Raw genomic sequence first — 144,179 nt, 5'->3', positions numbered from 1 at the left:
GCCAGTGGGGGGGGGGGGGGGGGGGGGGGCGGGGGGCTTTCTGGAGCGCTAGTATGGGTGGTGTGGGACAAAGGGACTGGTTTCCAGAGGGCTAGTATGGACATGGTGGGCCAAATGGATTCTTGGACTCGCGGTTCACTCACTCACGGCTGGTGGACTCGCAGTTCAGTCACGCACGGCTGGTGGACTCGCAGTTCAGTCACTCACGGCTGGTGGACTCGCAGTTCAGTCACTCACAGCTGGTGGACTCGTAGTTCAGTCACTCACAGCTGGTGGACTCATAGTTCAGTCACGCACGGTTGGTGGACTCGCAATTCAGTCACCCACGGCTGGTGGGCTTTGCAGTTGACTCACCCACGCCTGGTCGGCTCGCAGTTGACTCACTCATGGCTGGTGGGCTAGCAGTTGACTCACTCACGGGTGGTGGGCTGGCAGTTCACTCACTCATGGCTGTTGGGCTGGCAGTTCACTCATTCACGGCTGGTGGGCTGACAGTTGACTCACTCACGACTGGTGGGCTCGCAGTTGACTCACTCACAGCTGGTGGGCTGGCAGTTGACTCACTCATGGCTGGTGGGCTGGCAGTTCACTCACTCACGAATGGTGGGTTGGCAGTTCACTCACTCATGGCTGGTGGGCTGGCATTTCACTCACTCACGGCTGGTGGGGTGGCAGTTCACTCACTCACGACTGGTGGGCCGGCAGTTCACTCACTCACGGCTTGTAACATAGAAACATAGAAAATAGGTGCAGGAGGAGGCCATTCGGCCCTTCGAGCCAGCACCACCATTCATTGCGATGATGGCTGATCATCCCCAATCAATAACCCATGCTTGCCTTCTCCCCATATCCCATGATTCCACTAGCTCCTAGACCTCTATCTAACTCTCTCTTAAATCAATCCAGTGACTTGGCCTCCACTGCCCTCTGCGGCAGGGAATTCCACAAATTCACAACTCTGGGTGAAAACTTTTTTTTTAATTTTTTTAAAAAATTTATTTATTAGAAGTAGACATATTATAAAATGTAGTTACATATTATAGTAAAAAAAAACTTTTCATATACATCAGTCATACATTATTAAAATTTTCCATTATCAATTACTTCTGCTTCTAGTATTTTTATTTTTTATAGAAAGCGAGAAAAAGAGAGGGTAGAAAGTTACAAATAAAAAAGAAAGCAAAAAAAAAACAAAAAAAAACAACACAACAGAAAAACAAGGGAGGTGGAATGGGTTACCTGTAATACATCAATGGAGATAGGTTCGTAGGTTATAAAGTATAGTTTTTCATCTGTTCCTGAGTTCAAGTTTCAGCTGGGTCCTCGTGCTGTGCCAATCTATCCCTTCAGATAGTTAATGAATGGAGCCCAAATTTTATGGAAAAGATCTTGTTTGTCCATTAAGACAAGTCTAATTCTTTCTAAGTATAGGGTCTCCGACATTTCCGTAATCCACATTTTAATTGTGGGGGTTGTAGGGCCTTTCCAAAATTTTAATATTAATTTTTTTCCGGTTATTATACTGTAATTGAGGAAGTTTCTTTGGTTTGTTGTGAGTGTTAAGCTTTGTTCTGATATTCCAAGTATTATTAATTTTGTGTCTGGGTCCAGTTTTGTATTAATAACTTCTGAAGTTATTTCAAAAATATCTGTCCAGAAATGTTTAAGTTTTATACAGTTTGCAAACGTATGTGTTAAATTAGCCTCTAAATGTAGACATTTATCACAAATAGGAGAGATTTGTGGGAAGATTCTATTTAGTTTTATTTTAGAGAAGTGTAGTCTATGTAAGACCTTGAATTGTATTAAAGTATGTCTGGCATTTAATGAACATTGATGTATTTGTTGTAAACTTTCGTCCCACATATCTTTCGTGATAGGATGACCTATTTCATTTTCCCATTTGTATCTATATGGTTCGGTCGGTGGTACCTCGTTATTTAGTAGGGTGTTATAAATATAAGCTATTAGTTTTTCAGTATTAGGATGCTTGTTCAGACATTCATCAAGAATTTCTGATTCCCTATTCCTGTAAACTTGTGTATTAGATTTAACATCATCTCTAATTTGTAGATATCTGAAGAAATTATTTGAGTGCAGTCCATAATTCAGTTGTAACTCTTGAAATGAAAGAAAAGTACCTTTCCCATAAAGATGTCCTATATTTTTGATTCCATGATTTTTCCATTGTGTGAAACCTTTGTCCATAAAGGATGATTTGAATAAAGGATTATTTACAATGGGAAGGCAGAGTGGTATATTATTCAATTTTAAATCTTTTTTTATTTGTTTCCAAATTCGTATTCCACTATGTATTATGGGGTTTTCTTTATAGGTTTTTTTGTGCAGTTTTGTGGGGGCAAATATGATCGGTCCAATTTCAAAAGGTAGACAGTCTTCCTTTTCCATCATTAGCCAATCTGGTTGTTGGTCCATTTCTTCCAGCCAAAAATTCATGTTTTTAATATGGACTGCCCAAAAATAAAATAAGAAATTTGGCAAAGCCAGACCTCCATTTATCTTTGATTTACATAAATGTTTTTTACTTATTCTATGATTCTTATAATCCCAGACAAAACTTGTAACAATGGAATCGACTTTTTTGAAAAAAGTTTTTGGGATATATATCGGAATTAATTGAAGTAGGTACAGCAGTTGCGGTAAAAAAATCATTTTTATAGCATTAATTCTCCCAAGCATTGAAATGGGGAGTTTTTCCAGTATTGAATATTCTTATGTAGTTTATTCAGTAAGGGTGGGAAATTTAATTTAAATAAAGAGGTATATGTCTTAGTTACATAGATTCCTAAGTATTTAAATTTATCTTTAACTATTTTAAAAGGGGATTGTTGTATTGTATGTAAATTGAATTTTGTTATTGGCATGATTTCGCTTTTATTCCAATTGATTCTATATCCCGAAAACTGACCAAATTGAGTTATTAGATTTAATAGGTTTGGAATACTAGTTTCTAATTTTGTAATATATATTAGTATATCATCTGCATATAAGGAGATTTTATTCCTTGTGTCTCTAGTATTGTATCCAAATATTCCTGGATGGTTTCTAACGCTTTCTGCTAGGGGTTCGATTGCAAGAGCAAATAATAGTGGGGATAGTGAGCATCCTTGTCTACAGCCTCTAGAGAGATTAAATTTAGTTGATAACATTTTGTTTGTTAATATTCTAGCTGTTGGGTTAGAATATAACAATTTAACCCATGTACAGTACTTCTCTCCTAGTTGAAATTTTTCCATCACCGAAAATAAATATGGCCATTCTACCTGGTCAAATGCTTTTTCAGCATCTAACGAGATAATTGCTAGCTCTGCGTTAGGGATTCTATTGGAGTATATAATATTAAATAATCTTCTCAGATTAAAAAATGAATACCGTTTGGGGATAAACCCTGTTTGGTCGGGATGTATTAATTTACTGATCACTAAACTCAATCTATTAGATAGAATCTTAGTTAATATTTTCTGATCAGTATTTAAGAGGGCTATAGCTCTGTATGAACCTGGGTCTTCAAGATCCTTGTCCGTTTTTGGTATAAGTATGATTGTAGATTCATTTAGAGTTTCTGGGAGTTTCTGTTGAGTATAAGCGTATTTGTACATTGTCTGTAGGCGTGGGGAAAGCAAATCATAATTTTTTTTATAAAATTCCGAATTTAGACCATCGGGTCCTGCCGACTTTCCGTTTTTTAAGGACTTTATTGATTCTTCAATGTCTTTTATCGTAATTTCAGCCCCTAGCAATTCTCTCTCTTTCTGATCTAGACCCGCAAACTTACAATTCTGTAAAAATGTTTCCATTCCCGTTGATTGTTCTGTTATTTTAGATGAATACAATTTTTGGTAGTATTGTAGAAATCTATCATTAATATCTTTAGGCAGTGTTAATGTTTCTCCCTTATCTGTTCTAATTTTGTATATTGTTTTTTCCCCGTCCAATTTGCGAAGTTGACGCGCTAATAGTTTTTGTGGTTTGTCACCAAATTCAAAATTTAATTGTTTTGTATGTTGATAAAGTTTTATAACTTGGTCTGAATAAATCTTGTTTAATTAATATTTCAATACTGCAATTTTATTGTGTTTTATCGTGGATGGTGCTGCTGCATTTTCTGTGTCTAATTGCTTTATTTCCATTTCCAGTTTCTGTTGTTTGGCCCTATTCTCTTTATTAAAAAATGATTGGGAAGAAATTAATGCTCCTCGTACAAATGCTTTAAATGTTTCCCAAAGAAGGGAGGCAGAGATTTCAGGGCTATCGTTAGCCTCAAAAAACATTTTAATCTGTTTTACTAGATATTCATTACATGACTTATCTTTTAAGATTTGGGGATTAAATCTCCATTGTGACTGTGTCTCTGCCATTCCGTTTACTTTGATCATAAATGTTAATGGGGCGTGGTCTGAGATTATGATGTTATGATATTGTGAGTTATAGGTGAATGGGATAAGTTTTGAATCTACTAAAAAATAGTCTATCCTTGAGTAAGTTTTATGTACTGGTGAGTAAAATGAATATTCTCGGCCCGATGGATTTTCAATTCTCCAAACGTCCTTAATATTAGTAGTATTAATGTATGAATTTAAAAATTCACTTGATCGAGATTTTAGTTTTCTTTGAGTTGATGATCTATCCAAACAAGCATCCAATGTACAATTTAAATCTCCACCGATTATTAAGTTTTGTTGTGTACCTTCCGGGATATTGTTAAGAATTCTCTTAAAAAACAGAGGGCTATCAAAATTTGGTCCATACACATTGAGGAGAGTCACCTTTTTTAAGTATAACTCCCCTATTATTATAATATATCTGTGTCTTCTATCGTTGATATATGTTTAAAGGGTATACCTTTACGAATTAATATTGCAACACCTCTTGATTTATGTGAGAATGAAGAATGGTACGCTTTAGCAATCCATTTTGCTTTCAGTCTGTGTTGTGCTTCCTTTTTAAGATGTGTCTCCTGGAGAAATATTATATCTGTTTTCAATGATTTTAAATGAGCTAACACTTTGCCTCTCTTGATAGGTTCATTAATTCCCTTAACATTCCAACTACAGAATTTAATTCCCTCACCCCCAATTTTTATATTCATGTCTTGCATCTTGTGATTAAGTGGTAGAGCAGATGATTCAGCACACTCAACCCTACCTTATACTTGAACTTCAGGTAGATGAATTTTAGGTCACGTCTGTTTTCCATCCGAACGTATCTCCTTAAATAAAATATGCAATTCCATTCCAAATACAAAATATAATGTGATATAAGATAAAAAAGGTGATAGCTAATAGGGTTAGTAAAGTGTGGAAAGTAAAAAAGAAAAGCAACTACAACTACAATTAGTGCAGTTAGTGATAGCCACCCTAATGTGGCTAAGCATCTATGGACTTCCGTAGCTTTTGGTTTATAAAAATACTAGCTCCGTGCTTTCCTTGAAAGGAAAGTTTCCAATTCGATGCATACAATTTGTGGGGGGGAAAGAAATATTGATTATATTCCATTAATGGTATAATTAGTAGTCTCAAATTGAAATATTAGTTTTGTATAATATAAACATTTATCAAAGAATAATCAAAAACGAAAACATCAGAGAGAGGGCCATCAAACATTTCTCATTATAAAATACCTGAATCATACTTTACTTATATTTCATACTTTTAATTAATTCTTAAATAATCTAAATAATCTTATTATCATTAGTTAGTGTTAGTTAATATTCTTGATTATTAATAGTTGTTAGAGGTTAGTACTAGAATATTAGTATTATATATCCGTTGCAGGAAATATACCCAATTCTTATTGCGAATTTTAGGCAACTCTTAAATATAATAGTTCAAAGTTTAGAGTTCCATATCTTCTCTGCGAGATAGCAGTGTCCGAGTAGGTGTTAAGAGTTGAATATTTTTCAATCTTTGATCTTGTCCTCGACTTTCTTGGCAAATTCAAATGCTTCCGTGTGCTTGATGAAGAAGTATTCCTTCTTCTCGTAACTGACTCTCAGTGTTGCGGGGTATAACAGTCCATATCTCAGATTCTTTGTTCTTCAGTATTCTTCTTGTTTCTGTGAACAACGCTCTTTTCTTAGCAACTTCCACGGGGTAATCTCTGAATACGCTAATCTTGTCTCCTTCATATACAAGATTTCTGCTTTTGCCAATTTTCCTCATCATGTCATCCAATACATGGTCATATTGGACCTTTACTATCATTATTCTTGGTCGGTCGCCCACCTTTGGTCGACCCACTCTGTGCGCTCGGGCAAGTAATGGCGCCTGATCCAGGTTCAAAATTGTTTTCAGTATTTCTGCAGCAAATTCACGGGGGTCACGAGTCCCCTCTCTGCCTTCCTGGATGCCCACGATTTTTAAGTTCTGACGCCTCTGTCGTCCCTCCAAGTCTGTACATTTTTCAGTTATTTGATACAATAACTTTGATAGGCGTTGGTTCTCAGTGATGAGTTGTTTTGTAGTTGCGGTGCTTGTCTCAGCAAGTTCCTCAAGTTCTTTTACAATCTTGTAGTGTTGGTCTAATGTCAGGAGAATAGGTTCAAGTTTAGAATCAAATCTGGATTCCATCTTATTCAGTTTTCCATTTACTTCTTCAACATTTTGAGTCATATTTCTTTCCATTTCTAATTTCCAGTCTTCAAGGACTTTGTGTACAATCTCTGTGACCTCTTCTTTAATTTGTTCTTGCATTTCTTTTTTTAAAGATGCTAGCTCCTCTTTAACCTCTTGAAAGTTCTGTCTAAGATTTTTAAGTTCCTCCTTAAGGAACGTTTTTAATTCTTCCATCTCAGTCTTTTTCTTCTTCTTTGAGATGTCTTCTCGGGATGCTGTTAAACCTGAGGCCGAGGCTTCAGTTGGGCCTACCTCTTTAGTCTTGCCGTTTTTTGCCTTGTGGGGGGGAGTATGTTGAGTCGACATACTGCCGGTGTCGCGCGCCTGATGACGTCACGGGCTTAGTACAAAACAATCGGTCCCGTTTTCTGCAGGTAGGATCTGTCTTTTCCTCCCGTTTTTTCGTTTTTTTCACGGAGCTAGTTGGCGCGAGTCTCTCCTACTCCATAGCGCCACCGGAAGTCTCGAAAGTGAGACTTCCTCTTAATTATCTTTTTAATTAATCTCAGCCTTCTGCCTTCACGCAAGCGTTTTCGATGCACATGTTGCGCTAATGCATACAGCACGTCAATGAAAATAACAACCAGCCTGTACTCGAACCAACTTTGTATAGGCATGTCTGCAAATTAGCCAATTCTACGAACGGAGGATATTTATATAGTGTGTGAAAAAAAGTGACATCATTTGTGCCACGTGATCAACTACACTACAGTCCACGATGTTCATTCACGATTCGGGAAAGATCGGGAGACGGACAAGTCAGTCGCACAAATGACAGAATTGCCGAGTACCGTGGGAACTCTTTATCGTGGGAACACTTTATCGTGCGGAACTCGTGCTGGACCACGACCACTTCACTCGGGTGACATCTTGCTTCAGGTCTCACCGTGAGAACTGGCCATTAAGGGTTTAGACACGATAGAGGCAGGAAACATGTTCCTGATGTAGGGTGAGTCCAGAACCTGGGGCCACAGTTTAAGAATAAGGAGTAAGCCATTTGAACGGAGACGAGGAAACACTTTTTCTCTCAGAGAGTGGTGAGTCTGTGGAATTCTCTGCCTCAGAGGGGCGTGGAGGCAGGTTCTCTGGTTGCTTTCAAGAGAGAGCTAGATAGGGCTTAAAAATAGCGGAGTCAGGGGATATGGGGAAAAGGCAGGAACGGGGTACTGATTGGGGATGATCAGCCATTATCGCATTGAATGGAGGTGCTGGCTTGAAAGGCCGAATGGCCTACTCCTGCATCTATTGTCTATTGTCTATTGTCCCATTCTCACACGGGAGGGCTGGTCCCCCAACGCAATTTTCCACCTCTCCAGCAATTCCAATATTGGTGGCCAGTGGGGGGGGGGGGGGGGGGGGGGGGGGGGGGGGGGGCGGGGGGCTTTCTGGAGCGCTAGTATGGGTGTTGTGGGCTAAAGGGACTGGTTTCCAGAGGGCTAGTATGGACATTGTGGGCCAAATGGATTCTTGGACTCGCGGTTCACTCACTCACGGCTGGTGGACTCGCAGTTCAGTCACGCACGGCTGGTGGACTCGCAGTTCAGTCACTCACGGCTGGTGGACTCGCAGTTCAGTCACTCACAGCTGGTGGACTCGTAGTTCAGTCACTCACAGCTGGTGGACTCATAGTTCAGTCACGCACGGTTGGTGGACTCGCAATTCAGTCACCCACGGCTGGTGGGCTGGCAGTTGACTCACCCACGCCTGGTCGGCTCGCAGTTGACTCACTCATGGCTGGTGGGCTAGCAGTTGACTCACTCACGGGTGGTGGGCTGGCAGTTCACTCACTCATGGCTGGTGGGCTGGCAGTTCACTCATTCACGGCTGGTGGGCTGACAGTTGACTCACTCACGACTGGTGGGCTCGCAGTTGACTCACTCACAGCTGGTGGGCTGGCAGTTGACTCACTCATGGCTGGTGGGCTGGCAGTTCACTCACTCATCTGGTGGGCTGGCATTTCACTCACTCACGGCTGGTGGGGTGGCAGTTCACTCACTCACGACTGGTGGGCCGGCAGTTCACTCACTCACGGCTCGTAACATAGAAACATAGAAAATAGGTGCAGGAGGAGGCCATTCGGCCCTTCGAGCCAGCACCACCATTCATTGCGATGATGGCTGATCATCCCCAATCAATAACCCATGCTTGCCTTCTCCCCATATCCTAGAGCTCTATCTAACTCTCTCTTAAATCAATCCAGTGACTTGGCCTCCACTGCCCTCGGCGGCAGGGAATTCGACAAATTCACAACTCTGGGTGAAAACGTTTTTCTCATCTCAGTCTTAAATGGCTTCCCCTTTATTCTAAGAATGTGGCCCCAGGTTCTGGACTCACCCAACATTGGGAAGATTTTTCCTGCATCTAGCTTGTCCAGTCCTTTTATAATTTTATATGTTTCTATAAGATCCCCCTCATTCTTCTAAACTCCAGTGAATACAAGCTTGGTGGGGCGGCAATTCACTCACTCACAGCTGGTCGGCTCGAAGTTCACTCACTCATGGCTGGTGGGCTCGCAGTTCACTCACTCACGGCCAGTGGGCTGGCACTTCAATCATTCACGGCCGGTGCGCTCGCACTTCATTCACTCACGGCTGGTGGGCTTGCATTTCACTCACTCACGGCTGGTGGGCTCTCTGTTCACTCACTCACGGCTGGTGGGCTGACAGTTCACTCACTCACAGCTGGTGGGCTCGCAGTTCACTCACTCAATTCTGGTGGGCTGGCGGTTGACTGACTCACAGCTGGTGGCTCACAGTTGACTCACTCACGGCTGGTGGGTTTGCAGTTGACTCACTCACGGCTGGTGGGCTGGCAGTTGACTCACGGCTGGTGGGCTGACAGTTCACTCCCTCAGGGATGGTGGGCTGGCAGTTCACTCACTCACGGCTGGTGGGCTGGCAGTTCACTCATTCACAGCTGATGGGCTGGCAGTTCACTCACTCATGGCTGGTGGGCTGGCAGTTCACTTACTCACGGCTGGTGGGCTTGCATTTAAATCACTCACAGCCGGTGGGCCGGCAGTTCACTTACTCACGGCAGGTGGGCTCGCAGTTCACTCACTCACGGCTGGTGGGCTCGCAGTTCACTCACTCACAGCTGGTGGGCTCGCAGTTCACTCACTCACCGCTGGTGGGCTCGCAGTTCACTCACTCATGGCTGGTGGGCTCGCTGTTCACACACGGCTGGTGGGCTCGCAGTTCACTAACTCACGGCTGGTGGGCTCGCAGTTCACTCACTCACGGCTGGTGGGCTCGCAGTTCACTCACTCACAGCTGGTGGGCTCGCATTTCAATCACTCATGGTTGGTGGGTTCTCAGTTCACTCACTCATGGCTGGTGGGTTCGCAGTTCACTCACTCACGGCTGATGGGCTCACAGTTCACTCACTCACGGCTGGTGGGCTCGCAATTGACTCACTGCTGGTGGGCTCGCAGTTCACTCACTCACGGCTGGTGGGCTCACAGTTGACTCACTCACTTCTGGTGGGTTGGCAGTTGACTCACTCACGGTTGGTGAGCTAGCAGTTGACTCACTCATGGCTGGTGGGCTGACAAGGTCAAAGGTCAAAAACTTTATTTGCCATTTGTGCTTACACACATAGGAACTCTTGTGCGGTTGTTCAGAGAGTCAAATCAAGTCAAATTAAAAAGACACACAGAAAGACACATAATCTATAAAAACATATGAGACAATATAATATGATATAATATGATATGCTATGAGGTAGGTCAGGACATCAGTTCATTTTGTTTTGGCCAAGAGTCTCACTGTGGCAGGGAAGAAGCTCTTAAAAAAGCGTGTTCTGTTTGTGGCGATGCTGTCCGCTCGTCTGTGCCTGAGGTTGTATGTGCAGTTTTTGTGTTTGAGCAGGGAGTGAGCTGGATGTAGTGTGTCTCTGATGATTCTCTCTGCTCTTTTTTGACAGCGCTGTGTGTAGGTTGTGTCCATGGAGGGGAGTTCCGTTCTGATAATCCTCTCTGCAGTCTTTATGACTCCTTGCAGAGCCTTCCTCTCTGTCTGTGTGGTGTTTCCATATCACACCGTGTTGCCTGTGGTGAGGATGCTCTCTATCAGTCCTTTGTAGACCTGGGTGAGAGGGCGACAGTGCAGACCAGCTTTTCTGAGCAGCCTGATGAAGTACAGTCTCTGCTGGGCTTTTTTCACTGTGGCAGCAGTGTTCAAAGTCCAGTTCAGATCTGATGTTACTTGTAATCCCAGGTATCTGTAACTGTCAGCCCTCTCCACCACAGTCCCCTTGATGATGAGGGGCTGCAGGGGGGGGGTGGATTTTTTCTGAAGTCCATTATTATTTCTCTTGTCTTGTCTGTGTTGAGGCTTAGGTCGTTCACCTCACCATAGGCAAGAATGTCGTTCACCAGACTCCTGTAGCCCGACTCGTCCCCCCCCTTGATGAGGCCCAGGATGGTGGTATCATCCGCATACTTAATAATGATGGTATTTTCCTGGGTGGAGACACAGTCGTGTGTGTACAGGGTGAAAAGTTTGGGACTGAGACAGCAGCCTTGTGGTGATCCTGTGCTGACGGTGAGCTCTGCAGACACCCTCCTTCCCATCCTCACCACCTGTGGTCTTTCAGTCAGGAAATCCAAGATCCAGTTGCAGGTGGGAGTCGGGACGCCGAGGTCTGTCAGCTTCTCAGTCAGCCTGCCCGGGCGAATGGTGTTAAAAGCCGAGCTGTAATCCAGGAACAGCGTTCTGATGTATGTTCCTCTGCTGTCCAGGTGTTGCAGGATGTGGTGTAGAGCAATGGCCACTGCGTCGTCCACTGAGCGGTTGGGGCGGTAGACGAACTGGAGGGGGTCGATCGTGCCCGGGACCATGTGATTGATGTGTGTGAGAACCAGTTTTTCTAGACACTTCATGGCAACTGGCGTGAGTGCCACTGGCCTGAAGTCATTCAGGGTGGATGGGTTAGGTTTTTTTGGAACTGGTACAATGGTGGAAAATTTAAAAATACGGGGGACCACTGCTTGGTTTAAAGACAGATTGAAGATGTCTACATACACTCCAGTGAGTTGTTCTGCACAGGCCTTCAGAACTTTAGGAGGGACGCCATCTGGTCCCACAGCCTTGTGGGGGTTCACCTGCCTCAGAGCTTTCAGGACCTGTGTGGGTGTCACCTGAAAGACAGTGTCCGTGGGGTTGCAGGGGGCTTTTGAGGGGGTGTCTGTGTTCAGTCTGTCAAACCTGGTGTAGAAGGTATTAAGGCTGTCTGGGAGGGTGACATCCTGGGGGTCTGTGGTTGGTACTGTTTTCTTGTAGTTTGTGACTGCTTGGATTCCCTGCCACATACTGCGTGTGTTGTTACTTAGGTAAAAACTTTCAAGTTTTGGGGAATAAGCCCTCTTTGCAGCTCTGATGGACTTCTGTAGCTCGTACCGGGCTTTCTTGTACTCCCTTTGATCTCCTGACTTAAAAGCTTCCTGCCTTTTCCTGATCTTCTGTTTTATGTTTCCATTGAACCAAGGTTTCTGGTTTGGAAACACACGCACAGTTCTGGGAGGGGCACATATAGATGTGCACCAGCTGATGTAGCCACTCACAGCCTCTGTATTCATGAATGTCATCTGTGGCCACCTTAAAGATGTTCCAGTCTGTAGCCTCTAAACATCCCTGCAGGCTAGCCTGTGCACTGTCCGTCCAGGTGTTAACAGTTCTGACTGTGACTGGCTGTGCCTTAAGCCTCTTGGTGTAGGTGGGCTTGAGCCGAATTGCCAGGTGGTCAGACTTGCCGAAGTGGGGTATTGGTTCAGCTATAAAAGCATTTCTGATATTACTGTAGCAGTGGTCCAGTATCTTATTTCCTCTAGTTGGGAAAGTCACAAACTGATACAGTTTTGGTATATTTTTCTTGAGGTTGCAATGATTAAAGTCTCCCAGAATAATAAAAGCAGCATCAGGATATTTGTTTTCATGCTCATTAATCATGTCGTGTAGCTCCCTGAGTGCAGCCTCTTCTTTGGCGGAAGGGGGAATATACACGACACTCACAATAATACATTGCAGTTCTCTGGGTAGATAAAACGGCCGTAGCTTCACAGTTAGATACTCTACATTCTAAGAGCAAGATTTAGAAATAAGCTTACAGTCGGTACACCAGGTTTGTTTGACGAGGACGGCCGTTCCTCCGCCGCGGGTCTTGCCGCTGTCCGCTGCACTCCGGTCCTCCCTGAAGGCCGTGTAGCCGTCTGGTGTTATCGCCTCGTCGGGTGTCCTTTCCCCCAGCCATGTTTCACAGAAGCACAGCATGGAGCAGTCCTGTAAGTCCCTCTGCGTGGAGATCCGAGCATGGAGCTCATCCATCTTATTTACCAGACAGTTCACTCACTCACGGCTGGTGGGCTTGCAGTTGTCTCACTCACGGCTGGTCGGCTGGCAGTTGACTCACTCACGACTGGTGGGCTCACAGTTGACTCACCCACTTCTGGTGGGTTGGCAGTTCACTCACTCAATTCTGGTGGGCTGGCAGTTGACTTACTCACAGCTGGTGGCTCACAGTTGACTCACTCACGGCTGGTGGGCTGGCAGTTGACTCACTCACGGCTGGTGGGCTGGCAGTTGACTCACGGCTGGTGGGCTGACAGTTCACTCCCTCAGGGATGGTGGGCTGGCAGTTCACTCACTCACGGCTGGTGGGCTGGCAGTTCACTCACTCACGGCTGCTGGGCTGGCAGTTCACTCACTCACGGCTGGTGGGCTTGCAGTTCACTCACTCACCGCTGGTGGGCTCGCAGTTCACTCACTCATGGCTGGTGGGCTCGCTGTTCACACATGGCTGGTGGGCTGACATTTCACTCACTCAGGGATGGTGGGCTCGCAGTTCAATCACTCACGGCTGGTGGGCTCGCAGTTCACTCACTCACGGCTGGTGGGGTCGCAGTTCACTCACTCACGGCTGGTGGGCTCGCATTTCAATCACTCACGGTTGGTGGGTTCTCAGTTCACTCACTCAAGGCTGGTGGGTTCGCAGTTCACTCACTCACGGCTGGTGGGCTCACAGTTCACTCACTCACGGCTGGTGGGCTCGCAATTGACTCACTGCTGGTGGGCTCGCAGTTCACTCACTCACGGCTGGTGGGCTCGCAGTTGTCTCACGCACGGCTGGTCTGCTGGCAGTTTACTCACTCTCGGATAGTAGGTTGGCAGTTGACTCACTCACGGCTGGTGGGCTGGCAGTTGACTCACGGCTGGTGGGCTGACAGTTTACTCACTCAGGGATGATGGGCTGGCAGTTCACTCACTCACGGCTGGTGGACCGGCAGTTCACTAACTCACGGCTGGTGGGCCGGCAATTCACTCACTCACGGCAGGTGAGCTCGCAGTTCACTCACTCACCGTTGATGGGCTTGCAGTTCACTCACGGCTGGTGGGCTCACTGTTCACACACGACTGGTGGGCTCACAGTTCACTCACTCACGGCCGGAGGGCTGGCAATTTAATCACTCACAACCGGTGGGCTCGCATTTCACTCACTTACGGTTGGTGGGCTCGCAGTTCACTCACTCACAGCTGGTGGGCTCGCAGTTCACTCACTCACCGCTGGTGGGCTCGCAGTTCACTCACTCATGGCTGGTGGGCTCGCTGTTCACACACGGCTGGTGGGCTGACAGTTCACTCACTCAGGGATGGTGGGCTCGCAGTTCACTCACTCACGACTGGTGGGCTCGCAGTTCACTCACTCACGGCTGGTGGGCTCGCATTTCAATCACTCACGGTTGGTGGGTTCTCAGTTCACTCACTCACGGCTGGAGGGTTCGCAGTTCACTCACTCATGGCCGGTGGGCTCACAGTTCACTCACTCACGGCTGATGGGCTCGCAATTGACTCACTGCTGGTGGGCTCGCAGTTCACTCACTCACGGCTGGTGGGCTCGCAGTTGTCTCACGCACGGCTGGTCTGCTGGCAGTTTACTCACTCTCGGATAGTAGGTTGGCAGTTGACTTACTCACGGCTGGTGGGCTGGCAGTTGACTCACGGCTGGTGGGCTGACAGTTTACTCACTCAGGGATGATGGGCTGGCAGTTCACTCACTCACGTCTGGTGGACTGGCAGTTCACTAACTCACGGCTGGTGGGCCGGCAGTTCACTCACTCACGGCAGGTGAGCTCGCAGTTCACTCACTCACCGTTGATGGGCTTGCAGTTCACTCACGGCTGGTGGGCTCACTGTTCACACACGACTGGTGGGCTCACAGTTCACTCACTCACGGCCGGAGGGCTGGCACTTTAATCACTCACAACCGGTGGGCTCGCATTTCACTCACTTACGGTTGGTGGGCTCGCAGTTCACTCACTCACAGCTGGTGGGCTCGCAGTTCACTCACTCACCGCTGGTGGGCTCGCAGTTCACTCACTCATGGCTGGTGGGCTCGCTGTTCACACACGGCTGGTGGGCTGACAGTTCACTCACTCAGGGATGGTGGGCCGGCAGTTCAATCACTCACGGCTCGTGGGCTGGCAGTTCAATCACTCACGGCTGGTGGGCTGGAAGTTCACTCACTCACGGCTGCTGGGCTGGCAGTTCACTCACTCTCGGCTAGTAGGCTGGCAGTTGACTCACTCACGGCTGGTGGGCTGGCAGGTGACTCACGGCTGGTGGGCTGACAGTTCACTCACTCAGGGATGGTGGGCTGGCAGTTCACTTACTCATGGCTGGTGGGCCGGCAGTTCACTAACTCACGGCTGGCGGGCTCGCAGTTCACTCAATCACGGCTGGCGGGCTCGCAGTTCACTTATTCACAGCTGGTCTGCTGGCAGTTTACTCACTCTCGGCTAGTAGATTGGCAGTTGACTCACTCACGGCTGGGGGGCTGGCAGTTGACTCACGTCTGGTGGGCTGACAGTTTACTCACTCACGGCTGGTGGGCTCGCAGTTCACTCACTCACGGCTGGTAGTTCACTCACTCACAGCTGGTAGGCTCACAGTTCACTCACTCGCGGCTGGCGGGCTGGCAGTTTACTCACTCACGGCTGATGGGCTTACAGTTCACTCACGGCTGGTGGGCTCGCTGTTCACACACGACTGGTGGGCTCACAGTTCACTCACTCACGGCCGGAGGGCTGCCACTTTAATCACTCACAGCCGGTGGGCTCGCATTTCACTCACTTACGGTTGGAGGGCTCGCTGTTCACTCACTCACATAGAAACATGGAAAATAGGTGCAGGAGTAGGCCATTCGGCCCTTCGAGCCTGCACCACCATTCAATATGATCATGGCTGATCATCCAACTCAGTATCCTGTACCTGCCTTCTCTCCATACACCCTGATCCCTTTAGCCACAAGGGCCACATCTAACTCCCTCTTAAATATAGCCAATGAACTGGCCTCAACTACCTTCTGTGGCAGAGAGTTCCAGAGATTCACCACTCTCTGTGTGAAAAATGTTTTTCTCATCTCGGTCCTAAAGGATTTGTCCTTTATCCTTAAACTGTGACCCCTTGTCCTGGACTTCCCCAACATCGGGAACAATCTTCCTGCATCTAGCCTGTCCAACCCCTTAAGAATTTTGTAAGTTTCTATAAGATCCCCCCTCACGGCTGGTGGGCTCTTCGTTCACTCACTCACGGCTGGTGGGCTCGCAGTTCACTCACTCACGGCTGGTGGGCTCGCAGTTGTCTCACTCACGGCTGGTCTGCTGGCAGTTGACTCACGGCTGGTGGGCTGACAGTTCACTCACTCAGGGATGGTGGGCCGGCAGTTCAATCACTCACGGCTGGTGGGCTGGCAGTTCAATCACTCACGGCTGGTGGGCTGGAAGTTCACTCAATCACGGCTGCTGGGCTGGCAGTTCACTCACTCTCGGCTAGTAGGCTGGCAGTTGACTCACTCACGGCTGGTGGGCTGGCAGGTGACTCACGGCTGGTGGGCTGACAGTTCACTCACTCAGGGATGGTGGGCTGGCAGTTCACTTACTCATGGCTGGTGGGCCGGCAGTTCACTAACTCACGGCTGGCGGGCTCGCAGTTCACTCAATCACGGCTGGCGGGCTCGCAGTTCACTTATTCACAGCTGGTGGGCTCGCAGTTTACTCACTCACCGCTGGTGGGCTCGCAGTTCACTCACTCACGGCTGGTGGGCTCGCTGTTCACACATGGCTGGTGGGCTCACAGTTCACTCACTCACGGCCGGTGGGCTGGCACTTTAATCATTCACAGCCGGTGGGCTCGCATTTCACTCACTCACCGCTGGTGGGCTCACAGTTCACTCACTCACGGCTGGTGGGCTCGCAATTGACTCACTGCTGGTGGGCTCGCAGTTCACTCACTCACGGCTGGTGGGCTCGCAGTTGTCTCACGCACGGCTGGTCTGCTGGCAGTTTACTCACTCTCGGCTAGTAGATTGGCAGTTCACTCATTCACGGCTGGTGGGCTGGCAGTTGACTCACGGCTGGTGGGCTGACAGTTTACTCACTCAGGGATGGTGGGCGGGCAGTTCACTCACTCACGGCTGGTGGGCTGGCAGTTGACTCACGGCTGGTGGGCTGACAGTTTACTCACTCAGGGATGGTGGGCTCGCTGTTCACACACAGCTGGTGGGCTCACAGTTCACTCACTCATGGCTGGTGGGCTTGCAGTTGACTCACTCACGGCTTGAGAGCTAGCAGTTGACTCACTCTCGGCTGGTGGGCTGGCAGTTGACTCACTCTCAGCCTGTGGCCTTGCAGTTCACTCACTCACGGCTGGTGGGCTCGCAGTTTACTCACTCACGGCTGATGGGCTCGCTGTTCACTCACTCATGGCTGGTGAGCTCGCAGTTCACTCACTCACGGCTGGTGGGCTCGCAGTTCACTCACTCACTCACGGTTGGTGGGCTGGCAGTTTACTCACTCACGGCTGGTGGTCTTGCAGTTCACTCACTCATGGCTGGTGGGCTGGCAGTTCACTCATGGCTGGTGGCCTCGCAGTTGACTCACTCACGACTGGTGGGCTCGCAGTTCACTAACTCACGGCTGGTGGGCTCACAGTTCACTCATGGCTGATGGGCTCGCTGTTCACTCACTCACGGCTGGCGGGCTCGCAATTCACTTATTCACAGCTGGTGGGCTCGCAGTTCACTCACTCACCGCTGGTGGGCTCGCAGTTCACTCACTCACGGCTGGTGGGCTCGCTGTTCACACATGGCTGGTGGGCTCACAGTTCACTCACTCACGGCCGGTGGGCTGGCACTTTAATCATTCACAGCCGGTGGGCTCGCATTTCACTCACTCACGACTGGTGGGCTCGCAGTTCACTCACTGACGGCTGATGGGCTCACAGTTCACTCATGGCTGATGGGCTCGCTGTTCACTCACTCACGGCTGGTGGGCTCGCAGTTCACTCACTCACGGCTGGTAGTTCACTCACTCACAGCTGGTAGGCTCACAGTTCACTCACTCGCGGCTGGCGGGCTGGCAGTTTACTCACTCACGGCTGATGGGCTTACAGTTCACTCACGGCTGGTGGGCTCGCTGTTCACACACGACTGGTGGGCTCACAGTTCACTCACTCACGGCCGGAGGGCTGCCACTTTAATCACTCACAGCCGGTGGGCTCGCATTTCACTCACTTACGGTTGGAGGGCTCGCTGTTCACTCACTCACATAGAAACATGGAAAATAGGTGCAGGAGTAGGCCATTCAGCCCTTCGAGCCTGCACCACCATTCAATATGATCATGGCTGATCATCCAACTCAGTATCCTGTACCTGCCTTCTCTCCATACACCCTGATCCCTTTAGCCACAAGGGCCACATCTAACTCCCTCTTAAATATAGCCAATGAACTGGCCTCAACTACCTTCTGTGGCAGAGATTTCCAGAGACTCACCGCTCTCTGTGTGAAAAATGTTTTTCTCATCTCGGTCCTAAAGGATTTGTCCTTTATCCTTAAACTGTGACCCCTTGTCCTGGACTTCCCCAACATCGGGAACAATCTTCCTGCATCTAGCCTGTCCAACCCCTTAAGAATTTTGTAAGTTTCTATAAGATCCCCCCTCACGGCTGGTGGGCTCTTCGTTCACTCACTCACGGCTGGTGGGCTAGCAATTGACTTACGGCTGGTGGGCTGGCAGTTCACTCACTCACGGCTGGTGGGTTCGCAGTTGTCTCACTCACGGCTGGTCTGCTGGCAGTTGACTCACGGCTGGTGGGCTGACAGTTCACTCACTCAGGGATGGTGGGCTGGCACTTCAATCACTCACGGCTGGTGGGCTGGCAGTTCAATCACTCACGGCTGGTGGGCTAGCAGTTCACTCACTCACGGCTGCTGGGCTGGCAGTTCACTCACTCTCGACTAGTAGGCTGGCAGTTCACTCACTCACGGCTGGTGGGCTGGCAGGTGACTCACGGCTGGTGGGCTGACAGTTCACTCACAGGGATGGTGGGCTGGCAGTTCACTTACTCACGGCTGGTGGGCCGGCAGTTCACTAACTCACGGCTGGCGGGCCGGCAGTTCACTCACTCACGGCAGGCGGGCTCGCAGTTCACTCAATCACGGCTGGTGGGCTCGCAGTTCACTCATTCACATCTGGTGGGCTCGCAGTTCACTCACTCATCGCTGGTGGGCTCGCAGTTCACTCACTCACGGCTGGTGGGCTCGCTGTTCACACACGGCTGGTGGGCTCACAGTTCACTCACTCACGGCCGGTGGGCTGGCACTTTAATCATTCACAGCCGGTGGGCTCGCATTTCACTCACTCACGGCTGGTGGGCTCACAGTTCACTCACTCACGGCTGGTGAGCTCGCAGTTGACTCACTCACGGCTTGTGAGCTAGCAGTTGACTCACTCTCGGCTGGTGGGCTGGCAGTTGACTCACTCTCGGCCTGTGGCCTTGCAGTTCACTCACTCACTCACGGCTGGTGGGCTCGCAGTTTACTCACTCACGGCTGATGGGCTCGCTGTTCACTCACTCATGGCTGGTGAGCTCGCAGTTCACTCACTCACGGCTGGTGGGCTCGCAGTTCACTCACTCACTCACGGTTGGTGGTCTGGCAGTTTACTCACTCACGGCTGGTGGTCTTGCAGTTCACTTACTCATGGCTGGTGGGCCGGCAGTTCACTAACTCACGGCTGGCGGGCTCGCAGTTCACTCAATCACGGCTGGCGGGCTCGCAGTTCACTTATTCACAGCTGGTCTGCTGGCAGTTTACTCACTCTCGGCTAGTAGATTGGCAGTTGACTCACTCACGGCTGGGGGGCTGGCAGTTGACTCACGTCTGGTGGGCTGACAGTTTACTCACTCACGGCTGGTGGGCTCGCAGTTCACTCACTCACGGCTGGTAGTTCACTCACTCACAGCTGGTAGGCTCACAGTTCACTCACTCGCGGCTGGCGGGCTGGCAGTTTACTCACTCACGGCTGTTGGGCTTACAGTTCACTCACGGCTGGTGGGCTCGCTGTTCACACACGACTGGTGGGCTCACAGTTCACTCACTCACGGCCGGAGGGCTGCCACTTTAATCACTCACAGCCGGTGGGCTCGCATTTCACTCACTTACGGTTGGAGGGCTCGCTGTTCACTCACTCACATAGAAACATGGAAAATAGGTGCAGGAGTAGGCCATTCGGCCCTTCGAGCCTGCACCACCATTCAATATGATCATGGCTGATCATCCAACTCAGTATCCTGTACCTGCCTTCTCTCCATACACCCTGATCCCTTTAGCCACAAGGGCCACATCTAACTCCCTCTTAAATATAGCCAATGAACTGGCCTCAACTACCTTCTGTGGCAGAGAGTTCCAGAGATTCACCACTCTCTGTGTGAAAAATGTTTTTCTCATCTCGGTCCTAAAGGATTTGTCCTTTATCCTTAAACTGTGACCCCTTGTCCTGGACTTCCCCAACATCGGGAACAATCTTCCTGCATCTAGCCTGTCCAACCCCTTAAGAATTTTGTAAGTTTCTATAAGATCCCCCCTCACGGCTGGTGGGCTCTTCGTTCACTCACTCACGGCTGGTGGGCTCGCAGTTCACTCACTCACGGCTGGTGGGCTCGCAGTTGTCTCACTCACGGCTGGTCTGCTGGCAGTTGACTCACGGCTGGTGGGCTGACAGTTCACTCACTCAGGGATGGTGGGCCGGCAGTTCAATCACTCACGGCTGGTGGGCTGGCAGTTCAATCACTCACGGCTGGTGGGCTGGAAGTTCACTCAATCACGGCTGCTGGGCTGGCAGTTCACTCACTCTCGGCTAGTAGGCTGGCAGTTGACTCACTCACGGCTGGTGGGCTGGCAGGTGACTCACGGCTGGTGGGGTGACAGTTCACTCACTCAGGGATGGTGGGCTGGCAGTTCACTTACTCATGGCTGGTGGGCCGGCAGTTCACTAACTCACGGCTGGCGGGCTCGCAGTTCACTCAATCACGGCTGGCGGGCTCGCAGTTCACTTATTCACAGCTGGTGGGCTCGCAGTTTACTCACTCACCGCTGGTGGGCTCGCAGTTCACTCACTCACGGCTGGTGGGCTCGCTGTTCACACATGGCTGGTGGGCTCACAGTTCACTCACTCACGGCCGGTGGGCTGGCACTTTAATCATTCACAGCCGGTGGGCTCGCATTTCACTCACTCACCGCTGGTGGGCTCACAGTTCACTCACTCACGGCTGGTGGGCTCGCAATTGACTCACTGCTGGTGGGCTCGCAGTTCACTCACTCACGGCTGGTGGGCTCGCAGTTGTCTCACGCACGGCTGGTCTGCTGGCAGTTTACTCACTCTCGGCTAGTAGATTGGCAGTTCACTCATTCACGGCTGGTGGGCTGGCAGTTGACTCACGGCTGGTGGGCTGACAGTTTACTCACTCAGGGATGGTGGGCGGGCAGTTCACTCACTCACGGCTGGTGGGCTGGCAGTTGACTCACGGCTGGTGGGCTGACAGTTTACTCACTCAGGGATGGTGGGCTCGCTGTTCACACACAGCTGGTGGGCTCACAGTTCACTCACTCATGGCTGGTGGGCTTGCAGTTGACTCACTCACGGCTTGAGAGCTAGCAGTTGACTCACTCTCGGCTGGTGGGCTGGCAGTTGACTCACTCTCAGCCTGTGGCCTTGCAGTTCACTCACTCACGGCTGGTGGGCTCGCAGTTTACTCACTCACGGCTGATGGGCTCGCTGTTCACTCACTCATGGCTGGTGAGCTCGCAGTTCACTCACTCACGGCTGGTGGGCTCGCAGTTCACTCACTCACTCACGGTTGGTGGGCTGGCAGTTTACTCACTCACGGCTGGTGGTCTTGCAGTTCACTCACTCATGGCTGGTGGGCTGGCAGTTCACTCATGGCTGGTGGCCTCGCAGTTGACTCACTCACGACTGGTGGGCTCGCAGTTCACTAACTCACGGCTGGTGGGCTCACAGTTCACTCATGGCTGATGGGCTCGCTGTTCACTCACTCACGGCTGGCGGGCTCGCAATTCACTTATTCACAGCTGGTGGGCTCGCAGTTCACTCACTCACCGCTGGTGGGCTCGCAGTTCACTCACTCACGGCTGGTGGGCTCGCTGTTCACACATGGCTGGTGGGCTCACAGTTCACTCACTCACGGCCGGTGGGCTGGCACTTTAATCATTCACAGCCGGTGGGCTCGCATTTCACTCACTCACGACTGGTGGGCTCGCAGTTCACTCACTGACGGCTGATGGGCTCACAGTTCACTCATGGCTGATGGGCTCGCTGTTCACTCACTCACGGCTGGTGGGCTCGCAGTTCACTCACTCACGGCTGGTAGTTCACTCACTCACAGCTGGTAGGCTCACAGTTCACTCACTCGCGGCTGGCGGGCTGGCAGTTTACTCACTCACGGCTGATGGGCTTACAGTTCACTCACGGCTGGTGGGCTCGCTGTTCACACACGACTGGTGGGCTCACAGTTCACTCACTCACGGCCGGAGGGCTGCCACTTTAATCACTCACAGCCGGTGGGCTCGCATTTCACTCACTTACGGTTGGAGGGCTCGCTGTTCACTCACTCACATAGAAACATGGAAAATAGGTGCAGGAGTAGGCCATTCAGCCCTTCGAGCCTGCACCACCATTCAATATGATCATGGCTGATCATCCAACTCAGTATCCTGTACCTGCCTTCTCTCCATACACCCTGATCCCTTTAGCCACAAGGGCCACATCTAACTCCCTCTTAAATATAGCCAATGAACTGGCCTCAACTACCTTCTGTGGCAGAGATTTCCAGAGACTCACCGCTCTCTGTGTGAAAAATGTTTTTCTCATCTCGGTCCTAAAGGATTTGTCCTTTATCCTTAAACTGTGACCCCTTGTCCTGGACTTCCCCAACATCGGGAACAATCTTCCTGCATCTAGCCTGTCCAACCCCTTAAGAATTTTGTAAGTTTCTATAAGATCCCCCCTCACGGCTGGTGGGCTCTTCGTTCACTCACTCACGGCTGGTGGGCTAGCAATTGACTTACGGCTGGTGGGCTGGCAGTTCACTCACTCACGGCTGGTGGGTTCGCAGTTGTCTCACTCACGGCTGGTCTGCTGGCAGTTGACTCACGGCTGGTGGGCTGACAGTTCACTCACTCAGGGATGGTGGGCTGGCACTTCAATCACTCACGGCTGGTGGGCTGGCAGTTCAATCACTCACGGCTGGTGGGCTAGCAGTTCACTCACTCACGGCTGCTGGGCTGGCAGTTCACTCACTCTCGACTAGTAGGCTGGCAGTTCACTCACTCACGGCTGGTGGGCTGGCAGGTGACTCACGGCTGGTGGGCTGACAGTTCACTCACAGGGATGGTGGGCTGGCAGTTCACTTACTCACGGCTGGTGGGCCGGCAGTTCACTAACTCACGGCTGGCGGGCCGGCAGTTCACTCACTCACGGCAGGCGGGCTCGCAGTTCACTCAATCACGGCTGGTGGGCTCGCAGTTCACTCATTCACATCTGGTGGGCTCGCAGTTCACTCACTCATCGCTGGTGGGCTCGCAGTTCACTCACTCACGGCTGGTGGGCTCGCTGTTCACACACGGCTGGTGGGCTCACAGTTCACTCACTCACGGCCGGTGGGCTGGCACTTTAATCATTCACAGCCGGTGGGCTCGCATTTCACTCACTCACGGCTGGTGGGCTCACAGTTCACTCACTCACGGCTGGTGAGCTCGCAGTTGACTCACTCACGGCTTGTGAGCTAGCAGTTGACTCACTCTCGGCTGGTGGGCTGGCAGTTGACTCACTCTCGGCCTGTGGCCTTGCAGTTCACTCACTCACTCACGGCTGGTGGGCTCGCAGTTTACTCACTCACGGCTGATGGGGTCGCTGTTCACTCACTCATGGCTGGTGAGCTCGCAGTTCACTCACTCACGGCTGGTGGGCTCGCAGTTCACTCACTCACTCACGGTTGGTGGTCTGGCAGTTTACTCACTCACGGCTGGTGGTCTTGCAGTTCACTCACTCATGGATGGTGGGCTGGCAGTTCACTCATGGCTGGTGGCCTCGCAGTTGACTCACTCACGACTGGTGGGCTCGCAGTTCACTCACTCACAGCTGGTGGGCTCGCAGTTCACTCACGGCTGATGTGCTCGCTGTTCACTCACTCACGGCTGGCAGTTTACTCACTCACGGCTGATGGGCTGGCAGTTCACTCACTCACGGCTGGTGGGCTGGCAGTTCACTCACTCACGGCTGGTGGGCTCGCAGTTCACTCACTCACAGCTGGTGGGCTCGCTTTTGACTCACTCACGGCTGGTGGGCTCGCAGTTCACTCACTCACGGCTGGTGGGCTCGCAGTTCACTCACTCACAGCTGGTGAGCTCACACACACACACTCCATCACACACACACCCTCCATCACACACACACATGCTCCATCACACAGACACACAACCTCCATCACACACACACCCTCCATCTGACACTCACCCCCTCCATCACACACACACGCCCTCCTTCTCACACACACCCTCCATCACGCACACACCCTCCATCTCTCTCTCTCACATGCCCGCCCTCCCTCACACACACCCTCCATCTCTCTCTCTCACACACACACCCCCTCCACCTCACACACACACACTCCATCTCTCTCACACACAGACGCTCCATCACACACACACACCTGTGACATATGACAGTAAAACTCTCTTGAATCTACTAACGCCCTACTTCTGGACTGAGTGCGACTTCTGGACTGAGCGCGACTTCCATAGTGAGCACGACTTCCGGAATGCGACTTCTGGAGTGAGCGAGACTTCCAGAGCGAGCGCGACTTCCGGACTGAGCATGACTTCCGGAGTGAGCCACAGCTTGTAGATTCACATTCACTCACTAACGGCTGGAGCACTCACAGTTCTGGACTCAATTCGCACTCACAGCTTCTGGGCTGACTGACTGACTCACGAGTGGCCTCCGGGGATTTATTCTCCTTGCCCCCCGAAGGGGCGTTACCTTCATGGTGACTGACTGGCGAGAAGTTCAATCTGATGATCTCACGATTTTTTAAACCTTACTAACTTTTGTAATATTTCAACGATCGGAAAAAAACTTGGGGCGCTCGGAGCAGTGAGTAAGATGGTGAAAATATCCTGGCGATAAAGGGTAGTGTTTTTGCGGAAATTTATTTATAACGCAGACCGGAAGTGGTCAAGATGAGCGTTTTAGTAATAGTATAGATGGCATGACCCTTAATGGCATTGATGTACAGAGGGATCCTGAAATCCATGTCCAAAACTCTCTGAAAGTGGCAACACAAGTGGATAAGAGTGGTAAAGAATGCGATGTAAAGCGCCTTGAGTATTAGAAAGGCGCTATATAAATCCCATCCATTATTATTATTATTAAAGAAGGCATATGGTATGCCTACCTTAATTGGTTAGGCCATTGAGTGCAAGAGTTCGGTTTTGACATTTTGTTACGATGGGCCTGTTCCTATGTGAAACTGTTCTACATTTCCTTGTTTTAAAGTGCATTGAGATGAATAAATCCCCATGGCCTGACCAAGTACACCTTTGGAGCTTGTGGGAGATAGCGGTGGCCCTTGCAGAGATATTTGCCTCATCCTTTGCCACATGTAAAGTTTTGGAATACTGGAGGATGGATAATGTTATACTGTTATATGAGAATGGCAGCAGGAATAAGTCAGAGAACTACAGGTCAATGAGCCAGTGATGAGACAATGATGTCTGTGGCAGGTAAGTTATTGAAGGGGATTCTTAGGGACAGAATCTACCAGTACTTGGATGGGCACCTTCTGATTATTGAGAGTCAGCATGACTTTGTGTGTGAGAGAGATTGCGTTTTCCAAATCAGATAGAGCTTTTTGAAGAGGTCACCAAGAGGTTCGATGAGGGTAAGGCAGAGGATGAAAATATGGACTTTAGCAAGAACTTTCGGAAGGTAGTCTTGTCTGGAAGTCAGACCGCACAGAATACAAGATGAGTTAGCAATTGGTTTCAAAATTAGCTTAGAGGAAGTAGTCAAATGATAATTGTGGAGGGTTATTTTTCTGAATGTGACCAGTGTAGTGCGACAGGGGCCGATGCTGGGTCCCGAAGATGTCTCTGTACATCAATGTTCCAAAGCATCCATCTATTTACTGCATACATTCCTCTCGTATTTAACCTCCCAAGATGCAACATCTCAGTTGTCTGCACTAACTTCCATCTGTTATTTTTCTGCCCGTGTTTCTAAATGATCAAAATTCTATTGTATCCTTTGATAATTTTCCTCACAATCACAACTCTACCAATTCCCTTCTCATCTGCAACTTACTAATCAGCCTACACACTATTTTGTCCAGATCATTTATTTAAAACAACAGATTCCAACACTGATACATGCCAAATACCACTCGTCATAAAGCTCTATTCAGAGAAACATCTCCCCACCATTTTCCCGACTTAGATGAGCAAACCAATTTTGTATCCAATTATCAATTTAACCTGGAGCTGATGTGATTTAATCTTCTGGACCTGCCTATAGATGAAATGTGTCTTAGCTAGGAACAGGATATAGGTCAAATGGTAAATTGGGTGGAGCATTGCAGATGGAATGTAATCCCCAAAAATCCAAAGTGCTGCACTTTGGGATGTCAAATATGAGTAGGTATATACAGTGAATAGAACAGTAAAGAATAGACAATAGGTGCAGGAGTAGGCCATTCGGCCCTTCAAGCCAGCACTGCCATTCAATGTGATCATGGCTGATCATCGCCAATCAGTATCCTGTTCCTGCCTTCTACCCATATCCCCTGACTCTGCTATCTTTAAGAGCCCTATCTAGCTCTCTCTTGAAAGTATCCAGAGAACCGGCCTCCATCGCCGTCTGAGGCAGCAAATTTCACACTCACAACTCTGTGTGTAAATGTGTTTCCTCATCTCCGTTTTAAATGGCTTACCCCTTATTCTTTAACAGTGGCCCCTGGCTCTGGACTTCCCAAACATTGGGAACATGTTTCCTGCCTCTAGCATGTCCAAACCTTTAATAATCTTATATTTCAATAAGATACCCTCTCATCCTTCTAAACTCCAGAGTGTACAAGCCCAGCCGCTCCATTCTCTCAGAAAATGAGTCCTGCCATCCCGGGAATTAACCTTGTAAAACTACGCTGCACTCCCTCAATAGCAATAATGTCCTTCCTCAAATTCTTTCCTCGAATATTGATGAACAGTGGGACCTTGGGGTCCAAGTTCATAATTCCCTGGAAGTGGTAGAAGGGTCTCGACCTGAAACATCACCCATTCCTTCTGTCCAGAGATGCTGCCTGTCCCACTGAGTTACTCCAGCATTTTGTGTCTATCTTCGGTGTAAACTAGCACCTAGTTTCTTATTATGCATGTGACCTGCTTGCCTTCATGTTATAGAATATAACAGTTGAGATGTTACAACCTTAAAAAACTCCAATTACCTTGTACGTTGTACCTTGTGGTTATTATTTCCGAAGAGTCCACTGGAAGTTGGACAATTTATACTGACAATTTTTACATTTATCAAGCCAATTAACCTACAAATTAGGCTTCATTATAATTATAGTGCACTGTTCTGGTCACTACTGTAGAGGAAGGATGTGTCTGTATTGGAGAGAGTGCAAATGAGATTTGAGGAATTTATTTATGTGAAAAGATTGGATAGGTTGGGCTTGATTTCCTTGAAGCAAAGGAGGCTGAAGAGTGACCTGATATAGAGATCTGTAACATTGCAGTGCTTAGGTAAGGAATAAGTTTGAAAGAGCATCTGAGAGGCACGTTGTGCACCATGGAGATCAGTTGATAAACACTTTAATTCCCCTTCCCATTCCCACACTGAGCTTTATGTCCTGAGATTCCTCCATTGCCAAATTGGAGGAACAACACCTCATATTTTGTTTGGGAGGCTAACAACCCAGTGGTTCTCTAACTTAGAGTAACCGTCGCATCCCCTCTCTTTCTGTCCCTCCCCCATCTAAGTTGTTGTACTAGCTTCAAAGTCGTCTTGTTGAGTCTCATTGTCTGTAACTCATTTTCACCTAGCCCACGCCTGTTTCCTTTATCTTCGTTACTTTTTTGGGCATATCTTACCTACCTGAACTCCCAGTGGCTCAGCACTTCAACTCCCCCTCCCATTCCCAATCCGACCTCTCTGTCCTGGGTCTCCTCCATTGCCAGAGTGAGCAACACCGGAAATTGGAGGAACAGCACCTCATATTCCGCCTGGGTTGCTTGCGTCCGGTGGCATGAACATTGAATTCTCCCAATTTTGCTAGCCCTTGCTGTCTCCTCCCCTTCCTTAGCCCTCGAGCTGTCTCCTCCCATCCCCCCGCCCTCAGGCTCCTCCTCCTCCCTTTTTCCTTCCTTCTCCCCCCCACCCCCCATCAGTCTGAAGAAGGGTTTCGGCCCGAAAATGTCACCTATTTCCCTCGCTCCATAGATGCTGCTGCACCCGCTGAGTTTCTCCAGCATTTTTGTGTACCTTCTTTCATTAATTTGTTCTATATCGCTCTATATTATCATCTATATCTAGTTTCCCTTTCCCCTGACTGTCTGAAGAAGGGACTCGACCCGAAACTTCACCTATTCCTTTTCTCCCCAGATGCTGTCTGACCTACTGAGTTACCCTGTCTGGAGAAGGGTCTCAACCCAAAATGTTGCCTATTTCCTTCGATCCATAAATGCTGCCTCACCCGCTGAGTTTCTCCAGAATTTTTGTCTACCTTCCATTTTCCAGCATCTGCAGTTCCTTCTTAAACATACTGAGTTACTTGAGCTTTTTGTGTCTGTCTTCAGTTTGTCACGTGTAGCGAGGTACAGTGAAATTTTTTGATCTTCGGTTGATATCTGGAACTCACTGCCAGTGGAGGTGGTGGAATCAGATACAATAACTAATTTTGAGAGGCGTTTAGTCAAACAGACACGCACAGGGTAGGCAAATGGGATTGTGGGCATGGACCGCAGGGCCCGTTTTTGTGCTGCAAATTGTATTCTTAAAAAGTATGAAATGAGTCTTTAAAAAAGTATTCATACACAGTGCCTTGAGTAAATGGATGTCCCTCATAAACGTCCACGCATCTAGACCGGATAATCTCAATGCACTTGAAGGGGGGGGTGGCCGAGAGTGGGTGAGTCGACATGAGGCAACACGGGGCGCCATTCACTTTCTCCGCCTCCGTCACGCGCGCAAAGGGAGGGGCTTGGGTCCGACACGCGTGCGGAGGGGGCGCGGCCTGGTTCTGTCACGTGCGGAGAGGGCAGGGCTAGGCTCAGCCACGCTCAGGGAGAGGGCGGGGCCTGGATCCCCCACGCGGTACGAGGGCGGGCGGGACCTGGTTCTGTCACCCGCGGAGATGGTGGTGTCTTATCTGTCACGTGGGCAGAGGGCGGGGCCGGTACCGCGCGGAGAATGGGCGGGGTCTGGCTGGATACATTACGTGTCAGGGGTGGGTGGTCTGGATACGTCACGTGGGCAGGGGCGGGGCACAGACGGGGAGGGGGCGTTTGATTCCCTGTGCCGATAAAGTGGGCGGGGTCTGGGTACATCACGTGGTCAGGGGCGGGGGGTCTGGAGACGTCACGTGGGCAGGGGCGGGGCACAGACGGGGAGGGGGAATGGGCGGTGTTTGGTTCCGTCTGCCGGTAAAGTGGGCGGGGTCTGGGTACATCACGTGGTCAGGGGCGGGGGGAGGGGGAGTGGGCGGTGTTTGATTCCGTCTGTCGGTAAAGTGGGCGGGGCTTGACTTCCGTTTTTTTGATCCTCGTTCATTTTTATCACCGAGACAATTTAAACACCGTCACCGGTTTCCCCGTTTCATGGCAGCGGTACGAAGCTGTGTTAAATAATGGGTCCGATGACAGGACGTGTGTGTTAGAGCGGCAGCTTTGTGCACCGGCTGCCGTTGGTCCGGCCCCTCGGGCTGGCCTCCCTCCCTACCCGTGTTGCACCGCAGTATTGATGGTTCAGCTAAGATGGCGGTGCAGGAATCTGCTGCTCAACTATCCATGGCATTAAAGGTCCAGGAGTATCCCACTCTGAAGGTAAGCTTTGTGTCTCCTAAGCACTACCACGTCCTCATTAACCAGCTTGTACACTAGTGGTATGTGCACAATGATTCACGGGGAAGACAAGTAACCACATACCGATGCCAGTTTTGAGGTTGTTGAAATACATTAAAATATTTGTTAAAACATCTTGGTATGGCTTAAAGGTGAGATATTCAGTATTTTTATTGCACTTTCATGTGTACAATGGGGGGAAAAACAACAAAGTGTTGTCTGTCTACCTGTCGGGGACATTGAAGACCAATGAATTATCGCTTGCTCCTTTTTGTAAGGTGTAGTAATATTTATAATAAATGGTTTCGTTGAATTGGCATTTGTTGTTATTTCAAACATGTAATTGTTTCTCGTACGCATTTGATTTACCGGTAGTTAAGTAATGTTAACATGCTGAAAGTTAATGACACTGTTTAATCGAGGACCAATGATTACTCGTAAATATGTTAGGTAGCCAAAAATGCTGGAGAAACTCAACGGGTGAGGCAGCATCTACGGAGCGAAGGAATATGTGACGTTTCAGGTCGAGACCCCGAAGAAGGGTCTCGACCCGAAACGTCACCTATTCCTTCCCTCCACAGATGCTGCCTCACCCGCTGAGTTTCTCCATCATTTTTGTCTACCTTCAATTTTTCCAGCATCTGCAGTTCATTTTAAACACGTAAATATGTTTATGTTGACCCATTTATATAACAATATAGCAGGAAACTATTGGCTTAATTGTATGAAATTGGATTGACTATAATATGAACAACAATGTATTGGAAATGGCTTCATTAAACTGATTGAAATATTATCCGTTAATGTTCAAAATCTCAAATTTAAAAATAAAATGTCTGAAATGTACTGATTAGATGGCATAAAAGAAAATGGAAACAATATTTTTTCTCTCCAGAGATTTTACTTATCTTCCAAAATGCCTTTCATTAATGTCATGCAAGCTCTGTATTTCATTATTTAATCTTACAGATATTGCAGTTGCCCAAGATTTTATTTTGTTTTCTTGTATTAGATTGTGGATTATAAATCATGCCTATTCTAATCAAGAGCCTAGGAACCAAATTCAAATGGGAAAATGGCTAAACAACATAAATTGAGTTGATTATAAGATAAATGATCTACAAGAACCCAGAAGGAGATTTTTTTAAACCATTTATTTAGTTTCAGTAATACATGTTGGCAGGTGGTGGGGGTGGTTGGGAGAAAGGTGTTAGTAGTGATGTTTTAAGAATTTCAGCTTTGCAGAACTGTGAATAGTTGCTTTCATTACTTGCAGGTACCTTATGAAACCTTGAATAAACGATTTCGAGCTGCCCAGAAGAATATTGACCGAGAAACTAGTCATGTGACCATGGTAGTTGCAGAACTGGAGAAAACATTGAGCAACTGCCCAGCAGTGGATTCTGTCGTGACCTTATTAGATGGGGTAGTTGAGAAACTCAGCGCTTTGAAGAGAAAGGTACAAAAACATTTTATTGGTAACAAAGACACAGTGTCATGTGCTCTTTGGCAGATGAACTCATTCTTTTGGTGCTTTTACACTGATGCATGATTTGGAGGAATTGTCCACAAAAATAGTCTGAAATGTTTGGTCAAGTATTTGCCATAGATATATGTTATCCTGACTATGGTAAGGAAGAGTGATTCCGTGTATTGAAGTCATTAAATTGCTCAGTGCTTTGACCCATCGTTCTGATGAATAAAGTGCTTTCATCCATCTTTCTGACGAATATCAGAATCCTACTCTGGTACTACCATGACATAGGTGCAGATTTACACCATTCGGCCCATAAGTCAGCTCCACCGTTCGATCAGGGCTGATCTATATTTCTCTCTCAACCCCGTTCTCCTACCTTCTCCCCATAATCCGTGACACCCTTACGAATGAAGAACCTATCAATCTCCACCTGCAAAATATCCAATGTCTTGGCCCATCAAGCTGTCTATGGCAATGAATTCCGCAGATTCGCCACAATCTAAAGAAATTCCTCTTTTTATCCATTCTAAAGATACATTCTTTTATTTTGAGGGTGTGGTCTCTGGCCCTAGGCTCTCTCACTACTGGAAACAGCCTCTCCACATACCCTACTTTGCAAATGATGGTTATATTCTGGTTTTGTGGACTTTGAGTTGGTTAATGACGCTAAGACGTGAATTGGAGATTTGTCCACAGATGGAATAAGTGATGGTGAGGTACCCTTTCATGGTTTCTCTGTTCTTGGTGCATGGCCTGAAGGCTCTTAACATTAGCAATGTTACAACATTTTGAGATTTTAAAAATCAAGTCTGCAATTTATCCCATCAGATAAAGCATAAAAATAAGTTTAATCTGACACCTAATTCACTTTCATATCTCAAGTATTTAAAAAGTTATGGCCATTTTCATACTCGGAAATTAGCATCTTGTTCCCTATTGGTTTTCTATGGACATAACAAAAAAGCTGTGATCGTGAACAGTCAAAAGCACATAACTTTCTTAAATTAAGAGAACTGAATGAAATTTTCAGTTATCATAGATTGAAGCATTCTGAAACAAATATAAAATAATCTTACTTGGATGACCTGTAGGGGGTATGGCTGCCTGGCCTGCAGCTGTCTGTTTTTCATTTCTTTTTTCTTATTTTTAGTTAGTTTAGTGTTTTGTTTTTAAAGAGTTCTAGCTTTTTTATGTGTGGGGGGAGGGGGGGGGAAGGGGGAAACTAATTTTCAGGGTCACTACCTGGTCGGAGATGCAGCTTTTCTCCGGGCTGCACTTTCGACCCGTCCTCGCGGCCTACCAGAGGGCCTGGAGCGGCATTTCCTGAGGGGACCGCCCGGAGCCTCGGCGGCGGCTGCGGAGCTGCGGGTCCGAGGAGCGAGGGGACCGCCCGGAGCCTCGGCATCGGCGGTGGAGCTGCGGGTCTGAGGACGGCGGTGCAGCACTGGAGCGCCATTGCGGGGCGGGCGGTGCCTTGCCTGAGTCGCCGCGCTGGAACTCCGGTGAGCTGGGACCGGCGTTAAAAACATCGCGGAGCTGCGGGCGGCGGCGCTGAACTTTACATCGGGAGCCTGGGATCTCGCGACGAGATCGCCAGTTGAGCTCCATTCGGCGCGGCCTTGTCGGCTCCGGAAGCCACGGTCTCGAGTAGGGAGGCGGCCGTTCCAGGGTTCCCATGCCGCTGAGAGGACTCTCCCGACGCCGGAACATCATCACCCGGCGAGGACGGCCTGGAAGATCGGGCCCCCGTAGAGGCAACTGTGGAGGCCTCAATAGGCCCGACTATGGGTGGACATTGGGGATGGGACTGGACTTTGTGCCTTCCCCCATAATGGGAACCATTGTGGGGGGATGTTTTTATGTTAAAGCTATTTATTATTGTTATGTTTGTATTCTTTTTTTATGTGCTGCATTGGCAAAAAGAATTTCACTACATCTAGGTGTATGTGACAATAAATCAACCTGTGAACCTTTGTAGCTAATTTCAAACTTCAATTACTAGATCTAAACATCTATCCATTTCTTAATAAATGATTAACATTTTTAAATAGCCTAAGTGTCCAAATAATATTCACAAATAATTCACAATAAAACATGATTTTTAAATCTCATTTACATTAATTTATAGGCCAAATGGAAGGAATTTAGTGTTCAATTGCTGTAAATTAAAGTCCATTTAAATGGACTTGCTGGTTTAGAACGTTCACATTGCGGTAGATTTGTGCCCTCAAATGCCCAGAAAAATACTGCGGGATATAATGGGGCCCAAATTAGCTCCTCACAACATTAAACTTTGTTTAAAGGGATCTTAAGAAGCCCTTTTTAACGTGACAATAAACAGCCTACCTTCCGTTTTCCCCTGTATGAGATCCGACCCGTTGTCGGCGGTCGCGGATTTAGAGGTTAATTTTTAACCTACTATAATAAGTAAAGAAAGCCCGTAAAACTAAAAATAGCTCCAGCTACAGAATCTTCCAGCGATTTTTCGTTAATAATTAACTAGGCTGAAAAACCTCGATTTGAACAGCCTAGGAAAAATCGCGTTTTAAACCCGCCCCCCTCTAAACGGCGCCAAAATTGCGCACACGGTACATGCACATGCACGGTACATGCACATGTCATCTATAACGGGCTGGGACAGATTTTCAGCGATCTTCAGGTAGGCTTTGCAACATACCTATTAACATCATTCTGAATGCTGCACCCCCACTTTAGTCAAGGATATAACTCACATGGACAGGAACAATTAAATTCATGCTGTATCTTCACATGTACTTTAATGCATCAACGTAAATGTACAATAAACTATCAGTTATTGTCGACAAATCAGTCCTAGCTGAAGTATTTAGTGCAAAGTGATTTAGTGCGCAGGTTAGGTTGGGCAGGATGGTCCAAGAACCTAAAGATTGATGGGAAGTAGATGTTGCTGAACCATGATGTCATAAGTGATAGGACTAGAATTAAGCTATTCTGCCAAATAAGTCAACTCTGCAAATTCAATCATGGCTGATCTCTCTCCCTCCTAACTCCACTCTCCTGCCTTCTCCCTGTAACATTTGACACTCAAGAATCTATCTGACTCTGCCTTAAAAGTTCCCAAACTCCTGCACTGTCAGTAGGAGCAAGATGATGAAAGAATGGTGGGGGGTAGTGGGAATCTTTAGTGTTAGCTGCCATCTAGAGGCAACGTTTACAGTAGATCCCATCGATGATGATGTCAATACCCCAATGTACACCCATTTCTGCATCCTCCGTTTGAGTTAATAAACCAGGCTGTGATATTACTAGTCAGTAGGCTCTCCACCATGCATCTGTTGCAGTTTGACATTGTATTTGGCAACATGCTGAATCTCCTCAGAGATGTGCCTGCTCATGAGCTTGAAGCTGTTGGTTCTTTCCACTGTTGTCGGAATGAAGACAGGTTCATGTGCCAAAAAATGATCAAGGTATGCACATGAATTCTAAGTAAGCTTGTTGTACAAAGGTGGGGATGCTATTTCATTTCTTGGCCTTCGAGTTAATGGGATGGTTTATGGCCCCACCCAGGCCTCAGCCTCTGCCCAGGAACAAAAACACAGAAATCTGCTGTTTGTTCTTAGTGTTTCTTGACAACCTTCTTTAAATTTAGTGTTTATCTTTTGTTTATTATCCAATGTAATTTTAATACAACCTGCAGTTTGTTTTCTTCCCTGTTAACCTTGAATTCCATTTGTTGCCCATTGATTTCCAAGACGCACATATCCTTGAGCTATTAACACTCCTTCAGTTTGTAGTTAAGAACTGAATGAAGCAGGCTGGTGTATAAATAGGGTGTTCATTTAAGTACGGAAGATAACAATCCAACTTGTGACCCACACCATGGAAATCCAGCAAATTCTGACCCATTTTTGGTAAAGCATTTGTTTTAAGTGCTTGCACAATAATTTAATATTTTCACTAAAGCACAATAATTGTTTTAACTTGGTGATCAGTACTTCTGAAGAAAATAGCTTTATACAACATTGAACGAGGCTATTTGGCCCACTGAGTATATAGCTACTCTGTGCGGTTTATCCAGTTCCCTTGCTCTCGACCATAGACTTTTTTTCCTTACGAGCATTTAGCCATGCCTTTCTTTCTTTAACTATTTTGTTGAATCTGCCTTTATCACTCACTACCTCCTTTATCCCTCCCTTGCAAGTGAATTCCAGACATACTTAACATCTCCAGTTCTATCCCTGGTAATTCTTTTTTTTTTAATCCCTAAAACATTTTTGTTGTGAACATGGAAGGTACACAAAAATGCTGGAGAAACTCAGCGGATGCAGCAGCATCTATGGAGCGAAGGAAATGGGCAACATTTCGGGCCAAAACCCTTCTTCAGACTGATGTGGGGGGGGGGGGGGGGGGGGGAGAGACAGGGAGAAGAAAGGAGGAGGAGGAGCCCGAGGGCTGAGGGAGAGATAGGAAGGGGAGGAGAGAGCAAGGGCTAACAAAATTGGGAGAATTCAATGTTCATGCCACCAGGATGCAGACTCCCCAAGCGGAATATGAGGTGCTGTACCTCCAATTTCCGGTGGTGCTCGCTCTGACCATGGAGGAGGCCAGGACAGAGAGGTCGGATACGGAATGGGAGGGGGAGCTGAAGTGTTGAGCCACCGGGAGGTCAGGTTGGTTAATGCGGACCGAGCGGAGGTGTTCGACGAAACGATCGCTAAGCCTACGCTTGGTCCTGCTGTCTCCTCCCCTTCCTATCTCTCCCTCAGCCCTTGGGCTCCTCCTCCTCCTTTTCCTTTCTTCTCCTCACCCCCACCCCCCACCCCCACCCCCCCATCAGTCTGAAGATGGGTTTCGGCCCTAAACGTTGCCTATTTCCTTCGCTCCATAGATGCTGCTGCACCCGCTGAGTTTCTCCAGCATTTTTGTGTACCTTCGATTTTCCAGCATCTGCAGTTCCTTCTTAATCAATTTGTTGTTCAAGTTCAAGTGAACTTGAACTCGAACAACAAATTGTGAACGTTATGTAACATTTGCAGTTCTTCAGTCCTCGTGCACTATATTCCATACCTGCAGAGCTGTGATAAGAACATAAACATTGAAAGAGCAAAGTATGGAGGAGAGAAGGAACTGCCCAAGATCCAAAGCATACCACATCTGTGAACCATGGTGGTGGGGGTGGTATGGCCTGGGCATATTTGGCTGCTGAAGGTGCTGGCTCACTTATTGTCATTAATGATATAACTGCTGATGGTAATAGCAGAATGAATTCTGAAGTGCATAGACACATCCTATCTGCTCAAGTTCAAACAAATGCCTTAAAATTCATTGACCGGTGATTCATTCTCCAGCAAGAAAATGATCCCAAACACTGCTAAAGCAACAAAGGAGTTTTTCTAAGCTAAAAAATTGTAAATTCTTGAGTGGCCAAGTCAATAACCCGATCTGAACCCAATTGAGCATGCCTTTTATATGTTGAAGAGAACACTGAAGGGGACCAGCCCTCAAAACAAGCATACGCTAAAGATGGCTGCAATACAGGTCTAGCAGAGCATCACCGGAGAAGACACCCAGCAACTGATGATGTTCATGAATCGCCTATATAACAGTATTTTAAACATAGAATTACCATCAACAGAGGCAATTAGAGAAGACTGGGAAAAATAATTAATGACAAAAATCTCAAAAGAAACATGGGAAAAGTATTTGATATATATACATAAATGTTCGATTAACGCTAGACACAATTTAATTCAATTTAAAATATTACATAGATTATATTATTCAAAAACTAGGTTGAATAAATTTTATCCAAATATCTCTCCCATCTGTGATAAATGTCTTTCTCAAAATGCCAATATTACACACTCATGTTTCTTGTACAAAACGTCATAAATTTTAGTGTGATATATTTGATATATTCACAAAGCTATTTAAGATAAAAATGGAACCTAATACTGAAATGATTATATTTGGAGTAAGAGGAGACGGGAACAAATTAAATAAACACCAAAACTCATTCTTTAATTATGGGTTAATAATAGCAAAAAAACTCATACTTAAATTTTGGAAAAATGCTAATATACCAACATTTAAAATGTGGATCAGTAATATGCTGGACAAACAAGACCAATTCTTAATGAGTTGGTCCCCATTTATTGATTTCTTGGAGTCATGTGGAGTCAAATTAAAAGTTTCAGGTATGGGTGAAAAACGATCTAGAACATAAAAAAATAATCTCCTTGTGGCGATTGAATAAACTCCCTCCTGCTTTCCCTCCTCACTTATTTATTTTCTTCACTATTTTCTTTTTCTGCCTTTTACTCACGCGCACTAGCCTACCCTTCACTCTTTACTATCTCTTTTTCCTTTTTCTCTTCCTACTTTTCTCTTTAAAGAAAATTTTAAAAAAGGAAGTTGTACAGAGAATGTAATATGTTAACATAATTTTGGGAACCTGTAAAAAGGTACCACTATATTGTACTTCTAATAAATAAAATTATTTTTAAAAATGAATCGCAGACTTCGAGCAGTCATTGCATGCAAAGGATATGCAACAATATACTAAACATGACTACTTTCATTTACATGACATTGCTGTGTGCAAACATTATGGTGCCCTGAAATGGGGGGGGGGGGACTATGTATAAACACTGCTGTAATTTCTACATGGTGAAACCAAAATGTATAAAAATGGCCTTTATTAAAATCTGACAATGTGCTCTTTAACCACATGTGATTTTTTTTTTTTCTATTACAAATCTCATATGGTGGAGTACAGAGGCAAATAAATGTTGGGTCTTTGTCCCAAACATTATGGAGGACACTAGGTTCAGGAAGCATTTTGGTAAACTACATATGGAAATGGAACCATGCCACCATGCCACCCAATATGCCCATCCCATTGGCCCACGTTTGATCCATATCCCCTTAAACGTTTCCTATCCATGTGCCAGTCCAAATGTCTTTTAAATATCTCTTCTATCTGGCTCAACCATTTGCACATACTGACCACCCACTATGTGGGAAAAGGTTGCTCCCTAGATGTGTATTAAATCTTCCCCCTCTCAACTTAAAACTGCCCTCTAAATCTCAATTCCACTATTCGGGAGGAAAAAAGACTGATAATGCCCAGCTTCCAGACTCAATACCCTGACTGATGGCTATAATCCAAAAGCTGCCTTCTCGTCTAGTTGTGACTCCACTTTCAGGGAACTGTGTGCTTACAGTTCTAGATCTACTCAATTGTCTCAGCGGGTGAGGCAGCATCTATGGAGTGAAGGAAATAATGTCAAGACCCTTCTTCAGACTAAACTAAACTGAGGTAATCTGCTCAGGCTTGCAGCCAAACTAAATGTAGAGGTCACTTCATTGTTGATCACAGCAAGAGGAAAAATCACTGGAGGTAGCAGTTGCAGGTTATAAGTCTAGCTCAATTGTCTTAGAACATAGGACTCATGGACTATCTCTGATGGAGGGAAGGATCATCTCACCCACATCAAGTTATTGGCCACATCAAGCTGGACAACCCCCAGACAAGAAGATACAGACCTGTACCTTAGTTTGATTTCCTCTATGGGTGCGTGGGGATTGCGGAAGTTTTCTTCCTGATAAGCAGACGTCATCTAGGTACCTGGAAAAACAAAATATATTCATCCCTCAAGGCATGTGTAATACCAACATTATCACACTCTAAGAAAAAGGGAGATTGCAGTGAATGCAAATAACTACAGGGGCATCTTCTGAGTGTTACAGGATAAGCCTTTGCCTGAGTGATCCTGCAATAACTTGACACTCACTGACAGGATATACTCAGAGGCATAAGATAAATCCAAGATTAATGCAGAGAGCAGCAAACCTCATTTTATACATTGCCTTGTGGATCTTACGAAAGCTTTCAATTCTGACACCAGGCACAGCATCTACCAGGTACTGGAGAAGATTGGATGTCCATCATGTCTTATAAACCTCATTTAGACCTTCCATGAGAATATGAATGGTACGGCGCAATTTGACGCTACATTGAACAGTTTCACCATGAGAAGTGAGGTGAAGCAAGGCTGTGTCCAGCTCCCATCTATTGGGGCGAGGAGTACAGCATCTTCAGCATAGAGGAAATCCCTTATAAGCAGTTCACACCTTTGGCTTGGCTTTCAACTTTGCCAGATTGAAGAAAACTTCTGGTGTCTTTCGTGTTTTTCTGAAGACAAAAAACAGAAGGGCAGATGGGAAGATGCCGAAGAGAACGGGAGCTGGACATCAGGGGCTAATGGACAGACCCTCATGCAGTAAATACCGACTGATAATCAGCATTAAGAAGTCTGTCATGGGTCAGGGCACTCCAGTCCCCCCTGAAATCACCCGAAATGCCACTGTACTGGAAACTGTCAACAAATTCACCTACCTAGGATCTACAGTGACTGATAGCCTCTCTGGATGAGATCAATTCATGTTTGAAAAAAGGCAGCAACCACCTTTAGGAGGCTAACCAAACGGGCAAGGAAGAACAGGAAAATCTCAGTCAAGACCAAAATGACTGTTTATAAAGCATGTATCTTGAGCATGTTGCTGTACAGCTATGAAGCTTTGGTGACAATGATATCAAGAACAGAAACTGAATAATTGATTTTCCCTGTCTTTGCATCCTGGGAATTTCTTGACACGACAAAATCACCAATGAATCTGTCATCTACCTGACCAACATGCCCAGCATCCCTGCGATCCTCAAGCAGAAGTGTCTCCACTGGCTTGGACGTAAACAGGATGGGAAATGGGCACCTCTGCAAAGATGTGCTCTTTGGGGAAGTCATCAATGCATGGAGGCCAAGTGGAAGATGAAAGCTTCGCTATAAGGATACGATTAAATGAGATGACAAATTTTAGCATTGGTTGTAACAACTGGGAAGCAGCTGCTGAGGACCGGTGGGGGGATGGAGAAAGGACAGCACCACAACAGCAGGTGGTTTAAAACTCTTGAGGCCAGCCACAAACACCCCAAATATAGTCAGCAGCAACAACAACAAGGTTCGCAAGGTTCTTGGGGTGGAGAGGGGTGATAGCGGTATAAAGGGGAGGGTAGTGTCTTGTGTTCTGTGTCTTGTGTCTGCTGTTTGTGGGTAAGTGTGTCTGTTTAGTGTTCAGCCATGAGCGAATGGCGGTGCGGGCTCGACGGACCTGGTGGTATACTCTCGCACCTACTTTCTATGTTTCTATGTTTCTATGTAACACATTCCCCAATCCAATGGTCAGAGACAACTTCTCATGTGGGAGGGTCTGCCAGTCAAGGTTGGACCAAGTCATCCACAGCAGGAAATAGAACACAGATGCGTAGGAAAGAACTGCGGATGCTAGTTTAAATTGAAGGTAGACACAAAATGCTGGAGTAACTCAGTGGGACAGGCAGCATCTCTGGAGAGAAGGAATGGGTGACATTTCGGGTTGAGACCCTTCTTCAAACTGATGTCAGGGGAGTGGACGGGACAGGATACAGCAGGAGACGGTAAGACTGGTGTGAGAACTGGGAAGGGGGAAAGGATGGGGAGAGCGGGAAAGCAGGGGCTATTTGAAGTTAGAGAAGTCAATGTTCATACTGCTGGGGTGTAACCTCACTCTGACAATGGAGGAAGCCTAGGACAAAAAGGTCAGATTTGGAATGGGAGTGCTGAGCAACCAGGAGATCTGTTAGGTTAAAGCGGACTGAGCAGAGGTGTTCAGCGATACGATCGCCGAGCCTGCACTTGGTCTCGCCGATGTACAGTAGAACACAGATGATGCATTCCCCTCTCCAAGCAGGACAATGTCAAAGCTGCTCCATCATCTCTTGCAGATGAACAGATGCCAATCAACTTGATCAAGTTTGTCACATGAACTGCTTGAACAAATCCTCATTCTTCATTCATCATAGGTCAATGGGCCAAAAGGCCTTTTTCAATGCTGGTCGGTGGGAGCACTGCGAGTCTGCTGCCCTTGTTTTTTTAGTATGTCCAAATGTTTGTTTTAATGTTTCTCGGTGTGTCTTGTGTGGCAGGTGGTGAGGGGGGGTAAGGGGGGAACCGCTTTCGGTCACCTCCTCCACGGAGAGACGACTTTTTCCATGTCGCCTCCCTCACGGCCTAACACCAAGGATTGGTGGGGCCCTTCCCGTAGTCGGGCCCGGAGCCTCAGCAGCTGGCCCGACGAGAGCAGAGCGGGCGAGCCCCCGCGGGGAGGTCGCCAGAAGGGAGTGCTCTGATTGCTGGCCCGCAGACTGTTACATCGTGAAGCCTGGGATCCCTCGTTGGGGACCCCGAAGGAGAAGAGCTCCGACCGCCGGCCCGCAGCCTACAACATCTTGAAGCCGCGGCCTACAACATCTTCTAGCCGCGGCACAGCGGGGACTTAGATCTTCGACCGCCGGCCTGCGGCCTACATCATATTGAAGCCGCGGTCTCCGGTAAGGAAGAACCGATTCAGGACTTACCTTCCAGACGAGAGGGCCTGTACATCTGGCCACCCGCAGTGGCGACTGTGGAGGTTTGTGGTCCTGACAACATTTTATTGTACCGCTGCTGGCAAGTTAATTTCACTGCACTTCATTGTGTATGTGACGAATAAATCTTGACTATAGAAACATAGAAAATAGGTGCAGGAGTAGGCCATTCGGCCCTTCGAGCCTGCACCGCCATTCAATATGATCATGGCTGATCATCCAACTCCGTATCCTGTACCTGCTTTCTCTCCATACCCCCTGATCCATTTAGCCACAAGGGCCACATCTAACTCCCTCTTAAATATAGCCAATGAACTGGCCTCAACTACATTATGTGGCAGAGAATTCCAGAGATTCACCACTCTCTGTGTAAAAAAATGTTTTTCTCATCTCAGTCCTAAAAGATTTCCCCTTTATCCTTAAACTGTGACCCCTAGTTCTGGACTTCCCCAACATCGGGAACAATCTTCCTGCATCTAGCCTGTCCAACCCCTTAAGAATTTTGTAAGTTTCTATAAGATCCCCCCTCAATCTTCTAAATTCTAGCGAGTACAAGCCGAGTCTATCCAGTCTTTCTTCATATGAAAGTCCTGACACCCCAGGAATCAGTCTGGTGAACCTTCTCTGTACTACCTCTATGGCAAGAATGTCCTTCCTCAGATTAGGAGACCAAAACTGTATGCAATACTCCAGGTGTGGTCTCACCAAGACCCTGTACAGCTGCAGTAGAACCTCCCTGCTCCTGTACTATTGACTGTATAACTCTGTGACTCTTTAAAGAACAAAATCCTACATTTTTTAATGAGTTAACTGTGACCAGGAAAACTGGCCCGTTTTCATTCCACCAGTTTGGACAAATAATTTTTGATACTTTCATGTTGCCTCCCAGCGCATAGTCCCATATAATAGGAGGACTGTTAGATTGTAGCTGAAAACTAGTTGTCCTTGCTTCATTCTATATAGAAAATTATCCTACCACTCGGTAACTTTCCAACAGCAAGTTGCATGGAATGCACAGCGTGGAACTTGAAGAATTGCATTAAATTGGCAACCAGTCAGCCCACCAGCCTATGCTGGCATTTCAGCTCAATGCGAACCTTCTCCAAGTCATGTGTAGATGACAGCTCAGCAGGTCTGGCAGCATCTCATAGTCACACATTATGGAAATCGACCCTTGACTTGACTTGTCCATGCTGACCAAGACTTGCCATTGAAGCTAGTCCCATTTGCATGTGTCCCTCTAAACCTTTCCTATCGAATGTACATGTCCAAGTGTCTTTTAAATGCTATTGGAACTATCTCTAATCCTTCCTCTGGCAAGACATTTTAAAACCAATAGAACTATGGTTACTAATCCCAAAACCAATGCTCTGCTTGCCTACTTCATTCAACGTAGGATTAGCTTTTAGCTAATTAACTCTTTCACTCGCAAAATAACTTTCTGACATTGACAATTGTATGTTATCAGAGGAAGCAAGAATTGACATACTGTTTAATCTGAGATTGGTAGAGCACAGCATGTATAATAATAAATCTTTGTACTGGACACATCATTATCTGGGAATTTCCCTGCACCCAGACTCTTGAGGTTCATTGAGCAAAATGCCAAATTTGTCACCCTCAAATGATGTTATCCCCTTTGGGTCAAATTTGCATTGTTTGGATATTGAAATCCCACATACCTAGACTTTGCCTTGTGCTCTGTGACCCTCGCAACATCAATTTTGACAAACCTACTACCTGTACCATGATCTGTTTATCGCACGGGAAAGCTGCAGCTCCAAGAATGTTGGTCTTGCCTGTTTAAATTGAGATGTCTATTGTTCTGAAGGTACACAAAAATGCTGGAGAAACTCAGCGGGTGCAGCAGCATCTATGGAGCAAAGGAAATAGGTGACGTTTCGGGCCGAAACCCTTCTTCAGACTGATAGGGGGTGGGGGGGGGAGAAGGAAGGGAAAAGGGAGGAGGAGGAGCCCAAGGGCGGGGGTATGGGAGGAGACAGCTCGAGGGTTAAGGAAGGGGAGGAGACATTGGGTCTTGCTATCCAGTCATTTTATGTGAAGCATTTTGCTGTTGGCTGAGAAATAATATCCTGTTCTGATAATTATTTAAATTATGAATTGCATTCTTGGAGAATATGTGAATAATGAATGGTAGTAGTTGAAAGAATCGAAACTGGAAACTCCCTACGTGCACTCAGAACCATATTGTGTTGCTTCCTCATTGGGCTAGACATGGATCAAGAAAGTTTTTTTGCATTTAAGCCATTTTCTCTCCCCCCCCCCCCCCCCCTTTTAGACTGCTGGACCAAGTTAGGAGTAGGATAATATAACTCTTTGTTCATTGCAGTGTAGCCTTACTCCGTTCTGAGAATTGCCAATCCATCACCATGTTGGCTTGTTGTGCATACTTGGTATACAACTAATTTGCATTAATCTTCAACAAGAAAATTCTGGCTTTGATTGCTCAATTACACCATCATTCTTCTCTGTAATAATGGTTTCTTTGAGCATTCGTGCCAGCAAGTTATTTGCTGTTTTTCTGAATACTATTTAGTAAGAGTATTATATACTCAATTCTCCTCATGTTATTTTTCTATGCTGCACACAAGAGCAAATATACCTACAACAGCTTTCGCTTGTAGAGAACTTGTAAAATAGGAAAAATGACCGCGGTTATCAAACAAAGGAGTTCTTGCCAAGTCAAGTCAAGTTTATTTGTCACATACACATACAAGATGTGCAGTGAAATGAAAGTGGCAATGCCTACAGATTGTGGAAAAACAACAGAACAGAACAATAGAACAGATTCAGTATTTACATTTTTTTTTTTAATTAAAAGGACACAACACAATAGTAAATTAGTCTCTGGTGAGACAGGAGTTTACAGTCCTGATGACCTGTGGGAAGAAACTCTGTCTCATCCTCCGTGACAGCCGAGGCGCTTGCCTGACCATAGCAGCTGGAACAGTCTGTTGCTGGGGTGATAGGGGTCCCTGACTCTGGATCTGCACCTCCTGGTGTATAGGTCCTGCAGGGGGGGTGAGTGCTGTTCCCAAAGTGCATTCGGCGTCTGGTGAGGACTATGGTATTGAAAGCTGAACTGAAGTCAATGAACAGCATCCTCACCTACCCCCACCCCTCACCCCCTTCTGGCTGTCAAGGTGAGAGCGGTGTGCAGAACCTGGGAGACCGCATCATCTGTGGAGCTGCTCGGACTGTATGCGAACTGCAGCGGGTCCATGCGAGGGAGGAAGGCGCAGATGTGATTCTTGATCAGCCTCTTGAAGCATTTCATGACTACCGACGTGAGGGCCACCAGTCGGTAGTCATTCAAGCAGGCTGGATAGGCCTTCTTTGGCACTGGTACATTGGTTAATCTTTTGAAGCAGGCAGGGACCACGGACTTGGCCAGGGAGAGGTTGAATTTTGTGGTGAGCACTGGAGCAAGCTGAGTAGCACAAGACATTAGTACTCGCCCAGATATACCATCTGGGCCTACAGCTTTCCTCGTGTTCACACACATCAGAGCCCTCCTAACGTCATGCTCGGTCACCGAGAATGTGTGCACATCCACAGCGCATGACCTCCCTCCAGCCTCGCTAGGCAGTGTTGTTGTTAGCCGGCGAACATCCTGTCCCTGTACCTCCATTTTGCGTCCTTCACCGCCCTTCGCAGTCTGTAGGACTCTGCCTTGTTGTCATCCATATTGCCGGATGCCAGGTCGGAGTTGTAAACAGCAGAGCGAGAATTATAGACAATGCGAATGGACCTGTCCACCCAGTGTTTTTGATTAGGAAAGATGCTAACCCTAACAGTGGGGACGATGTTATCAGCTATTGTTGCAATGAAGTCCATGACCGCTTCCGCAAACTCACTGACGTCTCTGGAACTTGCTTGTCGCCTATTCCAGTCGATATCGCTCAGTGCATCTTGCAGCATGGCCTCTGAATTGTCAACCACCGCTTTACGTCCCTCGTCACTGCCGCTTCCAGTACTATTCGCTGTTCATACTCCGGCAGCATGAAAATGGCAGCGTGGCCAGATTTCCCAAAAGAATGGAGAGGAATGGCCTTGTAGCCTTTCCTGAACGGCGTGTAGCAGTGGTCTAAAGTCATTTCCCCCCTGGTGACACACGTGATGTGTTGGCAGAAGTTAGGCATGACCTTTTTGAGATTTGCCTTATTAAAATCCCCAGCCTCCACCATAGCCGCATCAGGGTTCTTGTTTTGGTGTCGACATAACACATCGTGTAGAGCCGATAGTGCCACGTCGGTGTCCGCATGCGGTGATATGTAGACAGCTGTGATGACCACTGAGCTGAACTCCCGGGGAAGGTAGAATGAACGGCATGAGATAGTCCGATGCTCCAGGTCCGGCGAGCAGGAACGAGAAAGCGTCTTAACCCTTATTCCTTGGGTTGCACCAGTTATTGACTCACTGGTCAATTTGTCCATTTCCACCCGAAACACCCCATCTCCGGGCACTTTCCCTTGCAACTGCAGGAAATGCTACACTTGTCGCTTTACCTCCCCCCTTCACTCCGTTCAATGACCCAAGAAGTCTTTCCAGGTGCGGCAGAGGTTCACCTGCACCTCCTCCAACCTCATCTATTGCATTCGCTGTTCTAGGTGTCAGCTGCTCTACATCGGTGAGACCAAGCATAGGCTTGGCGATTGCTTCGCCCAAACACCTCAGTTCATTTCGCAATAACCAACCTCCCGGTGGCTCAGCACTTTAACTCACCCTCCCATTCCGAATCCGACCTTTCTGTCGTGGACCTCCTCCATGGCCAGAGTGAGGACCACCGTAAACTGGAGGAGCAGCACCTCGTATTTCGTTTGGGCAGTTTGCACACCCGCGGTATGAACATTGACTTCTCTAATTTCATGTAGTCCCTCTTTCTTCTCCCCTTCTCAGCTCTCCCTCAGCCCACTGTCTCCGCCTCTTCCTTCTAATGTAGATGGTTAGTTAGTAAGTTTGCAGACGGCACTAAAATTGATTAAATGGTCAAGTGGGGAGGCCATCAAAGTGTTAATTCTGGCCAAATTGGAGATGCCAGGACAGTAAAGGCTTCTGGGCTGCTAGGCCATTCGGTCAATTTAAATGTGCCTTTTGCAGAAATGGGACGCTGCAGAATGGTGCCAGTTTGTTTAGAGCTTAGATAAGAGTTGCAGGGAGAGAATGAACCATCTGCAGATTCTGACAATTAGGTGTAAATTGCATGGAACGGATTGAGTGAATGCAAACCAGACATACACATTGTATTGGGTTGCACCTCATATTCCGTCTGGGGACCTTGCGTCCTTATGGCATTAACATAGAATTCTCCCAATTTGGCTAGCCCTTGCTGTCTCCTCCCCTTCCTTAACCCTCTAGCTGTCTCCTCCCACCCTCCCATCCGCCCGCCCTCGGGCTCCTCCTCCTCCTCCCCTTTTCCTTCTTTCTTTCCCCCACCCCCCATCAGTCTGAAGAAGGGTTTCGGCCCGAAACGTCGCCTATTTCCTTCGCTCCATAGATGCTGCTGCACCCGCTGAGTTTCCCCAGCAATTTTGTGTACCTTCGATATTCCAGCATCTGCAGTTCCCTTTTGAACACATACACATTGTAAATATTGTTGCAAAGCTTTACTTTGCTAGATGTTGATTGGGTTAAGTATTGAGCATTGTCTGGTTTTCTTGAATATCCAGGCACTTGTTGCATAATTCATCTCTGTTAAGTTTCATCTAGAAACTTCATCAGATACAAAGTATTAGTCACTATTATTCGGTTAGGGAAATGTCTATCATGTACTGTGTTAATCGATATATGTTATTGGACTGTATTGAGACCACCCCCATGTGGTTCGGATCCCTCAAGGTTAGGGGACCTATAAAAGGCCCCGAACCACAAGGTTCTGTGTCGATCTTCTGGGAGGACGCTTAGGACTGCGTGACCTTCTGGAGTGTCTGTGTGAACGCGGCTAGGAGGGCTTGGCCAGGCAGATGCAAGGATCGAACCTGTGGTGGTTTGGTATAGTAGTGGGAACTGTTATTGTGTTTTTCCAAAATAAAGTTTAGATGCCTGACTCATTATTTTATTGACTGAAACTAGACTGGGGGGAAAGCTTAGAATGAGCTATTTACAAACATACACAGTGGGACATGGATCAGCTACAGAAATTGGCAGATAAATCGCAGAGTATAATCTGAGCAAGTGGTGAGCTGCTGCATGTAGGGAAATGTATGGGAAATGACAGTTAATGACAAGATCCCTAGCAGCACTGATGTATGAAGGGATCTTGTGGTCCAAGGTTTTTGAAAGTGGAAATGCAGGTAGATTAGTAAAGAAGGCATATGGCATAATTGCCTTCATTGGTCAGTGCATTGAGTTTAAGAGTGGGGAAGTCATGTTGCAGATTTATAGGACTTCAATTACTCCACATTTGAAGTATTGTCTGCTGATCACTCATTACGGTAAGGGTGTGAGGCTTTGAAGAGGGTGCGGAAGAGGTTTACCAGATTGTTGCCTGGAACAGAAGGTAATAGCTATCAGGAGAGGTTGGCACTCTGCTCACCCCGTACCTTCAGCTTTCGGCCTCACGCTGTAGATCCTGGTCCCACTCTGGTTCACTCAGAGGCTTTCGGTTCAACTCAGCAGCTTCTGGCTGGTCGTGCTTGTCGCCGCAGAAGCCGTCCGTAGGCTGCTGGCTCCCCGCGGGCTGCATGCTCCCCACGGGCTGCGCACTCTGCGCGGGCTGCTCAACGCACTCCTCCCCTTCAGCTTTTTATTCTCCTAGCCGCGTTATTGACAACGGGTTCCGGAAGGGGCGGTTTTTACGATTTTTAAACCTTCATAACTTTTGTACTATTTCACCAAACAGAACAAAACTTATTTGACTTGCAGCAGAGGAGTAAGTAATGGTAAGTAAGGTGGCAATAGATGGATAGTATAGGTAGATACTCCTTGGATTGCAACCTTGTCATGGTCGGGAAGCTTGTGTGTCTCAGTGATCCCTAGAGCTATGCCAGCGGGAGATTCGTCTCTGTTAGGGTCTCCCATGCTGGACAGGTCGACGGCTAGAGGCGAGACGAAGGGTGATCCACTGGTCCTCCAGGTTGGAGGTTGAGCACACGGCTAACAACACTGTCTCGTAAAACAAATATTTTACTTAAACAACAACTGAAGGAATCAACAGGAGTGGAGGACCTTCGTTGCTGCCCTACATGCCAGGAGGCATAATAGGCAGTAAGTAAGTAAGTAAGGATAGATAGATAGATAGATATAGATAGATAGATAGATGGAAGATAGATGCCCCAAACAGTTGATTTTGATAAAGCTAAGGTTTGGCTTATTTGACTTTCATTGGCACAACTTTGGTCCTCATGTTGATATACAGCAATAAAAGCTTCCAAATGTGATGGAAAGGCTGGAGGAAAGATTAGATTAGATTAGATTAGATTAGATTGCCTTTATTGTCATTCAGACCGAAGTCTGAACGAAATTGAAGCAGTCATACATACAATACAATACAATAAAAAACAACAATAAACACATATTAACATCCACCACAGTGAGTCCACCCAACATCTCCTCACTGTGATGGAGGCAAAAGTCTTAGGTCTCCAGTCTCTTCCCTCCTCTTCTCCTTCTGCGCTGAGGCGATACCCCCCGGGCGATGTTACAACTGTCCCGCGGCTCAAAGCCGCGGCCCGGGGTGGTCGAAGCTGCCGCTCACCAGTCCTGCTGACGCAGCCGCTGGCCCGCGGCCGAACCCCGGACTCAGGCCACCGCCGCCAGAACACCGTGCAAGCCACCGGAGCATCGTTCCAGCCCCGAGCCGGATCGCCCTCACGTGAGTGCCGTTACCGTCCCAGCCTCGGGCTGGGCCGCCCCGACCGGGCGCCGCTCCTCCCTCGGGCTGGGCCGCCCCGACCGGGCACCGCTCCTCCCTCGGGCTGGGCCGCCCCGACTGGGCGCCGCTTCTCCCTCGGGCTGGGCCGCCCCGACCGGGCGCAGCTCCTCCCTCGGGCTGGGAACGCCGTACCTCCCCGAGCTCGGCCACTCCGACGGGAGCACCGTTCCTTCCTCGGGCCGGCCGTCCTCACGGTAGCGTCATAGCCCCTCACGGAAGCCCTGTTCCAGCCCCGAGCCGGGCCGTCCTCACGGGAGCGAGCTCAGTGCGAGTCCTGGCGGGCTCTGCCTCCTGAGCCTCGAGGTCGCCAGCTCCGCCATTAGGCCTCAGCGCAGACGGAGGCAGAGAAGGGGAATGCGACATAAAAGTCGCATTCCCCCGCAGGGAGAGACAGCAAGCCCCGTTTCAACCCCCCCCCCCCAAACAGAAACTAAAAACCAAAACTAGACTAACCAAAACGAAAATAAACAACCCAAAAAACACAAAACAAACAGGACTGCCGGAGAGCCGCTGTAGCCAGAGCCGCGCCACCACTAGCCGCCGCCAAAAAAAAAATTAGGTGCTGAGTTCTCTCTTATAGCTGCATTAAAGAGTCAATTAAATACATTTGAGCAATTACAATCACCTGAGAAGCCAAACATTATGGTCCCAAACATTATGGTGCCCTGAAATGGGGGGGGACTATGTATAAACACAGCTGTAATATCTACATGGTGTAACTGAAATGTATAAGAATGGCCTTTAATAAAATCTGACAATGTGCACTTTAACCACATGTGATATATTTTTTTCTATTACAAATCTCAAATTGTTGAACACAGAGGGAAATAAATAAATGATGGGTCTTTGCCCCAAACATTATGGAGGGCCCTGCATTACCTTGCTGCCAGTATCTGCTAACTTCATCACCCCTTCCTTCACTACCTGACTCTTGCTCATTATCTGTATTGTTCTTCTGATCACTGATCACCTCCTACCTTCTCTCAATCTTCTCTTCGCACTGGCAATATTCCCACTCCACTCTCAGTCTCTGCGTCTGGTCTTGATTTGAAATGTCATAAATTCTTATCTCTCCCCACCCCAGCATGCACACATTATTTGATCTGTTCTGAATTCCTTTCATCTATTTCACTAAATTCTCTAGCTTGCTGTTCTTTCAGCAACTTTAAAGCTTTCTTCCTTTAACTTATCAGCCATGGGTAAACCATTTATTGTAAGTTTTCATGCCTTATGGATATGAACTCATGCTTATTTATTATCATTTCTCAGAACCCAATTTGCCAAAGTCAACTCCACAATTCTGTTTCTTTGCAACTTGCCTTTAGATTTGAGATTGAACTGTATCACTTTCAATCTTGATGTAAAATTATCCATATTATGAAAGGTCAGTGAGTTTTACACCATTGGTATGGAAACTATTCAATAAAATTCTTGTGGATAGGATATGTTTGCATCTGGAGAAGCATAGGCATGCCTTACATTTTCGTCCAAATTCAGGTCCTTTTTGTTAATTTATTACAATTCCTGCATTGCCACTGCTGTGGCAATTTCATTGTGTTATCTGGGACACATGACAATAAAACTCTCTTGACTTGACTCTTGACTGTTTAGGGTGCATTGGCCACCTCCCATCAACATTATGTAGTTCTGTCAAGCAGATTTTTATTTTCGGAGCAATCCTACCCTTCTGTACTGAAGGTGGAGGGGGGAAGGGAAGAAACAAAAAGAACAAAGGCTTTGAGATGGGATTTTGATCAGGGGAAATGTAATGACTTTGGTGGTGCTGCTTGAAAGAGAATGGCAAAGGCTGATGAATAGCAAAAGGTGTGTCTGGGGGAGGTGTGAATAAGATGTGAAAAATTGAATCTGGAATTGCTGGAAGAGTAAAACCACAAACTTGATTTGTGTGTCAAGAGGGTATAGATTTGATAGTTGAAAGAAATACCAACTTTTATTAAATCGATGCAGTATCCAACAGGAGACTGATGCCAATGGCAGGGGAAACTGGTTAATAAGCAATTTTAATTAACTCGTGATTGGATTATGTGGAAAATTGGTGTCCATGTTTGGGATTTCATTAAAGTGTCGTTTGTTCTTACAGGCTGTTGAGTCAATCCAAGCTGAAGATGAGAGTGCAAAGCTGTGCAAACGTAGAATCGAACACTTAAAAGAACACAGCAGTGACCAGGCAGCAGCAGTGAATATGTGGAAGAAAAAACGCATGGACCGTATGATGGTGGAGCACTTGCTGCGATGTGGCTATTACAACACTGCTGTTAAACTAACCAAACAGAGTGGAATTGAGGTGAGTGGTGCTTGAAATGAATTGTTGCAGCTTCTCCAGTACTGTAAAATTGCATAATGGGGAGAGCTTAGTAAAAAAAAATCACCCTTTTAACCTACCATATCAACAATACAATACAATACAATACGGTTTATTTGTCACATTGCACATAAAGTGTAAGTGAAATGAATATGTCAGCAGCGGTACAATGATAAAGAACACACACAAAAACACAATAAAAATTTAACATAAACATCCACCACAGCATTCATCACTGTGGTGGAAGGCACACAATTTGGCCAGTCCTCCTCCATTTTCGCCCGTGGTCGGGACCTCAACCCTCCGCAGCCGTTGCTGCGGGCGTCCAGATGGTAAAAGGACAAGGTACAAGTCCAGGTAAGTCCAGGATCGGCTCTTCCCCACCGGAGACCGCGGCTTTAAGTTGGTGTAGGCCGCAGGCCGGCGGTCGAGATTTAAAGTTTAAAGTTCCCGCCGCGCCGCAGCCAGAAGCACCGCAGACCGCAGGGCCCGCGGTCGAAGCTCCCCTCCAGGGGTGATGGTAAGTCTCCACCGCGCCCGCGGTAGAAGTTGGCCGCGGGCCGGCAGTGATGGCTTCTTCTTCCCCCGGGTCCCCCATGAGGGATCCCGGGCTGTAGACGCCGCGCCAGCTGGAGCTGTGCAGACCGCGCGCGGCTTCAGGCTGCCGGCTGCCCCGGGCCAGCGAAACGGAGCGCTCCCCTCCAGCGAGCCCCAGCGAGGGCTCACCTGGTCCACGCCGAGAGTCCACGCTGCGCCAGCCGCTGAAGCCCCGGGCGCGTCTCCGGGAAAGGCCGCGCCGATCCTTGCTGTTAGGCCACGGGGGAGGCGACCTGGAAAAAGTCGCCTCTACATGGAGCAGGCGGCCAAAACGGTTTCCCCCTCACCCCCCCCCACACCACCCCCCACACAAAACACACAAAGAAACATTAAAAACATACTTTAAAATATACTAAAAAAAACTAACGCGCTGCTGACAGGGCTGCCGCCATTGCAGCGCCCCCACCGATAGTAGTGGGGGCGCAATATATAATGGAATATATATTGCCTGCAGTCCGTCTGTCTTTTTTTTGTTTTCTTTTGTCCTGTTGTTTAGTTTATTTTGTCTATTTTAGTTGTGTTTGTATGGGGGGGGGGGGGGTGGGAGAAACTGTTTTTCGTCTCCTTCGGGGGGAGGGTGTGACCTTTTCTTGTCGTATCCCCGTCTCCATCTGTGCTGAGGCCTATCGCGGAGATGGCGGCCTCCAACTGGGATCGACCTCGAGGCTCCGAGATAAATCGGAGCCAGGACTTACCAACTGGCCAACTACGGGGATGTGGTGGTGTTGCAGCGGCGGCGACCTGACTTCGGAGCCTCGGAGGCTTCAGCCGCGGGCCCAGTGTACTCGGCCACGGGACAAGTGGACGACAACGTCGGGAGCTCGCAGGTCTCAGGTTGGTGACCGGTTTTCCGGAGCTCCCACAACGACAGCTTTGTCCGCTGGACTGGATGTTGCTGGCTTCGCGGACACGGAGTTTGAACCAGCCCTGGGCAGCAGAGTTTGAACCAGCCCGTTCGCGGAGCTCGGATGCGGCCGCTGGACTTGCCATCACCCGGCGGGGTCCCTACATCGAAAGCTGGATCGCCTCAAGGCAGAGGGAGACGAGGAGGGAAGAGACAAGGACTTTAAGACTCCTCACAGTGAGGAGGTGTCTGGTACACTCACTGTGGTGGATGTTAAACTGTGTTAAACTGTTAAGTGTGTGTTTTGTTATTTTATTCTATGTTATGACTGCAAGGTATACAATTTCATTCAGACTGAAATGTCTGAATGTCAATAAAGGATACTTTACTTTACTTTTTCTTTATTTTTTACTTTTATTGCTGGTTTCATTTGGGTTAATTCTGACCTGCGTATTTTTGTGGAATTGGAACTGAAAAAAGTCAAATCAGTAAATGAAAGTTTTGGAGAAACAGGAGGGTAACATTTTATTTAACCCCAAACATTGCACGGATGAAAGTGATCATCGTATATATTTCAGTTTGACCATTTAATCCATATAGACATTTCTCCAGTTTAATCTTCAAATTGATGGTGTACCCGGCCACGTTCTTAAAACCCGCATGGACCAACGATCTAGAGTTTTTGCAGAAATTATGAACCTCCCATTACACCTGTTCTGAAAGTCTACCAAAAAAGCATAAGGTTACATGCCTAAATGACTATTGATTGGTGGTGCCAATATCCATAATGAGGAAGTAGTTTGAGAGGTTGATCATGATGCATATTAATTCTTAGCTTGGCAAGGCCTTGAACCCAATACAATATGCCTACGGCCATAATCGATCAACCGAGGATGCGATCTCACTGGTTCTCAACTCCACACTGGATTGCTTGGACAACAAGTACATCCAGCTGTTGTTCATTGCAGCTCTGCATCAACACCATCATCCCCTCCAAACGTTATTAAAATTGCAGAACTGGATGTCAGCTCATCCTTGTGCAGCTGGATCATCTACTTCCTCATCGGAAGGCCACAATCAATACGAATTACCAGCAACACTTCCTATAATAACCAGCACAGTAGCACCTCAAGGCTGTGTGCTCAGTCCCCTCTCTACTCTATTTTTACCAATGTCTGTGTAGCTAACCATGGATGAATTACAAGTAACGATTAGTCAGAGTAAAGGAGGGAGATTGAGAATTTGAATGGTGCCAGAATAATCTTGCTCTCAACATCAGTAAGACTAAAGAACTGATTGGTGACTTTGGAAGGGGAAAACCGAGGCTCAATGAACCTGCCTTCGTCGATCGGTTGGCAATAGAGAGAATCAAGATCAGGTGTGTACATCTTTGAAGATCTGTCCTGGGCCCAGCACAGTGATGCAAACACAAAACCCCTCAATATCTCAACAGAAGATTGAGGAGATTCAGTATGTTAATTAATACTTCCCTAAACTTCTGCAAGTGTACAATAGAGAGCATACTGACTGGTTGCATCACATCTTGGTTTACCAACTCGAATGCTCAGGAACAAAGGAGATTGCAGAGAGTGGTAGACGCTGTCTGGTCCATCAGGGGGGCTGACCTATCCCCCATCAAAGTAATCTATAGGCATTGCCTCATAAAAGCAGGAATATCATCAAAGATGCACACCAACCGGGCAGCCTCCTATCATTTTACTCCTACCATTGGGAAGAAGGTATTTGAGAATGAAAACCAAGACTACCAGTTTCAAGAATAACTTCTTCCCAAACAACCACCAACCTCTAGAAAACAACATGATACTGACCTGGACTTTTTGACAATACACAACAGGTGCAGGAGTAGGCCATTCAGCCATTCAATGTGATCATGGCTGATCATCCCCAATCAGTATCCCGTTCCTGCCTTCTCCATCGAGGGGATCTATCGCAGTCGCTGCCTCAAAGGCTGGCAGTATCATCAAGGACCCACATCATCCTGGCCACGCACTCATCTCTCTGCTACCTTCTGGTAGAAGGTACAGGAGCCTGAAGACTGCAACGGCCATGTTCAGGTATAGCTACTTCCCCACAGCCATCAGGCTATTAAACTTGGCTCGGACAAAACTCTGAACATTAATAGCCCGTTATCTGTTATTTGCACTTTATCAGTTTATTTATTCATGTGTGTATATATTTATATAATGGTATATGGACACACTGATCTGTTTTGTAGTCAATGCCTACTATGTTCTGTTGTGTTGAAGCAAAGCAAGAATTTCATTGTCCTATCAGGGACACATGACAATAAACTCACGTGAACTTGATATCCCCTGACTCCGCTATCTTTAAGACCCCTATCTAGCTCTCTCTTGAAAGTTACCAGAGAACCGGCCTCCATCGCCCTCTTAGGCAGAGAATTCCACAGACTCCCAACTCTCCACAGACTCCCAACTCTCCGTGTGAAAAAGTGTTTCCTCACCTCCGTTCTAAATGGCTTACCCCTTATTCTCAAACTGTGGCCCCTGGTTCTGGACTCCCCCAATATCGGGAACATGTTTCCTGCCTCTAGCGTGTCCAAACCCTTAATCTTTAATGTTTCTATAAGATCCCCTCTCACCCTTCTCAATTCCAGAGTATACAAGCCCAGCTGCTCCATTCTCTCAGCATATGACAGTCCCGCCATCCCGGGAATTAACCTTGTAAACCTACGCTGCACTCCCTCGATAGCAAGAATGTCCTTCCTCAAATTAGGAGACCAAAACTGCACACAATATTCCAGGTGTGGTCTCACTAGGGCCATGTACAACTGCAGAAGGACCACTTGGCTCCTATGCTCAACTCTTGTCATGAAGGCCAACATGCCATTCGCTTTCTTCACTGCCTGCTGTACTTGCATGCTTACTTTCATTGACTTATGAACAAGGACGCCCCCCCCCCCCCCCCCCTTATCCTGTTATACTTCCCCTTTTCTTAACTTGACACCATTTAGATAATAATCTGCCTTCCTGTTGTTTTTGCTACCAACGTGGATAACCTCACATTGATCCACTTTTTGGCTGTCTTTGTTTGCCCTCGGGACTTTGGGGTTGTTTTTTGCACCAGTATTGTTGTTGGTAATTAATTGAATTTTGTTTATACACTTTCACTGCATAATATGTTTAAAGACCTGTGATGCTGCCACAAATAAGAATTTTATTGTTCTGATGTTGGTACAAATGGCAATTAAACACCGTTGCCTCACTTGGAAGATCAGGGTGAGATCCTTGATTATGCTGATGGGCTTGCCAAATTCTTATTTGTGGCAGCATCACAGGTCTTCCAATGTAAATGGAGTCAATGGAAGGAAGGTTGGTCTGGGCTGCGTCCACAATTCTATGCAATTCCTTGCGTTGTTGGATGAAGTTGGTCCCAAACAATGCTGTGATACATCCTGATAAAATGCTTTCTATGGTGCATCTTTGGAATTGGGTGAGAGTTGTTGGGATATGCCGAACTTCCTAAGCCTTCGAAGGAAGTAGAGGTGTTCGTATGCTTTCTTGGCCATTGCTTTGATGTGGCTAGTCCAGGCCAAGTTGCTAGTGATATTTATTTCTAGGAACGAAGCTTTCAATCATCTCTGCTTCAGTGCTGTAAATGTATACCAGGGTATTTTTACCACTCTTGCAGTGCTGGAAAACCTGCTGCTACTTTCTGTCGACTGGTGCTTTGTCCACTCTGTCGCTCCCCCCTCCGCCGCCTCTTTCCTCTGAATCGGCACAATTTTCCACTGCTTTTCAGCCGCACAGAGTTGACTAGGAGTCATTCTTCACCGCCTCTCTCCTCACTTGCCTTCTCAATGTTGCACTGAAAATGGAAGAGCAGCGAGCTTGGGTGTCACTTTCATATCTATGAAGCAGACGGGAAGCCCTCGCGATCTTCCTGTTGCTAAATTTGTTTCTCACATTTAGTAAACCACCTGATCACAGCAAAACCCATCCGTCCCACCTCTCTAAACCTGTTGGTTCCCCGCCGAATGGCTGTAGCGCATAATTCGGAAATTCACCAGTGTGCTTAATGAATTGTTTACGCAAGTGCGAGTTTGCCTGTCGCCTATAGGGTAAGTCAGGGATTGCTTGTACTCGCAAAATAAATGTAGTCACCTTGCCTTTCCCTAACACTTTGATTTTGAAGTGAATTTTGAAAGTTAATGTTAAATCGACGTGGAGCATACATTCAGGTTGTGCAGCTGAGAAACTCTTAACACATAGTGAATATAAAAAAAAGTATTTTGGCAATTTATTTTAATTTACTCTTTGTTTATCAGTCGCTTTGCCATTGGGTAAGCACTTCACCATCTGCTTATCTACAGTCCTATTGCCACACTTGTGATGAACTTTTGCACTCTCAAGTTTTGACACCATTTCTGATCTATATGAACAGTTATATTAGACTAAAAATAACTTCTGTACTTGTAATGACCAGATTGGCTAGCAAGATGTGAGGTATGTATTGACTATGTCCAGAACTATTGTTTGTTTATTGTCACGTGCATCGAGGTACAGTGAAAACTAGGTGGATGTTTTATAACATTTCACTGTTCACAGTACAGTTGTCATTTTACGCTCATTTCCTTGTTTTCAGAGCTGTATTTGTTCACAAATTGTTAATTAAATGTGTCACTGAATGTAGAGGTTGGATCTCATAAATATTTTTCAGATTTTTTTAATGTCATTGTAATGGTTACCATGTTTCAGGAAAGATGTGAAGGTCCTTCGGTAACAGAAAATATTTAATCAAATGTTTCCATGGATGTGGGATTTCAGCTGTAAGATTGGAAAGCACAAAATTGGTTTAGGAAAGATCTGCAGATGGTGGTTTAGAAACATAGAAACATAGAAAATAGATGCAGGAGTAGGCCATTCGGCCCTTCGAGCATGCACCGCCATTCAATCTGATCATGGCTGATCATCCAACTCGGTATCATGTACCTGCCTTCTCTCCATACCCCCTGATCCCTTTAGCCACAAGGGCCACATCTAACTCCCTCTTAAATTTAGCCAATGAACTGACCTCAACTACATTTTGTGGCAGAGAATTCCAGAGATTCACCACTCCGTGTAAAAAAGTTTTTCTCATCTCAGTCCTAAAAGATTTCCCCTTTATCCTTAAACTGTGGCCCCTTGTTCTGGACATCCCCAACATCGGGAACAATCTTCCTGCATCTAGCCTGTCCAACCCCTTAAGAATTTTGTAAGTTTCTATAAGATCCCCCCTCAATCTTCTAAATTCTAGCGAGTACAAGCCGAGTCTATCCAGTCTTTCTTCATATGAAAGTCCTGACATCCCAGTAATCAGTCTGGTGAACCTTCTCTGTACTCCCTCTATGGCAAGAATGTATTTCCTCAGATTATGAGACCAAAACTGTGCGCAATACTCCAGGTGTGGTCTCACCAAGAGACTGCAGTAGAACCTCCCTGCTCCTATACTCAAATCCTTTTGCTATGAATGCTAACAGAGCATTCGCTTTCTTCACTGACTGCTGCACCTGCATGCCTACTTTCAATGACTGGTGTACCATGACACCCAGGTCTCGTTGCATCTCCCCTTTTCCTAATCGGCCACCATTCAGGTCTACTTTCCTGTTTTTGCCACCAACGTGGATAACCTCACATTTATCCACATTATACTGCATCTGCCATGCATTTGCCCACTCACCCAGCCTATCCAAGTAATCTTGCAGCCTCCTAGCATCCTCCTCACAGCTACCACTGCCCCTCAGCTTCGTGTCATCCGCAAACTTGGAGATGTTGCATTCAATTCCCTCGTACAAATCATTAATATATATTGTAAATAGCTGGGGTCCCGGCACTGAGCCTTGCGGTACCCCACTAGTCACTGCCTGCCCTTTGTCCTCCTCTGCTGGACTCGGTGATCATGTAGGTTAAGGCAGACTGAGCGGAGGTGTTCTTGGTCTCACCAATGTACAGGAGTTGACATCTGGAACAGCAGGTACAGTAGATGATGTTGGAGGTGGTGCAAGTGAACCTCTGCCTCACCTGAAATGACTGTCGGGGTCCTTGGATGGAATCGAGGGGGGAGGTAAAGGGACAGGTGTTGCCTCTCCTGTGATTGCAGGGGAATGTACCTGGGGAGGGAGTGGTTTGGGTGGGAAGGGACTAGTTGACCAGGGAGTTGCAGAGTGAACGGTCTCTGAAGAAGCAGAAAGAGGTGGAGATGGGAAGATGTGGCCAGTAGTGGGATCTCAATGGAGGTGGTGAAAATGTTGGAGGATTATATGCTGTATGCGATAGCTGATCGGGTTGAAGGCGAGGACAAAGGGGACTCTGCCCTTGTTATGAAGGGGGAGCAAGAGCAGAGCTGTGGGATATCGAGGAGACTAGTGAGAGCCTCATCTATAATGGAAGAGGGGAACCCCCCGTTTCTTAAAGAATGAGGACATCTCTAATGCCCTGGTATGGAAAACCTCATCCTGGGCGCAGATGAGGTGTGGACAGAGGAATTGGGAGCAGGGGATATAGTCTTTACAGGAAGCAGAGTGGAAAGAAGTGTAGTCTAGATAGCTATGGAAGTCAGTGGGTTTGTAGTAGATGTCGGTCAATAGTCTGTCTCCTTGATGGGGATGGTGAGATCTAGAAACGGTAGGGAGATGTCGGAGATGGTCCAAGTGAATTTGAGCGCAGGATGGAAATTGGTCATGAAGTTGATGAAGTCAGTGAGTTCTGCATGGGTGAAGGAGGTAGCACCGATGCGGTTGTCAATGTACTGGAGGTAGAGTTCGAAGATAGGGCCAGTGTATGCCTGGAAGAATGATTGTTCGACATGCCCTACAAAGAGGCAAGCATAGCTAGGGTCAATACGAGTGCCCATAGCTACGCCTTGGCTTGGAGAAGGTGGGAGGAGTGAAGAGAAGTTGTTGAGGGTAAGGACCACCTCTGCGAGGCGGAGGAAAGTATTAGTAGATGGAAATTGGCTGGTTCTGCGGTTGAGGAAGAAACGGAGGGCTTTAAGACCTTCCTGGTGGGGGATGGAGGTGTAGAGTCACTGGGCATCCATAGTGAGGGAGTGGGGGCCTGGAAAACGAAAGTCATCGACGAGACAAAGAGTGTGTGAGGTGTCTTGGACATAGTAAGGGAGGGATTGAACCAGGGGGGATAGGATGGAGTTGAGATATGTGGAAATTAATTCAGTGGGACATGAACAGGCAGAAACAATGGGTTTGCCAGGGCAGTTCCGTTTGTGGATTTTGGGGATATCAGGCCATGCGGGGCTGGGGTACGATAAGGTTGGAGGCTTTAGAGTGTAGAGAGCCGGAAGTGATGAAATGGTGTGTGATGTTAACTTATACTTGCACAGATCTGTTAGTATTGAATAATCAAAATTCCTTTCAGTTCAGTTTTAATCTATCACAAGAGTAAAATATACTTGAATATCTTTTATGGGGATTTTATTTTTATTTAACGTTGAGATAATTTGGATGCTTCGTTTAGATTAATTTATGCCCAGCAGGCAACAATACAAACAAAAGAAAGTGAGTTATCTACATTAATAATGGGTTTGAGCATATCCCCTTGGTTTGATATTGAGCAAATTCGTAATTTCCTGCTTTCAGTTTCCTCCCCCAAATTAAAGATTTACATGCTATTTGTCAATCTAACAGAACCTTCCTAGGAACTAATGAATTTTGGGAAATCAAAATTAACACGAGTCATTGTGAGCAACTTTTCCAACACTATGGAATTAGGAATGTTTCAAAATAGATAGTTTCAGCAGAAATGTAAGTAAAAATTAGCCAAGTGACCCATCGTGTCATTTAATAAGATCCTGCTCATCTGATTTTAGTCTCGACCCACTGTCTTGCTTCTTATCTATCATTCTTGTGTACAATCTATCAGCCTTGAATGTATTCGATGATTTTGACCCCCAGAGCTCTGGATTTAAAAACCTTGTGGGAAAAAAAAAATTCTCATTGGTTTCAGGCTGCATCTTTGGTTCTTCAATTTGTGCACATGCAATTGTTTCTGGTAGATTTAAATACAATGAATAGTGTTTATAGGACATTTGTGTCTCTGAATTTGGGCTGGTTGTTTGGTTGTTGCCAATTCAGTTTGAAACTGTTTCTGAAAATATGGCATACTACAAATTCATTGACTTGATTTGCTGAGGGATTATTGAAGATCTAAATGTTTTACTTGTAATTTTGAATAGGAACAATACAGCACAGAAACCGGACCTTCAGTCTGTTCAGTCTGTGCCTCAGCTGAACACGATGCCAAATTAAACTAAACTAAACCGTTCTCCCTACAAATAATCCATATCCCTCCATTCAAAATGTATGTGCCTATCTAAAAGCCACTTAAAAGCTATCTTGCCTGCTTCTGCCACCACCCTTGACAGAGCGTTCCAAGCACTTGCTACTCAGTAAAAACAAACACGACTTGAACTGCACATCTTCTTTAAACTTTGCCCCCTCACCTTAAAACTATACCCTCTAGTCTTTGACATTTCCACCCTGGGAAAAGATTTCTGACTGTCTACCTGATTTACACCTGTCAACATTTTATAAATATTTATCCAGTCCCCCCTGCAGGTTCCTGAAGAGATTCTAAAACTGACTTTGAATTTGTGTATTAATTTGCCTTCATGACTAGAACTTCCTGGTAGGCTTGAATCTGTCGTGCATTATTTCTTTAAAGTAATTATTACTAGATGTTGCTTCTCACCTATACCCAACTGCATAATATTTTGAAGATCCTAAATAATTTGTACAGCACAGGAATGGGCCATTCTGTCCACAATGTTTGTGCCAAACAAGATGTTGCTAAATTGATGTTATCTACTGTACATGATCCATATCCCTCCATTCATTGCACATTCATGTGCCTTTCTAAAATCCTCTTAAATGCCACTATTGTATCTGCCTCCACCACCATCCCAGGCAAAGCGTTTCAGGCCCCCTCCAAACTTAAAAAAAAAAAACATTGGCATGCACAACTCCATTAAACTCTTCACCCTCTCACTTTACAGCTATGCCCTCTAGTGTTGCGACATTTCCACCCTGGAGAAAATGGTCTGACCGTCTACCCTATCTGGGTCTCCCATAAAACTGTCATACAAATAATAATGCAAGCTGAAAGTTGAAAATACCATTTTAATTTAAAAAAACATAGTGGATTTGCATCAACGGAACCTGCATGTGGCGTTCAACAATGTGCAATCTGGCTCACCATCTCTTCTATATCTACTTGGGTTCTGGTGTTCTCGCATTCTTTCCTCTGTATCAGTGAGATGAAAGGGACTAAACCTATATTTTGGATGTTCTCCTTTTTTAGAGCTTGAAATTACTCATTGCAGCTGAACGTTGTCTGCCTATCCAGCTTGCACACTCCTGCATGGATTGCCTGGCTGGTTGTTTGACTTAATCTTGTTGGATTGGGTGTGAATTATTATATTGTGGAATAAAGGAATGCAGATGTCAAATCAAAACTGCAGAAGATGATGACATTGCTACACTAAACTATTAACCAGAAACTCGTTCGGAAGAAAACATTGTTCTGTTTTCTCCCCTCACCCCAAACTAAAGTCTTGGAATGACATTAAGAGATTATCTAGTGTTTTGACTATGATTTGACCAAGGGTAACTGTTTATGCTTTAATATTCATTTTATTTATTAGTTTTGTAATGGGACTTCACTAAGTAATGTTCACAAAGCCATTTTATGTTAATTTGGCTATTATGAAATCAAAAGTAAATATCTGTTTAGGGCAGTATGAACACTAGATTTCCCTGCTGAGCTCTTTGTACTACTAAACCGTCACAGTGAGACAGATTGTACATCGTTCAATGCCACGAACAGGTTCCTTGATGCAATACCACTTTATGTTATTTTAATAAATGGTATTTTCAACTTTCAGCCTGCATCATTACTTGTCTGACAGTATACCATATTCTGTTTGACACTGCTGAATTATACATGTGTATTGAAATGAGTTGTTTCTAAATGCACAGCTCTCATTGAAGTGCAGGACTGCACATCAAATGTAAACAGCATGAGGCAAATTATATCCCATATTACACTTACACAAATATTATTTTACTTGTTGTGGGAGTTAATATGCGTTTGAGTTTAATTGAAACTGGTATCAATTCTTATCTTGGAATTGCTAAAATATTAATTTTTGCTTTTCTGTGTGTATTTATAAGTTCAATTGAATGCCATTGAAGCCTTGGGCATTTTTTTCAAAATAGTGGGTTTTTTCACTTACATGCTTTTGTTGTAATACATCCAGCAATTGCAGTGTGGGCGAGCTGCTTCATTACATGCAAATCACAGTCACCACAAGTTACTGGATGATTCTTATTATTCTGCTATTACTGTCAATAAAATAGTAGCTCACCATCCTTTTTCTAATGACTGAAAAATATTACTGCATTTGACAGCATAGATGCTCAGAGGATATTTTGCCCTGGTGTGGTTATCTGGAATTAGGGGGCAAAAACAGAAAAGTAGATTATTATCCGAATGGTGGCCGATTAGGAAAAGGGGAGATGCAACGAGACCTGGGTGTCATGGTACACCAGTCATTGAAAGTAGGCATGCAGGTGCAGCAGTCAGTGAAGAAAGCGAATGGTCTGTTAGCATTCATAGCAAAAGGATTTGAGTATAGGAGCAGGGAGGTTCTACTGTAGTTGTACAAGGTCTTGGTGAGACCTGGAGTATTGTGTACAGTTTTGGTCTCCTAATCTGAGGAAGGACATTCTTGCCATAGAGGGAGTACAGAGAAGGTTCACCAGACTGATTTCTGGGATGTCAGGACTTTCATATGAAGAAAGACTAGATAGACTCGGCTTGTACTCGCTAGAATTTAGAAGATTGAGGGGGGATCTTATAGAAACTTACAAAATTCTTAAGGGGTTGGACAGGCTAGATGCAGGAAGATTGTTCCCGATGTTGGGGAAGTCCAGAACAAGGGGTCACAGTTTAAGGATAAAGGGGAAACCTTTTAGGACTGAGATGAGAAAAACATTTTTCACACAGAGTGGTGAATCTGTGGAATTCTCTGCCACAGATGGTAGTCGAGGCCAGTTCATTGGCTATATTTAAGAGGGAGTTAGATGTGGCCCTTGTGGCTAAAGGGATCAGGGGGTATGGAGAGAAGGCAGGTACAGGATACTGAGTTGGATGATCAGCCATGATCATATTGAATGGCGGTGCAGGCTCGAAGGGCCGAATGGCCTACTCCTGCACCTATTTTCTATGTTCCTATAACTTTTAGAATAAGGGGTTGCCTATTTGATGAGATGATAAATCTATTCCGATAGACGTGACTGATTAGAACTCTCTACCCCACAGTCATTGAGCATCTTCATGATGACTGAAAGGCATGGGAACTACAAGGGAGCTGAAGTATATGAGGAGAGATCAGGAAAGTATTACTGAGGCTAAGGTTGGTTCAGCCATGATCTAACTGAATAGTGGAACATGTTCTTGGGGGATGGGCTAACACAGGTTGACCTACTCTTGGTCCGGATTCTGATGATGTGCACTAATTGCCAGTTAAACCTCCAGTTGAACATTGAGGCTGGTGCTGAGCAGTGGACAACTAGTGCACAGATCAGTGACGAAAGAGGACACTCGTAAGTGATAGGTTAGAGCAGGGGTCGGCAACCTTGTACTGCATAGGGGCCGGGACGCATGTCTGTGAGCGGATGGCGGGCCACATCTATCACATGCACACATAGATCCCGCCCCTGATGGCAGGCATCAAATCACGCGTTCACAGAAGGTAGACAAAAAATGCTGGAGAAACTCAGCGGGTGAGGCAGCCTCATGCAATCCTTGCATGTCTTCCCCGCTGAGTTCTCCAGCACTTTTGTCTACCTTTGATTTTTTTCAGCATCTGCAGTTCTTTCTTAAACGTGTTCACAGAAGGTGCGCGGCTGTGCCGGTGGCTTTGCGCAGGATGCGGTACAACCAGAGCCCGGCCGCTGCTCAGGGTGCCCAGATGATTACGGGGGGAAAAAAATCTGCCTGCGGGCCGGATGATTTCGGGTTGCGGGCCACATTCAGCCCGGGGACCGTAGGTTGCCGACCCCTGGGTTGGAGACTAAGGACGCACAACACATGCTGTTTTGATTGTGATAGGGTGGTGAATGCATATTTTTAAATGGCTGACTTGGCTGGAGGTGATGCAGATAGAAATGAATGAGGGCAGGAGACAAAAAAAATAATGCTCAAGTTCAAGTGAGTTTATTGTCATGTGTCCCTGTATAGGACAATGAAATTCTTGCTTTGCTTAAGCACACAGAAAATAGTAGGCATTTACTACAAAACAGATAAATGTGTCCATATACCATGATATAAATATATACACACATGAATAAATAAACTGGTAGTGCAAATAACAGAAAGTGGTTGCTAATAATCATGAATATAATCTGAAAATTAAATGCTGATTTCTAGATATCTGTACATTTGGGGCAGTACATAAGCACAGCAGTAGAGGTGCTGCCTTGCAGTGCTGGTGACCCGGTATCCGGCCCACAATAGTTGAATCATCTGCGATTTTGTAAATTGAATTAGATTTGTACATGGCTGCACAGTCGTGGGTGTACAAGGAGTAAAGAAGGGGACTGAGAACACATCCTTGCTGAGCACCAGTGTCGAGAATTATCATTGAGGATTATTTGTCACCTATCATCACTGATTGTGGTCTGTTTCCTCTCCGATTCCAAAGATGTGCAAGTTTGCCATTGGCTTCTGTAAATTGTCCCCAGTGTTTAAGATAGAGTTAGTGTCTGAGTAATCATTGGTCGGCGCGGACTATTTGGGCCAAAGGGCCTGTTTCCACATTGTATCTCCAAACTAAAAAGAATACTAGAAATTCTCAGCAGATTAGGTGGCAACAAGAGACCAATTTGAATAAATATTCAAGTGGCAACAAGAGACCAATTGAATAAATCAGCTCTGATGCAAACAAAGCTGGTTGTCTGAAACTGTTGAATTATCTATTCAGTTCTAAAGCTGCAAATGCTAGATGAATAATGGGATGTTTTATAATGGACAATAGGTTCAGGAGTAGGCCATTCGCCCCTTCGAGCTAGCACTGCCATTCAATGTGATCATGGCTGATCATCCCCAATCAGTACCCCGTTCCTGCCTTCTCCCCATATCCCCTGTTTTTCTTAAGCAAAAAACAATTGGCTGGAGGAATTTGGTGTGTCAGGCAGCATCTGTGGTGGGAATGAACAGACGATGTTTTGGGTTGAACTTGTGAAACTATTTTTCCAAGTTTGCATTAGACTTTGGAGCAGCGTAGGAGATTAGAGGATGGAGAATTCAAGTGGCAGGCAACTAGAACCTTGGAGATCATATTGCATTGTGAAGCAAGTTCTTCCACAACGATGTCACCACTGTTAGATTTGTCCAATGTAAAGGTCAAATAGCGTGCAATGAATGTAGTACGATGAATTGGAAGAATTCAACAGCTTTTGTTTAATTTTGCATTAACATAGAACCTCCCAAGTGTGGTAAGCAACTTCAAGATGCTCCACAAAAGCAATATCAAGGATGAATTGACATGGCTATGTCACAAGATATTTAGAGGAGTGACCAAAAGCTTAGACAAAGCAATCGATGTTAATGTGCCCTGAAGGGATAGGTATGGGCAAAATGGATAGAGGGAGAGAATGCAAAAGTTAGTGACAATGAACTCAGTTGAATCTGATAACATTGAAATTAGGTAACATGATAAAGATCTGAATTGGAGTACCAGAGACTATTTAGCAAGGTTGAAATTTGGAATATCATAGGTTGAGCATAAGCATGAAAATGTTAAAATTGTGGTATTCTAGTTCTGTATCAGTGCAAGTTAGTAAGTTAGATATAGTGCTGAAGTCATGAAACGTTTGGCTCAACCTCGAGCAAGGAGAAGGAAGGACTTGGTGTCAAGGCGTTTTGTTGAAATCTATATGTGCATTGATAAAATTAAATAATATGCTCGAAATATTTAGTTTTGGGCAATAATTAATTGGCGCAAGTTGTCATCAGTCCAAAACATTAAATCCTCTCATCAAAGGGGCAAACACAGTGGTGCAGCTGGTAGAGCTGGTCTCATAGCACTAGAGACCTGTGTTCGATCCTGATTTTGGGTGCTGTCTGTGGAGTTTGCACATTCTCCTTGTGACTGCGTGGGTGCACTGATTTTGTCCCATGTCCCAAAAATGAGTGGGTTTGTAGGTTAATTGTCCTCTTTAAAATTGTTGATATTGTGTTTGGAGTGGATGAGAAAGTGGAATAACAAAGAAATAGTGTGAACAGGTAATCAATGGTTGGCATGGACTCGTGCTTTCTTGGCCATTTCTTCGATATGGCTGGTCCAGGACAAGTTGCTGGTGATATTTACTTCTAGGAACTTGAAGCTTTCAATCATCTCTACTTCGACCATGTCAATGTATACTGGGGTATGTGTCCAGCTTCACTTCCTGAAATTGCTATCTCCTTCGTTTTGCTGACATTGAGGGAAAGGTTACTGCCTTGAGACCAGGTTGCGAGTTATTCAATCTCCTACCCGTACTCAGTTTTGTCATTATTTGATATTCGGCCCACTACGGTGGTGTTGTCTGCCAGTTTGTAAATTGGGTTGGATTTGTACTTGGAGGCACAGTCGTGGGTGTATAAGGAGTAAAGAGGGAGGCTGAGAACACATCCTTGCAGAACACCAGTTTTGAGGATTATCGTGGAAGACGATTTGTGCCCTGTCCTCATTGATTGTGGTCTGTTGGTCAGGAAGTCGAGGATCCAGTTACAGAGGTAAATGCTGACTACTTGGATGGGATAATGGTATTAAAAACAGAGCTAGTGTATGAGAAGGAGTCCGACATAGGTGTCTCTCTTATTCAGGTGTTTCAGGGATGAGTGTAGGGCCAGGCAGATGGCATCAGTCATGAACCTGTTGGGGCAGTAGACGAACTGCAGTGGCTCCAGGTGGCTTGGTAGACTAGACTTAATGCGTTTTCCAACCGGCCTCCCAAAGCACTTCATGATGGTGGATGTCAAGCCCACTGACGGTAATCGTTAAGGCATGAGATCTTGCTTTTCTTTATAAGCCGGGATGATGGTTATCTTCTTGAAGCAGGTGGGTACCTTAGAACGCTCACTTGTGCCAAAGGCTCACCTACAAACACCTTGCTCTTCCCAATTTCTGAAGAGTAGATCAAGCTTTGCCCTATCCCATGTATGGCCCTCTACATATTGCCCGAGGAAACATTCCTGAACACATTTGACAAATTCCATCCCATCATAGCACTTCGCACTATGACAGTTCCAGTCTATATTTGGAAAGTTAAAATCCCCTACTATAACAACCTTGTTAGTCCTGTAGCTGCCTGTAATTTCCTGGCATATTTGTTCTAATACACATTGACTATTTGGAGGCCAATAGTACATTCCCAACATGGTGATCATTCCATTTTTAATTTATTTTTTACTGGACAAACCATCAATAATGTCATCTTTTTCCTTGACAGCCATGACTTTCTCCTCAATCAAGAAAGCCACACATCTTCCTCTTACCACCATCTATATCTCTCTTGTTGCTCGTGTGCTCGATTTTTAAACTCACCGCCCGGATGCTGCACCAGCCACTCCAACCGCTCCTGGGCCTCGTGTATCTTGCCACTATTCACTGCTTCAGCCCTCCCTTACAACACAGCTTCATAATTTCCTACCTTGTTTGCTCATTTACTTACATAAACTACACATGGCAATGCCATAATAATGAATATAAATAGCACAAGAACAGGCCCACGTTGTCATGATAAACATGATGTCAATTTAAACTAATTTCTGTCTGCATCTGATGCATATCCTTCCATTCCTTGCATATCCATGTGTTTATCTCAGAGCTTCTTAAATGCCTCCACCACCACCTCTGCAGCACATTCCAAGCACCCACTGAGTTTAAAAAAAGTCTTGTCCCTCATGTCAATTTAAACTTTGCCGCTCTCACCTTAAAGCTATGCCCACCAATCTTTGACATTTCCAGCTTGATGGGGAAAATGATTCTGATTGTCTAGCCTATGTATTCTTCTCATAATTATATACTTCTATCAGGTCTCCCATCCCCTTCCCTCACATCAGAGAAAACATTCCAGGTTTGTCCAACCTCTCCTTATAGCTGATACCCTCTAATCTAAGCATCATTATAGTAAACCTCTTCTGCACCCTCTCCAAAGCCTCAACATCCATCATGCAATGGGGTGAATGGAACTATTAATCCTGGCCAGATTGGAGAGGCTAGGACTTTATATTGGGGTAAAAGCTTTAGGGCTGCTGGGAGATTTGGTCAATTTGGAATTGCTCTCTGCAGAATTAGGACAAGCTGCAGAGTAGTGTCAGTCTAGAGCCTAGATACAAGTTGCAAGAAAAGAATAAGAACATCTGCAGACCCTGTCAATTAGGTGCAAAATGCATAGAATGGATTGGAGGACTGCAAACCCGACATAGAATGCCTTTTATTGTCATTCAAACAGACAAGGTTTGAACAAAATTTCATTCCTGCAGTCATGGCATTACAAAAAAACCAAGACACACACTTAACACAATTTACACAAACATCCATCACAGTGAATCTCACCTCACTATGATGAAGGCAAAAGTCTTATCTCTTCCCTTTGTTCTTCTCCCGCGGTCCAGCAGTCCAACTGCAGCGTCGAGGCGACTAGGGCTCACGATGTTAAAGCCCCCGGCGGGCGATGGCAAGTCCTGCAGCCGTTTAAGCCGCACGGAGCGACGTTTGGCCCTGCTCCGATTCATTTAAACCCCGCAATTCCAGTGGGAGAAGTTGCTGTTGTGGGAGCTCCGAAAAGCGGTCTCCCACCAGGGACCTGAGAGCTCCCGATGTTCCTGTCCACTGGGCCTGCGGCCGGAGCCTCTGAAGCTCCGAAGTCAGGTTGCAGCCGCGCGCCACCACAGCTCTTCCCCGCTCCGTGATGGCAAGTCCGCAGGCTCCGCGACTGGAGCCCTAGGTTGGTTCCGGTTGGAGGCCGCTGCCGGCTCCACGATGTTAGGCCCAATGACACCGGAGACCCGACAGGGAAAAGGTCGGGTCCCCGTACAGGGAAGAGATTAAACGGTTTCCCCCACCCATCCCCCCCACATATACACAGCTAAAAAATAACAAAAATTAAAACCAAAAACATACATCTAACGGGACAAAAATTAAAAAAAGACACGCAGTCGAGCCGCTGCCGTTAGGAGCCTCCACACACCTTGTATATAGTTGTAAATAATGTTGCAGAGTTACACTTTGCCGAGTGTTGATTGGATGAGGTATTGAGCCTTGTCTGGCTTTCTTGCAGATCAGAGTAAATGTTTCTAAGTTCACTTCCTGAAGAAGCCCGGGTTTGAATAGAATGTATAAGCCTCTGTATTATTGGGTTAGTGAAATGTCTGTTATGTATGGGGTTAATTGATATCTGTAATTGGATTATCAAGAGCCCACCCCCTTGTGGTTCGGCCCCTCGAGGTCCCGGGACCTATAAAAGTCCACTGCGTCGATCTTCTACTGAAACTAGACTAGGGGAAACTTAGAACGAGCTATTTACATTGGGGGCTCGTCAAGTTTGCGATCAAGGGTGTTGAGCTGTTTCGATCTTCTGCAGATATCGGGCCCACTGTGCGGTTTTCGCATTGGTTTTCGGCACTTCGTTAGTTGGAGCGGATCGATCATTAGAAAAGAGATCGAGATCATTAGAAAAGAGTCTAGCAAGCACAGGGGGGTGGTTAGCACCCTTTTGGGTTGGGGGCCCATAAAACTCGGGCGTGGTGTGGCCCAAACTTGGTCGTAGTTGGCAGACTGCAGCTGCTTTAACGAGAGCCTGGCGCGCTTCATTGGGTGTGGTGTGGCCCAAGGTTAGATTTGGTATCCAATTTGTGGGGTATTGAAATACAGGTCTGACCCACGTATCGATCGGATGTTTGCCGGGAGTGCAAATTGAAAAGATGCACTCTGAAAATCGGCATTGATAACTCACAGCGCAAAGCGACTAGGCGCTGAACCCCCGGTGCCCAGTGGAGATGAGTGTCTGCGTGTAGATATCTGAGTCCTGTGTGACGGACGACGAATCTCATAAAGGTGCTGAGCATGGATGGGCAGAGTATAGATTGGCCGGAATACCAGTCCATTCAAGAATTCAATTGGGCAATTTTAGTTTGATTTGAGTGCCCGCGTATGATGAGAGATACGCACTAAAATTAGGAGTTCGAGAACGAGTCAAGTTCAAGTTCAAGTTCAAGTGAGTTTATTGTCATGTGTCCCTGTATAGGACAATGAAATTCTTGCTTTGCTTAAGCACACAGAAAATAGTAGGCCTTTACTACAAAACAGATAAATGTGTCCATATACCATGATATAAATATATACACACATGAATAAATAAACTGGTAGTGCAAATAACAGAAAGTGGTTGCTAATAATCAGAGTTTTGTCCGAGCCAGGTTTAATAACCTGATGGCTGAGGGGAAGTAGCTATTCCTGAACCTGGTTGTTGCAGTCTTCAGGCTCCTGTACCTTCTACCTGAAGGTAGCAGGGAGATCAGTGTGTGGCCAGGATGGTGTGGGTCTTTGATGATACTGCCAGCCTTTTTGAGGCAGCGACTGCGATAAATCCCCTCGATGGAAGGAAGGTCAGAGCCGATGATGGACTGGGCAGTGTTTACTACTTTTTGTAATCTTTTCCTCTCCAGGGCGCTCAAATTTCCGAACCAAGCCACGATGCAACCGGTCAGTATGCTCTCGACTGTGCACCTGTAGAAGTTAGAGAGAGTCTTCCTTGACAATCCGACTCTCCGTAATCTTCTCAGGAAGTAGAGGCGCTGATGAGCTTTTTTGATAATTGCGTTCGTGTTCTCGGACCAGGAAAGATCTTCAGAGATGTGCACCCCCAGGAATTTGAAGTTCTTGACCCTTTCAACCATCGACCCGTTGATATAAATGGGGCTGTGGGTCCCCCTCCTACTCCTTCCAAAGTCCACAATCAGTTCCTTGGTTTTGCTGGTGTTCAGGGCCAGGTTATTGCGCTGGCACCATAGGGACAGTTGCTCGATCTCTCTTCTGTACTCTGACTCATCCCCATCAGTGATACGCCCCACAATAGTGGTGTCATCAGCGAACTTGATGATGGAGTTCGCACTGTGGTTCGCTACGCAGTCATGGGTATAGAGTGAGTACAGCAGGGGGCTGAGCACGCAGCCTTGAGGTGCTCCCGTGCTGATTGTTATTGAGGCTGACACATTTCCACCAATACGAACAGACTGTGGTCTGTGGACGAGGAAGTCGATATTTGCAAAGCCAAATTTCCAAATACAGTATTTCACATTGAAGTTCTGCCAATAAGGTGGAATTCGAATTCCTGTAGATAGAACTTCAGAGTTGGTGCATGTCCGTGATCAATTCCGAATAGCTCCAACGACGCAGAGGTCCGACTAGCTTGTGTAATTGGAGAATTACACCAGAATCTGCAGATGCTGAACCCTTCAGTAAAACTCAAAGTGCTGGAGGAACTCTGGCGACATCAGTGACAGACTATGTGTCGGGTTGCAACTTCACTTGAAAATTCATTCTTTTATTAAAGTTGAGGATAAAGTGAAGTTTTCATAGTTTAAACTGTGACCAAACATCGAGACAAAGTGGCAATCTCTTGAATTCCTAAACTTAAAGAGTATTTAATTGTCATAAGTACTGGCAATGGAATAATGAATTTACAGGCCTGTAAATACAATAACACAAATGCAATAACAATTCAAGTATAATAATCAATACAATAAATGAATATACAGGTGCACAACCTTTTATCCGAAAGCCTTGGGACCAGACACTTTTCGTAATTCAGAATTTGTCAGCCTTCGGAATGGAAATTTTTTAGCGTAGATTTTAATGGCTGGCTCAGTGGTAGAGTGCTCGGCTCATATCCGCAAGGTCGCGAGTTTGCGCCTTGATCCCGGCAGTTACTCGGTCGCGAGTTTGAGTCTTCAATGTCGTTTTTTCTTGCAGAATAAATGTCTGTATGAAATGCAGTGTGTTGAATGAATTCCTGAATTTGTAAATGTGCCCGCAGCATTGAATCACCTCTCGCACTCATGTCACCCTAGCGGGGCTACATGTCCTTAGGCGGCCTAGCTCGGGGATTCTTGAATCCCCGAGCTAGGTCGCGAGTTTGCGCCTCGATCCTGGCAGTTACTCGGTCGCGAGTTTGAGTCTTCAATGTAGTTTTTTCTTGCAGAATAAATGTTTGTATGAAATGCAGTGTAGGAGAGGTGTACTGACTGTGTGGGCAGAACTTTGGAAGTGATTGCCCACCAGTCTAAAAAGCCGCTGTGTCTCCCTGTCCCTGGGATAGCAGGGGGCGATCAAACAGCACAATACCCCCCTCCCCCTCCAACTCCAGAGGAATCCGCTCCCCGATGGGCCGCTACGGCGACAAGTGGCAGTTTGCCCACAGCCCGAGCTGCGCCCCCTCATCCGCCACCCCAAGAACAAGACGTACCTTGCACACCATCAGCTTCTGCCCCTACGTGTTCCTCTGGAGTTGGAGCGGGGCTGGGCTGGAGTTGCTGCTGGCTGTGGGTCTCTGGGATCTCCGTGCTTGCAGTGGGCCTGGGGGTCGGTGTCCCGTTGGTCCTGACGTCTCCGGTGACTGGCACTGACCTGCTGGTATCGCCGACGTGAAGAGAGTGCAAAGCCCCCGCGCCGGTGCAATGAGCGGGGAGCTGGAGAGGGGAGGGAAGGGGTCACACACATGGCCGGGAAGCAGAGAGGTGTAGGTGAGGTGAAACTGAAGGGAGCGACAATCTGCTGCTGCCTGCCCGCTGAGTTAAAAAGTTCCCACGCAAGACTCACGATACACTGTGTATCGTGAGTCCACCGTGGGAACTTTTTAACTCAGCGGGCAGGCAGCAGCATATTGTCAATTATTAACCCTCCCGCGCAATATACCCTCACCTTCTCTTTTATGAATGGGGATTTAGTTCCCCTTTCTTCGAGGACCGATCGGAGGTTCCGCTGTCACCTCTGCGGGCCGCCCTCGGTGCACGTTTTCAAGGACCTTTCTTCTAGGACCAAAAAAATGTCCGCTATTCGGAGGTTTTCGTTATTTGGATCTTCGGATAAAAGGTTGTGCACCTGTACTAATATTTGGCAACCATAATGAGCCATAACCGGCCCGTACAAGGTAATAGTTGCTGAGGTATTCGGGTTGGCAATCTTCAAAAGCCTGATTGTTACTAAGAAGAGGTCATGGTTTTAAGGCTCTTGTACCTTCCGGATGATTGTGGCGAAATGAGACTCCTCAATATTTGTTATTTGATCAACAGCTGTGGCATCATAAGCGAATTTAAAGATGGTTTTGGCTGCACAGTCATGGACATGGAGAATAGAGCACGGGACTGGGAGCGCAGCTTTGAGGTCCTCCTGTGTTGGTTATCGAAGATGAAGTGTTGCCAGTTCATACTGATTGTGATCTACTCATGAGGACAGTGTATACTATTACATAGGCTGAGCAGCAACCCAGTTCTGAGTTTAAATTTGGAGGGGACGATTGTGTTAAGGGCCTGTCCCACTTAGGTGATTTTTTAGGCGACTGCCAGCGACATTCACAGTCGGAGCGGGACGCCGAAATGGACCCACACTACGACAATGTCCACGACAAGCTACCACCTAATCAACGTCAAGCTACGACAAGCTAGGTCAACCGGCGACACAATTGCTCGCGACTTGGGACGTCAGCCTACGACCACACCTACGACAACCATGGCGGCACCTACGACAACCTTCGACCACACGGCCGACAACCTACAATATATCTCCACAAGCTACGACCCTGTCGGCGACAAATGAAGACAACTGAAGACTTCTCTTGACGCCGTTACTGTTGCCGGTTGACGTAGGTTGTCACCAATGGAATTCACTGAGGTAATCACCCTGCGTCAACCAACGTCACCTGGCGTCATCCTGCCAACCTACGGCAGAAGAAGACAGAAGAAGAAGAACAAGCCCACTGTTGCCGAAAGGTTTTGAACATTTCAAAATCCAGCGGCGACAAGAAAAAAGTTACGACACTTGAGACAACTCACGACAATACAGGCGTCACAGGCGACTATGTGGCGACAACCTATTTTCCAGCTGTTGCCGAAAAATTGCCTAAGTGGGATAGGCCCTTTAATTCCAAACTGTAACCATTGAACAACAGGCCGATTCCTGAATTTCGGTTGTGATTATACTTTTTATTGATGAAATATTTCTAACCTACAATTGATAAGTTTGTAGTATGTTGCTGCATTGTTTTCCCTATTATGACATAATGTTTCTGGTTATTTCTTTCTTGTAGGACTTGGTGAATATTGACATGTTTCTTACAGCCAAAGAGGTTGAAGAGTCGCTTGAAAGGCAAGAAACAGCCACTTGTCTGGCCTGGTGCCATGACAATAAATCAAGGCTGAGGAAGATGAAAGTAAGTTCTCAAACTGAGTTGTGGATCTTATGAGGCAAATAGTTTTGTGGCTTTTGTTGATTATCCACCATTTATGATTGGTGTATTTATAGATCTGCTGCACATGCTGAAAATGTTTCTCACCGAGTTAAATATTTTAAAACTTCTAACAGTTGCAGAAAATGTCTTTGGAATTTGCCTATTAGATTAATTATTTTTAAAATTTTAAAATACTGGTCTGCCATGCTTGTACTCTTTTTGTTATAAATTTGTTAAGAATTATCTGTACATGGAAAGTTCTTCTGGCAGAGGTGGTGAATCTTTGGAATTTATTCCTGGCACTTGGAAGCTAGATCATTAAACGTATTTAAAGTGGAGGCAAATAATTTTTTGGTAAGTAGAATAGTGGGGTACGGAGAAATGGGCCAGAAGTAATGGAATCAAATGAGCAACTAATATTTTCAGAAATGAGTTACAGCATATTCAGATTTTAAACTACAGGACCGGTGGAAAAAATGTCACTGGTCTGAAGAAGGGTCTCGACCCGAAACGTCACCCATTTCTTCTCTCCAGAGATGCTGCCTGAGTTACTCCAGCTTTATGTGTCTATCTTCCCATAAAGTTACACCTAGCTCGGTTCTGAAATCTGTTTCCCACTATCTCTTTATTTAATGCTGGTTGCAATTCTGTGCGGAGATATATTGAGGATTAGCTCTTTAAAAAGTGATTCGAATTTCAAAATGTTTTGTACTTTTGAACGTGCCCACCACTTCCATGCTGTGTGGATTTATCATCTTGAATAACAAAACATAAGTTTGTCCTACCACCCAAACAAAAAATAGTATGATGGGTCCATGCAGGAAAATGTAAACCAATGTGTTCAGATTGGAGTTGGCATTTAAAGTTGTGCTATTTGATTAGTCAATATAAATATCCTTTCCGATGTTGGTTGTTAAAGCCGAGTTTTATTGGCGTCACAGATACAAGTGAAATGCTTCAGAGTGACATTCTTATATTATAGGGAACTGTCAGAATTACAGACTTCAACTGAAAACCCTTAGAATAATATTAGATCTTTCAACATCAGAACATCAGCAGGGTCCAGAAAGCCCCGCTAGCATGATGTGCACTTCAACAAGACAATCCACTTTCCTGACTTGTCCCTGTAGCTGTCCATTGTGCAACTGAGCATTCACGGACTCTATAAGGAACTTCCAAAAGTGTGCAGTTATCTGAATAAGACTCCATATTTGCAGGTTCTTGTTGCCGGAGAGGCTGTTCTCAGTAATTTATACATCACTGTGGCATTAAAAAGGCACTTTTATCAAAATGGACAGTTGCTTTCTTTGGTGAGCTTAGTCTTATTTGACACCCATCTTGTGAATTTCACCCTGTTCCTTTCATTTTAACAGGTATGGCAAGCCATGAACTAAAATTATTTTTCAGTGCGAAACAGCAACTTTCATTTAGTATTTAACTGGCCACAAACTTTTGGCAGGTTTTGCTTTCCATTCTTTTTATAAACAGCTTTGTGTGCTGTTGGCCTGCTATTTCCTGTCACTGTTTCTGTACATTTTGGCCTTTTTAATGCTGGAAACAATCACGTTCTTTTGAGCTGAGCCAGTTCTTTTGTGTTAACAGAGCTGCTTGGAGTTCAGTCTGAGAATTCAAGAGTTCATTGAACTTGTCCGACAAAATAAGAGGCTGGAAGCTGTAAGGTAAGGTTACCACTTGCCCTTGAGTTGTTTAATGCAAAATTCAGTCAATTATCTCATACTTAAATTTCTCTTGCTTTTAATTCTATTCGTAAATTTCAGTTTTAACATTTCCATAGGTGCTGAATTGGTGGACACAAAGTGCTGGACTAATGGGCCTATCCCACTTGGCGATGTTTTAGGCAACTGCCGGCGACTGTCATAGTCGTAGCAGGTCGCCGAATAACCGGCGACAAGCTACGTCAACCATTCGTGACAACCTACGACAGCGCCTATTTCAGGAGAAGTCAAGCTACGCTCATTGGCGTCAAACCCACTGTTGCCAAAAATTATCAACATGTTGAAAATTTAGCGGCGACCAGAAAAATGCTACGACTATTGGGGCAACTTAGGAGACAACTCCCGGCGACCACCGGCGAACATGTGGCAACAAACAAGTCGCCTGTAGTTGCCTTAAAAATCGCCTAAGTGGGACAGGCCCATAACTTTGCGGGTCAGGCAGCATCTCTGAAGGAAAAGGATATCTGAAAAGGGTCCCGACTTGAAACGTCACCTATCCTTTTCCTCTAGAGATGCTGCTTAATCTGCTGAGTTACTCCTGCACTTTGTGTTTATCTTTGGTATAAACTAGCGACTGCAGTTTTTTATTTCTACATGCTGATTTGGTTTCAGATTAATACTGCTGCTTACTCAATTATTAGCTTACGTGTGACTGAACAACGGATAACGTTTTGAATTTTGAAAATTTACTTTCCACTTGATGCTATTAATTGTTTCTAAATTCATTCTTGATACTTGAGTCATTTCATTGATTTGTTTTCTTTGCTGTCCAGTGAGCTAAAATTATAGACCACCATGGCTCCCAGCTCTTGGCATGATGTCACGACTGCTTGTTTTCTGCACAAGGTGCTCAAAGTTTCAGCTGTCATTTTGGGTGAAGAGCTTTTTTTTGTCTGAATGTTATACTTTCCCCTACTCTTCTTGTATTGCTTTTTTTCCTCACAGTTTATTAATACCACTGTTTTTGCGACATTGAGATGGAACCAAATTGTATATTGAAAGCTTCTTAAATTTGTTGTGCAAATAAGCTTTATTGCAAGATGATCAAGATGAGAATAAATAGTTTATTTCAGCAGAAAGGTTGAGAGCAGAATACTGAAACACCTCCTCACCTACTCCTCCTCACCAGTGCTAATAATGGAGGATGGATTTATGACTTTTTCTATGAAAACAAATTGGAATCAGTGGCACGATTGTTTCCTTAGCTTTTCAGCAAAAGGAATTATGGTGTCATGGAGATAAGAAATTGTAGCTGCTAGAATCTAGAGCAAAAAAATGCTGCTGGAGCAACTCAGTGGGTTATGCAGCATCCTGAGTAAAGTATGATATTGGTGTATTATTGTACGTGCTGAGATATAAGCGATAGTCCTAAGTCCAGGAGTTTGGAGAGAGTTTGGTTAGGATTGTGGTCTTGAATGCCAATAAATAGGATAACGTTGATATCCTTATTGTTTAGGTGTTGTAGAGATTAATTTAGGGCCAGGGCGATGGCGTCTGCTGTGAACCTGTTACAACGATAGGCCAACTGCAATAGATCAAGGCTGCACAAGAAACTGGAGTTAATGTATGCCTCTCAAAGCACTTTGATGGTGGATGTCAGAGCCACTGGGTGGTAGTCATTACGGCACCTCACCTTATTGTCTCTTTGCAGTTTGAAAAAGAGCTAACCAGTCTAACCTCACCTTCTAGGATTTGGTTCTTGTCATTACAGTCATAACTACTTTAAGCATCATGAGGGTTTCTGCCAGTATTTCAGGGAATTAATTCCAAACCTTCATCACTCCCATGCCATGAAATACAACCAGGAGTAGGTAATTAATCTTGTGCCTACTGTTTTCAATATGATTATGGGTTTTATGTCCCCTCTAAGAATATGCACTAACCCAATATCCCATAAATCTATTAACTTTCTAAGTACAGAGGATGAATAGACTTGGTGGATAAATTGCTACTTTCTGCAGGCAGGAGTTTCTTCCCATCTCTGTCCTGTATGGTCATACCCTTAGTTTGATGTGACTCCTTATACGGGACATTGACCAGAGTAAAGATCATCTTCCCTGTCATGACCTCTGAAAATTATAAACATTCTAATGAGATAACTCTGCAATTTATTTCCGAAATGTATCCTTCCTTTGAGAAGACCAGACCTGTACGCCAGGTGTCATTTCACCAGGAACTGAAATAATTGAAGTGATTTATTTTACTCTGCCCAAATCCTCTTGTTATTAAGGTAAACATGTTATTTGCCCTCCTAATTGCTTATTGCATCTGTACATCAACAAGGTGTTTCATATGCATGGGGATCGCAGTCTAGGACCATCTAATTTCTCAACATTTAACACACATTCCCTCTTTCTATTTTTCAGCTTAGTGGTTAACCTCATGTTTTTCAACATTATGTTCCATCTGCCATGTCTTTGTTCATTCACTTAGCTTATCTATTGTTACAGAGGGCTGTGAAGGCCAGGTCACTGGATGTTTTAAAGGTAGAGATTGATATATTCTTGATTAGTACCGGTGTCAGGGGCTATGGGTAGAAGGCAGGAGAATGGGGAGAGCACTGACCATTACAAAAATTGACCATTAGTTGCAAGTGATTTCCATCCATTAATTGAACCATGCCAATATATTTGCCTGTGTTCTAATCTTGTTTACTGGCCTCTTAATTATCACAATATTGAAGGTCTTCTAAAAGTCTAAATCCTTCATATCAACTGGTTCCCTGTTGTATTCTACTGGTCATAACTTCCAAGAACTGCATTTGATTTTCTGATTGTGGAAAGGGAGAGGGAATTTCCTGGGACCATTCCCTTCAACAGGTATGCTGCTTTGGATATTGTTGGGGTGGGGAATGACCATTCAGAGGAGAGCAACAGTCAGGTCTGTGTCAGCGACTCTGGCTCTGAGGCACAGCAAGGAAGGGTGAAGATTCACAAAACCAAGATGATAGGTGACTCATTCATTAGAGGGACAGAGGAGATTTGGTGGCAGTAAACAAGACACCAGGATGTTGTTACCAGGATGGTGTCTCAATGCGGCTGCAAAACTTTCCCATGGGGGAGGGTGGAGCCATTTGCGATTGGAAGCCATTAATTTAAAGCTTTTGGAAAATTGTTCTGGGAGAGGATTAATCACCTAGAGGAAAATAGATTAAAACTAGCCAGCAGAGAATTAAGGGCAAGTCAAGTTTAACCAATTTGATGGAAGTTTTTGAGTTGGCGGCTTGAGTTGATGATGCAGTCAGTGCGGTATATGGACTTTCAGAAGCAATTTTATAACTTGCCATATGACAGGCTTATCAACAAAGCTGAAACGCACAGCATAAAAGAGGCATAGATGTAGGGATGGTTAAGTGATATACTACAAATCTTCATGGTGAATGATTGTTTGTTGAACTGCAGGAAGGTGAACAGCTGTTTCCCTAAGATTGATATTGAGGCCATTATCGATATTAATGACTTGTCCATTGGGATACAAGTTGCAATCTTTAAGATTGCATTATTTTGAACAGGTAAGAAGATGCTGGTATATTGCAGCAAGATATCAGTAGGCTAAAATGAACAGGCACATGTAGATAGTCTAATGCAGAGAAATTTAAAGCGATGCATTTTGGTAGGAAAAATGAAAGGCAATGAAAGATGCTATTCTAAAAGTGGTATTTGGGTGCAAATCATTGAAAGTTGTACAGAAATGTGGACACAAGGAACTGCAGATGCTGGTTTACAAAAAAGTCCTGGAGTAACTCAGCAGGTCATGCAGCATCTCTGAAGAACATGGATAAGTGATGTTTCAGGTTGGGACTCTTCACACTAGGGAGGGGAGAAAGCTGGAAGAGAGGTAGGCTGGAACAAAGCCAGGCAAATGGTTGGACAAAGGCCAAAGAAGAAAAGATAAAAGATAGTGAGAGCTGAGGCATGAAACGAGAAACTGGGAAGGAATGTAGATGGAAGGGGACATTGGAAGGGGAAAATAAAAAATGGGTACTTATCCAGGTGGGACGTAGGGAAGGGGGTCTGGGGGGGGGGGGGGTGGTGAGTGTTTAATTTTGTTTGACATTTCAAGTCGGAACCTTTCAGACGGATTGTGGTGGGGGAGGGGAAGAAAGGTGGGGGCAGGACAAAGCCTTGCAAGTGATGGTTGGAAACAGGTAAGGGCAGGGGGGGAGTTGATAGGTACATGGTTGGACAAAGACCAAGGATAATCAAGGCCAAAGATAAAGACAGTGTGGGATAAGGATGGGATGAAGCTAGAGGAAGGAATAGTGGAGGAAGGGAGCATGGGAGGGGAAAGGGGAGAATTGGGCATGAATTCAGGTGGGGCACAGGGAAGGGAAGGGAGGGGAGGGGGAGGAGAGAGGTTGTTAGTAGGTTATAGTAGTAGTTAACTAAAATTTGGAGAATTTAATATTCATTCTGTTGGGTTGTGAGCTATCCAAGCAGAATATGAGATGCTGTTCCTTCAGTTTGTGTGTTGTATTCTGCATATTCCTCATATTTCACTTGGATTGTTTACCGTCTGACAGTAAGAATGGTGAATTCTTCAATTTTAGGTAATTAACTAATGCTATTCCACCACATAATTTTTCCCCTACCACTGCCCCTTCCATCTATATCCCTCCCTATGACTTCAGGTTTTGTGCCTCTTCCCCTCTTATCTCACAGCCTCTTGTTTTCTTCATATCTCTGGCTTTTGTTCACCCATTTGCCAATGAACATAACACTTGCGTGGTTTGGAACTGACCCCCCACCTCTTCCCGCTTTCCCCTCTTCCCCCCACCCCTCCACCCACTATAATCTGTCTGAGGAAGTGTTCCAACCCGAAATATCATCTGTCCATTTTCTCCAGAGATGCTGCCTGACCCGCTGAGTTACTCCAGCACTCTCTTTTTATTGAGAGTTGCACAGTAGGTTTAGGAAACAGTTAATAAAGCCATACAGAATGTTGCCTTTTATCAGTGTCAGCACAAAGTATGAAAGCTGGGAAGTCATATTAAGCTTTATAAATGACCAGTTAGGCCCCCTTTAGAGTATTGTGCTCTGTTTTTATGACTTCATTATAAGATGTTGAGGGTATTGGAAAGGGTCCAGAAGGGATTTGCAAAGATCGTTCTGTGTATGAGGCAAATACAGTTAAAGAGTAAATGAAAGACAGGGACTGTTTGGGTGAGAATATAAGGCCGAGGGGAGACCTGATGGATGTAAAATAATAACTGACCTGCATAAGGGATTGTGAGGCTGTGCCCTTGCAAGGACCAAAGGATCACAAGTGTAGTGTAAAGGAGTTGTCCAAATTAAGTGTTAGGCAAACAACAACACAGCTCCTGATTGAAATCTGGAATGCACTGTCCGAACATGTAACTGTTGAGAGAAAATTAAATATAGGGTGCAGAAAAAATTGCAAGACCACAGAGGAACGGCTGGGCAGTTACTGTAATTGGTGAGTTACTCTGATAGAGAGCTGGCGTGAACCTGATGAGCCAAATGGCCTCCTTGTGCTCTCACCATTTATTTAATTAATATTTCAAGCTGCTGAGATAAGTTACTCTAAATTTACGAAATTTTGAGTAAACGTCAATGTTTTTAAAGATCTTTTTACATAATGTCACCATTTTTTAATGAGGACCAGGAGACATTCACAAAGTTAATATGGGCATTAACATGAACATAGTCTCTGTTTCATAGCTAACTTATCTCCCACATGGATACTGCAATCTTCTGTAGGTGAGGTTGGAGGTGTCTGTGGGGACTTCTATGTGCATTCAGTACATGTTCTTAATAGTCTCTATGCCATCTCAAATGCTACTGCTCCATTTTGAGTGGTAGATTCCTAGGACTCTGTTGTGCTGCAGCAAGAATTTCATTGTTCTATCTGAGACATATGACAATAAAACACTCTTGACTCTCTTGAATGCTATATTTCTTGTAAGAACATTTTTCCTTGAATTACTTTTTTGTTTGTTTGCCTGGTACTCTCATTAGAGCTTGGAGTAATTGTCTGTTTCAATGTTTGGGTGTCAGGCAAGTGAATGACATGTCCAGCATAGCTATCTGGATGGAAATGGAGCCACAGTCCTAGGATTTTCTCCTGTGAGAGGATGCAGTTGGTTAATATATATTTCCCAGTGAATTTGGAGGAATTTTGGAGACTGCTCCAGTGACTTGATAATCCAATTGCACATCCACAATGCCGTTCTTAGGTGTGCAGTCTTTTGATTTTTAAGTGTTTTTGGCAACAGCTGCTTGACTTGCTCTCAATGGTATGAGGAGGCGGCTTTTATTTCTGTGCATACAATATGCTCTTTGTCAATAGATCTTATCCACATTTTGACATTGAAACACACTCAGGTTTCCCTGCTTGACAAATCTTTACTTGCTACTTTACTTTATCTGTCTTACCAATCTTTACTTTACTGTCTTTGGTTAATGTTAGCTGGTTAGCCAACGCAGAGGCGCAGCGATAGAGTTGCTGCTTCAGTGTCAGAGACCAAACTTGACGACGGGTGCAGTTTGTGACACTGAGTTTTCTCCGGGTGTTCAGATTTCTTCTCACATTTCAGAGACCTGCAGGTTTGCTGGTTAATTGGCTTCTGGAAGTTGCATCCGGTGTGTTAAAACAGAAAACTAATATGTGGGCTCAGTGGGCCAATGAGCCTATTTCCATGCTGAATCTCTAAACTAAACCAGAAAGGCAGTTAAGAAAGCTAATGGTATGTTGGCCTTCATAATAAGAGGAGTTGAGTAAAGGAGCAAAGAGGTCCTTCTGCAGTTATACAGGGCTCTAGTGAGACCACACCTGGAGTATTGTGTGCAGTTTTGGTCTCCAAATTTGAGGAAGGACATTCTTGCTATTGAGTGAGGTTCACGAGGTTAATTCCCGGGATGGCGGGACTGTCATATGTTGAAAGAATGGAGCGGCTGGGCTTGTATGCACTGGAATTTAGAAGGATGAAAGGGATTCTTATTGAAAGATATAAGATTATTAAGGGATTGCACACGCTAGAGGCAGGAAACGTGTTCCCGATGTTGGGAGAGTGCAGTACCAGGGGCCACAGTTTAAGAATAAGGGGTAGGCCACTTAGAACGGAGATGAGGAAAAACATTTTCACCCAAACAGTTGTGAATCACTGGAATTCTCTGCCTCGGAAGGCAGTGGAGGCCGATTCTCTGGATGTTTTCACAAGAGAGTTAGATGGAGCTCTTAAAGATAGCGGAGTCAAGGGATGTGGGGAGAAGGCAGGAACGGGGTACTGATTGTGGATGATCAGCCATGATCAGGAATGAAGGAAATGTCTGTTAGGATGCAAAATAGGACTGTTCCAGCTGCTACGTTCAGGCAAATGCCTCCGTTGCCTTGCTGTGAGAACGGAGAGGTTGAGAATGAGTTTCTTCCCAGAGGCCATTAGGACTGTAAACTCCTATCTCACCAGGGACTAACTTTACTGTACCACTCTACTGCTTTTTTTTAAATTGCTATTTTTTGTCCCTTTTTCCTTCCGCCCACAATATGTGATTCTGTTCCATTCTGTTTGTAGCTTGTCTGGTTGTTTGTTTGTTTTTTTGCACAAAGTCCGCGAGCATTGCCACTTTTCATTTCACTGCACACCTCATATGTGTATGTGACGAATAAACTTGACTTGACTTGACTTGACTTGACTGATGTGAATGTACCGACTCAGTTTGATATACTTGCAGATTATATGTGTCAGAGATAAATAAGGACAGACATAAAAGAGAGGGGACAAGTAAAATGGTTTGAAACATGAAACCCTGCAGTTTCTTGAAATCTGAAGTTAAAAAAAAACCTGGCAAGTCGAACAGCATCTGCGGGGGGAAAAAAGCTTCATTAACATCACAGTTTTATGTCCATTCATCAGACTGGCAGGTTCTGATACTAACTGGAACATTAATTATTTGACAGTGACAAATTCCACCTTCAACAATTCCAGGTTTAGTTTCGTATTAGAGTTCTGAAACGGGGCCCTTCGGCCCACTGAGTCCGTGCCGACCAGTGATCCCCGCACACTAACACTATCCTACACACTAGGGACAATTTACAATTCTACCAAAGTCAATTAACCTACAAACCTTTGGGGTGTGGGAGGAAAACGAAGCATCCGGAGAAAACCCACGCAGGTCATGGGGAGAACGTACAAATTCCATACCGACAGCACCCGTAATCAGGATCAAACCCGGGTATCTGGCGCTGTAAGGAAGCAACTCTACCGCTGTGCCCTGGTGTTAGAAAAAATTGATTTAATGTTGCTTTATAGTTTTTCCATTTGCACTGATTGCACTTTACTCATTTGTATTGAGTGTGAAATTACTTTGGTGTAGTCCTATTTCAGTAAAAAGAGAAACCAGCTTCTATGCAGGCAAAGCGTATCGCTACTTTCAGATTCGTAAGGAGTTATTCAAGGCTGAACCAGATTTTTTTCACTTGAACAACTATGTTTTCAATACGTTATCAACTATTCAATAATTCATCAGGTGGATTCTGAACATTTTTTATAGATTGTATTAATTATTTTAAATTTCTACTTTTCTTTCCTCTTTCCATCCAGACATGCACGGAGACACTTCAGTCAAGCGGAAGGGGGACAGCTGGATGAGGTACGACAAGTGATGGGCATGCTGGCTTTTCCCTCAGATACGCACATTTCACCTTATAAGGTAAATGGTCGTTTAATTATTTTTCAGAAATATAGAAAAGAAGATTAAAGTATCTTAAATTTCCCTGTCTGATATATGCAAGATGTGTAGACTGTAGAACATGCTCTTTGGCCCATGATTGCCAACGACAATGCTAAATTAAACTATCCTGATCTTCCTAGACATGATCCATATCCCTCCATCCCCTGTATGATTCATGTGCCTATCCAAATGCTGCTTAAATGTCACTATTGTATTTGCTTTCAGCACTCCGTTTGGCAACGCATTCTGTAAAATACTTGTCCTGGACAAAGTACTGAGTAAAGGGTCCGAATACTTATGTAAATGTGATATTTCAGTTATTTCTTTTTAATTACTTTGCAAACATTTCTAAATACCTGTTTTTGTTTTTTATTATGGGATATTGTGTGTAGATTGATGATTAAAAAAAATGAATTTAATCCATTTTAGAATAAGGCTGTAACGTAACAAAATGTGGAAAAAGTGAAGGGGTCTGAATACTTTCTGAATGCATTGTATATGAGGTAGAGGGAGGGAAAACCTGTGATCTTCTTACTGTGGTAAGAAATTGACGTTTGAAAAGTTCCACTAGCTACCAGAGTACATCATAGAGCTCTTGTGTTCCTAAGAAATGACGTTGTGATCCCAATCTAAATTGATCCATCTACTATTCTGTTTTGCATTCATGTGGAAAGAAATTCTAACAAAGTTGGGGTTTTTTCTAGCATCAGTATACAGCTCATTCCCTTGCTGTCATCCCAAGTGAATTCTATCCTTCCACCATCTATCTTTAATTTTGAAAGCAACAAATACATCTGAGCTCTTCAGTGCCTGTTGTTTCCTCTTTCTTTTACTCTTATCTGCCTCAAACTGTCAATTCTTATTCTCTCCTGTGGAGCTTGGAGTTTATTTTTGTAGAGAGGAATGGAACAAAAGGAAGAAGTTTTTAACCTTTGAGTGCTCACTGATTTAAGCTTTTATTTTAATACCAGAGTCAAATACATGTGTCATCATTGCAGGATCTTTTGGATCCAGCTCGATGGAAGATGCTCATTCAACAATTCAGATATGATAACTACAGACTTCATCAACTTGGAAATAGCTCTGTTTTCACTATAACGCTGCAAGCAGGACTGTCAGCCATAAAGACACCGTATCCTTTTGGAGTTTCGGATCATTTTATATCTTTTTATCGATGCCTAAAAATGTTTAACTGCTGAAGAAACCATTTGATTTTACAGATTTTGGATTGTTAAAAGTATGCAAACTGTAGGCACATCTTGGGGCATTGCCTGGAATTCAAAGAATACTGACAATGTCAAGTGTACTTCAGGATTCTATGAAAGCCAATGATGTATGATATTTTAGGCAAGTTGGCAAGTTTAACTTTATTTAATGAACATGAAAATTTGTTTAAGATTCTTTAGATCAGTACAGATTAGTGGGATCACTCAGAAGATTGGGCAGCATCTGTGAGAAGAATTTACCTGGAAGTAATCTCTTTTATTTTAGACATTAGTGGAAAAAGGAATCTTGGAGTGGTCAAATAACTAAACAGATATATGATGCTAAATAAATAGTGTTAGAGGTACAGATTGTTCTGCTATGTTTTCACACCTCAGATTAGATATAATGCAATCGGTGAATTAGAGAACAATATTTGTATTATGCGGGCCTAATTTGTTATAATTTGATTTCAATCAAAAACAAGAGAAAACTTGAGTTAGATTAGAAATTTAGCAGTAAAAAAAATTGCTATGGATTTAAACAGAATAAGGGGTAAAACAAGCTTATTTCCATGTCGCCTTCTGCAGTCATTAGACACATTGTCCCTCTAGAACACAGCTACTACTTTCACCACAGGAGGCTATTAAAATTGAGAAGTGATCACGTCTATTGTGCAATGGTACTCACCTAAGCAATGTAGTATACAGCCTTCAGTATTTATAGCTTGCAGTGACAATAAACTTATTCCTACAAAAACACTTTTATTTTTGAAAATCATGTGAGAAAATGACTGTTATTGTGAGTTTGTAAATCTCGAGCCGCTAATCCCTTTCCCCCATTGACGATGGTTTTGATAATGATAGACAATAGGTGCAGGAGTGGGCCATTTGGCCCTTCGAGCCAGCACCGCCATTCAATGTGATCATGGCTGATCATCCCCAATCAGTACCCCGTTCCTGCCTTCTCCCCATATCCCCTGACTCCGCTATTTTTAAGAGCCATATCTAGCTCTCTCTTGAAAGCATCCAGAGAACCCGCCTCCACCACCCTCTGACGCAGAGAATTCTACAGACTCACCACTCTCTGTGAGAAAAGTGTTTCCTCGTCTCTGTGAGAAAAAGTGTTTCCTCGTCTCCGATCGATGAGGGATTACGTGAAAGGCCTTACTGAAGTCCATATAGACTTTACCCTCATCAATTTCCCTAGTAAACTTTTCAAAAAATTCAAGAAGATTAGTCAAACATGACCTTCCAGGCACAAATCCATATTGACTGTTCCTAATCAGACCCTGTTTATCCAGATAACTATATATATTATCTCTAAGTATCCTTTCCATTAATTTGCCCACCACCAATGTCAAACTAACAGGTCTATAATTGCTAGGTTTACTCTTAGAACCCTTTTTAAACAATGGAACAACATGCGCAGTACGCCAATCCTCCGGCACCATTCCCGTTTCTAATGACATTTGAAATATTTCTGTCATAGCCCCTGCTATTTCTACACTAACTTCCATCAACATCCTCGGGAATATCCTGTCAGGACCTGGAGACTTATTCACGTTTATATTTTTCAAAAGTGTCAGTACTTCCTCTTCTTTGATCCACATAATTTCCATAGCTACCCTACTTGTTTCCCTTACCTCACATAATTCAATATCTTTCATCTTGGTGAATACTGAAGAAAATAAATCGTTCAATATCTCCCCCATCTCTTTTGGCTCTGCAGATAGCTGCCCACTCTGACTCTCTAATGGACCAATGTTATCCCTTGTTATCCTTTTGCTATTAATATAGCTGTAGAAACCCTTTGGATTTACTTTCACCTTCTTGCCAAAGCAACCTCGTATCTTCTTTTAGCTTTTCTAATTTATTTCTTAAGATTCTTTTTACATTCTTTATACTCCTCAAGCACCTCATTTACTCCATGCTGCCTATAATTATTGTAGATCTCTCTCTTTTTCCGAACCAAGTGTCCAATTTGCCTTGAAAACCGTGGCTCTTTCCAATTATTACTCTTTCCTTTCAACCGAACAGGGACATAAAGATTCTGTACTCTTAAAATTTCACCTTTAAATGTCCTCCATTTCTCTACTACATTCTTCCCATAAAACAAAATGTCCCAATTCACTCCTTTTAAATCCTTTCGCATCACCTCAAAGTTAGCCTTTCTCCAATCAAAAATCTCAACCCTTGGTCCAGTTCTGACCTTCTCCATAATTATATTGAAACTAATGGTATTGTGATCACTTGATCCGAAGTGCTCCCCAAAACATACCTCCGTCACCTGACCTGTCTCATTTCCTAACAGGAGGTCCAGCACTGCCCCTTCTCTAGTAGGTACCTCTATGTATTGCTGCAAAAAACTATCCTGCACACATTTTACAAACTCCAAACCATCGAGCCCTTTTACAGAATGTGTTTCCCAGTCTATGTGTGGAAAATTGAAATCTCCCACAATCACTACCTTGTGCTTACTACTAATATCTGCTATCTCCTTACATATTCACTCTTCCAATTCTCCCTCCCCATTAGGTGGCCTATAATACACCCCTATAAGTGTTGCTACACCTTTCCCATTGCCCAGTTCCACCCAAATAGCCTCCCTAGATGAGCCCTCTAATCTATCTTGCCAAAGCACTGCTGTAATATCTTCCCTGACAAGCAATGCAACACCTCCACCTCTTGCTCCTCCAATTCTATCACACCTGAAGCAACAAAATCCTGGAATATTTGGTTTCCAATCACAGCCCTCCTGCAACCATGTTTCACTAATCGCCGCAACATCATACTTCCAGGTATCGATCCAGGCTCTAAACTCATCCACCTTTCTTACAATGCTCCTAGCATTAAAATATACACATTTAAGAAACCCACCACCTCCTATTCTCTGTTTATTATATTTTTCTTCTTTCTCCCCTACATGTTGGGTCTGCAGAGGTTGGGTCTTATAGAGGTTGCATACCTCTATAAGATCTCCTCTCATCCTCCTACTCTCCTTGGAATAGAGGAGCAAGAAGTGAAAAGTTTTACATTGTTAAGGGCACCGTAAAATGGGAATTGGGTGTAGCAGTTTGATTTCTCACAAAATATGCCTGAACTGCATGGTCCACAGACAATGCTATAAAGAAGACGGCACCTCTAAAAACCCAGACTGCCCTGTCTGCAGCAAATCTCTGAACAAGTTAGCACAGCCTCTGCCTATGGCACATTGTGCTAACTCCCGACTGGTCTGCAAGATCTCTGGTGAAGTAATGAATGAAAACAATCCACCCATGATGCTGCCTAATGGATACGTATATGGATACAACGTAAGTTTGTCATTTTTTTCTCTTATGGTTTAGAAGTCGTTAGAATCTGCCATTGGTTGCAGAGGAACAGGCAAGATAGGAATTGCAGAAGAACTGCCCATAATCTTTCCATCTTCGGAGGGTCGACGACCACTGTGTCTCCTGCAGGGAGTCGAATTGACATCATTGAGCTGGGTGGTTCACTCTGGTCACATTCTCTAAACAGCCCTTTCCCTAGAAAAGAGTCCCTCAAAGGGAGGTCCTGGAGAACAATAGGATGGCAAATAATACACCCATCTTCAGAAAGGTGGGAGAGAACAATGGTGGAACACAGGGAATTTCTCAAAGAGTAAATTCATGGGGCTATTAACCTCTTTTGTCTGTCTTGTGTAATGTTGTATCATTGGCTCACTAGAATTTGCTCAGCAGACCAAACTATCCAAAAAAAGGGTGGTGGGAAAAAAAGACAAGGCAAAAATGGCCAGTTCTGATATAAACATAATGCCTAATTTGTTATTGTTTGTTAATGCCTAAAAGTTGCCTAATTTGATATTGAGTCTCCTGCAAAGATTTGGAGTGAACGGGTCCTTTTCAGAATGGCAGGCAGTGGCGAGTGGAGGTTCGATGTTGGGGCCGCAACTGTTTACCATCTATATTATTAAAAGTCTGATCTTGACCGCTTTTGGCTCGCTTTGGTGTGATTTCCGAGAGAACGCCACCACCTACGGTCGTCATTTTTGGCCACCTCCCTCAGAGCCCCCCTCTGCTTCTGGGACCGGAGGATTTTTCCAATCTATGAAAAATCAGAGAGATATTAATGTTTTTTTTTTTTAATTGCCACTCTCTCTGATGCCCCTGCTGGTGGGAGGGGGGTGGGACTATAAAACCCGGAAGTGGTGTGCCTCACGCAGTCTCTGCAAGATGGAGGAAGCCAGAGGGTCACGTCTCTCTGAACTCTAAATAACACTGAACACATGTCTACTCAACTGTGAGTCCCCTTAATGTGGTTTGAAAATGAAAATATGGTTGGTTTGAAGTAAAAAGGCACTGCCTGCAAATGGTTGTTTGGGTGCTTTGGGTTGAAGTTAAAAGGCACTACTGCAAATGGTGACGGCTTGAAGTTAAAAGGCACCACTGCAGATGGTGGTTTGGGTGCTTTGGCTTGAAGTTGAAAGGCACTACTGCAAATGGTGGTTTGGGTGCTTTGCCTTGAAGTTAAAAGGCACTACTGCAAATGGTGGTTTGGGTGCTTTGGCTTGAAGTTAAAAGGCACTACTGCAAATGGTGGTTTGGGTGCTTTGGCTTGAAGTTAAAAGGCACTACTGCAAATGGTGGTTTGGGTGCTTTGGCTTGAAGTTAAAAGGCACTACTGCAAATGGTGGTTTGGGTGCTTTGGCTTGAAGTTGAAAGATACTACTGCAAATGGTGGTTTGGGTGCTTTGGGTAACTTCCTGGTTGCACTGTATATTGATTTTAGATAAAATACTAATACTTATGGCTGTGATTTTGGCCATCTTACTCAGTCCCCCTCCACTCAGCAGGTGCAGAAGATTCTTCCCATCAATGAAAATTAAAATTGTTATTAGTGTTTAAAAAATGTTGAGAATCTCTCTCCTGTCAATCAATCCATGAAGGCCACACCTTTTCCGGTGGGAGGGTGAGGGGTTATAAAACCCGGAAGTGTGGGTGTGACTCAGTCTCTGCATGATGGGGGAGGGACAGGTCACGCCTCTGTCTGAGCTGTGAATCAACTGAACACACTGAATGTCTACTAATAATAAATAATAATAATGCATTTTATTTGCTGGCGCCTTTCTGGACACCCAAGGAAGGCGGTGACTGCCAATCACCCCCCCCCCCCCCCCCCCCCCCGGACACTTATTATTATTTATTCAAATCATTTGCTATGTCGCTCTTCCAGGGAGATGCTAAATGCATTTCGTTGTCTCTGTACTGTACACTGACAATGACAATTAAAATTGAATCTGAATCTGAATCTGAAGGACACCTTATAGGACATAAAATCACAATACATTTATCAATATTAAAATCTAGTTGATTAAAAACAAAAAAACAAAAACAAAAAAAAATACACAAAACATTTAAAGTAATTAAAATCAGGGTGAACATGGTGGAATTTAGGTCGGGTATGCTAATCTAAACAGCTGTGTTTTGAGTTGTGATTTGAATTGATCGATAGTGTCCAGGTGACGGATGGGAGGTGGGAGAGTGTTCCAGAGACGTGGGGCAGAGCAGTTGAAGGCTCTGGCACCCATGGTGCTGAGTCTAAATGTGGGGACAGTTAAAATTGCAGCTGAGGAGGAACGAAGTGACCGGGAAGGAGTGTATGGTAGCAGCAAGTCAGAGAGGTATTGGGGAGCAAGGTGGTGTAGGGCTTTGAAGGTCAGCAGTAAAATCTTGTAGTTAATCCGGTGGTGCACAGGGAACCAGTGGAGCTGAGTGAGGATGGGTGTGATATGGTCCGATGATCTGGTGCGGGTGATGATCCGGGCTGCAGAGTTCTGAATGCATTGGAGGCGATGAAGAAGTTTATTGGAGGTGCAAGTGAGGAGGGCGTTGCAGTAATCGATGCGGGATGTGACCAGAGCGTGGATGAGGACTTTTGTATTGTCTTTGGAGAGGGAGGGGCGGAGTCTGGAGATATTGCGGAGATGAAAGTATGCAGAGCGTGTGATATTGCTGATGTGGGGGCCAAAGGAAAGTGTACTGTCCAGAATGACGCCGAGACTTTTGACATGGGAGGAGGTGGGTATGGGTGAGCCATCAACTGAAATGGTGAACGGGTGGGTTTTGGAGAGTATGGACTTTGAGCCAATTAGCATGATTTCTGTTTTATTTCCATTGAGTTTTAGAAGGTTGAGTGACATCCAGTTGCTGATAGCTTGAAGACAGGTGGTGAGGGCAGTTGGGGGAAGGGAGGTGTTTGGTTTTGTGGAGAGGTAAAGTTGTGTATCATCGGCGTAGCAGTGAAAATTGATTCCAAAATGCCGGAGAATATTGCCAAGAGATTGAATATAGACGATAAAAAGCAGTGGCCCCAGCACCGATCCCTGAGGAACACCATAGGTGACTGTAGCAGTTGTGGATGTGACTTTATTTCCCTGTTGATGCCGGTGGCAGATAGACGTTCCAGAAGAATTGGGTGGGAGATGGTGTCAAAGGCTGCTGTGAGGTCGAGGAGGATCAGGATGGATAAGTAGCCGGTGTCAGCTGCGAGAAGGAGATCATTTGTAATTTTTACCAAAGCTGTTTCAGTGCTGTGATTGTGGCGAAAACCGGACTGAAATGGTTCATAGAGGTTATTGTTTTGAAGGTGGACTTGAAGTTGTGTCGCTACTGTCCTTTCCAGAAGTTTAGTGATGAATGGGAGGTTGGAGATGGGGCGGTAGTTATTTGGATTGTTTGGATCAGAACCTGTTTTTTTTAGAATCGGGGTGACAGAAGCTGTTTTGAGAGATGTAGGGACAGTAGCAGTTGATAGGGAGGAGTTAATTATGGACGTAATGATGGGTGAGATAGAGGGCAGACAGGATTTAACCAGGACAGTAGGGATGGGATCAAGCAAGCAGGAGGAGTTCTTGGACTTGGTGATGAGTTTATTTATTTCTTCGACTGTTGGAAGCTGGAAAGTAGATAGGATGGAGAGTGGGGAGTCCAGTGTGGAAGTCCAGGGTGGGCTATTGTGAGCAGAAGCTGAGAAAGAGTTCAATTGGTGATGAATGCTGGTGATTTTGGTACTGAAGAAGTCCAAAAACATATTACACTGAGCAGTGGAGGTGAGGTGATTCGACGTTTCAGGAGGCTTAACTAGTTTGTTGACAGTGGAGACTGAACTGTGAGTTTGGTGTTTTGTGTAGTTTTATGGTGGTTTCACCGTTCATGATATGGTATGAAGCTACATTTGAATTTGGTGGCCTTATAACCATATAACCATATAACAATTACAGCACGGAAACAGGCCATCTTGGCCCTACAAGTCCGTGCCGAACAACTTTTTTCCCTTAGTCCCACCTGCCTGCACTCATACCATAACCCTCCATTCCCTTCTCATCCATATGCCTATCCAATTTATTTTTAAATGATACCAACGAACCTGCCTCCACCACTTCCACTGGAAGCTCATTCCACACCGCTACCACTCTCTGAGTAAAGAAGTTCCCCCTCATGTTACCCCTAAACTTCTATCCCTTAATTCTGAAGTCATGTCCTCTTGTTTGAATCTTCCCTATTCTCAAAGGGAAAAGCTTGTCCGCATCAACTCTGTCTATCCCTCTCATCATTTTAAAGACCTCTATCAAGTCCCCCCTTAACCTTCTGCGCTCCAGAGAATAAAGACCTAACTTATTCAACCTTTCTCTGTAACTTAGTTGTTGAAACCCAGGCAACATTCTAGTAAATCTCCTCTGTACTCTCTCTATTTTGTTGACATCCTTCCTATAATTGGGCGACCAAAATTGTACACCATACTCCAGATTTGGTCTCACCAATGCCTTGTACAATTTTAACATTACATCCCAGCTTCTATACTAAATGCTCTGATTTATAAAGGCTAGCATACCAAAAGCTTTCTTTACCACCCTATCTATATGAGATTCCACCTTCAAGGAACTATGCACGGTTATTCCCAGATCCCTCTGTTCAACTGTATTCTTCAATTCCCTACCATTTACCATGTACGTCCTATTTTGATTTGTCCTGCCAAGGTATAGCACCTTACATTTATCAGCATTAAACTCCATCTGCCATCTTTCAGCCCATTCTTCCAAATGGCCTAAATCTGTAGACTTTAGAAATCCTCTTCATTATCCACAACACCCCCTATCTTGGTATCATCTGCATACTTACTAATCCAATTTACCACACCTTCATCCAGATCATTGATGTACATGACAAACAACAAAGGACCCAACACAGATCCCTGAGGCACCCCACTAGTCACCTGCCTCCACCCCGACAAGCAGCCATCCACCATTACCCTCTGGCTTCTCCCATTCAGCCACTGTTGAATCCATCTTGTTACTCCTGCATTTATACCCAACAGTTGAACCTTCTTAACCAACCTTCCATGAGGAACCTTGTCAAAGGCCTTACTAAAGTCCATATAGACAACATCCACTGCTTTACCCTCGTCAATTTCCCTAGTAACCTCTTCAAAAAATTCAAGAAGATTAGTCAAACATGACCTTCCAGGCACAAATCCATGTTGACTGTTCCTAATCAGACCCTGTTTATCCAGATGCTTATATATATTATCTCTAAGTATCTTTTCCATTAATTTGCCCACCACTGAAGTCAAACTAACAGGTCTATAATTGCTAGGTTTACTCTTAGAACCCTTTTTAAACAATGGAACAACATGTGCAGTACGCCAATCCTCGGGGACTATTCCCGTTTCTAATGACATTTGAAATATTTCTGTCATAGCCCCGGCTATTTCTACACTAACTTCCCTCAATGCCCTAGGGAATATCCTGTCAGGACCTGGAGACTTATCCACTTTAATATTTTTCAAAAGTGTCAGTACTTCTTTTACTTTGAAACGCATAGTATCCATAGCTACTCTACTAGTTTCCCTTACCTCACATAATTCAATATCCTTCTCCTTGGTGAATACCGAAGAAAATAAATTGTTCAATATCTCCCCCATCTCTTTTGGCTCTGCAGATAGCTGTCCACTCTGTCGCTCTAATGGACCAATTTTATCCCTCGTTATCCTTTTGCTATTAATATAGCTGTAGAAACTCTTTGGATTTACTTTCATCTTACTTGCCAAAGCAACCTCATATCTTCTTTTAGCTTTTCTAATTTCTTTCTTAAGATTCTTTTTACATTCCTTATACTCCTCAAGCACCTCATTTACTCCATGCTGCCTATAATTATTGTAGATATCCCTCTTTTTCCGAACAAGATGTCCAATTTCCCTTGAAAACCAGGGCTCTTTCCAATTTTTACTGTTTCCTTTCAACCGAACAGGAACATAACGATTCTGTACTCTTAAAATTTCCCCTTTAAATGTCCTCCATTTCTCTTCTACATCCTTCCCATAAAACAAAATGTCCCAGTTCACTCCTTTTAAATCATTTCGCATATCATCAAAGTTAGCCTTTCTCCAATCAAAAATCTCAACCCTAGGTCCAGTTCTGACCCTCTCCATAATTATATTGAAACTAATGGTATTGTGATCACTGGACCCGAAGTGCTCCCCAACGCATACCTCTGCCACCTGACCCGTCTCATTTCCTAACAGGAGGTCCAGCACTGCCCCTCCTCTAGTAGGTACCTCTATGTATTGCTGCAAAAAACTATCCTGCACACATTTTACAAACTCCAAACCATCCAGCCCATTTACAGAATGTGTTTCCCAGTCTATGTGTGGAAAGTTGAAATCTCCCACAATCACTACCTTGTGCTTACTACTAATATCTGCTATCTCCTTACATATTTGCTCTTCCAATTCTCGATCCCCATTTGGCGGTCTATAATACATCCCCTATAAGTGTTGCTACACCTTTCCCACTTCTCAGTTCCACCCAAATAGCCTCCCTAGATGAGCCCTCCAATCTATCCTGCCAAAGCACTGCTGTAATATCTTCCCTGACTAGCAATGCAACACCTCCACCTCTTGCCCCTCCAATTCTATCACACCTGAAGCAACGAAATCCTGGAATATTTAGTTTCCAATCACAGCCCTCCTGCAACCATGTTTCACTGACCGCCACAACATCATACTTCCAGGTGTCTATCCAGACTCTAAGCTCATCCACCTTTCTTACAATGCTCCTAGCATTAAAATAAGCACATTTAAGAAACCCCCCGCCTCTTATTCTCTGTTTATTTCCTTTTTTTTCTTTCTCCTCTTGTGTCTGAGTGCTTCCCTTTTCTGCTTCCTGCCTCCCATTCTGTCTACTAGCTTTCTCTATTTGAGTCCCTCGCCCCAACCATTCTAGTTTAAAGTCTCCCTAGTAGCCTTTGCAAATTTCCCTGCCAGGATATTGGTCCCCTTCGGGTTCAAGTGCAACCCGTCCTTTCTGTACAGGTCCCACCTTCCCCAAAAGAAGTCCCAATGATCCAGAAACTTGAAACCCTGCCCTCTGCACCAGTCTTTCAGCCACGCATTTATCCTCCACCTCGCTCCATTCCTACTCTCACTGTCGCGTGGCACAGGCAGTAATCCTGAGATTGTTACCTTTTTAGTCCTTTTCCTTAACTCTCCTCCCCCAACTCCCTAAATCCTCCCTTCAGGACCTCTTCCCTTTTTTTACCTATGTCATTGGTACCTATATGTACCACGACCTCAGGCTCCTCTCCCTCTGATTTCAGGATATCTTGGATGCGTTGAGACACGTCCGAGACCTTGGCACCAGGGAGGCAGACCACCATCCTGGTTTCCCGACTGCGTCCACAGAATCGCCTATCCGACCCCCTAACAATAGAGTCCCCAATTACTATTGCCCTCTTCTTTTTGTCCCTACTTTTCGGAGCAACAGGGCCGGTCTCTGTGCTGGAGGCCCGTCCGCTGTCGCTACCCCCGGTTAGGCTGTCACCCCCATCCGTACTCAAACAGGAGTACTTATTTACAAGGTGTACCGACATTGGAGTACTCACTCGTCCCTGCCTCTGCCCTTTGCCCTTCCTTAGCGTGACCCACATGTCTCTCTCCCGTGGTTTTGGAGTGACCACCTCCCTATAACTCCCCTCTATGACCTCCTCACTCTCCCTGACCAGACAGAGGTCATCGAGCTGCTACTCCAGGATCCTAATACGGCCTTGCACCCTGCTTGAAGTGGTATGAAACTGCACTGAATTTGGTGGCCTTGCACCCTGCTTGAAGTGGTATGAAACTGCACTTGAATTTGGTGGCCTTGGATCCAGTTTGAAGTGGTATGAAACTGCACTTGAATTTGGTGGCCTTGCACCCTGCTTGAAGTGGTATGAAACTGCACTTGAATTCGGTGGCCTTGCACCCTGCTTGAAGTGGTTTTAAACTGCACTTGAATTTGGTGGCCTTTCACCCTGCTTGAAGTGGTATGAAACTGCACTTGAATTCGGTGGCCTTGCACCCTGCTTGAAGTGGTTGGAAACTGCACTTGAATTCGGTGGCCTTGCACCCTGCTCGAAGTCGTAAGAAACTGCTAGAATTTGGTGGCCTTGCACCCTGCTTGAAATGGTAGGAAAGTGGATTTGAATTTGGTGGCCTTGCACCCTGCTTGAAATGGAATTTTAAGGAATAGCCATGTGTCAACTGCCAGCCCACCAGCTGTGAGTGAGCTGCCAGCACATCAGTCTTGAGGGACTGAGCTGCCACCCCAAGAACCCATACCAGCGCTCCAGAAAGCCCCCCCACTGGCCACCAATATTGGAATTGGTGGAGAGGTGGAATATTGCGTCGGGGGACCAGCCCTCCCGTGTGAACATGGGACCCAACGGGTCCCACTTAGTCTAGTATACATTAATGATTTGAAAGAGGGAATTAGGAGTAACACTAGCAAGTTTGCGGATGACACAAAGCTGGGTGGCAGTGTGAACTGTGAAGAGGATGTTAGGAGGTTGCAGGGTGACCTGGACAGGTTGAGTGAGTGGACAGATGCGTGGCAGATGCAGTATAATATAGATAAATGTGAGGTTATCCACTTTGGCGGCAAAAACAAGGGGGCAGATTATTATCTCAATGGGGTTAGATTAGGTAAGGGGGAGGTGCAGGGAGACCTGGGCGCCCTTGTACACCGGTCACTGAAAGTTGGCTTACAGGTACAGCAGGCAGTGAAGAAAGCTAATGGAATGTTGGCCTTCATAACAAGAGGATTTCAGTATAGGAATAAAGAGGTTCTTCTGCAGTTGTATAGGGCTCTGGTGAGACCACATCTGGAGTATTGTGTACAGTTTAGGTCTCCTATTTTTGAGGAAGGACATCCTTGTGATCGAGGCAGTGCAGCGTAGGTTCATGAGATTGATCCCTGGGATGGCGGGACTGTCGTATGAGGAAAGATTGAAAAGACTAGGCTTGTATTCACTGGAGTTTAGAAGGATGAGGGGGTTCTTTTTGAAACATATAAAATTATAAAAGGACTGGATAAGCTAGATGCAGGAAAAATGTTCCCAAAGTTGGGCGAGTCCAGAACCAGGGGCCACAGTCTTAGAATAAAGGGGAGGTCATTTAAGACCGAGGTGAGAAAAAACTTTTTCACCCAGAGAGTTGTGAATTTCTGGAATTCCCTGCCACAGAGGGCAGTGGAGGCCAAGTCACTGGATGGATTTAAGAGAGAGTTAGATAAAGCTCTAGGGGCTAGTGGAGTCAAGGGATATGGGGAGAAGGCAGACATGGGTTATTGATAGGGGACGATCAGCCATGATCACAATGAATGGCGGTGCTGGCTCGAAGGGCCGAATGGCCTCCTCCTGCACCTATTTTATATGTTTCTATGCAGGTTACAAAGTGCCGAAATAAAATATATGATATTGTTCCTCAAGCTATTGGGTACATTTGTAACATCACAAAAGACTACAGACAGGTCAGAGTGGGATTGGGTTGGTTAATGAAAATGAAAGGCCTACAGAAGCTCATGATCCCTCCTCTGGTCTGCAAGAGTGATCACTCGATTTGTGTAGGAAAGAACTGCAGTTGCTGGTTTCATCCGAAGAGAGACACAAAAAGCTGAAGTGGCTCAGTGGATCAGATAGCATCTCTGGAGAAAAGAAATAGGTGACGTTTCAGGTCGAGACCCTTCAGACCTCGATTTGTGGTTCGTTTCTCCAAATTAGAGACTGCACTGGAATTAGATTGGAAGAATTGTAAGTGAGTCACTGCTTCATGTGGAGAGATTGTTTCGGTCCCTAGATGGTGGTAAGTGAAGAGGTGAATGCTGAAAACACCTCCTGTGGTTGCATGGGAAAATTCTATGCAAATGATGAGGATGGGCAGGCGGGTTGGAAGAGCAGAACAAAGAGTCGACAAGGGAGTGAATTTGGTGGAATCTTGCTGGAACTGCTGAAAATTGCAAAGGATTTGTTTCTCTTATTTGGTAAACGCCAAAAATAATCTTGACAAGCAACTTCATAATAATCTATTTACCACTTTCCCCTCAAAATACAAATTGACATGTTAATGATTTTTTTTTAAATAAACTGGGTTTTCAACTCCATCCCCTTTTATGAAAGCATTGGAAGCCATGAATTAAAATTAGAACAGGCTGTAAAACTCAGTAGTTCAATCAGTGGAAAGGGAAACCGAGTTAATGTTTTGAATTGGAGGCTCTTCATCAGAACATGTGAAGCAGTCTTTCATGCTTCAGACAACTTATGCACACAGTAGAATAATTCCAGAGAACGTTGCTGTAAACTTTCATTACCAGAGTGCAGAACTGGCCGACTGCTGATGCATTGGTTAATTTGTATAATCTGAATGTTTTTTGCTTTTATTTTTTCATTTATAGGATGTTGAAGTTACTGGCAAGTTGGTATTTTAATTGCACATGTACTGAATAGTTTGCCGAACCATATTATTGAGCCTGGAGTCATATTAGCCAGAATGAAACGGATGCTACTTTGTTATGAAAACCCATCTGCATCACTAATGTGCTTTCATTTTCTTGAAACCACATTTGTGATGCAGGTGGATTTTTATAGAATCACTAGACCAAGGGCAGACCCGTTGGGTCTGCTCCCCCAACGCAGCCGTTCCCTACCCGTAGCCCCCACGGGAGACGTGGTCCTCCAACTCAAGCGGCTCAGGAATGAGCAGTGCGGCTGGTTTTAAATGGCGTCTTTGAGGCGAGATGCGGGCGCCTGCAGCCGTTATGGTCGCTGGCCAGCAGGAGGCGACAAAATGAGTGAGTGTGGGGGGGGGGGGGGGGGAGAAGGATTTAATGAAAAATGTGGACATAAACATAACAAAATCTAATGAGGAGTGGATAGTTGGATTGAAAAGTGAAATGTCTACCGAAATGGCTGCTTCTATGGGTGAGAAGCCAGTTTATTTTTGAAATATTGGGGGGGGGGAGAAGGATTTGATTAAAAAGGTGTACTTAAACACGACGAAATGTAATGAGGAGTGGATACTTAGAAAGAAAAGTGAAATCTCTACCGAAATGGAAAAGATCTCGGCGATTGTGCGTCTGGATTCGGCGTGGCAAGGAATCAAAGGAAGAAATGCAGCCGGCAGCCGTACATTTAAATGGATCCATTCCGATTGGACATCTGCGAGCATCGGCCATTCCGATTGGACATCTGCGAGTATTGGGCATTGTGACATCACACGATGGAACGAATCGAAAGGCAGAAAGGCAGCCGGACGGCAGGCGGCAGCCACAGAGTTTTATATAATAATAGATAGATAGATAGTGATATGGTATGGAAAGGCCCTTCGGCCCAACTTGTCCACACCGGCCAACATGTCCCAGCTACACTCGTCCCACCTGCCTGTGTTTGGTCCATATCCCTCCAAACCTGTCCTATCCATGTACCTTTCTAACTTTTTTTAAATGTTCGGATCTGCCTCAACTACCACCTCTGGCAACTTGTTCCATACACCCACTACCCTTTGTGTGAAAAGGTTACCCCTCCGATTCCTATTAAATCTTTTCCCCTTCACCTTGAACCTATGTCCTCTGGTCCTCGATTCACCCTGGGCAAGAGACTCTGTGCTTCTACCCGATCTATTCCTCTCAGGATTTTATGCACTTCAATAAGATCACCCCTCATCCTCCTGTTCTCATAGAAATAGAGTCCCAGCCTACTCAACCTCTCCCTGGCAACTTCCTTGTAAATAAACTCTGTACCCTTTCCAGCTTGACAACATCTTTTCAATAACATGGTGCCCAGAACTGAACACAATACTCTAAATGCGGCCTCACCAACGCCTTATACATCTGAAACACGACCTCCCATCTTCTACACTCAATAGTCTGACTGATGAAGGCAAATGTGCCAAACGCCTTTTTGACCACCTTATCTACCTGCGACTCCACTTCAAGGAACCATGCACCTACACTCCTACCATTCACTGTGTTGGTCCTGCCCATGTTAGACTTCCCAAAACCTCACATTTCTCTGTATTAAATTCCATCAAACATTCCTCAGTGCACCTGGCCAATCGATCACGATCCTGCTGCAATTTTTCACAACCATCTTCACTATCTGCAAAAGCACCCACTTTTTTTTATCATCTACAAGCTTACTAATCTGCCGTGTATGTTCTCATCCAAATCATAGAAATAGATGACAAACAGTAACGGGCCCAGCACCAAACCCTGAGGCACAACACTAGTCACAGGCCTCCAGTCTGAGAAGCAACCTTCCGCCATCACCCTCTGCTTCCTTCCATTAAGCCATTTTTCTATCCATTCAGCTATCTCTCCTTGGATCCCTTTTTCCTGCAGCCCTCTTGAATAGATGCACAACATTTGCCATCCTCCAGTCTTCTGGCACCTCTCCTGTATTTAAAGGCGACTCGTAAATTTCAACCAGGGCTCCCGCAATTTCCTCCCTGTGTCCCACAATGACAACATTATTTCATGATCATTATTATTTATATGATTTTTGTAATTCCGGGTTCATTAGGTTTACCAATAAGATAATTTGAATTCTAGTTGTCGATCAATAACTTGATGATGGGTCCAAAAACATATCTGCTTTGCTATAGCATCAAATGCTGTAGACAATGGTGGCACAGCCGATAGAGCTGCTGCCTCACAGAGTCAGAGTCCCAGGTTTGATCCTGACCTCGCCTGCTATGTGTTGAGTTTCCGTGTTCTCCCTGTGACCGCGTGGGTTTCCACTGGGTGGACTGTTTTTCCCAAATCCCAAAGACATGCAGGTATATAAGATAATTTGCCTCTGTAATTTGCCCCAGTGTGTGTACGGAGTGGATGTGAAAGTGGGATAACATAGAACTAGTGTGAATGGGTGATGGTCGGCATGGACCCATTGGCCAAAAGGGCCTATTTCCACGCTGTTTCTCTAAACAAAACTAATAAATTAATCTATAGAAAATTACCCTGCTTTAATTTACTGTTTGTTTTTCTTTCAGTCACTACTTTCTATTCGTCAAGATGACAAAATTATCTGCCCAAGAACCAAAGAAGTCTACAACTTCTCTCAAGCTGAAAAAGTATACATCATGTAGAAGTGTGGAAAAGAGCAAGACCAGAATCTGAACCACAGGGCATCATTTGGCTTGGCCTGTTGACTGCTGGATACTGCTTGATTACCTGTGGCAATGCACCTATTTTTTGGTGGATGTCTGTCTCTTATAATCAGAAATCCAAATGGAACAAGAAATACACAGTGTTGTATGATGACAGGGCTTTGAAAGCAAGAAGAGTTTGTACTAAAAAGGTGAAATAAAACAATTGAGGCTCTTACATGGGTTTTGTAGTGGTTTACGTTATCTGAAGAATTTTGACTGTTTTAAAATGTATTTCATTCGTAAATTTAAATTTGGTAACTCATTAGTGTTGTGCTTGGGGTGGGGAGGGGTGGGGGGGGGGGGTAGGGTACAATATTAACTTGTTTGGCTGCCATATTTCAGGCCTTCAGAACTTGCATAACTTGCACAACTGCAGTTAGTGTTTTCAGGCCATAATGTTTGTATACTTAAATTTAACCGGAGCAGCTGTAAATCAAAAACATAACGTATTTTGAGTAATTGTGATTACACGTTCCACAATTCAAAGTTGGAAATTCCAGAAAGCTTAAATTTTAGTTCTATTTATGCATGCAGACACTGCTAGATTGTGGACTTAAAATTATAAGGTTGGAAGTAACTGCAAATTAAAAGAATCAAATAAAACTGGGTTTAGTTTGTTTTATTTGATCTGAGTTTAAAAACAAAATCTTTGCAAATGACACTTGTATTTTTCACAATTACTTTCCTTCCTGAAATTGTGATTTGAATTTGAATAGTTTGTCCTCTCTGTTCCTATACATATACGGGGCATTCTTAAGTAAACTTGAGCTGGTGGCTTTTTCTCCTTAGCACTTTTGCCTTCAACCTGAAGCTTTGAATTTGTGACCTTATCGATGCCTTGTCTGTTTGCTGTTTGTTTTAAGAATTCTTGATTAAGAGAGGGAACAGGCAGCTTAATGTCCCAGGGTTCAGATGCTTCCGGAGACATAGAGCTGGAGGTAAAAGAGGAGGGAGTGTGGCTTTATTGATTGAGGATATCACCACAGTAGTCAGAGATGTTCATCCAGTTTCTGGGTGGAGCTGAGAAATAAGAAAGGGATGTGGTTTGGACAAAAGCCTTGTTGGGAATATACTACATGACCCCAAATACAATGCATCCCTGGAGTAGTTTTGGGTACTATCGGTAACTATCGGTGGGGGCGCTGCAATGGCGGCAGCCCTGTCAGCAGCGCGTTAGTTTTTTCAACTTTTATTTTTTTTAGTATGTTTTAAAGTATGTTTTTAATGTTTCTTTGTGTGTTTTGTGGGGGGGTGAGGGGGTGAGGGGGAAACCGTTTCGGCGGCCTCCTCCATGGAGAGGCGACTTTTTCCAGGTCGCCTCCCCCGTGGCCTAACAGCAAGAATCGGCGCGGCCTTTCCCGGAGACGCGCCCGGGGCTTCAGCGGCGGGCGCAGCGTGGACTCTCGGCGTGCAGCGGGTGAGCCCTCGCTGGAGGGGAGCGCTCCGTTTCGCTGGCCTGGGGCAGCCGGCAGCCTGAAGCCGCGCGCGGTCTGCACAGCTCCAGCTGGCGTGGCGTCTACAGCCCGGGATCCCTCATGGGGGACCCGGGGGAAGAAGAAGCCATCACTGCCGGCCCGCGGCCAACTTCTACCGCGGGCGCGGTGGCGACTTACCATCACCCCTGGAGGGGAGCTTCGACCGCCGGCCCTGCGGTCTGCCGTGCTTCTGGCTGCGGCGCGGCGGGAACTTTAAACTTTAAATCTTGACCACCGGCCTGCGGCCTACACCAACTTAAAGCCGCGGTCTCCGGTGGGGAAGAGCCGATCCTGGACTTACCTGGACTTGTACCTTGTCCTTTTACCATCTGGACGCCCGCAACAGCGGCTGCGGAGGGTTGAGGTCCCGACCACGGGGGAAAATGGAGGAGGACTGGCCAAATTGTGTGCCTTCCACCACAGTGATGAATGCTGTGGTGGATGTTTATGTTAAATTTTTATTGTGTTTTTGTGTGTGTTCTTTGTCATTGTACCGCTGCTGACATATTCATTTCACTTGCACTTTATGTGCAATGTGACAAATAAACCGTATTGTATTGTATTGTACTAAGGAGCATGCTTTAAAAAAAAAGGAAATTGGGAGGGCAAAAAGGGAACAGGAGATGGCTCAGGCAGATAATATTAAGGATAATTCCGAGATTTTAGAAATACAATAAGAGGAAAAAGGGTAACCAGAGAGAGAATGGGGCAGGCCCCTTGGGAATCAAAGTGATCACCAGTCCCAGCATGCTCAAACTCTCCCTATAGTTCCTCAAGGCCTGGCAACATCCTCGTAAATCTTCTCTACATCCTTTCCAGGTTAACATCATCTTTCCTATAACAGGTTGACCAAAACTGAACACAATACTCTAAATGTGGCCTCACCAATGTCTTGTACAACGGTAACATGACCTCCTAGCTTCCATACTCAATACTCTTGACTGATGAATGTGCCAAATGCTTTCCTGACAACCCTATGTACCTGTGACGCCACTTTCAAGGAACGATGTACCTGCACTCTTAGATCCTTCTGTTCTACAACACTCTCCGGAGCCATGTCATTCACTGTGTATGTCCTGCCCTGGTTAGACTTCCCAAAATGTAACACCTCACACGTATCTGTATTGAACCCCATTAACCATTCTACAGCCCATTTGCCCAACCGATTAAGATCCTGCTGCAATTTTTGGCAACTATCTGCAATACCACCTGCTTTAGTGTCATGAGCAAACTTAATAATCACGTCTTGAATGTTCTCATCCAAATCATTCATATCAATTACGAGGACTAATAGGACCAGCACTGAATCCTAAGGCACACCACTAGTTATAGGCCTCCAGTCCGAAAAACAAGCTTCTTCCACCACCTTCTGCTTCCTTCCATGAAGCCAATTTTCTATCCAGTCGGCTATCTCTCTTTGGATCCCATGTGATGTAACCATCCAGAGCAGCCTACCTTGTCATATGCCTTGCTGAAAGCTATATATACAGCATCTACAGCTCTGTCCTCAACCACCTTTACATCTTTAAATAAAACTCCGATTCGTGAGTTTGAGATACGATCTCCCACATACAAAACTGTGCTGACTATCCCTAATCAGCCCTTGTCCATCTAAAAGTATGTATATCTTATCCCTCCGATTACTCTTGTAACTTTCTGACCACATATGTTAGACTCTGCCGTTGTGGGGATGTTGTGTCGTGGACTTCTGTGTTTTGTGCTTTTTTTAATTTATTTGTATGACTGTAAGGAAAATGGCATTTTGTTGTCTCTTAATTGAGACAATGACAATAAATTGAATCCAATCCAATCCAATGTTAGACTCGCTGGCCTGTAATTTTCATGCTTTTCCCTGCAGCCTTTCTTAACTAGTGGCACAACATTTGCCACCCTCCAGTCTTCCAGGACCACACACTTATTGAGTGACAAATCATAAATCTTAGCCAGGATAGGTGCAATTTCCTTTCTAGCTTCCTGCAGGGTCCTCGGATATATCTCATCAGGCCCGGGAGATTTGTCTACCTTCATACACTTAAGGACCATCAACATCTCCTCAACCATAATACTGACTGCCCTCAAGACACTTGCATTAACTGCCCCAAGGTCCCCGGTCCCTTGTGCTATCATAATGTATAAAAAACATTTGGACAGGTACATGGATACGATAGGTTTTGAAGGATATGGGCCAAAAGCAGGCAGGTGGGACTAGAGTAGATGTGGCATGTTGGTCAGTGTGGGCAAGTTGGGCCGAATGGCCTGTTTCCATGTTGTATTACTCTGACTATGACAAATTTGGTTAGATTGGTGATTTTACCATGTAGCGATGAACCAATAATATTTTTGTAAAGTTTCCCTTTTTAGTATGCATATCTTCCAAGTGTAGTTTACAAGTTCAGCCAAGTGTAGACTGATGCTGGCAGTTTGGTCTAATTTTGGGGCAGACACAAGACATCTTACAGATAAGGGGGTGCCATGACCTTTTATTGTTTTAATATTTGAAAATGCAGTAAACACCTAACAGGTCATGGAGAGACAAATTGGGTTTATGGCCTTTTATCAGACCACGATGGCAATCAAATGTTTGAAGTTGCTAAGAAGTGGGAGAATTAAAACAATAAGATACGTATCTGGTTGGGTGGAGGAGACCCAGAGGACTGAACAAACGGTTGCAGTAAGAAATGGTGGCGATGGCATATTAATCACAGCTGATCTTTGGAGACGATGCAAGTTCATGAAGTGTGATGAAATGAAGAAAGCATGCTGGAACTGCGATACAAAATACTGCAGATGATGGCATTTTGGAAAATCTGGCAACAATCAGCAAGTCAAGTGATATATTTGGAGAGAGACGTCGTTAACATTTCAGGTTGATCTTCCATGAGGAATGGCCAATTTTGGTACAGAATGGGTCCAAGCTGTGCTTTTTCTTCTTGGGAGGCATGGAACAGCCCTTGATGCAGTCTTTCTTGGGCTTTTTTCATTGTTTTCAATCACATTGACTTGTGGTGTTGCGTCCTGCTCTTGTGCAGAATGTAAAAGCTTAATTACCATTCTCATCTTCTATCTTGCTCTTGTCACCTGGTCAATCTGCTATTTTTTTTTCTTTCTTGACCACCCTCCATCTCAAGGGATAGATCATGAGAAGTCCACTGATTCCCACAGCTGTTTTGACTACCTCCTTCAACTCTGTTTCATAGAATAAGCAGCACAGAAGCAGGCCCTTTGGCCCACTACATCTGAACTGATAATTTCATATGCCAGCCCATGATCTGTATCCCTCTATTCCTTTCCTACGTGTCTGACACGTGAACAACCAAGGTGATAGGCTTTCTGCAAGAACAACATTCCAATCATAATTTCTTATCTTTGGTTTCCCCTCCTCCATAGTTGATGTACCACTCAACCAAGTCTGTTCCATTTCCTCCACTTCTTCACCCAGCTCCCTTTCGATCCAGAAAAAGTATCTTCCACAACAAAGTACATCCTCCCCTATAATCAACCCCAAGGGACTGTTCCCTCCATTTATACTCTGGGATACTCTGCTATCTCCATGAACATTCACTCCCCTTCTCAGGGTATCAAGGTACCTTCCCATACCACACTAATTTTTCTTCTCTTAACAGCATTTGATACCCAAAGACATGTTGCAGGCTACGCAATGACATGCATGTACCTTTCCAATTTAGAATCGTGCACTGTGCATTCTTAATGCAAATCTGCCCACTCCCCTCCCCAGTGTTCCCAAACATGAACACTTTTTCTAAAAACTCGTACAACAAGACGTAGCCTTCTATTGTCAACTAGTTATCTAGTACTAAGATTTTTAATTGCAAGAGGTCAAAAAAGTAAAACATTTTGGTTACATTAAATGTAGTAATTAGAGAAGTATTGCAAATGTTCTCCCATGAAATTGTGGTAGGATCAGTGGACAATCTACATTTAAGCAATGGTGGTCAAGGATTGCCACAGACAAGTTGGTCAGTGAAGCAGCTGGCTGCGGTGCCAGTGCGATGGAGGCTATGAACGCCATCGACGTTCTTAGCAATGGTGGGTACTGATTCTGTGGTAGTGAATGATGGTGATTTCAAATGGTTTTCGTCATGAAAATTCCCAGAATCATCAAATGTTTCGTTTTGTGCCAGGGACAAACTTTTATGCTATATTCCAATTACAGCATCCGTGGAGAGAATTGACAAATTACATTTTGTGACGCCCCCCCCCCCCCCCCCCCATCCCCTTCAGACGGGAATAGAGGTGAAGGCTGGAAAAGAGAGGTAGGGTGGGATAAAGTCTGGCAAGTGATAGAAAGAAGCAAAGATCTTATAGCGGAGCTATAGGATCTTTGGATGGAAGATGGACGCAAAAAGCTGGAGTAACTCAGCGGGTCAGGCAGCATCTCTGGAGAAAAGGAAAGGAATATGTGACGTTTTGGGTCGAGACCCTTCAGAATTTGAAGAAGGGTCTTGATCCAAAATGTCACCTGTTCCTTTTCTCCAGAAATGCTGCCTGAGCTCTGAATTACTCCAGCATTTTGTGTCTATCTTTGATGTAAACCAGCATCTGCAGTTCCTTCCTACACGTGATAGATGGATGTAGGTGAGGGGGGGGGGGGGGTGAGGGGGGGAGGGATGATTGGCAGATGACCCCCAATATGTGATAAAGTGATAGAGAATGTGAAAAAGGCTAGAGATGAAAGGAGACAAAATGGTGTCAGATAAGTAAAGAAGGGAAGGAGTGAAAGGTGAGTCTAGACTAGAGAGGTAAATGGAGGGAAGGGGGCGGGGGGAGGGGAAAGAGTGGCAAATAAAATGGAAATATGGGACTTGGAGACAAAGGATAAGCATCTGCAGGAGGGGAAAGTTGCAGCGTAACTACAATGGTGGGGGAAATCTGCATGGTTTGGGGGAGGGCACAGGAAAGAGAAAGGATAAGAAGAGAATTGAAGAATTCAATTTCATACCACTGGTTGTGATCTACTCAAGCGGAATATGAGGTGCTGTCATCCAGTTTGTGTTAGGCCTCGCTCCAGCAATGGACGTGGGCCAGAACAGAAAGGTTGATTTGAGTATGGGAAGAGTTAAAATGATTAGCAACCAGGAGCTCCAGCCAACCTTTGCAGACAAAGTGCTAGTGTTTCATTCTCCAACATTCCTATCAGCTTTAATGTGATCCCGCTGCCAGACATATCTTCCTGACTCCACCCCTTTCTGCTTCCACTCTCGCAACCAAAGATGCGCTATAAGATCTTTGCTCGCAACATGGTTTTCTCATCCCTTTCCACCCAACCGCCCACTTCTTGTTCCTCTCTCGCTCTCGTTGCCCCCCCCCCCCCCCCCCCCCCCCTCCCCCCGGATCCTCGCCCCACCACCCTGCTCTTCCCACTTCCCACACCACCCTCGGGCACCTTCTGCCCCTCATTGTACATCTCCAAAGCTTATCAACTTCATTCAGTGCTCTCTTTACATCAATGAGAAGAAAACAACCATTTTGCTGAACACATGTCTCCTGTCTACCAAGGCCTGCTGGAGCTCCCAGTAACCATTTTGCCTTTCCTTCCCATACTGACGGTTCTTTCCTTGGTCTCCTTTACCAGGGCAGCGATATGAAGGCACATTCTGCTAATCACTTCCAATTAACCACCATTGTCAAAATTAAATGTGTGTTTTTTTTTCCTGCATAGCCATTGTACTTTATAATCTGCAGCTCTTCTGGGTGACATTGGGCAGCAGCAATGCCAATATCTGCTCTGGCAGCCTCTCCCATCATCTCTACTGAATACAAATTATAACGGTTGTGAAAACAATCCAGCCACTTGTCACTAGCAACAAATGTTTCTGTCCAATACATGTCAATGCTTGACTTTCTCATCTGTCATGCTGATTCTTGAGATCTCTCCCCATGGTGTGTGCCTTCTTTTTTCCATGTTTTCGTACAAATTGGGAGGAGGTCATTCCAGCAAATCTGTAGGCTCCCACATCTCCATGAATTTATCATGCATCGTATTGTTTCTAGATGCATCATTTCGCTCCACTTTCAGATTCTACTAATCAAGTTCACACCAGTGGCAATTTACAATAATAATTAACCAACTGGGAGAAAATCAGAGCATTTGAGCAAAGCTCATGCAATCACAGGAGAACGTGCAAACTCCACACAAATAGCACAGCACATTGGGATTGAATATTGGTCGCTGGAGCTGTGAGGAAGCGGCTATCCCAGCAACCCTGCTGTGCTGCCCCAATTGAATGGTCCTTGAAACGCAGACATTTCAATCCTTGATCCAAATATTCAAAGAATATATTCCTTGCAAGGAAGGATAGTGACATTGAAGTTTGGAATCTGTATGGGGTTGCAAAAATGTTGCAAGAATGTTGCACAACAATGGAAGCTGATGCACGTGGAATGCTTATATCTCAAAACCGTGTTCCAGGTTTGTATTGTGGAGACAGGTGAGCAAGAAGCTCTTTATTGTGGGAGGTGTTGCTGTGTAAGATGTAAAATGTGTTCCTATCTTTCATTTCACCTGTAATTAAAGCATATTAGTTAGTTACCTAATAGTAGCTAATTACAAAATTGACCATTGTGACAGAAATAGTAATAAATACCCAGACTGCCTTGAAAATTCAAAAATGTGATCTTCTCAAGATCAGAACTTTAATATTATTGTATTATATGCTGTAAATCCATAACAGACAGGTAAATGAATGAATAAGTTTATTGGCCAAGTATTCACATACAAGGAATTTGCTGTGGTGCTCTGCCCGCAAGTGGCAACATGACATACAGTGACAGTTAAGAATGACACATAAAACATTAAACATGAATAATAAAACATTATTGATTAAACATGTGAATTAAATAAACTACCAGTGCAAAAGGAGGCTCCAGATTGTTGGTTATTGAGTAGAGCTACTACTCGTGGAAAAAAAGCTGTTTTTATGTCTGGCTGTGGCAGCTTTGACTGTCCAGAGTCGCCTTCCAGAGGGAAGTGATTCAAAGAGTTAGTGGCCAGGGTGAGAGCGGAGTTACTCGCTGGAGTTTAGAAGAATCTCATTGAAACATACAGAATAGTGAACGGCTTGGATAGAGTGGATGTGGAGAGGATGTTTCCACTAGTGGGAGCGTTTAGGACTAGAGGTCATAGCTTCAGAATTAAAGGATGTTCCTTTGGGAAGGAGATGAGAAATGTATTTAATCAGACGGTGGTAAATCTGTGGAATTCTTTGCCACAGAAGGCTGTGGAGGCCAAGTCAGTGGATATTTTTTAATGCAGTGATAGATTCTTGATTAGTATGGGTACCAGAGGTTATGAGGAGGGCAGGAGAATGGGGTTAGGAGGGTGAGATAGATCAGCCATGTTTGAATGCCGGAGTAAACTTGATGGGCCGAATGGCCTAATTCTACTTCTATCACTTATGACCTTATGTTATTTTGTTTTATTCCTCCTTTTAATTGCCCTCCCTACAGAGAATATTATTACCAAGCCATTTTGTCACCCCACAGATGCTGCCTGACCTGCCTTTCCAGCATTTTCTACTTTTATTTCTAATTACCTGCGTCTGCAGTCGTTTCACTTTGTAATAAAGTAATTCCAAAAATGCAAACTGCACTCTTACACAGTTAATAATTTGGAAAAAGGGCCTCAGAATGCAGGGTTCAGAATCATTGAAATGTCCAAAATGCCTAGTAAGCAGTGGCAGTAAGGTTACTGGTGAGCTCATTACTAATAACACTGACTAGACAGGCTGCTCTCCAATATTATCGTAGTATAATCTTTTTGAGCACAGTTACTGACTGGAGGAGTGCACGTTGGGGTCATCCATATATATTCCAGGGAGGGGACAGCCGCTCCAGACTTCTCCAAGCCGCTGAGGAATGTTTCACCCGACGCCGAAGTTCCATCTTCACGGCAAGAGGGCTCTGAAAATCATCGGACTGGCTGCAAGGCCACAAATGGGCCCCGACCTCGGGTGTTTCACAGAGGAAGAGGACTTAACTTTCTGGTGCCTTTCCCCACAGTGGAAAGTTTTGATTCTGCTGTGGGGGGACGTTTGTGTTGAACTCTAAAATGTGTTGTGTCCATTTTATTCATTTTTTTTAACCTTTTTCTATGGTTTGTAATGGAACTTATTATTTAATTTATGTAAAGCACTTTGCTGTTATGTTGTCTGTTTATGATGTCTTGTTTATTCTTCTGTACAGCACTTTGGTCAACATTGGTTGTTTTAAAGTGCTTAACAAATAAAGTTGGATTGGATTGGATTGCAGAAGGAAAACAGTGGAAGTTGGAAGAATAAATATAGCCTATTAGTTTTTACAGATGATATATCGTTTCTTGTTTTCTAGCACCACTACTATAACAACCATTGTATAAACTGTTACATTTCAACTTTTAAATTCAGATAATATGTGATCCTATTAGGAGGAAATCATAATTAATGGTAAGAGTAAACAACAAAAAGCAACTTCCCTCCCATCTCCTCCATCCTCATGAGCTACTAACAACTATTCCACCGGAACCCTCCCCCAACACCACCACTCCTATATCTTTCCTCTTCCTTCTCAGTCATGTAGGGTCTTCACCTGAAATGTCAACATTCATCTTTTGCCTTCACAGATGCCACTTGACCCACAGTGTTCAGTCCAGCATCCTGTTTTCTGTCCCAAAAAAGTAAGCTTTGAAGTTTGCAGTGCATTTTTTCCAAGGTTTAAGGTCAGTTTATTGTCACATGTACCAATTAAGGCACAGTGAAATTCAAATTACCATACAGCTATATTTAAAAAAACACAAGACACACAACTACATAAAAGTTAACATAAACATCCACCACAGCGGATTCCCCACATTCCTCACTGTGATGCTGGGCTGCCAACTCACGAATCACGCATTTGAATAAACTCTCACGCCCTCACGCTGATCAGAAATTTCTCACACTCTTTAAAGCATATATATTGCATTCAAGTGTAAGTTAAAAGACTCGCTACAGTATGCACCATATTGCACAATTTCAAGCTGAAAAATACAAAAGCTCTGTACCAATGGGAGAGGGGACACCCTCCTCCCTCCTCCCTCCTCCCTCCTCCACCCCCCCCCCCCCCCCCCCCCCCCCGGTCGCTATGCTCCCTCGGGCTTGGTCTCTCGCAATTTCTCACTCTCAACTCTCATCCAATGTTGGCAGCCTTGCTGTGATGGAAGGTAATAAAGTCTAATCTTCTTCCCTCTTTATTCTGCGGTCGGGGCAGTTGAACCATTCGCAGTCAGGGCGATCGAGGCTCCCGCAGCCGGCAATCGAAGCCCCCGTGTCGGAGCGGTCGAAGATCCCGCATCAGGGCGGTCGAAGCTCCTGCGGCTTGGAGCTCCGAAAGTCAGTCTCTAACGAGAGTCCACGAGCTCCAGAATGTAAAAGTCCGCAGGCTCCCGCGGTTGGAGCTCCAAAGTCGATCCCCGACAGGGTTCGCCAGCTCTACGATGGTAAGTCCTGCAGACTCCCACAGTTGGAGCTCCCGAAGTCGGTCTCCAGCAAAGGCCGCCAACTCCACGATGTTAGGCCGCAGTGCGGACGGAGAAACAATACGAAAAAAGTTGCATTTCTGTCGAGGTAAGAGATTTAAAAAGGTTTCCTCCAACTCCGCCCAACCCCCCACATAAAACAAGCTGAAGGACGCTAAAAGATACATTTAACACATACTATCAAACAACAAAGGAAGTAAGGGACAGGCAGACTATTGGTAAGGCAGCCATTGCTGGCGCCACCTGGTAGTCCTTTGTTGGTATTACAGTCCTGTAGTACCTCAACCAGGCTGGTGCCTCAGTGCAGCACTGAGGAAATGCTGCATTAGTGGAGCTGAAAAGATGAACATGAAGGTGAAAAGATTTAATAGGAATCTGAGGGGTAACTTTTTCACACAAAGGGTGGTGGATGTGGGGATGGAACAAGCTGCCAGAGGAGGTCGTTGAGGCACGGACAATCCCAACATTTAAGAACTAGTTAGACAGGTACATAGATAGGACAGGTTTGGAGGGATATGGACCAAATGCTGGCAGGTGGGACTCGTGTAGCTCCCCCCCTGAACGCACTGCCATTGAATCACTCCGCAAAAACCCAGATTGGGTTATCAAACCAGCCGACAAGGGAGGTGCCATGCTAGTCTGGCGCGTCGATCTCTACAAAGCTGAGGCCACGCGCCAACTCTCGGACACCTCCTCCTACTTACCCTTGGACCATGACCCCACTGACGAGCACCAGGCCACCATATCTAGCACCATCACCGACTTCATCAATTCCCACGCCCTGCACGACCAAGCTTCCAACCTCATCGTTCCCCAGCCCCGCACGGCCCGTTTTTACCTTCTCCCCAAAATCCACAAACCCGGCTCTCCCGGCAGACCCATTGTCTCTGCTTGTTCATGCCCCACCGAACTCATCTCCACATACCTTGACTCCATCCTATCCCCCTTGGTCAAATCCCTTCCCACCTATGTTCTAGACACCTCAGACACTCTCCGCCGCCTCCGCGCATTCCACTCTCTAGGCCCTCACCCCCTCATCTTCACCATGGATGTCCAGTCACTCTACACCTCCATCCCCCACCAGGATAGCCTCAAAGCCCTCCGGTTCTTCCTCGACCAGAGGAGCAACCTATATCCAGCCACTGACACACTCCTCCGCCTAGCGGAGTTGGTCCTCACCCTCAACAACTTTACGTTTGACTCCTCCCATTTCCTCCAAACACAAGGCGTAGCTATGGGCACACGCATGGGCCCCAGCTACGCCTGCCTCTTTGTCGGGTACGTTGAAGAATCCTTGTTCAATATGTACCAGGGCCCCATCCCCGACCTCTACCTCCGTTACATTGACGACTGCTTTGGGGCCACCTCCTGCACCCACACACAACTGACTGACTTCATCCACTTCACCACCAACTTCCATCCGGCACTCCAATACACCTGGACCATTTCCGACACTTCCCTACCATTCCTTGACCTCACCATCTCAGGGGACAGACTTCTGACCGACATACACTACAAACCAACTGACTCACATGGCTATCTGGACTACACGTCTTCCCACCTTGCCCCCTGTAAAGACTCCATCCCCGACTCCATCCCCTACTCTGCATCTGTTCCCAGGATGAGACGTTCCACACCAGGGCATCGGAAATGTCCTCGTTCTTCAGGGAACGGGGATTCCCCTCCGCCACCATAGATGAGGCTCGCACCAGGGTCTCATCCATACCCCGCAACACTGCTCTCTCTCCCCATCCCAGCACTCGCAACAAGGGCAGAGTCCCCCTAGTCCTCACCTTTCACCCCACCAGCCGGCAAATACAACACATAATCCTCCGCCATTTCCGCCACCTCCAACGTGACCCCACCACTCGCCACATCTTCCCATCTCCCCCTATGTCTGCCTTCCGCAAAGACCGTTCCCTCCGCAACTCCCTTGTCAATTCTTCCCTTCCCTCCCGTACCACCCCCTCCCCGGGCACTTTCCGTTGCAACCGCAAGAAATGCAACACCTGTCCCTTCACCTCCCCCCTCGACTCCATTCAAGGACCCAAGCGGTAGTTCCAGGTGCGACAAAGGTTCACCTGTATCTCCTCCAACCTCATCTACTGCATCCGCTGCTCTAGATGTCAGCTGATTTACATCGGGGAGACTAAGTGGAGGTTGGGCGATCGTTTCGCCGAACACCTCCGCTCAGTCCGCAATAACCTACCTGAACTCCCGGTGGCTCAGCACTTCAACTCCCCCTCCCATTCCCAATCCGACCTCTCTGTCCTGGGTCTCCTCCATTGCCAGAGTGAGCAACAGCGGAAATTGGAGGAACAGCACCTCATATTCCACCTGGGTTGCTTGCGTCTGGATAGCATGAACGTTGAATTCTCCCAATTTTGCTAGCCCTTGCTGTCTCCTCCCCTTCCTTAACCCTCGAGCTGTCTCCTCCCATCCCCCCCGCCCTCGGGCTCCTCCTCCTCCCTTTTTCCTTCCTTCTCCCCCCCACCCCCATCAGTCTGAAGAAGGGTTTCGGCCCGAAACGTCGCCTATTTCCTTCGCTCCATAGATGCTGCTGCATCCGCTGAGTTTCTCCAGCATTTTTGTGTACCTTGTAGCTGGGACATGTTGGCCGGTGTGGGCAAGTTGGGACAAAGTCCTGTTTCCACACTGTATCACACTGTGACTAAATCCTGTAGGCAAAACCTCCATTAATATGGCAGGCTTGGGGCTCTGCTGGTGCAGGACCGACAGATTTCCCAGACTATTGGAAGTTATTTCTTATATCATCAGATTTCTAATTCAATTTTTTTACCACTGGGAAAAGGGGATGAGGGGATGGGGTGGGGGGGGGGGGGGGGGGGGGGTGGAGGAATGGTGTGGGATGGAGAATGGGGGGAAGGTTGGTTGTAGATCAGTTACCTAAAATTTGAGAATTCAATGTTAATTTTCATAAATCAGCTTCCATGAAACAGCGCCCTCTTGTGGCCCACTTGTAACTATGAATGCATTGGTATAATCCTCAATTTTCAGTTATAAATAGTATGTTTAATGCTGATTGGTTTGTTAGTAGTAATATCACACCAAGGTGAAAACAGAGTGGTCAGGACTTTGTGATGACAGTAATTATTAGGCCCATTAATGGTATATCTGACTTTATAAAGTGTTACATTTCCTATTACTCGCAACCATATTTTAACATTGGTGTTTAAATAATTATCCTTAATTTCTTCTGTACATACTGTATCACTGACCTGAAATTATTAATTCCTTTACTCCAACCCTCTCAAACCCAGCTGCTATCTACAACATTATTTCCATTTCTGGTCTTCCTAATCACACTATTGTCATTATTACTTTTCCGATATGTACCACCGATACTTGCCATTACCGTAGAGAAAAACATAAGCACAATCCTGTAACATAGTAGGCACATACACCGAAGACGAACCATGCCGGGAAGTGGGAACTGGGACCAAAGCGCGCGCCCGCTCGCGAAGGTCCGCTAACAACGCCAAAGCCGGGACCTCTTGATCCCGGGGGACGGGCAGGAAATCCCCAGGAACTCGCAAAACCGAGCCGTAAACCAACTCGGCCAAGGAGGCGTTGAGGTCCTCCTTAGGCGTGGTTCTGAAGCCTTGGAGGACCCAAGGCAACTGGTTGACCCAATCTGGGCCGGTGAGCCGAGCTTTCAACGGCGACTTGAGGTGCCTGTGGAAACGCTCAACCAACCCGTTTTACTCTGGGTGATACGCGGTGGTCTGATGCAGCTTCGCGCCATACAGCTGTGCCATACCACTCCACAGGGAGGACGTGAACTGGGCCCCATGATCGGTAGTGATCAGAGAGGACCCCGAAACGAGCGATCCAATTCGAGACAATGGCCCTTGCGCACGCCTCAGCGGAGGTATCCGTTAACGGTATTGCCTCCGCCCACCTGGTAAACCTGTCCACGATAATCAGTAGGTGAATAGCCCTGCACGAACACGGCAAGGGACCCACCAGGTTGACATGGATGTGCAGGAACGTGCCGTCCGGGACGGCGAAGTCCTGCACCGGCGGGCGCACATGTCTCTGCATCTTGGAAGTCTGGCATGGGATGCAGGAATGGGCCCATGCTGCGACCTGCTTCCTCAACCCATGCCAGACGAACTTCGCCGCGACCAAGGCAGAGGTGGCACAAATGGACGGGTGCGCTAGGCTGTGGATAGTGTCGAAGATCCGACAGCTTCCCTGCCACATGCCGATTATTAGACGTGAATTCGGAAATGTAGGCGAGGTGCCCTTGCTGTCTGGCAGACCAGGGATCAGATACCTTGGTCAACGCGAACGTGAGTGGCTTGTGGTCTGTGAACGCGTGCCCCTCCAGGAAATAACGAAAATGGCGGATCGCTAGGTAGAGCGCAAGGAGTTCCCGGTCAAAAGCGCTATACTTAACTTCGGGGGCTCGCAGCTGCCTGCTGAAAAATGCCAGCGGCACCCAGCGACTACCTATGTGTTGCTCGAGGACGGCGCCTACTGCAACGTCGTAAGCATCCACGGTGAGGGCCGTTTGGGCTGACGGCCTAGGGTGTTCTAGCATAGTGGCGTTGGCCAATGAAGTCTTAGCCCCCTCGAACGCCTTCTCCACCTCCTTGGACCAGACCAGGTCCTTAGGCTTACCGATCGGGCATTGGAACAACGGCCGCATGATGGCGGCTGCTGATGGGACTAATCGGTGGTAGAAATTTACCATCCTGATAAACTCCTGCAGGCCCTTGATGGATAGGGGCCTCGGGTAGCGATGGATGGCGTCGATCTTCTCGGGCAGCTGCTGCGCGCCGTGGCAGGTAATGCTGTGACCCAAGAAAGAAATGGAACGCAATCCGAACTGGCACTTCGCAGGGTTGATCACCAATCCGTGTTTGCGCAGCCATTCGAAAAGCAGGTGGAGGTACCTGACGTGCTCTGCCTGCGAGCTGCTGGCCACCAGAATATCATCGAGGTAGATAAATATGAACGGCAAACCCCGACTGACCTGATCCATTAACCTTTGGAACGCCTGCGCAGCGTTCTTCAGGCCAAAAGGCATTCTTAGCCATTCGAAAAGGCCGAAAGGGGTGATGGTGGCCATCTTAGGGACGTCGTCGGATGGACCGGAAGTTGATTATACCCGCGAATAAGGTCAACCTTCGAGAAAAAGGTTGCGCCCTCCAGATGAGCCGAGAAATCCTGAATGTTCGGGACTGGGTTCCGATCTGTTGTGGTTACCGCATTCAAACGCCTGTAATCACCGCAAGGTCTCCAACCCCCGGATGCTTTGGGTACTATGTGCAGCGGGGATGCCCAAGGGCTGTCCGACCGCCGGACAATCCCCATGTCCTCCATAAGCTGGAACTCGTCTCATGCGATGCGCAGTTTAACGGGCGGGAGGTGGCGGGCGCGGGCGTGTACCAGTGGGCCCTCAGTGGGAATGTGGTGGACCACGCCATGGCGGGGCGCGCCCCCGTCAAAACGGGGCGTGAGCAACCCTGGGAATTCGGCGAGCAGGGCTGCGGAAGGTTGCTGGATCTCAGCTACCTCGTCGAGTTGCTGTAGGGGCGTGGACGGAATGCGCGGCTTTGCAGGGCACAGGTCCGACACAGCGACCATGCATCTGCTTCGCACATCGACTAACAGGGAGAACGCGCGCAAGAAATTGTCCCCCAGGATCGGTTGGGTCAGCAATGGTAAGCTTCCACTTGTTCAGGTGGGAGTCGAAATTTGTCCAGGGTCCGCGTACCGTAAGTGTGAATGTCGCTCCCGTTAACAGCCGAGAGGACGGGTCCTACCTTACCGACATGGGTATCTCGGGTGCTCGGAGGCAGGATGCTGGTATTGGCACCGGAGTCCACCAGGAAACGGTGGCCGCGGACTTATGGGGCTTTTTCACGGGGCGAGTTGACGCAAGATGTCACCAGAGTGAAGTGGTCGTGGTCCAGCACGAGTTTCGCACGATACAACGGGGGGTAGATAATGAGTTCCCACGGTACTCGGCATTTCTGTTATTTGTGCGAGTGACTTGTCCGTCTCCCGAGCTTTCCCGTTAATCTTGAATGAACATCGTGAACTGTAGTGTTGTTAATCACGTGGCACAAATGATGTTACTTTGTTTTCACACACTATATTGGTTTTTTTCACACACTATATTCCTCCCTTGGTTGAATTGGCTCATTTGGAGACATGCCTATACTAACTATGTGCATCGAGAACGCTTGCGTGAAGGCAGAAGGGTGAGATTAATTAAAAAGAGAATTAAGAGGAAGTCTCACTGGGTGAAGCCCATCTTTCAACGGAGACCTCAATTTGGACAATATGATCAGCTGCTTAATGTGCTGTGCGAAGAGGATAAAAGTGCATTCACAAACTTTGTCAGAATTTCACCCGAGCTCTTTAATGAGCTGAAGAATAATCTGTTTTTTTTAGACAAATGTTGTTTGGTGTGATGCACCTTCTCTCAATATGTGCAAGAAGTCGTCTTTTTATTTTGTCAAATAGGAATAAAGACTTTGTCTCACATTGACCGTGATGGTTGTCTTATTTTATTATCTACTGAGAGGTGAAACTTTCAAACGTTTAACCAGTCAGTAGACAGACAATAAATAGCAACAATCGAGCCATAAATGGTGTATACATGGTGAAGGGAACAACGCTGTGTGCAAGTTAATGTTTAAAATCATGCGAGGAATCGATCGGGTAGATGCACAATCTCTTGCCCAGGGTAGGCGAATCGAGGACCAGATTACATACGTTTAAGGTGAAGGGGAAATGATTTAATATGGATCTGATTAAATACTGTCAGTAGTAAACCCGATCAAAAACAACATCAGGACGTCTATTAAACACCAGAGATCCCAGTAAACACCCAACCGAGACTTATTACAGGTCTAGTGGAAAGACACAAAGCGCTGGAGCAACTCAGCGGGTCAGCCAGCATCGCTAGACAACATGGATAGATGATGTTTCGGGTCGGGACTCTTCTTCAGCGCTGAGTTACTCCCGCATATTGTGTCTTTCCAATGCAGATTAGCGTCTGCGATTCTTTGCTCCTGCATTACGGGGTCTATCTCGATTCCCGATAAAGTCTAAAACCCATCCTCCAGAGTTCTCAGCCCAGGACGCCCATAAACAAGCCCTTAACTCCACACTGGGGACAGAGGCTGAGAGGTGTACAAAACCATGAGACGCACAGGCAGGGAAATAGACAGAGTCCAGGGTAATATATGTCCTTTGCCCACAGAGGGGATTCGAGGACCAGAGGGCATAGGTTCAAGGTGAGGGGGGAAGATCTAATAGGAATCTGAGTGAGGGGTAACATTTTCGCACAAAGGGTGGTGGGTGTATGGAACAAGCTGCCAGAGGAGGTAGTTGAGGCTGGGTCCATCCATACATTTAAGAAACATTTAGACAGGTACATGGATAAGACAGGTTGGGAGGGATATGGACCAGACACAGGCAGATGGGACTAGTTTCGATGGGACATTTTGGCCGGTATGGGCAAGTTGAGCCGAAGGGCCGGTTTCCACACTGTAACTCGATAACGCCAGTGAGTATACGATCTAAGATAGTCCGAGGGTCTCGAATGAGGTAGGTAGTAGTTCAGGAATGGTCTGTGGTTGGTGTTAGGATGGTTCAGTTACATAAGTGCTCAAATGTAGGCACCGTTTTCGCAGTGGAAGCTCCGAGACTTCAGCGGGCGATTGTCGTGTTGGCTGGGACTCCTGTTATCCATGCAGGGGATTGACCTCAGTCTGAAGAAGGCTCTCGACCCGAAACGCCACCAGTTCCTTCTCTCCAGAGTTGCTGCCTGTCCGGCTGAGTTGCTCCAAGCAACTGGTGTCTATCTTCAAAGGACTGACCACCGGGCTGGATGTCGGGGTTGGCGTGTTGCGTTTCACAGACCGAACTGTCCAATTAATGGTAACAGATGGGCACTGAGGGAAGTCCCCCCCCCCTCTCTGTTTATCTGCCCTTTCTTTAACTTTTGTGCCTCTATGCAAGTATCTCGCGAGCCATCCCAGACTGCCCATTTCTGCTCCCCCTCGTCTTTAATAACTACATTTCCCTAACAATTACTATCTTTGTTAGTTATAGGAGCAAAATTAGGCCATTAAGTCCACTCCGCCATTCAATCGTGGCTGATCTATCTCTCCCTCTCAACCACATTCTCTTGCCTTCTCCCCATAACCTCCTGACAGCCGCACTAATCAGGAATGTATCTATCTCTGCCCCTATTCTTCACCCCTTTGACAGTAGTTTTATTTTATTTGAGACGCGGGAGACAGCGGATGCTGGAATACTGAACAAAACACGAAATGCTGGAGGAACTCGGTGCATTTGTGTTTAAGAAGGAACTGCAGATGCTGGAAAATCAAAGGTACACAATAATGCTGGAGAAACTCAGCGGGTGCAGCAGCATCTATGGAGCGAAGGAAGTAGGCAACGTTGCCTATTTCCTTCGTTCCATAGATGCTGCTGCACCCGCTGAGTTTCTCCCGCTGAGGTTGGGCAGGCGAGGATTATGTTACTTGGAGTGCAGGAGGCTGAAGGGTGATCTAATGGAGGTGTATAACCGAGGGGAAATGCACAGACTTTTACTCAGGGTCAGGGCATCAAAAAGTAGAGAACACGGATTTAAAGGTGAGAGGGCAAGATTTAATAGAAAGCTGAGGAGCAGCTTCTTTACACAGAGGGTAGTAGGCAACGTTGCCTATTTCCTTCGTTCCATAGATGCTGCTGCACCCGCTGAGTTTCTCCAGCATTTGTGTGTGTGGGTGGGAGTAGGGGGAGGGGGTGGGGGGGGAGAGAGATAAGGCAGCCTGAAGAAAGGGTCGCCTGTCCATTTCCCTCCGTAGATGCTGCCTGGCCCGCGGAGTTCCTACAGTCTTAGAAACTGCTTTAGACAAAAAGAGACACAAATTGCTGGAGTAAAATAGCTCAGCAAGTGAGGTACCTGAACACTCAAAAATGAAAAAGAATGAAAATGTGATTATTTCACCTCCCTTCAACTATTTTGTGTTTCAGCATGAGAGGGATTATAACATTAGAAACATTCATCTTGTAGTGATGTGTTAATGAAGAATTGCAGACATCAATCTGATAGTAAAAATATATATTTATTTAACAATGAGGTAAAACAAGCACTGACAATCAAACTGCTCAGTTACTCACCGTTCGCAGGAGTTCCCACGGTACCCGCAAGAGTTATTACGGATATCGTACTGGCCACTATGTTCATACAATGTTGCAATGCTCAACCACAAGTGTACAAGTCACTCTTGGAGAAATTCAAACTTTCTTGAATTTTCTCCCGAGTGACCAAGTTACACGACTACCTGCCGTTAGCGCCACGGTGGTCCACGGTGGTCCACGAATGCCGTACTGTTATCGCACGAGGTTCCCACGATGTTAAACTCTGGTTCACTCTTGCGTCAAGTCGCCCCGTGAAAAGGCCACTTTAGAGAGGCGTTCGTTTGGGCCGATCGCGTTTGCCTCTATGGATGATCGGCCGAGGCATTTCCCTGATACAAGCAGGGGCTCAGGCATCTTCGGGCTTCGGGCCCGTATCGTTGATGGTAGTAACACCAGCGACGTTGGCTGTAGACCACTGGCCGCGGCAATGATTCTTCAGCGCTGGGCTGGGCTCCTTCTTCCTCCCGATGTCGTCTCAGTTGGGCCCGTCCCCCAAGACCATATTCCACCGCTGACCCATAGCCCCCAACTGCACAGGTGCGGCAGAGGGGTTCCTGTTGTGACGTTAAAGATCCCCGTTGTGACGCGTCACGGCAACCCTCCCCCAACTGCGCCTCGCCATCCCTCTTCTTACCCCTATCCTCCTCCATTCCTCTCATCCCCAGCACTCCCTCCCCCTCCTCTTCAACCTCCCTCTTCTTTCCACTCTCGTCCTCCCCACTCCCTCCCTCACCTCTCCCTCCCTCTTCTTTCCCCTACCCTCAGGCACTCCCTCACTCCCTCCATAACCCCTCTCCCCTCCCTACCCCCTCCGCTCCCTCTATCTCCCTGCTCCCCCACTCCTCACCTCCCCCCATCCCACTCTTCCTCACCTCCCCCACTGCCCTCCTCTCCCTCTATCCCCCACTCCCTCCCACTATCCTCCCTTCTCCCCACTGTCCCTCCTCTCCCTCACTTTCCCCTCTCTCTCTCCCTCTATCCCCCTGCATCCCACTCCTCACCTTCCCCCTATCCCACCCCCCACAATTAAAATCGTTTTTTTGTAAATTAAATCTCCCCCATCCCACAATGAAAATCGCAATGTTTTTTTTTAAATGAAATTCTCAATGAAATCGCGTTTTTTCTATAAAATAACCTAATACAACGATGCTGTTAATGAAAATGGAAGAATTTGATTTAAACTCAGTTTTTTTTTTAAATTCCGATTTTTAATGTAAATGAGATTTGAGATCCCATTGTGACGTCAAAAGGGATTCCATTGTGACGTCATTGTGACATTGAACGTGGCTGACGGGCAAGGCAAGTGAAAAAGTGGTTTTAAAAGCGATTTTTGTAATGTTTAAAATGTCAATAACATAAAATATACCATCAATCTGAACAAAACCTGTTTAATTTACATCACAGGACAATGGTGAGTAAGGTGGGCCAAACATTTTGTGCTATCGTGTTTGGTGGGGTTTCGGGATGTCACGCACAAGCACGCATACAAACAAACAAACAGAGTGTCAGTAATATATATACTAGACCAAGTGAGACCCGTTGGGTCCCGTTCCCCTAACGTAATATTCCACCACTCATCCGTACCCCCAACGCAACCCGTTTCCACCACTCACCCGATCCCCAACTGCGCAGGTGCGGCTCATTTCCCATCATCCCCCAGCACTCTCCCCCCCCCTCCTTTTCACCCTCTATCTCCTTTCCCATCACCTCCTCTCCCCCACTCCCGCCCTCACCTCTTTTCCCCTACCTTCAGTCATTCCCTCCCTCCTCCATAACCCCATTCTCTTCCCCCCCTCCTCTCCCTCTATCTGCTTAAATAACATTAGAGAACTACTCTTCCCATCCCCACTCCCTCCCTCTCCTTACATCAATGTAACAAATCTCTCATTGCACTGGCAGTCCTCTCTTTGTTAACATTGTAACAGTGGAGCACTTCTGCTGGGCAGTTTATGTAAATGAGATCCCATTGTGGCGTCATAGCTGGACCTGCCACTGCAATCAAGTCGTATTTCTCAAAGTGGTGTTTTGTAAAGTTAAAAATGTAAATAACTTGTAAAATATAACATCAATCTGACCTGACTATATTCAATGTGCTAGCCTGATTAGTGCTCCCTAAATGCATCACCCCACATTTCACCAAAACATTGATATCTCTTTGCAGCCTAAAACTATCTTCCACACCATTAACAACTCTGCCAATCTTCATGCTATCTGCAAACTTACTGATCTTGTCTCCTACATCCATATTCAAATAATTCACATGTATTTATAGTCATATTCATACAGTGTGGAAAAAGGCCCATCGGCCTAACTCGTCCACAACGACCAAAACTAACCATCTACACCAGTCCCACTTGCCTGAGTTTGGTCCATTTCCCTTTAAACCTGTCCTATCCATTTACCTGTTTAAGAAAGAACTGCAGATGCTGGTAAAATCAAAGGTAGACACAAAATGCTGGAGAAACTCAGCAGGTGTGGCAGCATCTATGGAGAGAAGGAATTGGCGACGTTTCGGGTCGAGACCCTCCAGAAACGTCCCCAATTCCTTCTCTCCATAGATGCTACCTAACCCGCTCAATTTCTCCAGCATTTTGTGTCTACCTATCCATTTACCTGTCTAATTTGGATACTGAGTTGGATGATCAGCCATGATCATATTGAATGGAGGTGCAGGCTCGAAGGGCCGAATGGCCTACTCCTGCACCTATTTTCTATGTTTCTAATTGCTTCTTAAACATCGCAATAGTCCCTGCATCAGCTACCTCCTCTGGCAGCTCGTTAAAAATGTACCTGAACATTAAGATCCTATTTTTTGGCAGCATTTATAAGGGTATCATTGAGAGTTTCACTATTCATCCAACCATCATAATCAATTTTAGTTCTCCTACATTTTATTTCACCTCCACTCCCTTAATTTTTCAACATGTTTGCACATTCAAGTGTAATTGTTTTCCCTGGATGAGATTGATGGATGGGATGAGAGGATTGCCCTTGTGGAAAAAAAAAAAATAGGTCTCTACTCACAAGAATTTAGGAATGAGTCACAATAGACAATAGACAATAGGTGCAGGAGTAGGCCATTCGGTCCTTCGAGCCGTTCAATGTGATCATGGCTGATCATCCCCAATCAGTACCCTGTTCCTGCCCTCCCCATATCCCCTGACTCTGCTATTTTTAAGAGCCCCTATCTAGCTCTCTCTTGAATCATCAAATCATCTAAGATTTTGAAAAAGATGGAATAAAAGGTGGATGTTGAAATGCTCATTGATCAGGCTGGCGAGCACAATTTGGGAATTGTTTTAGGACGAGGATTTGGCCGTTTGGGCTTAGGTTGAGAAATTTCATCATACAGAGGTTGTGAATATTTGAATGCCTCTTCCAAAGGGGTATGGATTGTCAGTTAATAAGTACATTTAGGTCCGAGATCAATAGATATCTGGATATCAAGAGAGTCTAGAGTATGAGGATCTGACAGAAATGTGGAGCTGCAGCATGAGCTATGATGTTGTTGAATGGCAGACCAGGCACATTTAGCCGAACCCTGCTTATTATTATGTTTGTCTTTCACTGGCAGCTTTTAGCTACTAAACCTTTGTAATATCTACACAAGACTTTCTGATTACCTGTAAAAAGATGCAAAACATTGGAATGTGTCAAATATTAATTAGACAATTTAATTGAGCAAATGATGAACAAGTGAATATTGTTAATGTAAATCAATATACTACTAATTACCTTTATCACAAAAATTCAATTTATATGCTAAACTTCACATCTGGTGGTTAATCTAGTACATGTTACAATGAAGAACCAGTTCATAACGTATCTCTATTAACTGAAGGCAGCATCAGATGATATGAAAGACATAAAGCAGATGAAAAAAATGTCCAGATAGAAAGTAGAAATATGGAAAAATGCTTTCACCCCTAAGTTGGTCAGAATCTTGAACCCTGCCTGTAACGGTGGGAGGGAGAAATTGTCATTAGGAGGGTTACACACTATCCTGAGTTATCTATCTATCTTATCTTAGATCTGTCTATTTTCTCAATACATTACCTGTCCATGATTGTCACTGGCTTACATTCTGGAACTTCCCATCAAAAAGTACTGGGGGTAGATTCACGAGCACTATAGAATTTAAAGTTGGTGGTTTACAGGTGATGAGCAGTTATGGATAAGCCAAGCATGTTTACATGCCTGTATTGCCCCCTTCCCAAGCATGAAATAAAAACAAGATCTGATGAAGAATTGGAACTTGAAACGTTAGCTGTTTCTCTTTCTACAGGCGCTGTCTGACCTGCTGAGTCTTTCCAGCTTTTTGTTTTGGGAATTTAAAAGAAACATTAGCAGCCATACTGTAGGTCTCTTCAAGTGTTGAAGCCCGAGCGCCGATCAGGGTGTCACACCATGCATTGCTTCTTGTCAACCCAGAAAACCCCCATTTCTGTTCTCTGATTGTTGCTAGCCAGACAATCTATCCATACCAATGTTTCCTTTGACATCAGGCCTTTTACTATTTTCAATAAGTTGTTTATTACAGAATTACTTTTCAGAAAATGTTTCCCTTATGAAAAACTAATAAAACCATCTGTCTTTTGCTAAATGGAATTGAATAGGATAATGGATAGTAGTGTTATCACTTTCAATACTTGTATTTTCTTCGCTGTTAAATGGATGTAATTAAAGACTTCCACAGCACAAGTGCCAGCATAAAACATACATGAAAATTGGAACTTAATGTCCACATTGCCTACTGTCAGGATGCATAACATCTCTATACAGTCTCTACTATAGACTCCATCTACACTTCACTGCGTCGGGAAAACAACTAACATATACAAGGACCATACCCACCTCGGTCATTCTTACTTCTCTTTGCTCCCATTAGGCAGAAGATTGAGTCTTGAAAACATTACCAATCATAAAGAAGCTTTAAATCATGTACATCAGACCTAGCTACAGCTTCTTCCACTGATCAAACTTTTGAACGGACCTTACATAAGCTAGGGTACTGTCCCCAATTTTCCAACTGACCTCATTGCGGAATTGTTACGCTACAATACTGAGAAACTACATTCTGCACTCGGGCAATTTTTCTCTTTGATCTACCTGCTATACGTGATAAACATAAGAATCGTCCATTAATAGCTGTGGGGCGAGACAAGTCGTAGAACAAGTGTGGGGGGTGAGAGAGTGAAAGCAAAGGTTACTTTGTAGATTGGTTACTTTACTTACTAACCAATGTAGTGCTTTATTATAAGCTCCGCCTACTACCACAATATTAATATTATAGCAACCCGACATGTGCTGCTAGTAAGTAGTGCTGCATAGTAGGAGTAACAAGCTGTAGTGTGTGTATACATTACTCAATAAATATTGTTATACCAGATCTGTGATCTACTCAACATAGTGTCAGAAGTGGGATTGTGGGATGGAGAGATAGAGGGCGAGATAGAAGGGGAGAGAGGGGAGGGTCAGTTGGATTTAGACCCTATCTTCCCACTACCTCGTAACCTTTGACTTTTGATGTTTTCTTGCTTTCTTGCCGCCCTGCCTCACTTCCTCTGGGAAGGGGGGTTCGCGTGAATCCATCAGATTATGTTCAGCCTCCTGGGTTGCCGTTCTGGTTGTGGCCTTCAGCGTTTTACGCAGGTTCGAGACCTCATTTTCCACTTGATGTTTAACTTTTTGCTGATGTTCTTTATATTGATCGGAGTGTCCAATTTGGTCTTCAATACCAGCTAAAACAACATCACACCCATTACACCAGTCCTGCAGAGTTCCAGCCATAATGCTGAGGTCCTGTGATCGGATATCTCTGCCAATGGATGGACCGACCGATCTCCAGTGGTTAGTTTCGCTGGTCCAGTTTGCCGTGGACCACGTTGGCGTAGATCGCCACAAAGTTGTTGAGTAAATCACACATACTCACAGATCTGGTATAACAATATTTATTGAGTAACGTATAAAACACACTTCAGCATGTTACTCCTATCATGCAGCAGTACTGATTGGCAGCATGACGGATTGTGATAATATGAATGGTGGTAGTAGGGGGAGCTTATAATAATAAAGCACTACATTGGTTAGTAAGTAAAGTAACCAATCTACATGCTTTTCTGGCCCAGAATGACCGAATTTGTGCGTGAGAAAGTTCAAACCTGCGATGAACAGCCGTCTGAAAATGACCAGTTCACAGTAATGATGGTGTCGTACGTACCTACAGAATGCCTCAGCAACCTGGCAGAGCATACGGCTGCGGATACTTTACAGCTACTGTCTTCAGTCATCCGGCATGGCTGGCCGGATAAACAATATCGCGCTCCACTTCCTATTCGCCCATACTACCTGATTCACGCCGAACTTCGAAAGTCAAAGGTTTACGAGGTAGCGGGGAGATATGGTCTAAATCCGACTGACCCCCCTTCTCTCTCTCCCCCCAGAATCCCACTTCTGACACCATGTTGAGTCAATTACACATACTCACAGATCTGGTAAAATAATATTTATTGAGTAACGTATATAACACACTACAGCATGTTACTCGTACCATGCAGCAGTACTGACTGGCAGCACATGTCGGGTTGTGATAATATGAATGGTGTGGTAGTAGGCGGAGCTTATAATAATAAAGCACTACATTGGTTAGTAAGTAAAGTAACCAATCTACTACTTGAAGTTAGAGGAATACTGCTGGGTTGTCATAAATGATAGAAGAATTAGGCCATTCGGCCCATCAAGTATACTCCGCCATTCAATCGTGGCTGATCTATCTGTCCTTCCTAACCCCATTCTCCTGCCTTCTCCCCTTAACCCTTATCACACGGGCTGTAAGTTACCATATCTCTAGTTTCCCTCTCCCATGACTGTCTGAAGAAGGTCTCAATTCGAAACATCACTCATTTCTTCACTCCAAAGATGCTGCCTTAACCGCTGAGTTACTCTAGCGCTTTGTCTATCTTCGGTGTAAACTAGCATATGCAGTTCCTTCCGACCTACCTGTGTATGGCTTGATTGTATTCATGTATAGTATTCTTTGATTTCATCACAGGTAAAAGTTTTCACTGTACGTCAGTGCCCTTGACAATAATGAACCTAAACTATTACTGCACTATTTGTTTGTGCACCTGCATAAGTGGGGGATGACAGACAGCCCTGCTTGCGACTGTGGACATCCAGACCAGACTATCCCACACATGGAGAATGACTGCCCACTGAGGCTTTTCCCCGGGGACATCAAAGCCATCCACCAAGTAACTGACGCTGTCCTGGCCTGGATGTCTACCCTTGATCTACAACTTTAGGCTGTGCATGCCATATACAAGAAGAAAATTACTGCACTGGAGTCACGACTGCACACAACAGTAGGGTTGGGATGGAACCTCGGCATCATATTAAGATGGCGGCCTGCGTTCAGGGTTCACCTCAGGCAGCGGCGCTGCTACAGAGGCAGCTCGACCCCTGTGTATAATCTCCAGTGGTTATGTCTAAATCTAGGTGGTGTAGCGGTAAAGCTACTTCCTTACAGCACCAGAGACCCGGGTTCGATCCTGACTACAGGTGCTGTTTGTACAGTTTGTACGTTCTCCCCGTGACCTGCGTGGGGTTTCTCCGAGATCTTCGGTTTCTTTTCACACTCCAGACGTACAGGTTTGTAAGTGAATTGGCTTGGTATACATGTAACATTGTCCCTAGTATGTATAGGGTAGTATTAATGTTCAGGGATCGCTGGTCAGTGCGGACTCGGTGGGCCGGAGGGCCTGTGTCTGTGCTGGGTTAAGGTGAAGGGGTAAAGATTACCCCAAGGGTAACCTTTTTCCACGCAAAGGGTGGTGTTCAGAACGAGGTGTCGGACGAGGTAGTTGAGGCAGGTAGTATCATAGCGTTTAAGAAATGGACAGGTACATGGATAGGTAGACACAGGTAGAGGGATATGGGCCCAACGCAGGCAGGTGGAAATAGTGTAGATGGGACATGTGGTTGGTTTGAGCAAGTTGGGCCGAAGAGCTGTGAGACACTGAAACGTAGACAGGGTAATTGTTTCGCTGAACACCTTCGCTCATTCCGCCTAGGCCCACATGATCTCCAGGTTGTCAAACACTTTAACTCCCCCTCTGATTCCCACACAGACCTTTCTGTCCTGGGCCTCCTCCATTGTCAGAGTGAGGCCAAACGCAAATTGGAGGAATGGCACCTCATATTTCACTTGGGCAACTTACACCCCAGCGATATGAATATTGAAGGTCTGAAGTGTCTCGACCTGAAACGTCACCCATTCCTTCTATCCAGAGATGCTGCCTGTCCCGCTGAGTTACTCCAGGATTTTGTGTCTATCTTTGGTATCTCCAACTTCAAGTAACCCTTGCACCCCCCTCTCTCTCTGTCCCTCCACTGCCCCCAGTCGTTGTACCAGTTTGACAAAATTGCTGGAGAAACACAGTGTGTGCAGCAGCATCTATGGAGCGAAGGAAATAGGCAACGTTTCGGGCCAAAATCCCTCTTTAGACCCATTTCGGCCCGAAACGTTGACTATTTCCTTCGCTCCATAGATGCTGAGTTTCTCCAGCAATTTTGTCTACCTTCGATTTTCCAGCATCTGCAGTTCTTTCTTAAACGTTGTACTAGTTTCATTGTCATCCTGGTGAGTTTGTCTATATTTCATCTACCCCACAGCCAACAATGGCCTGTTTCCCTAATCACCGTTACATTTTTGCACATCTTTCATTTATTTGTTCTATACATCTCTATATCACCGCCTATATCTCTCATTTCCCTTTCACCTGATTCTTCGTCTGAAGCATCTTTGGTCTGAAGCAAAGATCCTATAGCGGAGGATCTTTGGTCTGAAGAAGGGTCAGATCGCGAACAGGAAACGGGCGGCACAACAGGAAGTCCCGCCCACGCATCCCACCTGCCCACCCGAATGGCGGCGCCCAAAGATCTATGGTGGCGCCTGTGGTCTTTGGCGGCGCCTGTGGCGTCCGTGAGGAACACTTGATTCTGATTGGCCACAGTCGCTGCCATTCAGCCGTGTGTGCATGCTGGGCTTGGTGACGCGGTTGACCTCTCCGCGCGGCGGGCGGGCCGTTGGAGAAGCGTCTCCGGCCCAACCGTCGCTGTGCCTCCCCCTCCCCTCCACACACACACACACGCACGCACGCGCGCGCGCGGTGACCACGAACAACCCGCTGACCGCACTCATCCTCATTATAGCCCCACATACAGACCTTTCACCTAATCCCCGGTAACGTGTCCAAAGGTCCCAAGGCGCTTGCTTTACTTCACAGCAGTGTCATCGAACTAAACTGATCTCAACCCAACTTAACTCTCGGACAGTAGTTGTGCAGAAAAGGAACTGCAGCTGCTGGTTTACGCCGAAGGCAGACACAAAATCCTGGAGTAACTCAGCGGGACTGGCAGCGTCTGTGGAGAGAAGGAATAGGTGAAGTTTCAGGTCGAGACCCTTCTTCAAACAACTCCAGGACAGTTGGTGCGGAAGGAACTGCAGGTGCTGGTTTGCACCGAAGATAGATACAAAATACTGGAGTAACTCAGCGGGTCAACTACATGATTAAAAAGGTAAGTTTTAAGAAGCTTTTCGAGTAGTTAATGGGGGAAATTCTAGAGCTCGTGGCTTTGAAGGTTGGATATATGGATTTTGGTTGAAGGGAGTGGGGGTGGTGGAGGAACTCTGTTCTGGGGTAGATGGGGAAAGTTACAACTTGGGTGGGTTTGGGTCATTCATAGAGGTCTTGGAACATGAGGGGTGGGAATTTTAAAATCGTGACAAAATCACATTACAGGACATTTTTCCAATACATCTTACTTTTCAGTCCACCAAAATTGAATTTGACAAGGCTCTTGATGTCACATTCTCTCAAGGGATGGTACCTGACTTAAGGGCCTGTCCCACTGTACGAGGTAATTCAAGAGTTCTCCCGAGTTTTCCCCTGATTCGAACTCGGAGAATGTCCGTAGCGGATCCGTAGGAGTTCGTGGATGTCTCGTAGCGGCTCGTACGAGTAACGGTAGGTACTCGGGAAATCCGGTAAACTAGGGACGTTTTTTCAACGCTGTGAAAAATGTCCACGAGTAAAAAAATACTTGCGATTGAAAAAAATTGTTACTTTTTATTCGTACGAGCCGCTATGAGACATCCACAAACTCCTACGGACCCGCTACGGACATTCTCCGAGTTCGAATCAGGGGAAAACTCAGGAGAACTCTTGAATTACCTCGTACAGTGGGACAGGCCCTTTACTTCGTATGGCATAATCCTGGATCTGGATGTAGTACGCTGAAAAGCTCTAGGTAGAGCATCACTCAGCACTAGACAATTGTTTTACATTTTATCAAGCCAATTAACCTACAAACCTGTACGTCTTTGGAGTGTGGGAGGAAACCGAAGATCTCGGAGAAAACCCACGCAGATCACGGGGAAAACGTACAAACTCCATACAGACAGCACCCGTAGTCGGGATCGAACCCGGGTCTCTGGCACTGCATTTTGCTGTAAGGCAGCAACTCTACAGCTGCGTCACCGTAACTGCCTAAAGTTGTAGGATAACTTGTTCTATTTGATCTTACTTGATTGTGCACGCCAGGTTGATTGCATTCGTTGAAACAGGGCGGAGCACGTGATGGTTGCAATCTCCCACCCCACTGATTTACGGAGTTAGAGTCATAGAGGCATACAGCACAGGAACAGGCCAACCTGTCCATGCCTGTGCAAGTGTCTTTTAAATGTTGTTATTGTATGCCTCAACTAGCTCTACTGGCAGCCCATTCCATATGCCCACCACCTATGGTAAAAGTTGCCTCTCAGGTTCCTATTAAATCTGTCCCCTCTCACCTTAAACGGATGGCCTCTGGTCCTTGATTCTCCTACCCTGGGTAAAAGAATGTGCATTCACCCTATCTATTCTCCTGATATTAATCCGTTTCCCCCTATCCTACATCTGGACCAGGATCTGCCTTTCATCCCATGCGTCTCCACGTTTAACAGATCACCCTCTGCCATTTATGATAACCTCCAATCTGATGCAACTATTACACACGCCATCCCTCTTAACCATCCACACCTCTCTTTCAAATCTTTGCAAACACAAAGTGATTGCCCCTTCCACAACATTCAAAGAGCAAGGATTAACGGGTCCCTTTCAGAATGCCAGGCAGTGACTACTGGGGTACCGCAAGGCTCGGTGCTGGGACCGCAGCTATTTACAATATATATTAATGATTTAGATGAAGGGATTACAAGTAACATTAACAAATTTGCAGATGACACAAAGCTGAGTGGCAGTGTGAACTGTGAGGAGGATGCTATGAGAATGCAGGGTGACATGGACAGGTTGGGTGAGTGGGCAGATGCATGGCAGATGGAATGGAATGCGTTTTATTGTCATTCAAACAACTTGGTTTGAACAAAACTGCATTTTCTACAGTCTTACATTACAAAAAAAAACCTAAGACCCACACTTAAAATAGTTTACATAAACATCCATCACAGTGGATCTCCAACATCTCCTCACTGTGATGGAAGGCAAAGTCTTATCTCTTCCCTTTGTTCTTCTCCCGTGGTCCAGCAGTCCAACGATGTTATCGGCTCACGATGTTAAAGCTCCCGGTGGGCAATGGTAAGTCCCGTGGCCATTTCAGCCGCGCCGGGCAATGTAAGGCCCCGCTCCAAGTCCTTTAAACGCCGCGATTCCAGCGGGAGAAGTTGCCATTGCGGGAGCTCCGAAAAGCGGTCTCCCACCAAGGACCTGCGAGCTCCCGATGTTCCTGTCCACCGGGCCTGCGGCCGGAGCCTCCGAAGTCGGGTCGCAGCCATGCAGCACCATAGTTCTTCCCATTCCGAAGACGGCCAGCTCCGTGATATCAGGTCCACAGGCTCCGCGACTGGACCCCTCAGGTTGATCCCGGCCGGTGGCCGCTGCCGGCTCCATGATGTTAGGCCCAACGACATCGGAGACCAGACAGGGAAAAAGTCGGGTCCCCGTACAGGGAGGAGATTAACGGTTTCCCCCACCCCTCCCCACCCCCCACATATACACAACTAAAGAAAAATAATAAAAACTAGAGTCAAGACATACATTTAACGAGACAAAAAAAAAATGTTAGGAGACAGACGGACTGTAGTCGAGCTGCCACACACAGATGCAGTTTAATGTGGATAAATGTGATGTTATCCACATTGGTAGCAAAAACAGGAAGGCAGATTATTATCTAAATGGTGTCTATTTGGAAAAAAGGGAAGTATAATGGGATCTGGGGGTCCTTGTTCATCAGAATGAAAGTAAGCATGCAGGTACAGCAGGCAGTGAAGAAGGAGTTGAGTATAGGAGCAAAGAGGTCCTCCTGCAGTTGTACAGGGCCCTAGTGAGACCACACCTGGAGTATTGTGTGCAGTTTTGGTCTCGAAATTTGAGGAAGGACATTTTTGCAATTGAGGTAGTGCAGCGTTGATTCCCGGGATGGCGGGACTGTCATATGCTGAGTGAATGGAGTGGCTGGCCTTGTATACTCTGGAATTTAGAAGGATGAGAGGATATCATATTGAAACATATAAGATTATTAAGTGTTCAAAAGGGAACTGCAGATGCTGGAATATCGAAGGTACACAAAATTGCTGGGGAAACTCAGCGGGTGCAGCAGCATCTATGGAGCGAAGGAAATAGGCGATGTTTCGGGCCGAAACCCTTCTTCAGACTGATGGGGGGTGGGGGAAAGAAAGAAGGAAAAGGGGAGGAGGAGGAGGAGCCCGAGGGCGGGCGGATGGGAGGGTGGGAGGAGACAGCTAGAGGGTTAAGGAAGAGGAGGAGACAGCAAGGGCTAGCCAAATTGGGAGAATTCTATGTTAATGCCATAAGGACGCAAGGTCCCCAGACGGCAATGGAGGAGACCCAGGACAGAGAGGTCGGATTGGGAATGGGAGGGGGAGTTGAAGTGCTGAGCCACCGGGAGGTCAGGTAGGTTATTGCGGACTGAGCGGAGGTGTTCGGCGAAACGATCGCCCAACCTACGCTTGGTCTCACCGATGTAAATCAGCTGACATCTAGAGCAGCGGATGCAGTAGATGAGGTTGGAGGAGATACAGGTGAACCTTTGTCGCACCTGGAACGACTGCTTGGGACCTTGGATGGAGTCGAGGGGGGAGGTGAAGGGACAGGTGTTGCATTTCTTGCGGTTGCAACGGAAAGTGCCCGGGGAGGGGGTGGTGCGGGAGGGAAGGGAAGAATTGACGAGGGAGTTGCGGAGGGAGCGGTCTTTGCGGAAGGCAGACATGGGGGGAGATGGGAAGATGTGGCGAGTGGTGGGGTCACGTTGGAGGTGGCGGAAATGGCGGAGGATTATGTGTTGTATTTGCCGGCTGGTGGGGTGAAAGGTGAGGACCAGAGGGACTCTGCCCTTGTTGCGTGTGCGGGGATGGGGAGAGAGAGCAGTGTTACGGGGTATGGATGAGACCCTGGTGTGAGCCTCATCTATGGTGGCGGAGGGGAATCCCCGTTCCCTGAAGAACGAGGACATTTCCGATGCCCTGGTATGAAATGTCTCATCCTGGGAACAGATGTGGCGTAGGCGGAGGAATTGGGAGTAGGGGATGGAGTCTTTACAGGGGGCAGGGTGGGAAGACGTGTAGTCCAGATAGCCATGTGAGTCAGTGGGTTTGTAATGTATGTCGGTCAGGAGTCTGTCCCCTGCGATGGAGATGGTGAGGTCAAGGAATGGTAGGGACGTGTCGGAAATCGTCCAGGTGTATTGGAGTGCCGGATGGAAGTTGGTGGTGAAGTGGATGAAGTCAGTCAGTTGTGTGTAGGTGCAGGAGGTGGCGCCAAAGCAGTCGTCAATGTAACGGAGGTAGAGGTCGGGGATGGGGGCCCTGGTACGTCTCGAACATGGATTGTTCAACGTACCCGACAAAGAGGCAGGCGTAGCTGGGGCCCATGCGTGTGCCCATAGCTACGCCTTGTGTTTGGAGGAAATGGGAGGAGTCAAATGTAAAGTTGTTGAGGGTGAGGACCAACTCCGCTAAGCGGAGGAGAGTGTCAGTGGCTGGGTATAGGTTGCTCCTCTGGTCGAGGAAGAACCGGAGGGCTCCGAGGCCATCCTGGTGGGGGATGGAGGTGTAGAGTGACCGGACATCCATGGTGAAGATGAGGGGGTGAGGGCCCAGAGAGTGGAATGCGTGGAGGCGGCGGAGAGTGTCTGAGGTGTCTAGAACATAGGTGGGGAGGGATTTGACCAAGGGGGATCGGCCCGAAACGTCGCCTATTTCCTTCGCTCCATAGATGCTGCTGCACCCGCTGAGTTTCCCCAGCAATTTTGTGTACCTAAGATTATTAAGTGTTTGGACATGCTGGAGGCAGGAAACATGTTCCCGATGTTGGGGCAGTCCAGAACCAGGGGCCACAGTTTAAGAATAAGGGGTAAGCCATTTAGAATGGGGACGAGGAAACACTTTTTCTCTCAGAGAGTTGTGAGTTTGCGGAATTCTCTGGCTGCGGCGGGGACTTTAAATCTCGACCGCCGGCCTGCGGCCTACAACAATCTAAAGCCACGGTCTCCGGTGAGGAAGAGCCGATCCTGGACTGACTGGACTCTGGTCCTGTACACGGGGGGGAAATGGAGGAGGACTGGCCAAATTTTTGTGCCTTCCACCACAGTGATGAATGCTGTGGTGGATGTTTGTGTTACAGTTTTATTGTGTGTTCTTTATTATTGTACTGCTGCTGACAACCCAAATTTCCTCCAACCCTGGTTGTGTGGCAATAAATTATATCTATATCTATCTGTATCTATATCTATATCAGAGGGCGGTGGAGGCGGGTTCTCTGGATACATTCAAGAGAGGTAGATAGGGCTCTTAAACCTGGACCCAGTTGCTATAAAAATATAACTTTAGGAGTGATTGAATTCACAATGTATGTACATATTGTGTTCTTACTGCTTTGCAGGAATGGAAGTTGGGCCGGATGAGAAGCTTTCTCAGCTGGTGGAAGATCTCACCACCTCAGGACAGCAAGTACTAAATCCAGATAAGATGAGGGAACTGAAGAAAATCTGCAAGTATGGAGTTGGATATTGCTAAAATACATTGTTTTTGAAGGAGTAGATTAGAGGTTACAGAATTGTGCCTGTAATTTTATTGCACCATAAATTCCTGAATGTCTACGTATCAAGTCATAGAATCATGTAAAAGTAGAGAGCAAAACAGTCGTTTGCGGTCCACAATAGAACTGATTCCGTTCTATTCTGTTCTGTAGTTTTTGCACAATCTGCAGGCATTGCCACTTTCATTTCACTGCACATCTTGTATGTGTACATCACAAATAAACTTGACTTGACCTCATCCATGCGAACTTTGATGTCTATCTATGCTTATCCCATTGTCTGTAAGGGGTTCTATTCCTTTCCTATCTAAATGCCTTTTAACCATTGTAATAATATCTGCCTCAACTACCACTACTGACGTCTCTGACATTTTCGCCACTTCCAACATGATCCCACCACTTGCCTCATCTTCCAATCTCCTCCCCTGCCTGCTTTCCGCAGAGACCGCTCCCTCCGTAACTCCCTGGTCAATTCGTCCCTTCCCACCCGAACCACTCCCTTTCCAGGCACTTTCCCTTGCAACCGCAGGAAATGCTACACTTGTTGCTTTACATAGTTATACTATGCAGCAATACATAGAAGTACCTACTAGAGAAGGGGCGGTGCTGGACCTCCTGTTAGGAAATGAGACGGGTCAGGTGGCAGAGGAATGCGTTGGGGAACAGTTCGGGACCAGTGATCACAATACCATTAGTTTCAATATAATTATGGAGAGGGTCAGAACTGGACCTAGGGTTGAGATTTTTGATTGGAGAAAGGCTAACTTTGAGGAGATGCGAAAGGATTTAAAAGGAGTAAATTGGGACATTTTGTTTTATGGAAAGATGTGGAAGAGAAATGGAGTACATTTAAAGGTGAAATTTTAAGAGTACAGAATCTTTATGTCCCTGTTCGGTTGAAAGGAAATAGTAAAAATTGGAAAGAGCCATGGTTTTCAAGGGAAATTGGACACTTGGTTCGGAAAAAGAGGGAGATCTACAATAATTATAGGCAGCATGGAGTAAATGAGGTGCTTGAGGAGTATAAAGAATGTAAAAAGAATCTTAAAGAAATTAGAAAAGCTAAAAGAAGATATGAGGTTGCTTTGGCAAGTACGGTGAAAGTAAATCCAAAGGGTTTCTACAGCTATATTAATAGCAAAAGGATAACGAGGGATAAAATTGGTCCATTAGAGAGTCAGAGTGGACAGCTATCTGCAGAGCCAAAAGAGATGGGGGAGATATTGACCATTTCTTTTCTTCGGTATTCACCAAGGAGAAGGATATTGAATTATGTGAGGTAAGGGAAACAAGTAGAGTAGCTATGGAAACTATGAGATTCAAAGAAGAGGAAATACTGACACTTTTGAGAAATATAAAAGTGGATAAGTCTCCAGGTCCGGACAGGATATTCCCTAGGACATTGAGGGACGTTAGTGTAGAAATAGCAGGGGCTATGACAGAAATATTTCAAATGTCATTAGAAACGGGAATAGTGCCGGAGGATTGGCGTACTGCGCATGTTGTTCCATTGTTTAAAAAGGGGTCTAAGAGTAAACCTAGCAATTATAGACCTGTTAGTTTGACGTCAGTGGTGGGCAAATTAATGGAAAGGATACTTAGAGATAATATATATAAGCATCTGGATAAACAGGGTCTGATTAGGAACAGTCAACATGGATTTGTGCCTGGAAGGTCATGTTTGACTAATCTTGAATTTTTTGAAGAGGTTACTCGGGAAATTGATGAGGGTAAAGCAGTGGATGTTGTATATATGGACTTCAGTAAGGCCTTTGACAAGGTTCCTCATGGAAGGTTGGTTAAGAAGGTCAATGGTTGGGTATTAATGGTGGAGTAGCAAGATGGATTCAACAGTGGCTGAATGGGAGATGCCAGAGAGTAATGGTGGATGGTTGTTTGTCAGGTTGGAGGCCAGTGACTAGTGGGGTGCCACAGGGATCTGTGTTGGGTCCACTGTTGTTTGTCATGTACATCAATGATCTGGATGATGGTGTGGTAAATTGGATTAGTAAGTATGCAGATGATACTAAGATAGGTGGGGTTGTGGATAATGAAGTAGATTTTCAAAGTCTACAGAGATTTATGCCAGTTGGAAGAGTGGGCTGAAAGATGGCAGATGGAGTTTAATGCTGATAAGTGTGAGGTGCTACATCTTGGCAGGACAAATCAAAATAGGACGTACATGGTAAATGGTAGGGAATTGAAGAATGCAGGTGAACAGAGGGATCTGGGAATAACTGTGCACAGTTCCCTGAAAGTGGAATCTCATGTAGATAGGGTGGTAAAGAAAGCTTTTGGTGTGCTGGCCTTTATAAATCAGAGCATTGAGTATAGAAGTTGGAATGTAATGTTAAAATTGTACAAGGCATTGGTGAGGCCAATTCTGGAGTCTGGTGTACAATTTTGGTCGCCTAATTATAGGAAGGATGTCAACAAAATAGAGAGAGTACAGAGGAGATTTACTAGAATGTTGCCTGGGTTTCAGCAACTAAGTTACAGAGAAAGGTTGAACAAGTTAGGGCTTTATTCTTTGGAGTGCAGAAGGTTAAGGGGGGACTTGATAGAGGTCTTTAAAATGATGAGAGGGATAGACAGAGTTGACGTGGATAAGCTTTTCCCACTGAGAGTAGGGAAGATTCAAACAAGGGGACATGACTTGAGAATTAAGGGACTGAAGTTTAGGGGTAACATGAGGCGGAACTTCTTTACTCAGAGTGGTGGCTGTGTGGAATGAGCTTCCAGTGAAGGTGGTGGAGGCAGGTTCGTTTTTATCATTTAAAAATAAATTGGATAGTTATATGGACGGGAAAGGAATGGAGGGTTATGGTCTGAGCGCAGGAATATGGGACTATGGGAGAATACGTGTTCGGCACGGACTAGAAGGGTCGAGATGGCCTGTTTCCGTGCTGTAATTGTTATATGGTTTACCTCCCCCCTTGACTCCATTCAAGGACCCAAGCAGTCTTTCCAGGTGCAGAGGTTCACCTGCACCTCCTCCAAACTCATCTATTGCATCCGCTGCTCTAGATGTCAGCTGCTCTACATCGGTGAGATCAAGCGTAGGCTTGGCGATCGCTTCGTCCAGCACCTCTGCTTGGTTCGCAACCTGATCTCACGGTAGCTCAGCACTTCAACTCCCCCTCCCATTCTGAATCCGACCTTTCTGTCCTGGGCCTCCTCCATGGCCAGAGTGAGGACCAACATAAATTGGAGGAGCAGCACCTCATATTTTGCTTGGGCAGTTTGCACCACAGCGGTATGAACATTGACTTCTCTAATTTCAGGTAGTCCCTACTTTCTCCTCTCCTTCCACTTCTCAGCTCTCCCTCAGCCCACTGTCTCCACCTCTTCCTTTCTTCTTCCCGCCACCCCACCCCCCCTCCCCCCCCCATCCTCACATCAGTCTGAAGTAGGGTCGACCCGAAACGTTGCCTATTTCCTTCGCTCCATAGATGCTGTCTCACCCGCTGAGTTTCTCCAGCATTTCTGTCTACCTTCGATTTTCCAGCATCTGCAGTTCCTTCTTAAACCACTAACGACTTGCTCCTATGTAATAACCAATCTCTGTAATGGAAAATGTTTCCCTCAGGTTTCCTTTAAAGTACATTTCGACAGGTACATAATAGGAAAGGTTTTGAAGAATATGGGTCAAATGGGGGGGGAAATTACACTAGCGTGGGAGATTTCGGTTGGCATTGGGTGAATCGGGTGAAGGAGCCAGTTTCTATGCTGTATGACTATGACTCTAAATTTCTCTCTTCTCACCATAAATGTGCCTTCTTGTTTCTGACTGACCTGGTCTGGGAAAAAGATTCAGACCATCCTATCTGCGCCCTTCATAATTTTGTAAACCTACATATGATCACCCAACAGCCTCCTACATTCCCGTGCATGTATGTCCATCCTATCCAATTACTTATAACTACAGCCCTTCATAGCAGATAACGTCCTGGTGAATCTCTTCTATGTCATCCCCCCTGTAGTTTGGTGACCAGCACTATACAGAATAATTGCAGTTCAATAAGTGCTTTGAACGAATTCTGGACAAGGTCATGCACAACACTTTCTTGTGAAGGAAGGTGACAAGAGGATGACACTCTGTTTCAGATCTTCGGTTAGTTAGTTGGACTCGTATTGGAATAATTTGGATTGTATTCTTGGTCAAGAAATTGTATTTGATGAAATAATATTTTTTTCACAATATAACATGATTGTGTGGGGGTTCCTGGGGAGTAGGCCACTCCCTGGTTCATCCCCCTCAGCACCTCATGGACAGATCCGGGAGCGGCTCCCAGCTGCGAAGATAAGAGCAGGGATTTTTGGCGCGAGACCAGTCATCAGTCTCTCACTGAAGCAGAGAGTAGTGTGCTGTGCTCATTAAAGCCTCTACAGAGTTTGCCTGGCTCCTCGCCTTCATTCCTGGTTCTTTTACATACCTGCTACAATTGTATATTTTTGAGCAGACCTTGCTTAATAAATGGAACAAAAAAAGCTGCAGATGCTGGGAATCTGAAACAATTATGAAATGGACATATTCATTGGAGCAAGAATCAT

The 144,179-nt window shown here is 45.8% G+C and overlaps 2 protein-coding genes across 4 annotated transcripts in view; both read left to right on the top strand.

The window, feature by feature from the left end:
• Positions 1-29,642: 29,642 nt before the first annotated feature.
• On the top strand, positions 29,643-104,934 carry maea (macrophage erythroblast attacher, E3 ubiquitin ligase). Its single transcript, XM_033034718.1, has 9 exons — positions 29,643-30,081; positions 31,376-31,558; positions 52,016-52,219; positions 76,066-76,188; positions 77,809-77,885; positions 86,503-86,611; positions 87,631-87,764; positions 90,953-91,148; positions 104,173-104,934. The coding sequence occupies exons 1-9, from the start codon at positions 30,013-30,015 to the stop codon at positions 104,266-104,268; spliced, it is 1,191 nt and encodes a 396-aa protein (XP_032890609.1). The 5' UTR covers positions 29,643-30,012; the 3' UTR covers positions 104,269-104,934.
• Positions 104,935-133,550: 28,616 nt separating this feature from the next.
• Positions 133,551-144,179, top strand: part of uvssa (UV stimulated scaffold protein A) — a 121,390-nt gene continuing 110,761 nt past the window's right edge. Inside the window, exons 1-2 of one of the 3 annotated variants that reach the window (XM_033034713.1) lie at positions 133,551-134,091; positions 139,470-139,581. In XM_033034713.1, coding sequence (XP_032890604.1) covers positions 139,472-139,581 — 110 coding nt within the window. In that variant the 5' untranslated portion in view covers positions 133,551-134,091; positions 139,470-139,471. Of the gene's footprint in view, positions 134,092-135,003; positions 135,025-135,825; positions 135,868-139,469; positions 139,582-144,179 lie in introns of those variants that run through there. The other 2 variants (XM_033034714.1, XM_033034712.1) reach the window with 2 other exon arrangements.

The sequence above is a fragment of the Amblyraja radiata genome, chromosome 1, assembly GCF_010909765.2.
Source record: "Amblyraja radiata isolate CabotCenter1 chromosome 1, sAmbRad1.1.pri, whole genome shotgun sequence".
Taxonomy (NCBI): domain Eukaryota; kingdom Metazoa; phylum Chordata; class Chondrichthyes; order Rajiformes; family Rajidae; genus Amblyraja; species Amblyraja radiata.
The sequence above is the reverse complement of the archived record's forward strand: the minus strand, read 5'-3'. Positions and strand labels throughout refer to the sequence as shown.

Bases quoted from the DNA above. Each gene is read 5' to 3' on its own strand.
- maea (XM_033034718.1), top strand. From the start codon at position 30,013: ATGGCGGTGCAGGAATCTGCTGCTCAACTATCCATGGCATTAAAGGTC. The intron at 76,189-77,808 runs GTAAGTTCTCAA...TTGTGTTAACAG, and splicing joins CAAGGCTGAGGAAGATGAAA to AGCTGCTTGGAGTTCAGTCT. The intron at 86,612-87,630 runs GTAAATGGTCGT...TCATCATTGCAG, and splicing joins CGCACATTTCACCTTATAAG to GATCTTTTGGATCCAGCTCG.